The 104,694-nt window shown below is 39.0% G+C and overlaps 1 protein-coding gene across 1 annotated transcript; it reads right to left on the bottom strand.

The window, feature by feature from the left end:
- Positions 1-20,197: 20,197 nt before the first annotated feature.
- On the bottom strand, positions 20,198-71,839 carry drd2a (dopamine receptor D2a). The gene is made up of 8 exons (XM_026192813.1): positions 71,369-71,839; positions 43,591-43,901; positions 30,836-30,945; positions 24,768-24,904; positions 23,281-23,489; positions 22,234-22,320; positions 21,620-22,007; positions 20,198-21,153 (listed from the first exon to the last, which is right to left on the bottom strand). The coding sequence occupies exons 2-8, from the start codon at positions 43,867-43,869 to the stop codon at positions 20,957-20,959; spliced, it is 1,407 nt and encodes a 468-aa protein (XP_026048598.1). The 5' UTR covers positions 43,870-43,901; positions 71,369-71,839; the 3' UTR covers positions 20,198-20,956.
- Between the last annotated feature and the right edge of the window lie 32,855 nt (positions 71,840-104,694).

Below are 104,694 nucleotides of genomic sequence, written 5' to 3' on the forward strand. Positions count from 1 at the left end.
TTGTTTTTTGTGGCCTTGTTTCTGGCCCTCCGTCCTGGGCCCCCGCCGCCCGCCCTTGGTGGGTTGTTGTGGTTTTGTTTTCTGGGTGTTTTCGGGCGTCTGGAATCCGCCCTTGAGGGGGGGGCTCTGTCACAGGCTGGGTCTCCGACCCAGCACTCTGAGTTTTCTTTGTATTTGTCTCATTTTGTTATGTGATCAGTTTTGTGTTATTTCCTATTTTCCTTTAGTTTAGGCAGTTATTGTTCTTGGTTTTCTATGTTTTGGGGTTTTGTAATTATTCATCACGTATTAGGTCTGTTAAGTTGTGTTGTCATGTTTTAGTATTTCCTGTTTTATTCTGGCAATGTCATGTGTTCTTTGTTTATTGTATTTAGCTTTCCTCTCCTGGTCCTGTCATTAGGTTTATGTCTGTCAGCTGTTTTCCCCCATGTGTCGCCACTTCCCCTGATCACCTCATGTCTGTATTTAAGCCTTTTGTTTTCTCCATGCCATTGTCGGTTCGTCTGTTTACATCACCGCAGTCATGGTTATAGTTTTCGTCTGTTTAATCTCACCTCAGTCATAGTCATAGTTATAGTTTTTTGGTCTTAGTACCTTTAGTGTTTTGTTTCTTAGTGTCTTGCCAGTTTAGTGTTTTTGGTCTCTTGGTTTATTTCCTGCCGGCATCGCAATAAAGCTTCACCTTCTGTTAAAACCTTACTACTCCTCATCGTCATCTGCTTTTGGGTCCTGTTTCCACACACACACCGGCGCACCCCGCCGTGACAATTGGTGAATCCAAATTGCCCACAGGCTTGAATTTGAGTGTGACTGGTTGCCTGTCTCTTATGTGTCAGCCCTGAAACAGATTAGTGACCTGTTTCTTGCCCTATGACAGCTGGAATATGCTCCAACATTTCTTTTGAATTCCAAGGTTTGGCCCTGTGGGTTTTCTATTTTCCCACTGGTTTTTGCCACTGATTTGGCTTACTGACCAGTTGACACTGTTTGCAGGTTTTCTGCGCTGAGCAGGCTTAGAGCCTGGGGGTATAGACTGAGTACTACAACAGTCTGGTGAAGAATAACAAAAAGAGGTCTAGGTTAAATACTGAAGAAGAGAGTGATGAAAAACAAATGTGGCGACTGAATCCCAAGCGACCTCACCCATTTCCTGAGTGAGGTAAGCAGCAGAGTTATCAGGTGCACACACACCCACTCAAGTAAGGAAGGGAGAGTGACAGTTAGGGTGGAAGAAGAGAGACAACTAGAAGTTAGGACAGATGTGGAGGACTGGTCGCACCACGACAAACACAGGCGCAACTGAGACAGGTAGGGTAGCTGTGCTCAAAACCATGTGGCTGTGTACTGTTGGAGTTTGACCTTTTTCTAAAGTGTCATCTGTCCTTTATCTTTTATTAAATAATTTCCCAAAACACACCGTGTATTATATAATAGGAATGGATCTATATACCAACTATTGATATAGATAAATGGGAATGCAAAAAAAAAAAATGCCACAAAGGGGCGCATACTGTAACTAATCTGTGGTAAGGTAATATTACTGAAGAAAAGACTGAGTAACTTTTCTTTGACTGAACAAGTATCTCTCAGCCTCTTGCGCTCTGACAGCAGTTACACATTGCTGACATTTTAAAACATCACTTTAGTGAGCAAAGTGCAAAAAAAAAAAAGAAAAAGAAAAAAGAAAACAATAAAAATGTGTGGAAATCATGACATTAATGCTATACTAGAGCAAATCCCCCAGTCAAGAGTTTAGACAAGAAGAGCAATATTCATATTTTTAATGGGAATTTAATTGAACCTCAAAATCAATGCAATTATTTAATAACTGTTTATTTCCTTGAGTGGTGATTGAGCTGTTGGACAGCTACCAGTAAAAACACATTTCAAAAAGGTCAGACAGAAACTCTGTTTTTTCTCATTGTAGCACGGGATGATGACACAGACTTCTCTCTGATTCAAATGTTTTTTTTCTCCTCCTAAATAACGCATTATCCGCCTGACAAATTTTGTGAGATGAAGGAATGCATCACTACTAGCAATATGTTAGGGAAACAATTTAAATTGTGTAAGTTACATTAATAACAGATGAATGATTAAATATGGCTAGATACTTGAGCCAATGATAGTCCACACTAATGAATTACTAAAAGAAGTTTAATAACTCGGGAAGTGCAACCCCAATCCTAAAAATATGTAATGCTCTGCAAAATGTAAATTAAAACTGAATGATTTGCAAATCTCTTAAACCCACAGTTCATTGACAATAGAACATAGCAAACAGATCAAGTGTTTAAACTGAGAAAATATACCACTTAGTTGCGGCAGTGTTTGTTTGTGTTTACCACTGTCTAAGATCCACTCTTCTTTTAGCAACAATCCAAAAACTGAAGAGACCAGCTGATGGACTTTTAGGAGAGGACTGTTATCCCTCTTTTGGCTGATACAGAATTTTAGCTGCTCAATCATCCTGGATATTGTTTTAGCACTCATCATTAGTGATGTTCGATTCGTGAACGAATCGTTCAATAATCGAGAATCACTTTACTGACTCGTGAATCATGATTCACAAGCCCAACTGACTCACTGACTCATCCCTGTTGCTGTTAGCAAACTAATTCCATTAGTAGAAATATATCTAGCTTATAATTAAAATTGTGGGGGGGAAAACAACAGGCAGTTTCGTAACAAAAGCATTTCTGCTCTGAACTGGAAGAAAAAACCCTGAGTAGAAGCTCACATCAAGAAAATAGCTCCTCGGTTCAGAGTAGCATCGCGCTGCTAACATGCTAACAACACATTTGAGCTACTCACCCCCTCGCTTCCTGTGCTGAATCGTAAGCATAAGCGAATCACTCAGGACTCACTCACCCCCTCCCTCCTGTGCTGAATCAAAGACAGAGCGAACGAATCACTCACTCACTCACCCCCTCCCTCTTGTGCTGAATCATAGAGCGAGCGAACGAATCACTCACTCACTCACTCACTCACTAACCCCCTCCCTCCTGTGCTGAATCAAAGAGCGAACGAATCACTCAGGACTCACTAACCCCCTCCCTCCTGTGCTGAATCAAAGACCGAGCGAACTAATCACTCACTCACTCACTCACTCACCCCCTCCCTCCTGTGCTGAATCAAAGACCGAGCGAACGAATCACTCACTCACTCACTCACTCACCCCCTCCCTCTTGTGCTGAATCAAAGACCGAGCGAACTAATCACTCACTCACTCACTCACTCACTCACCCCCTCCCTCCTGTGCTGAATCAAAGACAGAGCGAACTAATCACTAACTCACTCACTCACCCCCTCCCTCCTGTGCTGAATCATAGAGCGAGCGAACGAATCACTCACTCACCCCCTGCCTCCTGGCTCATAGCTTCTTCTTCTTCTTGGTTGGCAACCAATGTTAAGGCGCATTACCGCCCCCTGGCTCACAGCGCAGTGGACATTTAGATGAGAAAATATATATTAGACACACTTAAGGAAAATACTAATAAAATACAAATAAACAAAATAAATGTTTATTAAGCAATTTTGATAGGAAATTGCTTAATTTTAGAAATGTTTTTGCTCTTTTTTCTCTATAAAATAGTTTTTTTTTGTTTTTTTTTTAATCTTTCATCTTAGCAGTGGGATTTACATGAAAAGGGAAACAAATTAAGTTTGAGTGAAAATGTAAAAGTTTTGCACTCTCTGGTCAACTGACTCAGTGAATCAAATGACTCAAAACACCCGATTCACTTTGGTGAGTGACTCATTAACACTCGATTCAGTAAAAAGAATCAAATTTACCATCACTACTCATCATACCTCTGAGGTATTTTTACTTCTTTTATTTTCCTGGTAAGCATTTCATTGTGGCATCAACAAGTTTAGGTAAAGCAACATGAATGAGGGATGACCTTCCAGCAGGAAAGGAATAGATATGGGGTAAAAGACAGAGCTGTGGAAACCGTTCTGATGATCCAGAGCAATAACCTAAATAAAGGCTAAGCTAAAGGCTAGCATGTGGGGTGTGTAGTCTTTTTATATTGTGTGGAAATGTGTTTGAATGATAACATGTCTTACTGACTTAATTTATGCTACTACGGTTATGTCTGTTTGCAGTGCTATTTGCCTATGAAGAGTGTTTCCAACCCCCCAAACCTCTCCTGTACAGTCCTGCAAAATCCCAGCTGCTGCTTGATGTGTATGATGCTGTTGGTTGAATGCTGATTTGTCGACAAGTGAGCCAAAACAGGGAAGGAAGCAAGAGTGGAGTTCACCAGAAATGAGAGAAAAAAACCCATGAAAGACCAAAAACTACAGCATGAGAAGTACAGTGAGTGTATACACAGAATCATGCCTAATTTTAATGCAGTGTTGTCTCCAGTATTGATTTTCAACCTTATCTCTTGCACACAGAAACTTCTCCTGATTTTTATAATCTTTTGATGATTTTGTATACTGTAGGTAATGACATATTCATAAGGCTTCACAGTTTTTACACCTTTTTTTGCAGATTGGGGAACCTTTGACCATCTTCACCTCTGAGAAACTCTGCCTCTCTAAGAAGATCTCTAATGTTTATACATCTGTTGCCAGTTATTTGTTAATTGGTTACAAAATGTTCCCTAAGCTACTTCCTTTTAGTGTCACTTACTTTTCCAGGCTTTTCTGTCTTTTTTATGATGTGTTGCTGTCATCAAATTTAAACTGAGTTAATATTTTTAACAACCCATTTGCCATTCAAGTCAACCACTCCAAACAATCTCACTCAATTTCTTTGGTACCAAGAAGGCAAACAGTAATAGCTAGCTTCCCAGCACCGGGATGGAAAGGAGGGACAGTCAAGGGGCTAATGCACAGGCCATTCATCCAGGCAGTCAAGGCTTCATCAGCCAGTTCCTCAGCAATCAAGGCACGAGCTAAGGCAGAAGTGGAATGAATCCCTCTGGATTATCACAGCCACAATTTTATTCTCATTTAGACGTGTCATCTGAACCTCAAGGTATATAAGACTTCAAAAAACACCTCATATGGAGTGAATGGCTGAGTGCAGACTGGACAGAAAATTATTAGTCATATGCAAGTAAAGATTGCAGCTTCTCACCTCAAGAAAATGTATTTAATGATGACATGGCCGAATGTAAAGTCTGAACAGCATGCAAGGAGAATTTGTTCTGCATGCTGATGACCACAACGTTAATGCTCATGAGTATCTGTAGGCTGCAGGTTAAGTACAACTTAACCCAAGCTGGCAAAGACTCCAAGAATGTTGTGGGGATATCAAAAGTGGCGTAACATTCACTGCTGAAAAAGTTTGAAAATTTCCCTAAACTCAGCAACAAAGACAACTTGAAGTAAAAGAGTTTTGTGGCATTCTTCTAGAGATAGTCTGCAAAAGCTGGTGACTATCTTCCGGGACTGTTATATTTGGACGCTAGAGGAGTACATCCCCTTATGGAGAAGCTTCCTCGGTTTGCAGGAGAAGTCAGTTTCAGTAAGATCCAATTGTAAGGAGGAACATCTTTCATCTTTGTAAGAGAGCAAAACTAAGGAACCTAATGAAAACTTATTGAAGCATGCAAATTAGTTTTGTAGCATTTGTTGTGTATTAACATATAATCAAAGACTGCTGACTGGCGATCAAATGTATGAACTGTAGAAGTGGAAAAAACCTAACCAAAAATTATAATGTATAAAATCCAGTTTCATGCAAATGCACATAGCTGGTGGTAATGAATAAAGTCTACATTCCAGCTCAAAGGAAACAAAGGCAATAAAGAGAGCAATGAGTCTCTTGAAAATTAGTGTTTTTGACCTTTTCAATACACACTCAAGACCTGCTCTGGGGTAATGAAAATTATGGGAAGAAATCTTGCTAGACAGTCTGTGGATGGTAAAATCAAGCTTCACTTCCAAATTTGATTGAACGTGATGTGATCCCTGACGACAGGAAAGAGAGCCCATCCCTTGTAATGGCACAACATCACCGACACTTACAGCAAGTTGCAGATAAAATTCCCCCTTAAAGAGCCAGATGCTCCTTCCTCCTGCTCTTGGGTAGAGATATCCTGTGGGTTGACAAGGTGAGGGAACAAATCAATGGCTCTTGCAGTGCGCCTTCTGCACAATGGCTAGATCTAGGATGGGTCACCATGGGTGACGCCTGCCTGGGGACAGCCCATAAGCTGCCAAATGTCAGTGTTTTGAAAACACGTGCTGCACAGTGGCCATGCATAGTTTTTAATCTGTGTCCCATCAAAATTGTAATTAAGGAGCTCTCAATGACCTTACACTGCCTCTAAACTGCACTCCTGTCTTGCATTGATCTCTCGGGAAAATGTTGGATAAGAACTCTGACACAAAGGGCTCTTCCACTTAAGGGAAATAAGGACCACTGGTATTTTCCATCTTTCTGAGCATAAACCCCCCGTCAGTTAAGAGTGGTATTTGATCAGAGTACTAGCTATGAAGGTTCTTCCCTGAACAAAGTTCACCTGGGGAATTCCGTCAAAATCAGAGTCAAAGACAGGGATGGGCCACATGCAGCCAACTTTTTTTAACACTCTATTTTTATTGGTAGTTTTGTATTTTTTTTTACAAAACATTCAGACCCTTAACAAGTACAGAGCATCTAGGCTAGCAAAGACGCATATATTTAAAAAAAAGAAAGACATCCATTTATGGTACAATCAAATCAAATAGGTGAATTACAGCAATGATACATGGTACCAGAATTTATAATATTTTTCCATTCAAGTAAAGGTCCCATTTTTTCCAGTACTTCTCAAATTTAACAGCAGGAAGTCTTAGTGAAAAAGTCAGTCTCTCCATTGTGTAAATTTCCTTGATGATGCCTATCCAGTCCAAAAATGACGGTGGATCCACATTTAGCAATTTGCGAGTTATGGCTTTCTTTGAACCAGCCAATAGTATTAATAAAATATATTTGTCCGACTTCCTCAGTCCTTGGGGCAAATCACATAGATAAAACACAGTGAAATCAAGGGCCAAGTTCAAGCCCATCATAGTATTGATTTCTGTAATCACTACTAGCCAGTAGGGGACAATCTTAGCGCATTCCCAAAAAATATGAAAATGTCCTGCAGATATACATCCACAGTTCCTCCAACACTGAGCCTTGTTAGGGTCTTTACTTTGTTTACACTTAGCATTAGGCGTGACAAAAAAACCGCACTGTTTTTCCATGCAAACTCCCTCCATAGACCTGAGCTCGAGGGCATTACCACAGCCTTACATATATTAAACCAGTTGTCGTCATGTATTATTATTTCAACCTCTTTTTCCCGTCTAGCCTTGATGTACGTTTATTCCTACATGTTTGTAAACATTTGTATAATCTGGATATCTGTTCCTTTGGCGCATTTTCCTTACAAGAGTCAAAGAAGAGTTTAACCAAGCCCGTGTCCTCCTCTTCTAGGAATTTTATGTTTCTGTCGTAATTGGTGTCGGAGAGGGACAGTTCCTTCTTTATAAAATTCTCCATGAATTCGAGCATGTTGTCCCCTTCTTCATCCTCTGGTATCCCGTGAACACGTATGTTATTCCTGCGAGAGCGGGCTTCCAGGTCGGACAGACGTGTCTGGAGAGCCTCTTGTAACTGGAGAGTATGGCCGAGCACGTCTTTAAGGTCGACTGTGACCTCCTCCACCTCGGTTACTCTCTGTTCGACCTCCTCCTATTTGTTACCTCTTTTAAGTCCATGACAATTTCGTCGAGCCGTTGCTCCACTTCTTTCCTAAACTCCGACATTTCTGTTTTCACAAGTCCAGTCTTTTCCGCTATTTCTCTTTTCAAATTATCCTGGACTTTTTTCAACTCAGCGAGAATGTTAGCTTCAAATGCCTCCATCTCCATAGCTCCGTGTAACTTTAGCTTGCTAGCACCGTCAACTTCTTTCGGTGAAAAAGTCCTTCCTCCGCACTTTCTTGCCACTTTGCTCTTTAGTGGGCTGGATGAGTGTTAGTGTAAAGATGTTGCACATTTAATCCCATAGGTATCTTAATATAAAATAAAAAAGTGCAATTTCACCAGTCATCTCATTTTTCTTGCATGATAAATATGTAAAATCTGTTACGCGACTACTTTGGTGGAGCATGAATGGCTGTGAAGAGAACTGTATCAGCAGGAAAAACTTTAAAATTGATCAAAATTACAGTTAGAAGTCTAAAATTTATGTCTTCCATCCAAAGCTGTCTAGCTGGCCAGATTGGAGTCTTTGCCGAGCTGATTATAGCCCCCCGGGCTAATGTTTGACACCCCTGCTCTTGGAGGTAGCACAGGCATGCACTGAGCTTACTATATATAGAATCAATGTCAACATAAACCTTCATCAATGCACTAAGATGTTACTCCATTTACTCACCTCCAAAACCTCTGTGGTCTGACAGAGACACAAATTCCTCAAACTTGTAATGAATTGAAAATCGATCACAGTGATGCAACATTAACCAGCTACTTAACGGAAAAAGGCTCCACATGGGCGTTTTATCTATCCCCATTCCTCACACATGAGTGGTTCTTAGGAGATACTTATCAGTATTGCTAAACAGATTCTGGATGTAGTGCTTCTTCAGTTTGCATACACACAACCAACACTCGCTAGTGATGGAATAACGGCGTTACTTTTTCAGTAACGAGTAACCACAATATAATCAGCAAATACGCATTCAAAATATATATTTCAAATCTCAACAACTTCTGCTGTGAATGCTGAGTACATTCAAGGCAGAAGTTATGGCAGTAACTAATGCAAAACCACCTGTGCAGCTGTTCTCACGCCAGCTTTGCTTTTAAATCAGAGGTCAAGCTCTGTAATGGCATCCACTGCCAACTTTGACCCACACTTGTTTCCACACAAAACAGTAGAAACAAGTACAGAGTCTTGAAAATACTCTAGAAACTCTGGAGGAGAAAATGCCTTTTTACTCTCAAGAGCAGTGATGGGAATAATAGCGTTACTTTTTTCAGTAACGAGTAATCTGACTAATTACTATTCCTATCGTTACAACGCCGTTACCATCACTAACAAGAAAATGCGGTGCAGTCACGTTACTATTTTTCAACAAACAGACGGTTGAAGCTGTCTTCAGCTTACCGCACCTTATATCAGTTGCACGGAAGTAGCTGTCTACAGATGAGCTTTAGACAGCTAGATGGCCGCGCTCCCACGGAGGGCAATCACGGTCACTTTTTGGCACAACAACTGGAGCTCAGGGGGGCAAAACAATCACATGAGTGCTGCTGTTTGACTGAGGAAGAATAAAGTAGTCGTAGTAAGCCAATCACACGACCACTTCAAGATGACAAAGCATATATAGCAGTTTTTAAATTATGTTGATAGGCCACGTAAAACCAGAGTCATGATAAACAATATATACGCTGCGCTTTTCCTCAATAGTTTCATCACGTTTGCTGTCTAAGGACAGCGCTAGCAAGCACTCTCTGCTTACAAGCAAAAAATAAAAAAACAAAACAAAAAACAGCCTGTTCGTGTTGGTGGAAAAATGCACCATGTCGACCAATCAAGGTTGTTTAGGGAAGAGGGGGAAGTTTTAGGAGTAACGGCGAGAGAGAGAGGGAGTGAGAGAAAGAAAGACAGCAGAAAAAGAGAGAGAGCGAGTTTTGAGACGTGAGAGATCTGTGACGTTTAGTGTGTTTGGAGTGTGTAGTTAATGTGTTGTCTTGTGTAGTTAGTGTGTAGTGTAGAGGATAGTTTTGTGTTGTGTGTCACAACAATGAGGTGAGTGCTGTCTTCAGGTAGAGAACAGGAGTGATACACCTGCTGCTGTCAGACCTGCAGGTATCAGGCTGTGATGTTCTCCTTTATAGTGGACAGAAATTATTTTTTTGGAGTCGCACAAATAATTTCTGTGGTATCTTATTGAATGCAGAACAGCTGATGGTTATATAAATAGTTTGAAATGGTTATAACAAAGGGTAAAAGGTGAATGGCTGCAAATAACTTTGTTGTTTGCAAAACTTGTGCATAGGATTTTAAAATTGACAATTTATATTTGCATTTAAAGTTATGAAATATGATTCAATAAACATGTTTGTGGTTGTTACAGTAAAAAATATAACTTTCTACTCAGATTTTATGTTTTAATTCCAAACAAGACAAAGTAAATAGTTTTTAAAGGTGAAATGTAGAGGTCAAATCAAAAGTAGTTAAAATGGCCAATTATACCCTGGACCCCAGAGGGTTTAACATTTTCTTAAGTAACATCGTTGTAGAGAGGGACATCCTTCAGAAGATGGATATAAGGTTTTCTGACTCTTTCCCTTTCAACAGCAGCAGACTCCTGCTTGATCTCAACTATCAGCACCAAAACAAAAAGGGGCCCAGAGGTGATTCCTGATGTAGTCATACTCCCTCCTTGAACCCATTTGTCACTCCTACTGCCCACCTCACCACTGTGTCACTGTCCTCACACAACTCTTGCACTGCCCTCACAAACTTTTCTTCCACTCCTGACTTTCTTAGGTAGTACCAAAGTTCCACTCTTTGAACCCTATCAAATGTTTTCTGTAGATTCACAAAGACACAATGAAGCTCCTCTGACCTTTTCTATACTTCTCCAAGAACACTATCAAAGCAAATATTGCATCTTTAATGCTCTTTGTCAGCCTGAAGATAAACTAATGCTCAATGATCATCACCTCTTCATGGTATGACTCTTCAGCTTTGTCCCTCTGTAGTTACTACAGCCCTGCTCTTTCCAGGTTTGTGTTAACCTCTTAAGCCCCAAGCCTAACTGATCTGAAAAAGGCCCGTCAGCGTCTCTACCACCTCAGACGCTTGAGAGACTTCCAACTGCCCTCCAAGGTGCTCAGGAACTTTTACTCGTGCACCATAGAGAGCATCCTGGCGGGAAACATCTTAACCTGGTTCGGAAACAGCACCATGCAGGACAAACGAGCTCTACAGAGGGTTGTGCGATCAGCTGAGCGCACCATCCGCTCCGAGCTCCCTGACCTCAAGGCGGTGCTGGACCAAGGCCAGGAAGATCGTGAAGGACCTCAGCCATCCCAACAACAGACTGTTCTCTCTGTTGAGGTCAGGAAAGCGATTCCGCTCCCTGAAGACCAACACAGAGAGACTGAGGAGGAGCTTCTTCCCGCAGGCGATACGGTCTCTCAATCACACCACCACACAGTACTGACCCACACATATGGTTCTTACACACACTGGACATTCTGTTTTGTTTTTTGTTTTTTTTTTCTTAAATGACATCAGAAACAGCAGTATGCGACATTACGTGATGGCAGAGCTTCAGTTCATCCTTTGTCATTTTTTTTTTTTTTTTTTTTTCATAAATAGGACAGGGGGAATGAATGAGAGAAAGAGGGGGAGAGAAAGAAAGAAAACCAAAGGGGAGAAGAGACGGTGAGAAGGGGGGGGAAGAGAGAGAAAAAAAAAAAAAGAACTCCTGGGTCACCTGTATGGAGAAAAAACAAACAAACAAACAAAAAAAACAAACAGAGGAGACAGCAAACAACAAAGAGCAACATAATAATAGAGAAAACAAAGCACCATCACAATAAACTAGCTAGTCATAGATATCAATATTTACTAAATAATAAACGAAATTGTGCAGCACGCAAGATAGACAGCGCACAGTGTGCTTTGAGGCAGCAGCCAAGAAAGCTTTAGTCCGCGTCTGTGAATACCCATGTGTACACCTGTGTGCATACCTGTGTGGATCAGCATGCTTGCATTCCAAAGGTTTCTCCATGTAATGATCTGCTAGGGAGTGTGGGGGGGCCACAGCCCCGTCCTCCAGGGTGTGAAGCAGGTATGGAGGAGATCAAAACTCCAGACATCCAGAGGCCCCCAGAACACAAGAGACCATGGAAGACCAACAGAGGGGCAGCCGCACCACTGTCCCAGTAAGAGCTGAGGAGAGTCCCAGATGAGGGCTCGCCCAGCAGCCGCGGAGCAGAAGTCAGGGGGAGTTGCAGTGACGCGCCCGTGAGCTCCACCGGCCCCCAGCTGTGCCTGAGTGACCGAGCCCCAGGCCGAGAGGCCGGGGGCACCCCACCTCCAAAGGGGCCCGAGCGAGCCCCAGGCCCCAGGCCCCAGGCCCCGACAAGCGGCCGCCAAGGGGTGAGCCGGTGTGTACCCGGACGCCCACCCCCAGACACAAAGAACCACCAACACACCGACACCTGAGGGAGTCCGCCACCGGCAGGGGAAGTGGTGGTGGGTGGAGATAGGCCTCCAAACCTTGGAGGGCCTGAGGTGTCCCCAGAGAGGTGGCGTCTGATACCCAACCTGACATATAGACACAGACATACAGGCACACACAGACACAAACATCCATTCCCACCCTCATGCTCTCATATGCACTTACTCCACACTCAACCAACGTGGAGACAGACATAAAGAGACGCTGTACACACAATCACACTCCCCAAGCGTACTCTACAAACCGGGTCTAGGTACCCTTGCCCCTGGAGGGGGGAATTGCACCCAGACCCAGGTGGTGTTACCCTTTTCCCTGCGGTGGGGAGAGGCAGACCACCCCGACTCCGCAGCAGCAGGGAGGCCCCACACCCCAGACCGCAGTCGGACGGCCAACTCCTCCTACTAGCCCTCCCGCTCCAGCAGGCCGCAGAGAATGGGGGTGGGAGAAGACTCCAAACCTCCCTCCACCCGCTCATTGTAGTGTTGATGCATATGTGTTCTAAGGTGCAATTAAAACCCAGGAGGGCATGGAGCTACCTGCCAAGGAGCAGCAGGTAAGCGCATAGTCCCTCCTGCTAGCCCTCAATGACTAAGTGTATTTAAAATTGAGAGGTGGGCAACGACGTCAGGGGTGAGGTATACACCCTGATGGTGATTTGGACATTCTGGACATTGTTTTCACTTCATCACTTAAATCACTTTAAGCATATTTGCACTGCAGAAGACACTTACAAATGTGGATTGCACAACACTGGACATTATATTCTTCATTTCCAGTTAATACTTGTACAGCTGCTGTTATTGTGTATATATTTATTTATATTTCTTCATACATTCTTATATAGTTCTATATTGTGTATTTTGTTGTACAGTTATTTTATTTTCAACTTTAATTTATATATTTTATCTTATTCTTTCCCAGTTAAATTTACCCTTCATTCTAATTTGTGTTGTACAGTTATTTCCTTTTTAACCTTAATTTATATTTTATTCCTTCCTAGTAAAATTTACCCTTTTTAATTTTTCATATTTATTTCCCTTTTTAATTTTTCATATTTATTTCCTATCTTATTCATAGCCTTTTCCTTTTTTGTTTTCTTTAGGTCACGAGCAGTTGTCCAAGCATTTCACTGCATATCGTACTGTGTATGACTGTGTACGTGACAAATAAAATTTGAATTTGAATTTGAATCTCCTGCCTTTTGCCCCCGTATCAGGGGCCGTTGGGGCTTAAGAGGTTAAATAACCTGGTGACAAGTTGCCCTGGCTTCTCTACTAGACATCTTCATACCGCCGCATACCACATTTCTCTCTCATGTATTTCTTCATTTATCAGCTTCTCGAGGTACCCCTTCCGTCTGTATACCTCTAACCTGCTGCACATTCTTTCATGCTTGCTCTCCCGGCCAAATCAACCAGTACTTTTGAGTCCTTTTCTCCTTCCTTGGTGTCCAGCCTCACATACACTCATACACCTAGCCTTTCAGTTCTCCTACTCCTCTCTGTTATTACTATTCCGCTTTAAATTTGCTAGCCCCTTCCTTTAAATACTTTTCTGTACTTCCTCATTCCACCACTGATCATTAAATACATTCTTGGCAGTTTCCCTCCGATCACTGTGCATCCACTATGGTAATGCTTGCTTTAGGATTAGGCTAGAACACAGCCATTCACAAGAAACTATCTCGGTGTGTCATATGAAATTTTACATGTTTACATTTAATCTCTATCAGAAACAGAGCTAGGAAATTAGTCCAGGTATTTGTAAGTATTTAACTTTCTCTGAAAGTATTATCATTTTGCACCACTTGTTCTAAGTAAGCGTATGGCCTTTAGGGCCTTTTGGGGTCTTAGCAGATAATAAATTTTTCTAATTGTTAATGGGCCAGCATAGGCACTCGATAGGACTCATTTCATAGGCATGAGAAGATTTCAGCTATATAGGAACGCTATCATTATCCAGTCATTACCTTAGGTTCCTTATTGCCTACACAACAACAGTGCTGTCTGAATCCTACTTCTCCAACCCCTGGGGCTATTTTTGGACACGCCTGTCAATTATTTCTGCAAAGATAGAAACTGTACAGAGGTGATGAGGGAAAACATACACTAGAGATTGAAGAAAGAAGAGGGTGGGGGAACAGACACAACAAAAACTCTCCTCAGAGACTCTATGGTACAGCATTGCATTGCATGAATAGCTGACTGCCAGTGTTATGTAGTTTATTGCTGATATGATATTTGATATTGTACTGCAATATCAAAGACATATTGTGTGAAAGCATATATCCAACCACCTTTAGAGCCAAATGTAAATCACTGCTTGGTCACATTACATGTGAAATATAATACAGAGAGGACTGGACAGAACTCGAGAGGCTGTATCGCTTTATCTTTCCTATTGTATATGCGTGTGTTGGGGAACACTGGGTACAATGGTGCTTCAGCATATCAGTAATCCTTGAACTGGAGCCCTAAGGCGGTGCATAAGGAATGACACTGGGGACGGGCTGTCCAGCATTCCAACATTTTCCTCCTGATATAATCAGAAATTTAATCAGAGACATGGCGGTGCCCTGTAGCATCAATAAAAAAGGTGGGATCAAAACCATAGTTTTTCATAAATGACACAAAAAAATGAATGAATACAAAAAGATTGCATTGTGAGGAATTCCCATTTAAGATACCCGTAATTGTTGCTTTTTGGCTTTCTCATAACTGAGTCTGTCACTGTGAATTACGTTATGTTTATCTTGCATTTCTTGCACTCTGACTACATAAATATACACCACAGCTCCAATGTAGACGTTCAAACGGTTTATGGTTAGTCCCATATATGATTAGACAGTAACATTGTTTTTATATTTTAGCTTGCTACCAAAACAGATTACAGTTATTTGATGAATTTAAGGTGACAAGCATTTTTACATGCAGTTCATCTCTATCTGCATCTGAGGTTACCATTTTCAGGGAATTATACAGTATTTGACTTTGGTTTTTATTATTCTAGTGTTTGAAATTTTGGAATTTCATAGAATTTAATGGAATTTTATATAATATACTCTTTTGTAACAGTTGCAAGTTCTTTGTATTTTCATTTGGAGTTTTCCTAATAATTCCTTCCTTTCTCTTATCTCTCTGTGTTCTCCCTCAGAGTGACTTCATTCAGGTGTTTTCCTCTGTTGTAGTTTAGTTCCTCTTTTATCCTGATAGCCAGTTTTCTCGCTTGTCTTTTTTTGCACAGCCTCCCTTTTTCCTTTGTCATGGTACTCTCAGTAGCTTTACAGGTGGCTTTCAAAAGCCACAGGCTAAAACTTGTCAGTTTTTTCTCAATACCATGGCATATTAAATATATTATGTACATATCTGGGATTGCTGAAGTTCTTATTAATAGCTGAGCTATGTTGCTCTTCTTCCTCTGTATCTCCTGGCATGTCCTTGTTCTTTAGATTATGGCTTTGTTTGGATTTTTGTGTTTTGTTTGTAACTTTGATCAGCCACAATAAAACCCTTTCGTGTTGAATTCCGCCTGCAGTGCTCTACATTCGGCTCCTCCACTCCTACACACTGATCATGACACCCCTATTTTTCAGAGGCAATTCCCTAAGAGCTGTTTCATGAAGAGATGTGGGATATTTCTGTTGTATTTCTTCCAAAAGAACTCACAAGGGGGCTTCAAAGTGGCTCTCAGTGTAAGCAAAAGTGACCATCCTTAGTCTCCAAAACAAAATATCACACAAAAGATGTTGATTCTGATATATTTTGAAAAACTAAAAAAACTAAAATAAGTTTTGTGCATTCAGAAACGAGAGGTGGATGGTGATGTTGGAACAAAAAACTATGTGGACTTTATAGATAGCTACGTAACCTTCTGGGCGAAACCTGTACTTGTTAGGAGAGAGATGGCATCCATCCCACTTTGGATGGAGCAGCTCTCACTCTCTGCAGCTTCTCTCCTCCTGTTACCCCCTCAAACCCTTAGAGACTCTGTCTGCTCCCTGACAAAAAACAAACCAAAATCAGCTGAAATAATTTTAACACAAAAAATTCCAAAGAAAGAACAATATTGTATCTACAACAAATAAAACTGTGAAATGTGGATTGTTAAACATTAGGTCTCTCTCCTCTAAGTTCCTGTTAGTTAATAAATTAATAATTACAGTAGGATGATTGTGTTAGTTTAAATGACCCCTGAGTTACACTAATTGATGCTTTGCCTTGTCCACCCAGCTGGAAAACTAAAAAAAAAAACATTTTTATTTGTTGTTATCTATCGTCCACCTGGGCCTTTTTCTGTCTGAATTCTCAAACGTTTTACCTGATTTAGGGCTCAGCTTAGATAAAATAGTTGTGTGTAATTTTAACATCCATGTAGATATCCTCAACACGGCATTTAATCTATTATTAGACTCAATTGGCTTCTTTAAACATGCAAAAGAACCCACCCAGCACTTTAATCACATTCAAAATCTTGTTTTGACATGTGGCATAGAAACTGAACATTTAAAAGTGCTTCCCTATTTGCTGTGTAATCAGTAATGGATTAATTTGCGGTGGTTAAATCACAATGACTTACAATACCATAATAAATCTCTTCCACAGCATGTCCTGTCTTTTGTCTTGTCTTCATCGCTCACCCACAACCAGTCGCAGCAGATGGCTGCCCCTCCCTGAGCCTGGTTCTGCTGAGGTATCTTCCTGTTAAAAGGGAGTTTTTCCTTTCCACTGTCACCAAAGCACTTGCTTATCGGGGGATATATAGTTTTGTTGGGGTTTTCTCTGTTTTCTTTGTATTATTGTAGGGCATTTACCTTATAATATAAAGTGCCTTCAGGCAACAGTTGCCTCAATGCAGTAAGAAAACAAACATGGCTTAGATCTTGACCTTGAAGACATGTTTGGGAGAAAACCCATTGGGCGATTAGTGTGTGTATGTTTGATCACTGTAGTTTTGTGAATTGTAGATGGATGCCTCAACAGAATCCATGAACTTAATGGTCCTTCGGCTGAATTAGATAAAAGCTAAAGGCAGAAAAATCCATAAACAAATACCAATGGAAGACTTAAAGGAAGAAACCTTTATACACAGTCGACTGGGACTCATGAGCCTTACATAGCTTCTTTGTGAGGATCTCTCACACACATGCACACACAGACAGACAGACACACACACACACACAAAAAATGAATGCCTAACCCTAACCCTTAACCTAAACCTGACCATAACCTAACTGTAACCCTGACACTAAAACCACATTTTGAGCCTCAAAGATGCCTTTAAATGCCTTCAAATTTGTGAGGACCGTTTGTATGTCCTCACAAGTGACTGTTGGTTCTCACTAGTATAGTTGAATGCAGATTTCGGTCCTCACAAAGATAGCTAGACAGGAACACACACACACACACACACACACACACACACACACACACACACACACACACACACCTATGTCATAAGTCACAGCCCTTCTATAACAGCTTTTCTCAAGGGGCAAGTAAAATTCAAGTCCCTATAGTTAGCACAAGTCCATTAAGTTGTATCACCAACTATTTCACAAGTCAGCTGCTGAATGAAGGTATTCACTGAAACTGACAGCCTCGTTACTGATTCTGCTCTTTTGTAAAAGAAACAAGGAAATGTAACAAACTCTTGAGCAGCAATCACAGTTTTAATTCTGTTGTGACTGTAGGGTTTGATAAACTAATGAATAAAATGTAAGTACTGCTGAGTGAATACTTCAGTTATGAAATATAATAACATTAATTGCATTATCTTTGCAAAAGACAAAATTAATAGAGAGCCAGCTGAGTTCAGTTTGCAGAGAAGCACAGAAGGCAAAAACCAAAGCTGACCACCAGAAGCCCTTTTTTACAGGTTTTAAATTTACATTTATTTAAAAGGTTTTCACAGTTTCTAACCAACTTTTGACAAAACATTTGTCTTACAGCTTTGTTCTGTGGGCATATGATCAATAAAAATGCCAATGATAGCCTCATATACAAATTCACAGCTGGGTGACTTTGGCGTTAAGTTATAGAAACATAAAAAAAAAATCACACAAAACCATAAATCAACCAATCAAAGCAAGCTAACAAAGCTGCATGTTAAATTAAGTTTTTGTCATTGGAGTGGTGTTTTTAACAGACAGCTTTAGTCACTTAAGAGAAAACACGAACTCTCATGAAGACTCAGTAAAAATTCCTGTTTTCTGTTGCACTCAACAACAGTACATTTTGCCTGCATGCTAGAAAAAGCAGTGTAGCGTTAGCAACATGCCCACCCCATCGCTTTCACCTTACCTCAGAAGAGAGGGACGATTGAGGGAAGATGATTATGGTTATGTTTAACTGGGGTTTCATATTTTTACAGTTTTTATATTTTATGATATGGAACCTTTATCATTTTGGGAGTATGCTTATTTGCTCTTAGATCTTAATTATTAAGAAAGAAACAGTCGTCTCAATAATCAAACTCCTATAGAAATACAACTCAGTTTCATAATTTTGTTTTTTGCTGGTGTAATAAATTGCTCTCATCTGTTTCCCTTGATAAGGCTAAGATACACTTCCCTGGCTCTTCTTTAAGATATTGATTTTAGATACTTTAGGGTGTTTGGGTATCATTTTAACTCCCAGTTTATTGATGTAAAGCCAGCACAATCTGCAGTTAAATGTCAACTCCTCAGAATAAAATCAAGCATGAATAATCACCTTTACTAGCGCTGCTTTCCGCACTGTAGCTGCTCAGATATATTTCAAGGAAAGGTTTAGTCTTCTGAGATGACATGACAACAAAAAAAGGTGAAAGCTGCATTTCCAGAGCATTGTGTATTCAGACTGCAAGTGCAGCACTCAACACAAGTGATGAATTACCTTGAACAGCAACTATTTTTCATTCGGTTGCCTTAGTCAGACTTGGGGATTGCTAACAGCGGTAGAAATACTTTAATATGTTGTTTCTGGCTCATCCCTTTGTTGTTCTTTTTTTTTCTGAAATGATGCAATGCTCAAACATCTTTGGCCATCACGAAGACTGATGTTGAGCTTGAACGAAAGTATAAATGATGTCAGCTACTCATGAGAGTAAAGAGTGCATTTCACAGCCACAACAAAGGAATTATGTCATCCCCCTCTTGACCCAGACATGGTGATATGCATCCATTGACACTGTATTCTTACTCTTTTACCCATGCACAACACACAAAACTTTATTTCAAATATTTATTTCCACTTGTCAGTTTGTCACACATAGATACCACAGTTTAGTGGCAAACCATGGCGCCCACAAATATTTAGTTTCCCAATGACTCGTAACACAGCGTGCCCTTTAAAGAAAAAGAAATATTCAAAAATGAGATCTGTAGCAGATGCACAGAGGCATCGAACCATCTCAAAATTGTGTTTTAAATAACTAAACATGAATAACAACAATGAAAAGAATAACACACAGTAATAACAAGTAAATTCAGTCAGTGTTCATTACTAAAGAATAAGCTGGAGTGTTATTTACGCTTCATTTTGATCTCATCTTCAGACATGAACTCCCTTTTCCCACCTGTTCATTAGGACTGAAGCTATTCAAACAGTGGCACATAGCGAGTCAGTCCGGTAGCTCTGTGTGTGCGTATATACTGTAAATATAAAATGAGATCATCACTCCAACTCCAACACTGTAGTTGTAATAGTTGTATACATGTATTGCGGTAGCTATTATTTCAGTTTCACCCCATTCTTGCTCAGCAAAGGCCCCAGGGAGAGGCTTCAGGGGCTGGGTTGCACATATCCACATGATTATACCTGGAAGCTGCAAAGTCCACATACCATTCATTAGTTTTAATGGAACAACGCCTCTGCAGCAGAGCTTGGTGTTGCTTCCAGTAAACAACTCAAACTGCAGATCAGTCCTAGGAATAACAGAGAAGCTTTTGAATAATGACCAGTCAGTTATGAGTGTATTCGTATACACACAGTGAGCGGTGATATTCATGTGGCACTTCACACGGTATCTTAACTTCATTTATTGGAGATCTTTTGCAATTTATTGTTAAACATGCATTTCAAGTAGAGGAGCAGTGTAGCATGCATCACATTTCTATTGCGGTCATATAATCACAATAAATGCATTAAGAAAAACTATGTACAACAAATAATAATAATAATAGCATTAGTAATTATAATAGATATTTATTTATAAAATTGCTAAATTGCAGATATTGGCATGGCTGCATCATACAGCAAGTAAATTATACCGTGTCTTTCAGACAATCAGTGAATCTAATCAGTGAATTGTTTTCAATTTTAACACTGCAATGAACACTGACTCGATATCTTTAAGATTTGCAAAAAACATCTATGATTAAAACATAAAGTACACATACAATAAATAGCAGTTTGCATGTGTGTGGTATACACAGATGGCTCCTTACATGACAAGCACAATGATGTCAGAGAACAATGTCATTTTTTTCTCTCTCCATAAAACAGGTCATCGTTACAGACATTTCTTGTTTTACATTCAGTGATTTGGAGAACGGGACTCCACACGAAATTTAACATATAGATCCAAGATGCCTTTCAAGAAGACAAAGCCAAAGCCAGTTTTTGTTTTTTTTTTTCAGTCACTTAACTAACTTTAAATGAACAGATCGTAGTTTCCCCACGTGGTGTATTTTCCTTAAGAGGATGAGGTATTTGCCACAGGATATGCTTTCATTCATCACCTCTCCTTTAGTCTGATCAGATAAGTGATGTTGCAGCTCAGCAGTGCAAGATCTTAATGAATGCCTTTCTGAACTCAACATTAAAGGTGGTGTATATGATGGGATTTACAGCACTATTCACATAGCCCAGCCAGGTGAAAGCGTTATACATCTCGGCAGGAACCTTGCATTTGGTGCAGTGGGTGTTCAAGATATGTGTGATGAAAAACGGCAGCCAGCATATAATGAATACACCTGAGGAAAGAAAAAAAAAATTAGGTATTAGAATAAGATACAGAGAATGAGGAAATAAAGCCCAAATATGGGTGGCCCTACTGAGGAGTTGGATTCTAAAGTATCAGTACAATTTCTTTTTGTTGCATCACTGTCTGACTTGTTTTTCAAACTCTTTTTTTAGGTCCTACTGAAAAAATTGATTGAAATGAAAACAAAAACAAACGTAAAGACAGCCAAATACCTATGATAGAGCAGTGGGAAAAAAAAGATATGTACATTGCAAAAAACGCTTTGAACACGCTCTTTGCATGTTCAAAGATAACATTTGGTTCTAGAAATGCTTAATTTTCTAGTGTCACTTCAACTTTGATGTGCAGAATCACATAAAACGGCTTTTAATTGAGCTTGTATTCACTTTCATGACTTCTTTTAAAATCAAATGAATAATTTAAAAATTACTACTAATAATAAGGGACTAACTTACCGAGGACGATGGCTAACATCTGGGTAGCCTTCTTTTCCTTTTGCTGGGAGATCTTTCTCTTGCTCATGGTTTTCACAGAAGTCTGAGTCTTGCCATTAGGTAAGGCCTGTGTCTGGAAGGCTTTGGCTACGATGGGTGCCGGATCGCCTAAGGTCTCCTTGGCAGGATCGCCGTTCTTTTCTGCTTTCTGGCCCTCCTTGTGGGGTGTGGGGGGTGTTGAGATGGGGCTAGCGCTGGCCTTGTTGGGCATCAATAGCTGATGGCTCGTGGCTGGAGTGTCTCCAAGAGCACCTTGTATCTGCTGCTTCTGCTTCACACTGCTTCCACTGTTATTCAGCTCATCCAGCTCCAGATCTTCTCCCTCATTGACCACATCTTTGATGAATATCTGAATGAAGACAAATTTAGTAAAGGTTCATTCGGATGGGGGTAGCGAGTATAAAACTTTTCTTTATTTAACTTTGAATTTTAAAATTACATTTATTCTAGCAGATGGGGAAAACTTCAAGGTGACATCTTTCGAAATCTCTGCAGGCAAAAACTTTTTTTTTTCTTCCATCAATTAAACTTTTAGGGGAAAGCATAAAAACAAAAGAACAAAAATGTATACACACCACTTTCTTCTTGTTGACAGGAAAACTCCCATTAGTTTTAACAATCATGGTGCACAGCCTCACATCCTCTGGATGAGTGCACTTATCCTGAAATGAAAACAGCTGTGTCAGGCAAGGAGAGAGTACAATGTCAAAGCAACTGACAAAAGGGCCGTCTAAGCATGGAGGAACAGGTCCCGCTTCCTACACGGTCAAAAGAGGCTACACTGAGCACGGAAAGGCTGTTTAGCAGCACTCTGATCTGCAGCTTCTATACCCGCTGAAAATCCAATCCATCAATGTGACCATGTAATATATTGTTGTGTGAAATAATTTCACCAACCTTAATTTGATAATTAAGATAAGAAGTGAAAAATTATGCTCCGTTACCCCATAAAGATTATAGCTATCTGTCAATATGCTGCCATATATTGACCAAAACCACAGCACGAAGCCATGCATAAACATGAGTAATGTACTGCACTGGATCGAGAGTGTTGCTTACTTTCTGTACAGACATCAATAAGTTATGACAAGAAAATCAATACCCAGAAAAGCAAAAGGTCGTTTGAGGGCCGTCACAATTAGTTTTGCATGTCACATTTTCTTTTTAAATGACACATTTTACAGGGAAATGTGTCATTTAAGATTCAAATTTGTGTCCTGGATTAAACCTGATATTAAATATCTTATTTTCATGTAAGGTGTTAAAAACTAAAACAGCTAAAAAGCCTTTTCTAGCAGAGTCTTGCTCAATTCAACCCCTTATCTTAATCCATTGTGTATTCAAAGAAAATCAATCGCAGTCTGTGTTTTTATTTTAATAATGTGTTGCTCTGTAATACAATGTCTGCTTGTAAAACCAACAAGAATAGCTGGACTGAAAAAATGTATTGCAGTTCTCTAAAGAAACAAACAAAATCAAACAGCAAATGATGTCTTTTGTGATGTTTTTTAGTTTAATGTATTACTCTAAAATATTAAGACAGTACAGAGAGATAAAGGAGCTTTGATAAAATAAATGTGTAAATGAAGCCATAAAAACACGAGCCAGCTATAGCAGCTCACCTTTAGTGAGGTGGCCATATCAGGGTCCGCAGCCTGAGAGACAAGCTGCTTTGGTTTTGTGTTGACGCGTTTTCTGCGCTTCCTCAGGACCACATAAATTTGGACATAAACGAGCAGAGTGATGATGAAGGGTACATAAAAGGACACAATGGAAGAGTACACCACAAAGGCTGGATTGGCGATCACACAGAGAGACTCATCACGAGTAGCTGTGGAGATAAGCACAATGTGAATTAAGACTGCGTGTTCTCTTTCTCCCAAGACTTGCTGCTTTTGTGCGTGTGTATGTGTTTAATCTTATTTTACTTCCACTTTTAAAAGTCTGTAAAACCAGAATTTGGAACCTTAGATTTGCTTGAACCAATAATTGCTTTTTGATTGCAAGTAGATCCAAAAATGTCACCACTTCTACATTCTCCTCACTCTGAGGTTATTTACACAGCACTCTTTCTACCTCACCTCCACTCACATTAACCGTACTCCCACTTCTCACAGCCCATGTGGACTGCCTTATAGCTGTGGAGCCAAATGCAGAGATCATCTCACCCCAGTTTTGGACTCTGCAAGGGTTGTTTGTTAAGTTTAGATTTTAATAATTTACTAGATGAATTGCCCTCATTTTTAAAATTCCCTAAAAACTAGTTTAGAAACTGAGGCGATGCTTCTCTGGGCTTGTATTTCTAGCTTTTTGGACAAACCAAAACTAATAATTATAAAGAAAATTGCAGCATTTCAAGTTAAACCTGTCCAACTGTCACGCTGAAGGCTGTGGCTAGAAGGCTAGAGAAAGTAGTCTATTTAGGGGGAACTTCACCAATTTTATACATAGAATTATCTTTCCACTAACAAGGTTCAAGAAAGATGCAGGAAGCCTTCAGTAGTTGCTATCAGAGAAATGTAGGATCCAGTGTTTTTAAAGCTCAGTTCACACTCTGGGCTAGAAGTCTGGCTATTTGATGCTTCACTTTTCTCCATTTTTAAATGTCTTTTGAAATTTGTAATTCCTTCTTTCATGCTTTCTACAAAATATGCCGACTCGATCTACAGTCAGTGTTTATTTCTCAGGGTTTGAGTCTGAGCTGAACCAGCATTAAATGAAGGACTCAAAGGGATGAGCGGAGCTTCAAAGTGACAGGCCACTGGAGTTGGTCAACAACAAGGTGGCGCCTCGCAAAAAGCACTTAATCAAAACTGCTTTACTAGTAATCCTCCTTTAAGCCCCTGTTCCTTGGAATAACCAACCTAAAGGCCAAAGGCTCACTAAAAGTAGATACACACGGGTGTGAAGGAGTTCTTTACCGGCACAAATAGCTCCATAGTGAATTTACAGTGCAGTATTGTAGCTGTAACTGGGTGCTGACATAGATGGTCTGCTTAAGTACAGTGGCAAACGTCTGTTACCTCTGCTATCACTCTGTCTTGCACCATCACAAAAGCATTTCTGATTCACAGACTGAAGATCATGTGTGTATTGTACTCTCTCTTACCTGTGTTATTTAGGCCAAACAACAGGGGACAGGATATGGCGAAAGACAGTACCCAAACCACAGAGATCATCACCGTGACCCGTCTCCTGGAACTGTAGCGGGTATTGTACAGCATTGGCATTGCAACTGCCGTGTAGCTGTAAGGGGTAAAGGAAACATAGTTGTCATAGTTATAATTGGTGAAAAACATGGCACATTTTTATAGTTGTACATAGTGAGTAAAGCAGGTTTGAAATATTTATATACACACACATGCTTTTAATAAAATTTCATTTTATTGTATTTTTTTCATTAAGTGATCACACCACTTCTATTTCCAGTTCTCTTTCTCCATCAGTTGAAATTTTTAGCTCAAAGCACAACAGAAAGCATGGAGCCAGAAAAGGGTGAAACAAGAAATGCTGCCTGTCATTTTTAATCAAATCCTTTTCCGAGATGGACTGGCCTGTGGAAACTGGTGCTGTAAGCTGCAGCTCCAATAAAATGAGATACTAGTAGGAAGGCTGTTTTAACCCCAGTCTCTTGCAGGAAAGGCCTTATCATTTAACCCTGATACATTAGTTAACCTTATTAGTGAGCTTGCAGTAATCACTAGGAAATGCCCAGCTTTCTCATTCATTGATTTTCTTTTTGGTTTTGAAGTGTTTTACTCAGAAAGTCAGCTTGGGAAAGCCTTTAAGAGCGCATGACTGAGTGTCTTTGTGACAGAAAATCAGTGGTTACTGACTACCAATCTAATGTTTACGATGATATTGGCAGAGATTTCTTCCAGTAAAAGTTTTTCCTCCTATGAGCAAGAAGCCAACTGCTTGTAACGTTACCTTACAATTTTTTTGGTGGCTGGTGGAAAGCACAGGTTAGGAAGGTGGTTGCAAAGAAGCTGAAGCGTCAGACAGTATTATTTTTTTTGGCATGCATGACATGAATCATTCAAACAATAATAACCATTTTAAGTGTTTTCTCCCCCTATTTTTGAGCTGTTGATGGCGCTCATCAGTGTAGTTAGAACATTGAGCACGGCGATATGACTCACTCAGTGAACATGTAATAATCACCACACCCTTGATTAATAGCTCACTTAGTATCAATCAAGCCCTTTGGCTATTTGTGCCAGTGGCAGCCTCGCAGAAACCCACGCAGCCTGCGTACAAAAGACCTGTCATTTCAAGCTTACACACAAAAATAGGACCAGTGTGCATCAGGTCAATAGTCTGAAAACTTGTGAGACACTATCAAGCTCTAGCAAAATATGTAGCCACTAAATAAGCACCTGCGCTAAGGTAAAGCGGCTCAAACACCTGGAGACATGGGATGCATGTTTTCTTCCAACCTTTTTTTTGTCATGTGCTTCATATTACATTAATAAGATTGTTCTGGGAAGCTGTAGTTTTAGGCAATTGTGCAAACCATTTATGTAAACAGACATTAGTTTTTCTCACAGTAATTGAAGCAACGTGCTGTATATAAACACATTCAAATAACGCTAAATAAATTTATTCTATTGCATATTATGACTCACTGAGAGCATTATTACAGAGAAGTGTTTTCAGCCATAAAACCGCCTGCTTTTTGGCGAGCATAATTGGAGATTGGAGTCCACGCGTACATTCGTATTACCTCCTACACATAAGCAGTTTTGTCTTAGTTCCATTAGTCTTCTGGTTCTAAAGAGGAAGTGAGTGGTTAAATTGATTGGCCATTGTTGGAGGGTGCCCCAACTCCAATTGCAATTAATCTAGTCATCCTTCTAAAAAGAGTGAATACTTACATTTGCACACAGAAATAGACCCCATAATTTCATCACACCCCAATTTGCTCCACATTAGAGAATAAGAACAAAGTTAGCACAGCAGGAAGCAATCCTTGGATGTATAAATTACTGCGCTGCCTAGAGCTGGAAACACATTTATCTGTGACTGTTATATGAATCTTTGCAAATAAATCGCCATCATGTGAGTGGATCCTTAACCATGCCAAAGCCAGGTGAAGCGATTCTTGATTCTGTCACAATGATTCACATATTTGGTATTCACAAATATGTGGCAAACAAGCACAGGCCATATCACTGATATCTAAATGTAAATTCAGGTGAGATTCCTCTCTAGCGTGCTTGAAACATTCATTTACATACAAAAACAGCGATATACGATCACATTATTCAGATTAATAAGATTTTCTCCACATACAAGTCATCTGTATTCTAATTCACTCACCTCAGTAAGAGCTGAAAATGTGACCAAGGTGAATATTTATTACTACACTAAAGTGAAAGCCTGTGTGGAGTTATGAGATTATTGTATTTGTTTACTAGTCAGCAAGACTATGCGATATCTACAAAGTGTAATTATAGGACCATAGGTGGAAAGGCGCAACACTGGCAAAAGAAGAACCCATTTAATTTTGCTGTGGATGCAGATCACTTCTTTAAAATGGAGAAATAAATCAGTGTCACTGGATATGCTCCTTTAGCGTATCTTTAAATTAATCGTGAAAGAATTAAATTAAATTAAATGAAGATAGAAGAGAATAGATGGATGGAAAATGTGGTAAATATATCCTTGATATTCCCATGAACAGCCTTCAAGTGTAAGTTTCAAAAAATTACATAAAGTTTAATCACAGCACTATCGTTAAACAGTTTTTTTTTAAATCACAGAACAAAATGAGAGAATTTAGTTTTTAAAGAATCCACGTTTATTGACAAGACAAGAAGCAGTGTTCTTGCACTGTTATGTTGAATTAAACAGAGACTATTGATTTTAAGCAGTTCCGATCAATATTTAAACAATGAATCAAACTACTGTGTACGTAATGGGCGTTCTGAAAGACTGTATCTGAGCAGGTAGTTAAAAACTGATGCTAGAAAAATATAACACTGAAGTGCTACGTTTAAGCTATTTTGACTTTGTTAAAATAATCTGTATTAATTCTTTATTATAAAAATATTTCATGTTGTTATTAAATAATATTGATGCATATGCTGTTTGTAACACATACTATGTAATATGCAATCATTAATCTGAATTATGAATGCCTCTGGCTCAGTTTAATATTCAAACCTGAGCCTTTTGTTTTATTTAATACTTTCATCTAAATCTTAATTTTACACCCTTTTTGCATGTGAGAGGCTCTTTGGTATTTTGATCATCTTTACATCTTTACAGGAGGACAATTTATGTGAGTAACATAAAAATTCAAACTTTGTTTTACTACTGACACTTAGTTAGGATATATGAGTGAATTATGTAAAATGAATGCTTAATAACCTATACTCATTGAAACTTTCTTGCTTATAGTACATCATTTAGCATTCAGATTTACACAATTATATCACATGGCTTTAATACTGATAGTCAAAGCTTTACAGTGTACTTTTAGATGTTTGTAAGCTACTATAATTGAGATACTGTAATTAATCTAAAGTGATATTATTCACTGTTATTTTTAAATTGCACTTTTTATTAATGCATCGAATATCTTTAATAATGGCATTATTAAGCTGCTGTGTAAATGTAGTTGCCACCTCTACTAAAGAAACTTTCAAATATGACTCAGGTCTGTGGAACATTTCAGCATCCCTCAGCTCACTCTTTTAGTTTTCCACTAGTGTTAATATTTTTGATGCATTCCTTGCTCTCTGTGGTCTCAGCTGCAGCAAAAACCTTTTTAAGCAAATATGCTCTATAAACCTGACTGTTTGCTACAAGTTTAGTTCTAAACCACAGTCAAAGTGTTCCGCTCTTAGATTATTTTAAGGATTTTTGCAGCTAATTTGGTTGAAAAGCCAGCAAGCTCTGCAGTCTAAATGACTATGTAGATTGTTTGCTTTGTCTGCACTCTCTCACAGAAAACATGTTGTTTGTGAATTGCATAAAAAACAAATGACTAATGATTCAGGATGACAACTTTAAAGGAAAGACAGAAAACAAATTTGCATTTAATGTATATGTTTTTTTAAATAATAAAATTTACGCAATAAGTATAGTATAGTTTAGCATTGTGTTATGTTATGTTAGCATTTAGAAACTAAGTGGTGCCTTTTTCATACTTGGGATTCCAAGAAACACCCTGTGTTGTGAGGCAGGTCTAGACTACAGGGGGACAATTCACACATTACACTGGCCAGACTGCATGCATGGCATTACTGGAACTTGATCACAGGATTTAATATTCATAACCCCAGCTCCAAAGTGTAAATACAACCTGATAAACCCATATTCCATTCACAACAGATTATAGAAAAAAAAAAATCATGATTTTAAAACAAAAAAAGGTTGATTTTTATTTTATGGCAGAAGCAGTTCTCTAAAAAGTCGTTACAGGGCCATGTTTACCACAATTTAGAGTCCTCTATTCATTTAACAACAGTCTGTAAATATCTGGGAACTGAGGGGGGCTGCTGCTGGACTTCTTTGTCCTATTTTTTGTTTCATGATGTGCCAAATATTTTCAGTTGGTGAAAGATCTGGTCTGCTGACAGGCTGTTTCAGCACTCGGACTCTTACATAACAAAGCCATGCTGTTGTAATATTAGCGGCATGCTTTTTAACACTGTCCTACAAAAATATGAAAGGCCGTCCCTGAAAAAGTGACGTTTGTTTTGCTCTATATGTTGCACTGATGGTGCCTTTCTACACCTGCAATCAGCCATTTCTACATGCACTAATGCACCCCTATACCATCAGCGATGCAGGCTTAACAACAAGGATGGTCTCTCTCCCGCTCCTGTAGTGTGGATGATGTGGCATTCATATTTTCCAAAAAATGTAAGAAATTTCGATTTGTCTGACCACAGAACCGTTTCCCTCTTTGCTTCAGTCCATTTTAAATGAGCTTTGGGTCACAGAAGATGGCAGCATTTATGGATCATGAAACTTATACAACTTATAGACAATATTATCTGGAAGTGTTCCGGAGCCCATGCAGGAATTCTTATGACAGGAGGATTCCTGTTTTATTGCACTGCCATCTGAGGATCTTAAGATCACAGGCATCCAGTGTTGATTCTCGGCCTTGTCCATCGCAACTTTTTTGTAAATGGTGTTTGGGGTTTACTCAGCAGTTAACTAAAAATTAACAACTAACCCAAAACACCATCTGACAAGTCATCACATTGACTTAACCCTTTATAGCATGAACTATGAAATAACTGCCAGGAAATTCAAATTTTCTGAACCATTTATTGAGCTTATTGAACCATCTAACAAATCTGCTTAATAAAATTGATTAAATTACATTTAAATGTCCTTTAATTTGCTACATCTGACATTAAAAAATGCTTAAAAATACATCGTGCAATTTATTTAGGTTTTTCAGGACTTAAAAAATTACACTGATTATGCAGAAATCCCCAAACCACACAAAAAAACTATATGTATTAAACATGACACACTAGGCATTAAGATGTTTATTTCAAACAATATTTATTTGAGAAATTGGGTTCAGCAAATATTTATTTATTTTTTCTTAAAGACTTAATTAATTAAAACTCTTTTTTTTAAATTTGGTGTATATTTATATTACAAAATGTATTTATTTTTACATATTCAATTAACAATTAATTACTCAAGATGAAATCCTTTTCAGTGATTTGCTAATTTTTGTACCCGGTAGTTAAACCTTTGCTAAAGTTCATCTATTTTTAAAATTTTTAACCCTGGCATATGTCTATGAAAAGGTTGCTGCTGACAGTGTGCAGGCACCCACAAATATGCTATTAGATTTCACTCTCCACAGCACCTGTCTTACAGGTGGTCCTTGGATAATGCACTCATTTTAGTTCCAAAATTGCATCAATATGCCATATTGATGTGCATACATATTTCTGTCCTGAACATCTGGTGGCTGGTAATCAGTATTGCAGATAAACAGAAACTGAATGTGTTGTTATGGTGTATTCCTGGCTTAAAAATCTCATTTTGTTTGTTAATAGCTGTGTGTGCTTTGATGGTCATGCAGTTAAAAGACACCAGTTTTCTGTTTCATATTATTCAGCAGGTAAAGATTTCCATCGGAAATCCATGCTGGAATCATAACAGGCTAAACAATCTGCGAGGTGGCAAACTCACCGATCAATGCTGATGGCACAGAGATTGAGGATGCTGGCTGTACACATCATCACATCCAGAGTGACAAAGATGTCACAGTGGATCTTGCTAAAGCGCCACTCTCCCACCACCTAGGAGAGGAAAACATCCACAAATGACAGTTAACTGCCAGAGTCAACAGAAAAAAGTCAATATGCTAGCAATGGAAGCTTCTTGGCAAAAATAATGTGTTTGTGTTCAGCAATAAAAAGCAAACCCGACACTAAAGCCTTCTTGCATAATTTCCCATATCATTTCAAACTTGGCAACACAAAGAGAGAAGCAAAGGAACAAAACTGAGACATAAGAGGAAAGAATGGATGACTGAATTATGAATGAGTAAGTATTAAAAAAGCATCCGTTCTATCACATGAAGAGATTTCTTGCTGTCATAAACATTTTGCAAGAGCTCCAAATCCAAATAATATGTCAGTTTCTTTTTTATGAAGAATTTTACAAGTGACTAGTTGAAATTTGACAGATTATCTTATCTCTCCACTTACAGTGGTAAGAAGTAAAAGCTTCAAAAACATATAGACATCCTCCTTAGACAAGACAAGTATTCTTTACCATGTATCCTACTCTTTAGCTCGAGGAAGCGTTTGATCAAAGACAAGATCGAAACCTGTTTGAATTCATGCCACCGTTGCTCTCAGCTGTATGATCTAAGCTCATGATGAAACCAACATCAGTGATGTTGTGACAGGTCTGAAGCCGCCCAGCTTGTCTGACACTGAAGCCTGCCTGTTTCCTCCCACAGCTCTATCAAGGGTAAGGGAGATGTGTTTGTTCAGGGGCAACTCCTGCCTGGCTGATTAATCTTTGTCTTGTGGATGTGTCTTCATAAAACTAAGCTCCCATCATTAAAGAGCTGTAACTTTTTGCTGGTGTCGTTATAGCCAGTTTTCTGTTGCCCTGAAAACTGATTTCACCTCTCCTCTCTTCTCTTTTCCACAATTTTCCAACCTTTAACTCTTGACGTTTCTCTTCACTGTGGCTAAGCACCACTATGATAGTATGCTTTCATTTTGACTGTTTCTCTCTTTGCTATCATCCTTTTGCTCCTTGCACTTGACTTTTATTTTTCAGTCAAAGCTACTCCAACACACCCGTGCAAGTTCCCGTCCTGCTAGAGCTGCGAACAAATTTTAGTGTTAAAATTTAAAAGGCCTACAAGAGCTGAAAGCCATTTCATGTCCTTGTGGCTGCAACTGAGGTCTGTTCAGTCTATGTAGCGAAACACCTTTTGTGGATATTAAACAGCTTTTTACAAGACAGTCATAATAAATGCATGTGTGCCAAAACTGGCGTGATCCCCTGTCAGGAAACATCGATCTGTCCTTCTCAGTTATCCCACCGTTTGCATTTTTCTGTTAAAGTGAAGATGACTTTAATCTTTTGAAGTTAAATTATGACACATCATCATTTTATGCTGTGAAATATTTATATAGATTTTTGTCATTATAAGTGTATTCAGTTGAAAACGTTGTGTTATGAGGTCTTTACTTTCGTGCGATTTATTCAAATCTGTTCATTTTGAGTCATTTGTGCCAAATTTGAAGATATTACCTCAGCATGTTCAGAAATATTTCATTCATGAGAATGGGAATGGGATGATTAACCCAATGGCATTATGCTTCTGGCAACAAATGAAAAATGTAGGCAATAAAAAGATTGAAATTATGACAAGTTTACTAATGTTGTCCATCAGCAACACACAACAGTGCTATTATATTATTGAATTTTAATGATGGGTTTATTTGTTTCTCCTTAAATCCTGCACTTCACTTCATTATTGAAATTAATTGACTGCATCTTTGTTTGCAAATTAGTAGATTGTTTGAAGAACTTTCCATTCCCATAATGGGTTTTCTTGTAATACTGCAGTGTCATTTTTATTTGCCAAGCTCATTTTTTTGGTGAATTATCATCTATAATTCATATTATGCATACCACTTATGCATATGCATATCACTTAGAGGGTATTGGCATTTGATTTCAATCTACAATGCTGGGAAAAAGTAGAAATAAGGATGTTATATGAAATACATCATTTACTAGTCAAATGAATTCTCATTTGTCAACTGGAGAAAGGATTAGCTGATTTGGATTTAAATGAGTCATTCCTTTGACAGTCAAAATAATGTGCTGTTTTATTAATTCTTATCTTTTATTAATGTTTTATAACTAAAAAGAAGGAAAATGTATTATTTTAAAAATGCTATTTTTGCTCAGCAGGGTGGAGCATCAGTATCTGTGTTTTACTGACAGAAGTGCTACATGTCTTTGAACATCAATGTTTTTCTTCCCACCTTTACTACAATTAACAATTTTTGTGCATGTTTTGACTTGTGGTGTCTACCTTGCAAAGCAGCTTGATTCTTATTGTAAGATTCATAAGATCAGATTTTGAGCTACAAGACTTCTGGAATAATGTCCTTTGGGCAGGAAAGAGCAAAGTGGAGATATCTGGCTATAAATCTGGCTTTAATACACACCACCACATTTGGTGTAAACACAGCATAAACACAGCAGCGCAAACACCTCATACCAGGTGTCAAGCACAGTGATGGACGGTGATTTGGGCTTGTTTTGCAGTTACAGGATCCAGGGACTTTGCAGTCATTGAGTTGACTATGAACATCTCTGTATATAAAAGCATTGTAGAGCCAAATCTAAGTCTATCAGTCAGAGAGTTAAAGCTTTGCCAAAATATTGTCATGCAACAGGACAATGATTCCAAGCACAGCGGTGAGTCTACAATAGAATTAGTAAAAAAGGATGTTACAATGGCCGAGTCAAAGTCCAGAACTCAACCCGACTGAAACCTGTGCATAATAAAAAATTCCTGCAAACTTAATTGAACTGAAACAACACTGTAAATAAGAGAGAGCTGAAATTCCTCCTGCATTGGGTGACAGACTGAGACTGAGACCAAAGTCATACAGAAAATTTGATTACTGCAAATTATTGCTGCTACAAGCTACAGAATCATGGAGCGTACTTAGTTTTTCACAACATGCTTCTGCATTTTGGCTTAGTTTTTAGATAAAAAAAATAAAGAAACAGTCTAATATGTTATGTGTTGTAATTCATCTAGGTTTGTGTTCAACTCATTTGAATTCTATAAGAACTTGACAATTGTTTATTATGTCCTGATATGTAAAACAAGACTTCCTTTTATCATGACTGTATTCAGGTATGCTTGAAGTAGTACAAAGAAACTCAGTGAGTACCACAAAAACATCCCCCACAACATTACACCAGCAGCAGCAGTAGCAGCCTGAACTCCTGATATGATGTTGTTTACACCAAATTCTGATCCTACCAAAAATTTAAAAAAAAAGGCAATATTTTTCCAACTTTGATGAATGGTAATAATTTTAGACAAGAGTGGCACCTGGTGTGCTCTTCTGCTTCTGTAGCCCATCTGCTTCAGGGTTCAATGTGTTATGCATTCAGAGATGCTCTTCTGCATACTATGATTGTAATGAGTGTCTATTTGAGACACCATTGCCTTAAACTGGGAGCAGGCTGGCAATTCTCCTCTGACCTCTGGTATTAAGCAGATTTTTAAATATAGAACTGACTTTGTCTTTTAGGATCTTTGCAAATCCTACACATGGTCAAGTGGAAAAATCCCAGTATTTTAAGTTTCTGATATGCTTCGACTTTTAACAACAAACATGCCACATTCAAATCATTTAAATTGCTTTCTTTCCCATTCTGATGCTCAGTTTGACATAAAGCAGGTTGTATTGACCATGTCTACTTCCCTGAATGCATTGAGTTGCTCCCATGTGATGGCTGATTAGATTATTTCCCATTACAAGCAGCTGAACTTCTGTACCTTAAAAAGTGGCTGATGAATGTGATACATTAAAGTAAATCAGAAAATTTCCAAAAAGATTCTCATGCCCATCCAAATAATTGAATTCAGGTGTTTTTTGGATCACTTTAATGATCACTGGTGTATTACATCAAGCACCTAGGCATGCAGACAGCGTCTACAAACATTTTCGAATGAATGTTTCGCCCATAGCAGCTCAGTAAATTCCAACATAGTAATGTGATAGGATGTGCAGCAAGTCCAGTTTAGAAATTTCCTCACAACTAAATATAAGTCAACTCTTATTGGTATTATGACAACAACAACAGCAACTCAGCCATGAAGTGGTAGGCCAGCCAAAATCACAGAGCGGGGTCAGTAGATGCTGAGGTGCATAGTGTGCAGAGATCATCAAATTTCTACAGAATCAGTAGCTACAGATCTCCAAATTTTATGTGGCTTTCAGATTACCTCAATTCAATTTATTTATATAGAACTAAATCACAACAACAGTCTCCTCAAGGGGCTCATCAGAACAGCTGTATCCACATTATGAAATGCGATGCAGCGTCTGATGCAGTTGGGTTAAAACTGGACTCTAGAGGAATGGAGACATGTTATCTTGAGCGATGAATCATGCTTCCCCGTCTGGCAATCTGATGGAGGAGTCTGGGTTTGGAAGTTGTCAGGAGAATGGTACCTATCTCACAGCATTGTGCCAAGTAAAAGTTTGTTGGTGTGGTGTGGGGTTGGTTTTCAGGAGTTGTGCTCGGCCCCTTAGTTCTAGTGAAAGGAACACTTTAATCTTCAGCATACCAAGACATTTTGCACATGTTCCTAACTTTGTGGAAACGTTTTGGGGGTGGCCCCTTGATTTTCCAACATGACTGCGCACCAGTGCACAAAGAAAGGAAAGGACCATAAAGACATGGATGAGCGAGTTTGGTGTGGAAGAACTTGACTGGCCTACACAGTCCTGACCTCAACCTGATATAACACCTTTGGGATAAATTAGAGCAGACACTGTGAGCAAGGCCTTCTCGTCCAACAACAGTCTGACCTCACAAATATGCTTCTAGAAGAATAGTAAAAAAAAATTCCTTGTGGAAAGCCTTCGCAGGAGAGTTGACACTGTTGTCTGCAGAGGATGGGTAGATGTCATTTAAACCATGAAGAATAAGAATAGGATGTTATTCTAGTTCACATGTGAAGTGAAGGCAGGCAAGGGAAAACTTTTGGCAATATAGTGTACGTAAATAGGCAAATAACCAATAAATACATACATGAATAAATAATCATATTGGTAAAAATGGAAATTTGACTCTGTAATGCAGCGGTCCTCAACCCCCGGGCCTCGGACCGGTACCGGTCCGTGAGTCGTTTGGTACCGGGCCGCGAGAGCTAAGGCTCAGGTGTGAAATGTATGGTTTTCAAGGTTTTTATCGGTTTTCAGCGTTATTTTGTTATTGTTTTTATCGTTAACTCGGTTTTCCTGGGTCTTTTCACGTGTGTTATGAATAAATCTTCTTTTTTTTCGGTACCGGTACTAGTTTTATTTTGTTGTATTTATCTGTGACACCTTAAAGGCCGGTCCGTGAAAATATTATCGGGCATAAACCTGTCCGTGGCGCAAAAAAGGTTGGGGACCGCTGCTGTAATGTACACATGTAGAGCTTTACTACAAAAATGGGGTTATGTCACTCATCAGTCAGATGAGATTTTTCCCTGAAAATGTCAAAAGAAGTAAATACAACAGTAGGGCTGGGCGATATGGCCTAAAATTCATATCGCGATATAATTTGAAGCATGTGCGGTAACGATATATATCACGATATATTCTTTTCTTCTGTATAACGTATTTTCCACACTAAAAATCCTCCTGGTAGAACCTGGGACCATTTCGTGGCCTTTGCGTTTTTTAATTCCACGCCATTTCCACTGTGTTTAATGGAGTATAGCCAAATTTTCTAACATGTATTTTTTTCCCATTTTATTTTGAAATTTCAGTCGGAGTTTTTTAAATGAGCTTAAATGGCTGAATAAAAGGCATACATCCACTATCGAACCTCGTGGCCGATTTGTGCCCCATTGAAACCCTTTATAAACGCTATTTTTCACGCCAGAAAAATTACGGTCAAATCGATCATCAGGTTTCCAGCTTAGGTTTTGTTTTGGACTACAGGCCTTAGAATTGTAATTTTTTTATTTGTCCACCGGGTGGCGCCCTTGCTCCACATGTGACGCCTGCTGGAACATACACATGTTCTCCAGCGGCCTGCTCGAGACAGATACACGGAAAAGGCACACTAATTTCCCGCGTACCACAGCAGCCTGCCCCGCTGCTCGTTCCGGACCATTTTCTACCCTTAGGTTCGTTTGATTTTTTTTTTTTTTTTTTTAAATCAACAGGAAATGACGTATTTGTTTTCACGTGGTAGCGGAAGTGTGTGCTGCAGACACGGGAACCGAACCATATGCTCCGGCGCTGCGCGAAACACACCCGCGGCAGAGGCACTCCTCCCCGGGGGAGCAGGAGCAGCAGCGCCGCCTGGGGACATTTTTGGCTTCTGGAAAAAAAATTAAAACCGGATCGAAATTAATGTTCGTGCCAATCTTTTGTCCATCTAAAGGCCTAATTATAATAACAATAAAATATTACTTCAAATGGTTTTTTTGGAAAATATTTTATGTTTTATGTTTTATGTTTTTGGGGCAAAAAAAGCAGTGCGCTCATGTGACGAAACCGGGATATAAAGGGTTAAAATCCGCGAAATGTAATTAAAACTTGACATGAATATTTCAGGGAGAAGTAGTTTTAAAAGACTGACCAATTTAAAGTGAAAAAAAAAATTAATATTTAATATTTTTATAGCACTTTTTGGGCGTGGTCGATAGTGTGCATTTTATGAAATGCGCTCCTGGAAAAAAAATAAAAGGCGATCGAAATGACTCTTGGTGCCAATCTTTAGTCCATCTAAAGGCCTAATTATAATAACAATTGAATATTACCTCAAATGTTTTTTTTGGAAAATATTCAAGTTTTTTGTTTTTTGGGGCTAAAAAAACAGGGCGCTCATGTAATAAAACTGGGATTTAAAGGGTTAAAACAATGAAAATATAATTAAAACTTGACATGGATATTTTAAGCAGAAGTAGTTTTAAAAGATTGACTAATTTAAAGTAGAAAAAAATATTGATATATAACATTTTTAGAGCACTTTTGGGGCGGGACCATTTTTGGTCCCGAGGTTCACGAAAGGATGGGATTTTGAGGTTCTACCAGGGGTTAATTTTCTCAAAAATTGAGAGTGTTCCTTATGTATGAATTCTGGTTGTGCTTACTGACCTCGAACCGATTTCTGCGTGCAGAAATCTGTTAAAAAATGTTTTAGTACAGCTTTGGTAAGCCGCACTGCTTGATGGATTGTCAGAGCATTACGGCTGCCTAGTGAGGAGCTTTGCGGAGTAATATGGGTCCAAAACTCCGTCAACTTCAGGTCCCAAAGTAAAACAAACACTAAGAGTTAAAAACGGTCTAAATTCTTTCATCTTTAATTAAATCATCAGCATTGCTGCTTTATCGGGTGTAACAATTAAGTTTAACATCCATGCGTCCATGAAAACAGAATTTGTTAAATTTAATGGAGTTAGAAGTTAACAGGAAGTTAGCTCGCTAGTTTACACCTAAACATTTCATACCATGTTCTGACTGAGAGATTTTTTAAACTAATTAAAACGTACAGCTCTGCTACCAGTTCCGACATAAATGAAGACAGAAAACTAAACAGCAGTGGCATTTGTAGTAGGGCTGGGTATCGTCACTGATTTCTAGAATCGATTCAATTCCGATTCACAAGGTCCCGAATCGATTCGATCCACGATTCGATTTAATTCGATTCGATTCAATTCGATTTGAATCTGGGAAATTTTGACAGTCAGAAATATTATAATTCAGATCAGTACATTGACATATTTTTGTATCTATAAAAAGGAAGCTGACACACGCAAGACTTTATCAAAGGTGTGAGCATCACAGCAGATGCCTTTGTGTCAAAGTAGCTGAGGATAAAACACAGAAAAACATGAAGGTGATTTTCCTGGCCTGGGATTTTATAAAAATATTCTGCAGTACATCAAAAATGAAAGAAAACCATTAATCAACACATGAACATTACCTCTGAAGTTACAGCGGTTTTATTAGAGACACGACTAAACGTTTTGCATTTTGCATAATTTTAGTTTATGTTTGTTCAGTATTGAACGGCAGAAATTAGGTTTTCTTTTTGGAAGTATATAAAACGAAAAAAAAAAAGCGTCGGAAGTATCGAATAATGAAGAAAACAGATTTTTAGACGGGAAACTGTTCTTGAAGTACAGAGGGGGGGGGGGGGGGGGGGCAGCTGTGCATCGTGGTCGAAGCATAGCAGTAAAAGTACACTGAATTCATGACGATGTTTATGTGAAGCATAGTTTGGATCTTCTTTTGCTGCTGGTTCGGTCAATATTGTTTAGAGAGACATCAAACTAACAGCTTTAGAATCAGCACATAAAAGGCCGGAAAAACACAAAGCGCAGACCCACCGACAGATCAGAATCAGCGAGCTGTCGGCTTTCAGCCCCGACTGTGAGAAAGGCAACATCTAACTGATTCTGATCCGCGGGTTGCGCTGTGTGTTTAAGTCTTTGTGCAGAATCCGTGTTCCTGCTCTCATTTACTGTCTTAGCTGTTTGGTGGCTGTTGAAATTTTGTGAGATTTCACCTGAGATTCTGGCATTTCGGGCAAAATAAATTTATATTAAAAAATCGATTCAGGATTTTAATGAATCGATTTTACATTATCCAAGCCAGAATCGATTTTAATCAATAAATCGATTATAAAAACCCACCCCTAGTTTGTAGGGTTACTGAAGTTGGACTACCTGGTATATAATGTTGTGCTACGTGATTGCTAGCGACACAGCTATGTTAGCATAACATTAGCACAGTGAAGCTGGAGGATGGATGCCAACTTTTTTCCACTCGATAAAAGTTAACGTGCAGGATTCTGGTGGTTAGGGACAAATGCAATCGCATAGCAGGATGCTGTACTTCAGTCAGGAGAACAACTGAGATTATTCAGCCTCCGTCTGTCTTCGCTGGAGGGCCCGGGGACCGCTTCAGCCGTCTGCCGTCGCTGGAGGGTCCGAGGGAGGGACCGCTTCAGCCGTCTGTCTTCGCTGGAGGGTCCGAGGGCCGGTCCAGCCTTCATCCGCCTTCGCTGGAGGGTCCGAGGGACCGCCCCGGCCTTCGTCGTCTGCTGGAGGGTCCGAGGGACTGCTCCAGCCTTCATCCGCCTTCGCTGGAGGGTCCGGGGAACCGCTCCAGCCTTCATCCGCCTTCGCTGGAGGGTCCGTGGGACCGCTCCAGCCTTCGTCGTCTGCTGGAGGGTCAGTGGGACCGCTCCAGCCTTCATCGGCTTCGTCTGTCTGGATCAAACTTTTCACTTGGTGTTAAATGTTTGATTTTTGGGTGGGGGGAACTGTTACGTTTCGGTGTTGTCGGTGTGTTGTTTTTGGCGTGACTGTTATGTGTTTCCTGTTTTACTTTGAAAGTCTGTGTTATCTTAGTGTTTTCAGTTTACGTTTCCCTGTCTCGTCAGTTCTAATTTGCCCCAGCTGTGTTTCCCTCCTGTTGTCCATTTTCCTGATTGCTCCCTCTATGTATTTAAACCCTGTGTTTCAGTGTGTCATGGTCGCGATCTCCCCCGTGTTGTAAATAGTTTGGTGTTTTGTTGTAAATAAATAGTCTGTTGTAAATACTTTCGTCATGGGATATTTTCGTTTTGGGATTTTGGTGGAGAGCCTTCGTGGTTTTATTTTCCTTATCTTTGTTTTTCTACGTTGCACCCCGGTTGCCTAGGCCGGGGTGTAACAATCCACAATACGAGGTTAGTTATTAATATACTGCAACAACATGGGAATAGAACAGCTGCGAGAGAATTCAACATTAATGTATCAATGTTACGGAAGTGGAGGAAGCGCAGTTTTTGGCTTTCCCCATATTTCAAAAGTGCTTCATCTCTTTGCTATGACTGTCGCCCGCCATAATTTGCAGATGATAATGGTTTTAGCCGCTGCGATGCTTTTGACCAAAACAGGCGCAGCTTGATGACATCATCAACATTAAATTCATGGCTCTGACCAGGTCACTGTAGCTGATCGCCAATTATGCACTCCAAGGTAATAGACTAACAGGTTTAGTTGTTGGCATGATGAATATTTTCCACTGATTACATTTATGAGCCATTTGGTTTGCAGTAGTTTTCAAACATCTGCCTGCTGTGTGGATGCTATAAAGACATGAGGCAACACCTTGAAAGCAAATATTCTACTATATACACGTTTTATTCACCCTTACTTTAAACTAACTCTCAACTTCTAGTTATGCAAAATGTTCCCTCCGTACGCTTTCTAAATCAGTCACACTAGGCAGAAAGCGAAACCTGCACTAATTAATGCAAATTTAGTATTTAATAATAAAGGGCAAGTTGAATAACCTGCCCACACTCTGTGACTATGTTCCCACTGTAGTTCATGCTGTTACATTCTTAACACGAGTTAATACGCGAGTTACATGATGACCTGAGTCAGTGGCATTCTAAAAAAATTCAGTGCCTACACATGAATACAGAAAAATAGGAACAAAAAGGAAAGATGAGGCTTGACGAAAGGCCTCTCCGAGTTCAGCAAAAAACAGAATAAAACAAAAACAATATTGTAAGTATTGTCATGAAGTTTGTTTGTTTTAATCATCTGAAACGAAGCCTAATTTCAGATGGTGTCCGTGATGGAAGAAAGATGTTATGAAGAACATGAGTTGAATAATTGACAAATCTCTGCCTAAATTCCTCCGTTGTGAGCTCTGAACATATAAGGCCATCTTCACTCAACACGCTAATCCAGAGATTATGAAACTGTCTGGTGTTTACCTCAAAATGATGTGAACTGTGCAGCAGTTCCAAATAATTTCCTATTTTCAAGGATTTCTAGCGGACCAACTACTAGCGTCTCACTTTATCCCATCTCACATTAGTAGGAGGCCTGACAGCCTTGGAGGGACACACCAGAATCAGATGAGCATCCCACTCTAAACACAAGCTGGGAAGTAATCCCTTTTGACTTTGACAAACAGCCAGCACTTGCTTCCCAGCATATTATTCTAAGGAGGACTTCACTCTCCAAATTGCTGTTATTAGCCTGTTTGGATTAAATGGCTATAAAATTGAAGAAATCTGTTTCTTAATGCACCAATCTGCTCATGTGGGTCTCCCCCCGTGGGTCTCCCCCCGTGGGTCCCCCCCCCCATTTAACTGTAAGAGATGTAGATTGAATGGAAAACACAGACGCCAAACATTTAGCTAAGTAAAATAATAATCCTATCGAGCTAGACTTTGATTCCTATAGATTTACATGAATAATTTTGCCAAACTACATTTATGATGTGTAGAGCCAGAACTAAGTGTGGGGCATCAGGAGAAACAAGAGCAGCCAACTACTCGGTGAGTGTTTTGTAATCTGATGTTATGTTTGCACACAACAGATCCTATAAAGGAACAGCAAACAGTCAGATTTTTGTCCAAAAGCATGCTGTGACTTATATTTGATGAAAGATCCGGAGTAGTTTTAGTGTTCGCCGTACTTCAAATGTGTTACACTTAGTAACGCACACTTGTTCAGTTAAATCTCTTTACACCATCAAAGACTTACTTTTCTGATATCAAATGCTATCTTTTATTGATAAAGTTTTATGCTGTAATTTGTGGGCTTTGATACGTTGCTGATTACAATTCATCTCCCACTTATGCGATCCGCTTTGATGTAGGCTCCCTCTGCATGTATCCAGCTGGCCAAATCAACAGAGACAACAAGTAAATAATTTGGATAAAAACAAACAGAATGTGCAGGTTGGATACTTTATGCATGAACGAGCTTGAATCTGATTGTTTTTGGCAATGACCACAAAAGTATTCTTTTGTTTATTTGAAAAAATATGCCCAGATCATACGGACAGAGTTGGGCTATGAAATTCTTTAAATGCACTATAATCTGGTTAAAGTGATAATCATCAAGAGTTTCTGAGAAACATGGGGGGATTAAAGTCCCCGCAGTCTTAGATTGCTTTTTTTTCCTACATCAGACAGCGTGACCTGAAGCCTAATGGTCAGAAATAACCGCAGGATGAAGGAGGTAGCTTCCAGAGATGGGCAAAGATTTTTCAAAAAGACCGACCACATCCCACTCACTTGGCAGGATGTGCATGCTATTATGAAACATCGAAGTCTGCCTTCTCTTTAAAAACGTGATTCCGATGTGTCATATTTAAATGATGTACCATAATTCATTTAAAAAACAAATGCAGCAGTTCTCTGAATGAGAAAGGATGTAGCCCAGTATTTGGGTGAATTATAGCCTAACATCCAGCTCTTGTTCAAATAGACTGCTCTGACATTTTGCTGTTGTCACATAGTGGGACTACATTACAGGCCTTTATCCACTGCAGGACTGATGTGAACACATTAGTCTTCACCTTTGTATCACCTTGAGCCTGTGACCTGTAGTTAACTGTGGGTGACTGTTTGGCTCAAATCCTTTTCACCAAGATTATTTTACTGGCATGCAATTTCACTTAAAGTCCTGCCCTTTCCAGTTTTTTAACCCCTTTCTAAAAAGAATGATTTAAAAAGAAAACTAAATACTGCTTTTTAAGATGGCAATTTTCTGCTTTCTGAAAACCCGAGACACAGAGGGGAAAAAAAGGTTTAAGAAAAAGAAATAAAAGAGCATGTCTGCTGCATAGGTCATGTCAGGCTATATGTCTCTTCGAATATGGGCAAAGAGAGTGTGTGTGCGTGAATTTCTACAATCCTACCTCTAAGTAGACAACCCAGGGCATAACAAGTGTGGCCACCAGAAGGTCAGCGACAGCCAGGCTGACGATCAGGTAGTTTGTGGTGGTCTGCAGAGCCTTTTCCCTGGACACAGCCATACACACCAGCACGTTGCCGAAGACGATGACGAAGATGAGCAGAGTAAGCAGCATGGCGTAGTAGTTGTAGGGGTGCTTCTGCTCTTGGTCTGTATCGTTGAAGCTCCATGTTCCATTGTCATAGAAACTGTCATTGTAGGCATACTGGGTAAAGACATCCATTAGCTGTGAGTGACAAAGGCCAAGAATGGGCCCTGCAAAATATGCAAAAGGAAAGAAATACTTTATTAATGTTGTATACATTTAGGGTTTGTCGACTGAGAAATAAAAAGCTACAGGATGACATCTGAGGTTAAGTTTTCAAGATTTTGATACAGGTTTATCTTGTAATGGAAATGTAAAATTAATATCTTTCCTCAGACACTGTACTCCAGTTCAAAGCAAAAACAGACCTTCGAAGTGTTTTGCTAAGTGCATTCCTTAGTAGGTACTTAGCCATCTTTGGCTGCAGTTAGAGCATCAAACTTCGTGTGGATTTATCTAACAAGTCTAACACATCGATTTTCTTGGTAGAATTGAAACCAATTTTTTGGTTTCTTTTGTGTTTTTTAACTATTATATTTATTTACCTTTGTTTTAAAAAAAACCTGACAAGATGTTAAGAACATTTGATGGCAGAAATATCAACAGCTAAAAGGGCACCTGCACAAATTTGAAACCATTTTAACTAACCACTAGTTATGTACCATAAGAACACACATACAAGCATATGGACATTATATAAACATAACACATGTAATTAAGAGGCAACATCATCAAGATAAACAACAGAAAGACATCAGAGAAGCAGATAAATAGGAAAAAAAAAACACACCAAAAGAACAAAATGCAGAAACATTAGCAGAAAAAGTTAGGGGGGTACTGGCAGGTTGGGAAACAGCTGCAAAAGTGGCAATATATGGAGTGATCCCTATTATTTTAGTTGAGGATGACTTTGTTCAGTTAACAGTTTTTTAAAATTTAAAGAGAAAGAAGAGCAGTGATCTCAGTGACACGGTAAAGGTATGAAGAGCACGAACTAATGCATATTACAACAGGTTCATGAGGTTAACCACTTACCAGAGAAATACAGAGTATGAAAAGTAAGAATATCTATCTCCATAGTTCACCGTTGTGTGCTGACCGGCGTTAGTCTAACACAAGAATGGTCTGTTTATCCATCAAAGCTAAGGTGGAGAACAATCTGTTTGGGAATACTACATCATTAGGTTAATCTTTAGATTGTAGCCTGCTGACATGATGTGAGAAGGACATGGTGATCTATGATAAACCCTCAAATGCGACAATCTTTCAGGCTACAAGGGGGACAGAAGCCTTCCTACCAGATCACACAACATCGTCTTGGTAGTGTTTGGAGTAGAGGCCCTGACGGCTGAAGTGGAATAAGTGCTGCATCTGACAAGTGACTAAGGGCATTAAGAACTGTTTATCGGTGTAAAAGTTACCAGGACCATTCACACAGAAGTAAAAGTGGATATAAAAAAATCTGCAAACCTTGTTGTGAGCATGAACTATTATCTATATATTGAACTATATCGATTGACCTCTTCGGTCTGCATCCATCCATTTTCCAGTGACAACAGGCTCATGCTAGCGACAGACATACAGACATACAGCATGTAAACATTACTGCATCCTCTCAGCTGAGCTTTGATGGATACCATTTTGACTGACATATCAGACCAATGTATTCTGCCATGTTTATGGCTGGTACTTCTACACATCCCTATAACACCCAACCTGACCTAAAGAGACCCTAGTGTCTCCCACTAGGGTGGGAATACAAAATTATGCAACACTAAATACAAAATTATGTAACTGTGTTGGATAATGTTAACTTCCACCAAGTTCCTTCCACTGTTCTGAATAAAATATGAGAGGAGCACTTTTTAGCATGATGTTGGTAAGTATGCAACCACCAGCCACAACATCATTTGTTATACACCATGAATGCTAGCCGTGAGGACACTGAAAAGTTATTTTAGGGCATGGTTGCACCATGGAAGGAGACTTCTTCCCTGGTCCACTGTGAGGGAAGACATCATATATGCATTATTAATAAGAGAAACAGATGTCCATCAAAAATATGACAAATTGTGGAATTTTAAGCTATTTGGAGGTGCAATCTGTTGATTTTTGCTGAAGAAGTGCACGTGTTACATATGGATGACTGATTCTGACAACCATGATTTTCACTGTAAATCATGGTTGTCAAAAAAAGAAGCCAACACTCAGATACTAATCAGTGCAAAAATAAATAAATAAGTAAATAAAAAAACTTGGCTTATTTTCTTGGCTTACTTATTTGCAGCAGTAACACACCAACAGTGCCATCTTCACCTCTTCCAGTTGACACAATTTCACACAGCATCTGCGGACAGGACGCACAAAGCCCCTCCCCTCACTAGCAGCTGAAGTAGTCACCATTCACAACACTGAAGGACACTTTGAGGAGGTCAGTGGAGCTCATGTTTCAACAAGATTAAAGTATTAAACAGTTATTAGCCAGACCGGTGCAAATGTTAATGTTAGCTGTTTAACTATTAGCGATTATCCTGCAGCCACATTAGTTGTCATTTATTAATGGGCCAGCCAGTGGCTCATTAATAAGATGATAACATTAATCTTGGAGCTAGGATTCAAATACTATTGTTCATGCCTATCTGTAATTAATATACTGTAGAGCATGGAATTTTCTCATGAATTGTCTCCCAGTTTAAAATGAGAATCTAAAAATACCAGTGTGATACTGAATGTCATTCAGCTGGACAAAACTCACCCGTATACTGTACAATAAGCAATCAGTATCAGCAAGAAGAACAAAGCTTATTTTTGTTAAAGCACTGAAAAACAATTAGAGGCATTTTTCAGTTCGGTGAAACAATAACTAGATCGACTACTGCTTGCAGACACACAATAGACTTGTTTTGTCCCATGATACAGCTCTGACAGTTGTACTTAAAAAGCTTTCAGAATGAGACAAAGCAATTGTGGGGGGGAAAAAATCCTATGAGGTGATTCTTGGTGCCTGATTGTCCTCTACACATGCCCTTGGGAACTGTGACCAAAGGCCACCTTTGTTTCATCAAACCTGCGGCTTTGGCTTTTCATGGTCTGAGAGCTGTTCAGATGTCTTTTAGCTAACTCCCTGGGGGCTGTTATGTGCCTTTTAGTGAAGAATGGGTTTTCTGCCAACTCTAACAAAAAGGCCTGATGGTTGAAGTGATGCACTGAAGGTTGTACTTCTGTAAGGTTCTCCTGTCTCCACAAAGGAGCTCCAAATCTCACTGGATTCATCGGTAGTTCCAAAGTCTAAAATCTGACCTGTACTTTTGGGTGCTTTTAATGCTGCATAAATTTCCATGTGTCCATGTGTAAAGGCACACATATAATGATATGTGTGCCTTTACACAATCCTGTCTGATAGTACAATTCTACTAACCTGTTAATGTTATATATCATGCACCTCAATAAAATAAACAAATAAATAAATAATAAACTAGGAAAACACACAAAAGACTTATTATTACACTATTTTAAAGGTAAGTGAATATTGTATTTGGAGGCAATGAAGTGTCATCAGTACAGGGGTATGGTTCAATTTCCACAAAGCTGTAATATAGACGCAATCACAAACAAGTCACAATTCATTATCATGTGCAAGCAACTTTATATTTCTCTGTCATTCAAGTCCAGTTGTAACACTTGATGTGTTACAGTTTATGAAACATTTCTTTATCTTTGGGTGACCGTGGCTCAGGGGGTTGGGAAGCGCATCTATAACCAGAAGGTCGCCGGTTTGATTCCCGGGCTCTCTGTCCTGGTCGTTGTATCCTTGGGCAAGACATTTGACCCTACTGGTGTTGGCCAGAGGGGCCAATGGCGCGATATGGCAGCCTCGCTTCTGTCAGTCTGCCCCAGGGCAGCTGTGGCTACAACTGTAGCTGCCTCCACCAGTGTGTGAATGCGAGAGTGAATGAATAGTGGAATTGTAAAGCGCTTTGGGTGCCTTGAAAAGCGCTATATAAATCCAATCCATTATTATTATTATAATTATCTATTAAACTGATTTAGAGAGTTTGTGCTATAAGCAAAACTGCAGCTTGCCAAAAAATCATGCTGTAGGAAATATGACTGAACCCCAGATGGTTCTGGGATATGAAAGTCTGTTTACTCTGATGTGTGCTTTGCATTCATCTTCGGTTGACTACAATATTGCTAAAATATTATCTTGCCTTCAGATTTGTCATAGTCACAAAATAAACACATCCACTGCAAAGCGCATCCTATTTTACAATACCCTCAGCAGTGTTTTTACTCCCACATACCTGTCTAGATTAATGTTTATGTCATCCTCCACTTTCTAAGCTCCATTTTCACTTCCTCTTTCCTCCTCACTCACACACTAATTGGTTCTACAACCTTTCAAGCTGCCACTTCTGCTGACAGAAATCTACTTCAAATCCCCATTTGGATCTAACTCGCTTTATCTCTTCAGCTAATTTAAAGCCAACAATTATTGTCCTGTCCTTTAATTGTTTTGGTAGGTTGTTTTTGTTTTTTCTTTGTTGCTGGGTTATGACTGTCATCAGTCAGTGTTACCCCCTTGCTTACGGCCAAAGGCAAAGCTGCATATCTGGTTCGGTGTTACTTTCAAATGGAGGTTTTGTGTGAAAACTGCTACTGTTTCTACTGTTGTTTTCTTTTCTGCATGTTTGCTGATTTTATGTAACATTACTTACAGGAAAAATTACTTTTAAATTTAAAATAACTTTAAGTGTGTGATCTATAATTCAATATTTTACTTTAACATTGTTTTGATGAACAGAATATTTAACGGGAATGTGAAAATGTGAATCTATTCTATGTTCAAGTGTTGCTGTGAAGTTGCCTTCCTTAAAATAATACAACATGAAACCAAGTGGCATGCAGTTACTTTTGCAGATAGCCAAGCAGAGACTAACCACCCTCCCATCCACAATCACAAACAAAAACGTTTTTCTCTAATATTTAGCAATTCAAGATAAATTAGATCAGATTAAAACATACTATTCATGCTGACTGTCTACACTGTTCATGGAGGTTTTCACCTTTCTGCAATCTAATCTTACATAAATGTTTTCCTATTATTTCCTATTAGCTGACAATGATAAGCGGTTGATGAATTTTTCAAACTATTTCATTAGGATAAAAGGCAATGAAACACCATGAAAACATTTAGTACATATGTTATTCTGCAGAAAAATGTTCCCCATTATTAATACATATCTTTTGGTTGAATTAATTTTAAATACTTTATATATTTAATATAATATTATAATATCTGTTCAGTGTCCAGTATCATATTCTACAAATCACATATTGTAGTTGCTGTCCATTGAGAACCACATATCTATGAAAAAACAGTTGTGCATGAGTTTAAAAACACAGGCCCACATCCTGATGATATTTCTTTTTAGCATATTAAATATATAAATAATACAAAAAAAATCAAAAAACAAAACAGCTGAATTAAAAGCCTTGAGCAGTGGTTGACATGGTGAACCGTCAATATATACAGCAGGAAAAATGAAAATGAAAATATCAATGAAAAAAGAAGGTGGAGTTTTGGCAAGCAGTGCTCGCCTTGCTTGCCCTGACAAAATGGTGAAACATCCATCCAGGTCACCTGTAGCAAACCGGACATGTCAGCCAATGTTTTCTTTTTCAGGCTTGTGTTCTTTTTAGCATCTTTACTGAATCTAGTTTCTTCATCAGGTTTCTCTACAGACTTTTAACACCTGCTTGCAACAACTGGTGTGTAGAGGACATATCTTTTTGCAGATGCTTTTTGTGCCCTTCAAATAAGTTTCTTATTTTGGCATCCTTGAAAATCTTTAGTGATCAGGACATTGCAAAGGACACACTGTTAGGAATTTTAATAGGGTCTGCTCACTGCAATGATTAGATTATTTATATTTTTGAGAGGTTCACACACTGGTTCTGGCCTCAATTATTATTGACCTTGGAGATGGAAGCATACTATCCCCACATTGTGATCATATTTATGCAACTAAGTACAGTGAAAAACAACACCAAAAACTACGCCTCTTTCTTTGTGTTTTTCTATTTCTTGAGCTCAGAAGTCAGCTGAATTATAAAGAAAAGGTACCAGCAGAGGGCAAAGGAAAACCAAAACCCAGGGAGAGGGTAAAGAAGGATTAAGTGAGAAGCAATGAGAAGTAGAAGGGAGGGAAACATGCTCCCGTTAGGATGTGTAAGCAGTGCTCTAGGGCACCAGTCTGTGTGTACCCTGCAGATGCCCTGTGCTGTCTAATCTTATTTATTTTCCCACTCTACTTACTTAGATACAGTACGTGAGACTGTTCCCACTGCTGGCCTGATAGTTGGTGCTTGCTTATAAACAAAAACATCCACGCTCTCTGTGCTGCCTTAAATAGCTCATATACTTTAAATTCCACCCTCTGTGACCAGTTTGGTTAATAAAATAGAGTATATCTTTCAGACAGGTAAGAGAGTCATTATAAGTGGTCAAAAAACGCGTCAAATTCACTGCACGCAGGACGTAGTTATACAAGTATAACTGCATTTCACTGTGTGTTATACTTGTATAACTATGCATGTGACAAATAAAGAACCTTGAACCTTGAACCTTTTCACCAAATAATACCTGCTGAGTGCTTGTATTAAAATATCTAACAGAATATTGAAATACACCTTTGAATGTATTTAGGATATTTTGTGTGTTCTTCTGAACAAACAACACTGTAAAGAGCCTTTCAACTTTGTGAAAGCAGCTGTCGTCTGTAAGATTGCTCTTGCCAATCCCGAGCCAGCTACCTGGCCCCAAACACTGTAGACTGTCGGGTTCCTCTGGTCCTGTGCTGTTTCTGTTTTGAGCAGATTGCATGAGATTTGCTTTCACAACATCTTTTAACATTTAAACTTTTACATGTAAAGCAGGCAAAGTGATATGATACATAATCTCACCAGCAAGTTACTCATTACGAGACTTAAGGGTTCTGCACAGTTCAGTAAAATCTTGGATTGGTAGCAACCAATTAATATTAACAAGCAGTCTCAGTGTAGAATTCAAACACTGCAGCTTTTTATAGTTGCTGTAAAACGACTAAAAAAATTGGTACACCAAAAAAAATTAATGAAAGGTGAGAGCCTAAAGCATTTTTTGAATGTACTTATTCCTTAAAAAAAAGGCATGTGCTTTTATTTTTGTCCATGAAGCTATTGGAAATTTAAAGTTTAACTTACCATATCGCATATGTTAATGCTTTGCATGCTTCTAGGAACTCATTTGCTAGTAATTTAAACAAGAGAAAATAAAATAAACTGGGTGACTAATCCAAAAATTAGAACATACTCTTGAGACTCTTGAATCTTTTCATTTCTTTGTATTTTGTTAGGAAAATGGAAAATAGCAGCAATTTATCAAGACATGCAAATAGAAACTGAAAAACATTATAAAAAGCAAAAACAGTTTATGGGGTTTGTCCACCTTCAACTGAATTCTCTTAGGCAACTACCTTTTCATTTGTTTAAGCGGTCTTCAGCAATAGTCCTCCAGGATTCTTGAAGGACATTCACAGCTCTTCTTTGGATGTTGGCTGCCTTTTGTTCTGTTCTCTGTCAAGATGATCCCACACTGCTTTAGTAATGTTGACGCCTGGACTCTGGGGAGACCAATCCAGGGCTGATAGTGTTCCATTGTGTTTTCCTATCCAGGTGTGCTTTTACTGCATGTGCAGTGTCTTTTGGATCATTGTCATACTGAAAAGAAAAGCTGTTGCCACTGAGATTGTATTGCATGGTGGGTCAAAATCAGTTTTGATAAGGACATCACCCAACCATCTCTCACTGAGTCTAAGGAGCTTGGAAAGAAAAGTGTCTGAACTTCTTTAAGTTGCTTGAAGATGTTTCACCTCTCATCCAAGAAGCTTCTTCAGTCTTATTCACAGAGAGAGTGAAACGGGCAAGTTGCCACTGCCTGTCAGGGCTGCAGTGTTGGGAAGTGGTCGGTGGCATGGTAACATCTTTGAACTGATTACTGTCACTGTGCACTAATACGATAATAAACTAAAATAATATATTTAACTGACTAGTATTTCTGGTAATGACAAGCAAGGGCAGGAATTTAGTTTAAATTCCTACAAAATTTAGTTTGGAAGTGCGCCGGATACGCCCAACAGGTTAGAGACCCTGGACCCAGAACTCGCTAGAATTGATATTTCTCATCTGGCCTGGGAATGCAATGAGATTCCCCAGCAAAAGCTTGAAAATGTGGCTGGGGAGAAGGTTGTCTGCAATATCCTCTGCAGTGCAACCTGACATCAGATAAGTGGAAGATAACTGATAGATGGATGGGGGGATATTGTTATCTCTCTCTATTTTCTTTGGTTATTAGTTACAGTTTTCCCCATCACCATGAGCCAAAATCCTCATAATGAGAATGAAATGGATAGAAGTAAGATATTAACATTAACATTAGCATTAACTTACTTTATATTATCATTCAAGCTGGATGCTTTCACTTACAGTCCAGTATTATCAGTATTTTTTTTTGTCAAACTTTTTTATGTATTTTACTTGTAGCACAGTGAGCGTCTCAGGGCAAATGATATTCAGCACTATTATTTCAACCTGAGCCTTACCCTTTTTTTTTTTTTTTAAAACTATCATCACTTCTGTAGAAAACACTTTGCAAAGGTGCGCCATTTCTTTCTTTCTCCTCAGACACCACAATTATCTTTTACAACATCCACCCCGCCTTCTCCACTTCACCTTGAAGTGAACTTCTTCCTTACAAAGAGCATGGCAGCATGTAGACCTGAAGCAGATTCTGATTCACTAACATTTGCGCTGTGATAAGAACAAAATTGGCTGGAGGGCAATGTTTTATGAATCTGATGGTAATTTTTGCATGTACTATTATTATTTTTTGTGCAGGGTAAGAACATTTCTGTGCACATATAAGTAAATAGGACCGTGGCACACATGGTAACAGGGAGTAGTTTCACACAAATTACTAAATGAATGTTTCCATCTCAATCGGGTTGAGTTCTACGGGGATGCAAACGCACAAATTACACTCTCAGTGAATTTGCAACATCAATAATTTTTTCTTAAAATAATTGCATATATCATGTTATATATGAACCAGTCTGTGAATCGTATCAGTTATGATCTAGTTTTCAAATATATGGGCTTCAAAAAGAAGATTAGAAATATTGAGAACATACAAATTTAAGTAGCACTACTGTATCGCCTGTAATCCCATACATGCCACATGTTGTTAAGCTGTATAGTGGAAATGCTACTTTCGCTTTGAAGTGTTAAAGAAGTATTAAAATGTAACAAACACGCAACCTTCCTGTTCCCACAGAAATAAAGTTTTGTGTATGTGAATGTTAAGTCTGTTTGCTCTTGATAAAAAAATAAAATAAAATAAAAAAGCAGCTGCAGACATAAAGTCAGCGATAACCACTTTTTGACAGACGAGGATTGCTTTTAGGTGTCCACATGACTGTGATAAGCAGTTATCGCAGATGCGCCGTAATTTATTTTTGTTCTGGAACTAGGCCTAGTCTCAATATCAGGCTCTTGCCACACTGCATAACTGCATTAATCTCAAGGAAAGAACATGTTACGATCAGGATAAATAAGGACTTTGAATTGATGAAAAGACCGAATTACACAAACAGCACAGAAAGCAAAACTCTTGGACAGGATGGCCAGTGCTATCTGGGGCTGTGTGGACATCTAATACTTTGTGGTAACAGCGGGGGGTGTCTGAGCAATTAGCTTTGCAAATATTTGAAAGGCACTAAGGCAACAATGGAGGTTTTAACAGAAAATTTAAACCATGCAAAGTGCTTTGTAATAATCACAAACTACAGCTTAATGATTAAAACATCATACAGTATATGTACACAGCAAAATCTCCAGTGTTAAATTAACACTGGGGAGTGTCTATATGGGTCCACACCTCTGAGTGTTAAATACAACACTGTTGAGTGTTAAATCAACACTTTTGACAGTGTTATATGTTTAAAAGTAACCTAGTCAGTTTTGAAGATTAACAAAGACTAACACTGAGCAGTGCTGGTTTTCTAACTGGAATATTTCTAACATTTTGAGTTATTTTCCAGTGTTAGAAAACCAGCACTGCTCAGTGTTAGTCTTTGTTAATCTTCAAAACTGACTAGGTTACTTTTAAACATATAACACTGTCAAAAGTGTTGATTTAACACTCAACAGTGTTGTATTTAACACTCAGAGGTGTGGACCCATATAGACACTCTCTAGTGTTAATTTAACACTGGAGATTTTGCTGTGTAGAACCTCTGGCTTCTGAAATTACCAGGCAAATCCTGAAAAAAAAATGGCACCTCTATTCTGTGGAGGAAATTCAACTGAAATTGAAGAGGTATCCTTATATGCACTGCTGCACAGTAAGAAGAGCAGCAAGCATACTCCTACGTCACTGAAAATCTAACAGGCCGAATCTCCATCCTCACTGGTCTAGTCTTAGGTCCAGTGCAGTCCTTGCTGTAATTTGTGGAGTCTGCCAATGGACCTAAGTCCGATATCTTAGTTAACTATCCACTATCCTCTCGCTTGTGGCTCAGCTTTATTCTTCTTCCCCCACTTGACCTCTCCCTCCAAAATAAAAGCACATTAAAAATAAAATGGCGCCCCGAAAAGTCTCTGGGCTACAAAGTGATACATTTGAGTGCACGCTGCATTAACAAAGTTAGAAGATTTTCATACATAATACAAAAGGTAGGGAAGTGCCACAGACTTAATAGATATCAGATTTTTTTTTTTATATGCAGTACACAGTATTCACTGAAATTGTTAATTTATGATCTATATCAATTATTTGTCCTTAATTTTTTAGGAAAAAGTAATTAAAAAATAGATTTTTGTCCATGTTAATTTTTAAATAATACTTGTTGGTGTTAGATGTTTGTCAGATGTTTGCAGCGGTACAAAACTAACTTAAATGATCACTGTGATTGCTATATTATTTTACAATACAAATGACTGTCAGAGTTGCAATAAATGAGCTTTCTCTCTGAGCACAAATTTTCCTTTCAACATCTGCAAAGGTTTTCCTGTGCTGCTGATCAATATCGCTTTTCTTTGCAATTACTTATATAGTCAAACTGTTTCCTGCTTTTAAAAACCCACCATTCAGACCGTGTTTTCTGTTTCCCAACAAAAACATGCACTTTGTGATCCTCTAACAAAAGAAGATGCGGCTAAAAACAAGCTGTTACTATACGATTTTTTGAGGCCCATTATGGTGTTAATTCCATTGAGGCGCACCACTAATTAGCTGTCCGTTTCATTGCTTTTGTTTTTTGTTTTTTACTCTTAAATTTATGTCTTTTGTTTCAGTCACGTCTGTCTAGGGCCACAGCATGCGACGCCAGACACCTGTCAGTGGTCTTACAATCCTCTGCATTATTATCCTCTCAGCTCAGAAGCTTCTGTGTGTCTGTGGCATGTATATGAAAGCAGCAGTCAGAAAGCTGCTGGTAGGACAGTGCTTGCACACATGCTCAGATACATAAAATGACCACGGTTTGCCTAAGAGCTTTAACTTTAAAGTGTGAGTATACAATCTCAGATAAAAACTGAAGTAACCCCCTGGGTGTTGTGGGTGTCCTATGAAACAAAGCTGACAGCCAGAACAGTAAACAGAGAACAGTAAACAAAGCAAGGATAAAAAAGGAATCAAGTGGACCATTACAGATAAAATTATGTGAAAATTGTTGCACCAGTTGCATCAGTTATTATTATAAGATGTGTTATGTGTGGCGTAAGTGTGAACTGTGGGCATTGTGCATTGGTCTGTTGGAGATCAGTGCTGCCAGTAAACTGATTAATTGAAAACTCAGACAGGACGTCATAAGATTTTAAAGACAATCTGACACTGAGTGGTAGAGTTCGCCTTTTAGCTCAAGGCAAGCAGTGCTTCCGCAGTGAAATCTAAGGATTATTTGCATGTTCAAACAACAACGTTGCTGCATGAAAGAGCTCACATGTGGCCAAGAGCTGACTGAAAGCTTCTATTTGGATTGACACTATTAAAAAGCAGATTCTTGGAAGGGAGCTACAAGCTAGCAAATGAGTTAGAGAACCAAGAGGTAGTACAAGTACACAAAACAGAATAACTTAATAAATAAAACCCAAGAATGCTCCTTGTGGTGTAGATATATTACTTTGTGTATGATTAAAAGATGTTTGTTCTATTATCTACCTGCCTTTTTAGCCATTTTTAATCTTTGTGTATATGTTTTTTACAAGTAAATAAAAGAAGAAAACCATGAGAGAGACCAGAAGGCAAAAATGGGGCAAACTGCTGCCATTTTTGTGACACAGGTAACAAACAGCAACAGCTTACTAACTGGGAGGGAGAGCTTAATTTCAGACATAAACATGCAGGTCTGTAATGTAGTCCTCCTCTGCTTTTTAATCCCAGTCAATTGCTTATTTACACTCGTAAACATGCTCCATAATTACCAGCTCACACATCTGCTGACTCCCGTACATCTGCATCTGACGTGTATTGGCCTTCATTTGAGAACAGTGAGCGGACTGAACAGGCAGATTGTTAGGCTCCTCCGCGATAAGGGTCATCACCATTGGTTCCCTTTTAGAGGCAGCAGCTGCCATAGAGGATGGCTTACTAGCTTGCAGGAAATGTAATATTTCCCATGTGTCATGTAGTGTTCACTCATGTCCTGGGGGCATTTTCACTGCTTGTGGGAGAAAACTGCAGGCTGACATTATGATGTGGTCATTGCTTATAAGCAGTGGTATTTTTGAGCTCTTTAGCTGACTACATGTATGAGGTGGATTTGTAAATAATACAGCTGCACAGTCTTTCGGAAGATTTCTTTGTCCTCAAACCTTTCCCCACACCTCTCTCTTTTTCCTATTGACAGGAAAGCTGTGAAGACTAATATAATTTCTTTTTTTTTTTTTTAACTCTTGACAGAAAAACAGCCACAATAAACTCTTTTTTTCCTGTTATGTAACTCAGGAAGAATAGAATCAGCTGCTTTGTATCAATAGCTCTGGACTACTACCAATTAACTTAAAAGGCATTCATTGATAAAAAAAAAAATGCATCTTAAATATTTAGGATGAATTTTTTTTAAAGTTTTTTTTACAGTGTGTTTTAGTAGAAGAGGGATTTTGTAGTACATTAAGACTCACAAGTTGAATTAGTAAGAAACATTGTGAAATTGTCAATTAAACTTAACAACAACAAAAACAGACATCTGTTAAAAAAAATTAAGCGAGTGAAAGCGGTGTTTTTAAATGCACTGTGTTTGACAAAATAATGATAACTGAATGTTCCTAAAACGACCGGTGACAATGCATAAATATATTTACAGCACTGATGTGGAGACAGGGAGTGAGTTGAATAGAGTCATGGTCAATAGAAGCACTGTTAGTTTGAAAATTCCTTTTTTTTCTCCCACACACTGTGCAACCACTATCCATAGAGACCAGCTAAGACTGCCAACCTACTGAGAGCTGTTCATGCTATAAAGCGTCTTACACAGTCTTGGGCATATGGCATGTTTGCATTATTGAACAGCTGCACCACAGAACAGTGGATGAAGTGTATCCAGCTCTCTGTGCTAAAATCTAAAGAGGGAAAAAAGGCCAAATTTTGAATTCAACAATTCCCCCCAAAACCATTCCTTCTTCTTTTCTATCCAAGTATATTTGAAATAAGTCAGTGCTCAGATTTGGCTTCATCTGTCCCTTTTCACTCACTCCACCACACTTTGCTCTGGATAATGCTTCACATTTCCCACAAGATCTGGCTGTAAAACACTTATAACTTGCCAAAGTCACCCCTTGCTTGTGATCGTCTCTAAAACAAACAAACAAATTTGCTAAAAGGAAATTAAAAATTTATTATTCAGCGATTTTAACAACATGTTGCCTATTTCAACTTTTATGTAGCATTCTATCCAACCAGATGACCTCTGAATTGTGCGCAGTTGACCGGTCCTGAATGAAATCTCTAAATAGCTTGACCTCACTTTATACCCACAATCCCTCAGTTTCACATCTCACTGCATCCTCTTATTCCCAGGTGACCCAGCAGTGATCTATGGGAGCATAAGGCATTATCTAATGTGATATGAATGTGATTTTCATCTGCACGTTGCCAAGCCGACCCTCTAAAAAACAACAGATAGTAACTTCACTTTGGGCTTTTGGACACTTTCTTTAATCATATAAAATAAGGAATTTTTATTCCCCCCCCCCCCCCCCCCCCCCCCCCCCGCCGACAGGTTTTGATTCATGCATTATAAAAGATTGAATAGACTCATAAGCATGAATACTGATATATATTGGTCATTTTTTGTAGTTCTCTAATTTCTGTTATTGGATTAGATTTCAGATAGCAAATTATGTTGTGATTACCTTTTACATTTACAAAACACACCCTGTAATTATAAATCTCCCCCATAATCTGAAAATAGTTTAAGTATAATGACTTTATAATCCTCTCATAAATGCACACCTAACCTGCAACTTTAATATAGGAAAAACACACGACTCTGTTGGCATTAAACGACATTAAACAACAACAAATGTTGGCATCAAGTACCAGTTGTGAAAATTCAGTTTAATAAACCATGCAACTACCCTGTTAATCTTACAGTAAGCTCCATTTAATAGCAGCTGTACTAAATTGCTGCTATTTATGAGCCTTTAAACTTGATTATTAATCTCACAGAAGCACTCAAACTTGAACATTTACAGTCGGGAAAAATAATTATTTGATTCCTTGCTGAATTTGTAAGTGTGGTCACTTACACAGAAATGAACAGTCATTAATTTTGATGATATTTTCATTTTAATGGAGAGAGACATCAACCATAATCAACCAAAATTTAGAAAAAACACATTATATAAAAGTTACAAATGGATTTGCATGCCACTGAGTGACGACTATTTGATCCCAAAGCAAAACCGGATTGAGTCATTCAGCACATAGATTACAGTCAATCAATCAATCAATTCCAGATACTCCTGATCTCAACGTATTAGATTGATGTATAAAGCACACCTGAGCACAGAATCAATACATTTTTCAATCAGTTTCCTCTATTCCATCCTCTCCATCTCTATGGAGAAAAGTGTAGACCTGTAAAATGCTGGAATGTGCTACAAGAGCATTGGCAAGAAGCTTGGCGATAACATAAAACTGTTGGTGCAATGACTCGGAAATGGAATAAAAAAATGACCATCTGTCACCCTCAGTGGAAGATCTTGCCACAGTCACCAAGATAACCAATAGTAACACACTAAAGCATATGTCGGAGTGTCTAGAAGGTCCCCCTGATCCAGAAGGCACATGTACAGGCCAATCTTAAGTTTACTAGTGAACATCTAAATGATTCAGAGATGGTTTCAGAGGAAGTGCTGCGGTAGATAAAATCAAAATCAAGCTGAGGGGTATCAATTTGACCTGATGTTTTTGTATAATGGGAAATACTGAGCATGGCCCAAAGAACACCATCCAAACAGTAAAACATGGAGCTGGAAACTTTATGCTTTGGGGCTATTTTTCTGCTGAGGGTAAAGTGTGACTTCACTGCGATGATAAGCCAGTAAACGGAGGCCATGTGGTGGATGGATCTTCCAGTTTGACAATGACCCAAAACATGCCACCAAGGGAACAAAAGAGTGGCTAAAAAAGTAACACATTAAGGAAATGGAGTAACTAAGTTGTTCTTCACACCTCATAGAAAATCTGTGGAGGGAGCTGCAGCTTCGAGTTACCAAGCAGCAGCCAAGAAAACAAAAGGATTTATAGAGTGGAACCAAACCTCTCTTAAGATGTGTAAAGGGTTTCTTCATCAAGTACTAAATCATGATTTTCTTAGGGATCAAATGCTGGTCACTCTGGATTTAGGCTTGAAATTTTGTCTCTCTCCATTAAATGAAGCCACCCTAAAAATCAGAGACTTTTAATTTCTTTACAAGTGAGCAAACTTACATATCCCGAATTAGATCAAATAATTGTTTCTCTCTATATAAATAACCTTTGTGAAAATTTATCTAATGCTGCATTCCATCTTTATGCAGATGATACACCTATTATTTATTTCCTTCAGTAGCACAAACCCCTTGATTTTTTACAGTCTGCCTTTGATGTTGCTCAGTAACATTTAACTCAACTTACAACTAACCTGGTGTTAAATGTAGATAAATCTAAGTTCACGTTATTCTCAAATGGCAAAGAGTTGTTATCTGTGTTTCTATCTATTGTAGGTATCATTAGATATCAAGGTTTGTCATTGAAAACTCACATCGAAAGGCTTGTGTCCAAGTTGAAAGTAAAAGTGAAGTTTTTTGGAAATCATGTTTCTTTATCCAAGTGAGAAAAAACACTTGATTTATGCAACTTTTTTTTTTTTTTTTAACTGTTATTAGATTTTGGTGATCTGCTTTTTATGAATGCACCTGCCCTGTACATAAAGAGGGTGGATAGTGTCTATCATTGTGCCTTTTTATGTTATTATTGGATGTGGAAATCGGCCATCTGTGTATATAAGCAGACGTTCCCATTGGTTGGTTTTATCTATAACTCTCTCCTCGGGCTAGTTCAGTCTTATCTGTGTATTTATATGTGTAAAAACTACAACCAATATAGCCTTCGCTGTCACAACGCCATGCAAATAAGTTGTCCTGAAAATCAGAAGAGAACTGGGAAAAAGGCATTTAAATAAAAGGCTGTCCCTGTTTCCTGGAATAGTCTACAGGAGGAACTGAAATTGGCAGAGATGGTTACCATGGGGGAGTTTAGGTCCATTTTAAAGGAGTGAGAGAATAACTCTTTTAGTCAGTGTTACTGTTTTTAAATATGGCTCTTAATGTATGTTTGTGTGAAATATTGTATTTGTTTTTTACTTGTTATGTGTTGTATTTGCTGTAACCTTTGCTGCCATGATGGCCAGGTCTCTCCTGGAAATGAGATTTAAATCTCAATGAGACTCTGACTTGAAGAAATGAATGATAATAAATAAATAAATAAATAAATAAATAAATAAATAAATAAATAAATAAATAACTTCCCTCGCTGTACTACAAAACCATCATTATGCTTCTTGAGATACACATTGTCTGATAGTGGCTCTTTTTGCCTTTCCCCATTTTCTCTTCTGTTACATAAATCTAATTTGTGGATGTTGGATCAAGGTAATTGCCTTTTCTAAACTGATTATGCCAAATAGTCACACCTGTTTTCCTTTGTCGTGTATGTTTATGTGCACACAGGGATTTAGTCTTAGTTAACCTTCTTCAGACCCTTCATTGTTAAATCTTTGTCTAGTTTTTAGTAACAGCCTATACAAGCTGAACACAAAAGCTTAAACTGATATCAGTCTGTCAGTACCAACAACATGTTTGATTTAAGCCCGTGATAACCTTCATCCTAATTAGTTTTCTATCTGGCACAGCCCTGTTTGTTGTTGGGTCAGAATGACCGAAGCTGAGGAAGTCAGTGACTATGTTGTAAATTCGCTTTCTCAGAAAATAGCTCCCCTTTGTTGCTGTGTGAGTGAAAATGCAGCTCGTTGCAAATGTGAAGCCACGTTGTACGGACCGGCTGTGTAGGTGGTAGCTGGTATGACTTTTACTGTGCCTAAAATAAACCTGCTCATTCCGGTAGCAATTAGTGTGTCATTATCTTGTCATTGCAATTATGCTGCCTTTCTCTCGGCTCTTGCAATTTAAAAGTTTTTCTCCCAACATCCATATGGGGTGCATTTGCTTTGATCAGGCACACCTCTGACATAAAAGCAATAAACATTTTACATAAAAAAGAAAACGTGGAGCTTATTTACTAAAAATAATTGGTAAGCTGTGTTTTCTGTTCAAATGAAAGTGGACAGAGGTACGCTCTCTCGTTTTAGTGAGACAATCACATTTCATAACGAAGAGACGCTGGAGCAGTTTGAAAGCTGTATTTATATTTATATATGTATCATACTAAATCAAATCCATCCTTCTCACACAGTGTGCACCGGGTTAGCATATCTCTGTTTAAACAGAGTTAAAGAAGAAAGGCCCTCAGCAGTTTGCATTAGGATGCACAAGCGCCAATGTGACTTACATAAGAGACCACCCAGCCATTTATTTGGTTTAGATATAGTATGCAATAACCCATATCAAGGGAAATCAAAGTACGCGTTTTAACACTGGCAAGGGAGCTTTCACTGTGAAAAGACTGTCTGAAGGAGGTGAAAACAAATGATATATTGGAGATTCAGGAAGCGTCAAGACAGGCACACTGAAACAGAGTGAAAGAGATACATAAAGGGCTGAATAAAAAGCACCGATGAGTCAACCATGAAGGCTTAACCGCAGAGGTTACAAAATTCTACCTATGCTACAACATTGCTTATACAGTGAGACATAAAGGTTACTGTTGTGAAGATTTGAGCTATTCTCTATTCAGATCAAGCCATAAGGGTAAAAATGGAAGGACATCCACCCACTGCCAAAAGAGGAAACGGAGGTTGGTAACAATCCTCCATTGACCTCATTAGGTGATAGGGTAGTTCCAACCTAACAACTGGTGTGGTCCCTTGAGACGTTGCATACACACACACGCACACCGTTTACTACTTTTCCATTGCATCCCATGTAGAACAGAGCCAGAAACAGATGAACAGAAGTGCATGCACCTGTAATGTTGAGTATCTGCCCCTTCTTTTTTGCTCACACACTTTAGGTCTTATTATACGAGAAACTTGAAAAGTCAAACGATTCCCTGGATTTGTCCTGAATTGTTTAATTAAACACATGAAAATATGTCACTTTGTTTCAAGGTGAATTTTTAACTGTGTGTCATTAAATGGAGACTCTGAGCAGCTGCTTCTCACATTTCCACAGTGGGAAATGAGGTGCAACAAGTGTAAGTCTGACAAAGGTCAGGTGACCAGATGGATTGGCTGTAAAAACAGAAACCACAATAGTGTCTTGTGGTGGTTTCACTTTATTTATTTACTCTCAAGCTGTTCTGTGATCACTGAGATGCGAAAGAACGAAAGCCTTATCTGCAGTTTCAAACACAAGAAATATTAAAGTGTTGGTACTTATTTTACAGACATGCAGCTTGTGGGGATAGGTTAATTGGATAATCTAAATTGTCACTAGGTGTGAATGTGCGAATGAAAGTGAGTGCGAATGGTTGTCTGTCCCTGTGTGTTGGCCCTGCGACAGACTGGCGACCTGTCCAGGGTGTACCCTGCCTCTCGCCCTATGACAGCTGGGATAGGCTCCAGCGCCCCCCGCGACCGTGCAAAGGATAAGCGGAAGCGAATGGATGGATGGATGGATGGATGGATGAATGGATGGATGAATGGTACTTATTTTACTGCTTCCTATATGCTACACATATTTATTGCATTCACGAATAAATTAAAAAGATACCCATCCACTGGTTGAACTAACAAACGAGTATCTCGGACTCTTGGAAAGTCTCACTGGCAGAAAGAAGAAAAACAAGTCTGAAAGAAAGCACATTGTATTAGTTTAGAGGAGCTTAAGACCAGGCCCCTAAGTACCAAATCTACATAGGCAGGGTTTCCTTCCATATAAGGCCTAGTGGTACACGGTGTGTAATGATGACACAGAAAAATGCAGAACAAAGCAATCCTACTGAGAAGCACAAACAATTACCCGTGATAGTGTATGGGAATATGTGTCAAACGTTCTCAAGCTCTGAGGGGTTGCACAACAAAATGTTGTTTATCTTGAGGGGTTCAAGTTCCAGTCTTTCCATTTCCAGTCGTTCCATTTCTCCTTCTGTTATGCACATGTAGACAAGTATATTTTCTCATACAGTGAAATGGGGGCTTTCCAGTACAATCTCAGTCACATTTCTTTTAATCTATGGTAGAATAAACCTGATTCATTAAATGAAGTGAGTGCAAACTTATTGTGTACGTAAACTGATAACATTTCTATGAAAATATTACTGAGTGATGCCCAATTTCCCCATATTGTTAAGGAATCAGTTTTCTAAGGCTTAAACAGTACAACAAAAACAAGAGCGGTCCATTATTTTTAATCCCTGCCTTGACTTAGATCTTTTTTCTTTTCTTTTTTTTAAAGAAAATCTTAAAATGCTCAGTGTTTGATCACATTTTTACCAGCCACCAGTTATACCTTTGTTTTACTGGGCGCAAAGCTAATCTAAGCTCATCTGTTTTAAATAGCTGCCTATGGTTTTGTGCTCAGAGCTTGCGAAAACTATGGCAAGCAACCAAAAAATCCATACCAGAAAACAAAGACAATGAGTTCAAAGCAACAGCAAGAATAATGAAATCAAAGGGCTGGTTTCAGTGAGATTGTTACTGCAAGCAACCGTTTACATAACCAGGACTGATCAATTAAATTATTATAACCGCAGTAAATCACTTCTTCAGTTTTCTTATACTATGCTCCTGACTGTGGTTGTGAAAACATCTAAAAATGTCACTTTTCTAATGAAATAATATTTGACTGGGCATCAAGTTCACAAAGAGTAAGACTGAAGTTATTCATAATAAACGCTTGTTTTGCTTTCTAAAACAAAAGACTCCTGAGCTGTTGAGGAAAATGTCAAGGGAACTTCCATGAAAGAGTCTTTAACATAACACAAACCCAGCTTTCGTTTGGCATTTGACATCGCTTAAAAAGAAATAGTTCAAAGAGACGAATGAGTCATGTGCTGTATCAAAACGGACACATCACCCTACTTCATCTCACTTTCACCTTTTAATTTTGGCCCTTGTTAAGGTTCACATTCACAGCCAAGAAGAGTATTTTTTTCTTTCTACACCACCTAGAGGGTCTCTGGGTGTCAAGCACCATCTGCAGAAGTTGGAATGATTTCGAACAAGTGCCGCTAATTTAAAGTCTACAGTGAGAAACCCTTGGGTGAACCACATATTTGTGGTTTTTAAAAGCTTTTCATACCAAACTGTCCACACAACAAGAGAACGGTGAAGTAAGTTCATTTCTCCTGAAAAATTATTTATTTATTTCTATTTTGCTATTAATTCTCAATCCTTGTCTTATAATGCTCATCCTGTCAATATCAACCCAAAGTCTTTCATCTGTCTCATGCAGTTTTTCACTAGAAAAAAATTCTCCTGCATTTTGAGCCAAGGTTTGTAAGCCTCTTATATTTTATGAAGCTCTATACAGGGAGTGCAGAATTATTAGGCAAATGAGTATTTTGTCCACATCATCCTCTTCATGCATGTTGTCTTACTCCAAGCTGTATAGGCTCGAAAGCCTACTACCAATTAAGCATATTAGGTGATGTGTATCTCTGTAATGAGAAGGGGTGTGGTCTAATGACATCAACACCCTATATCAGGTGTGCATAATTATTAGGCAACGTCCTTCCCTTTGGCAAAATGGGTCAAAAGAAGGACTTGACAGGCTCAGAAAAGTCAAAAATAGTGAGAGATCTTGCAGAGGGATGCAGCAGTCTCAAAATTGCAAAGCTTCTGAAGCGTGATCATCGAACAATCAAGCGTTTCATTCAAAATAGTCAACAGGGTCGCAAGAAGCGTGTGGAAAAACCAAGGCGCAAAATAACTGCCCATGAACTGAGAAAAGTCAAGCGTGCAGCTGCCAAGATGCCACTTGCCACCAGTTTGGCCATATTTCAGAGCTGCAACATCACTGGAGTGCCCAAGAGCACAAGGTGTGCAATACTCAGAGACATGGCCAAGCTAAGAAAGGCTGAAAGACGACCACCACTGAACAAGACACACAAGCTGAAACGTCAAGACTGGGCCAAGAAATATCTCAAGACTGGTTTTTCTAAGGTTTTATGGACTGATGAAATGAGAGTGAGTCTTGATGGGCCAGATGGATGGGCCCGTGGCTGGATCGGTAAAGGGCAGAGAGCTCCAGTCCGACTCAGACGCCAGCAAGGTGGAGGTGGAGTACTGGTTTGGGCTGGTATCATCAAAGATGAGCTTGTGGGGCCTTTTCGGGTTGAGGATGGAGTCAAGCTCAACTCCCAGTCCTACTGCCAGTTTCTGGAAGACACCTTCTTCAAGCAGTGGTACAGGAAGAAGTCTGCATCCTTCAAGAAAAACATGATTTTCATGCAGGACAATGCTCCATCACACGCGTCCAAGTACTCCACAGCGTGGCTGGCAAGAAAGGGTATAAAAGAAGAAAAACTAATGACATGGCCACCTTGTTCACCTGATCTGAACCCCATTGAGAACCTGTGGTCCATCATCAAATGTGAGATTTACAAGGAGGGAAAACAGTACACCTCTCTGAACAGTGTCTGGGAGGCTGTGGTTGCTGCTGCACGCAATGTTGATGGTGAACAGATCAAAACACTGACAGAATCCATGGATGGCAGGCTTTTGAGTGTCCTTGCAAAGAAAGGTGGCTATATTGGTCGCTGATTTGTTTTTGTTTTGTTTTTGAATGTCAGAAATGTATATTTGTGAATGTGGAGATGTTATATTGGTTTCACTGGTAAAAATAAATAATTGAAATGGGTATATATTTGTTTTTTGTTAAGTTGCCTAATAATTATGCACAGTAATAGTCACCTACACACACAGATATCCCCCTAAAATAGCTAAAACTAAAAACAAACTAAAAACTACTTCCAAAAACATTCAGCGTTTTTTGGGTTCATTGAGAACATGGTTGTTGTTCAATAATAAAATTATTCCTCAAAAATACAACTTGCCTAATAATTCTGCACTCCCTGTAGGAGCTACAGCCAATTAGCCAACGATGTCTACTATCCATGCACATATGTTGTGCGCATATTCCCTGGTCACTTTATTAGGTATATCTGTTCACCTGCTAATTAATGCAAATTTCTACTAAGCTATTTACACGGCTGCATCTCAATGCATTTAACTGTGTAGACATGGTCAAAAGAACCTTCAGAAATTTAAACAGAGGATAATAGGGAAGAAACATGACTTTGAACAAATGGTTATTGATGCCAGACAGGCTGGTTTTGAGTATTTCAGAAAGTGGTGATGTACCGGGTTTTTCCCTCACAACCATCTCTAGAATTTACTTAAAATGGTCAGTGAAAATGCGTTATTGATACCAGGGGTATGAGAACATTGGGTATAGCAGCAGAAGACCACTGGATTGCCACTCCTGCTAGCTAAGAATAGTTTACACAGGATCACCAAAATTGGACAATAGAAGATCATAAAAACATTGCCTTTTCTGATATGTCTTCATTTCTACTGCTACATGCATATTGTTGGGTCAGAACCTATATGCATTCATGGCATAAATACCATGAACGCGTTGATCCATCGGACCCTTTTCACGCTTCGCCATTCCAAAGCATGAAAACGATGTGCATGCAGAAGTTGCAGTAAATTGCCGCAACAGCAGAGGGAGATATTTTATTTCAAGCCAACATGAAAATAACCAGGAAAGTGCTAGACAGACATTATTCCCCATTTGCATGTATATAGATATTAGCCACCCATCTTATTCATTTCTGATGATTAAGAACCCTGAAATTACTTCTTGTCTTTAATATATTATCTCCCCCTGCTGGTAATGCAACTTCTGCATGTGTGTCCATTCCACATTTTGGAGAGGCAAAGCGTGAAATAGACACAGTGGACCGGCGTGTCTATTACACATTTTGGTGTGATATCAGGTTGCTTTATGACCACCCCATGTCCCAAAGTTCAAATGATTTGGAACTGGTTTCCTCAACATGAAGATTTATGTGGTCTACTTAAACTGCCTCCACAGTAGAGCCCAACTGATATAGGATTTGTAAGACTGACACTGATATTTGGACACTTCACACAAACACACAACACAAGTAGATAGGTTATCATTTATTGACTTATTTTTTTATTTACTTGTTTACACTTTACAAACAAATGTGCTGCCAACAAGGAAAAACTATGCAACATCAACACTCATAACATGATTGAAGAGTCTTTCTCCCATCTCTTCTTTACTTTTACTTTTTCATTCATAATCTGTTATAAAAGCAGATATTAATCGATCAGCAAATAGCTCATATTGGTAGATAAAATCAACTTGCCAATATATTGGTCAGGCTCTCTTCTACAATCTAAAGATTTCAGTCAAGTCGAGCACTTTTGCGATGTGGTCGAATTAAAAAATTAACATCACACAGATGTGCACTAACTGTGTGATGATATCATGTCATTATGGACCTAAATCTCTGAGAATTGTTTCCAGCACCTTGTTGAATCTATGCCACAGTTTTGAGTTCCAAAGGTGGGTAGAACCTGGTACTAGCAATGTGTAACTAAGAAAAGGTGTATGGTTTGTACAATCATGCAGAAATGAGGGTGTTGCCTAATTTTCTCTGACACTGTTCTCTAACTGCAGGTAAAGCAGGATCATACCTCTGGAAAAACTTTGCATGTGTGTGTATATCTGTGGATTAGTGAGATAGCGAGATGTTCAAAGGTTCAGTGTGTTTTCCAGGTATACTAAGTTTTGACTGCCTGTTGCTCAAGCTTAAAAACATAAAGACCAACAGGCTCTTTTTTTTAAATTAAAAATGTGCAATGGTGGATTTCTATCCAGCAGAGCAGTAAGTCTGTATAAGTTATTTTTGTCTGTTTCTAAATGCAAGAGAGTACGTTTTGCAGCTTTTTTGTGTATGTTTGTGTGTCTCTTCTAAATATAAAATTGAATTTGTGGAGGTGTTAGTGATTTGAAAATGTTATGAACTGCACTATAATTGCCAAAAATATAGTACTGTGTGTGTACCCCTCTCCATGTAACTACATTTAAAAATAAAATATGTGCAATTGCAAAGTGTTAAATGAGTAATAAAAAAATCAATATCCAGTTATTCACAACAAACAAAGCCTAGTGATTGTAAATAGTGTTTAAACTGTTTAGCTCAATATGTAATATGGACACACCATTAACGCATATATAGACCAACCAGCTAACCTGACTATCACAGCATATAACAGTAGAACCACGATCATAATAGATCTCCTATTGGGTTTGGACCTAATTGGCTCGTCCATCCTGTCAGTAATTGTGTGCGTCCCTTGAGTGTTGATGTATTTGACATGCTGGGAAAGGGGTTTCGGGAGAGAGAGAGACTGTAAGCGAGTTGGATAAAGTCTCAGAGATCCAATACAATTAAGTGATTTACTTACAGGGATGTTTGTGACCCTGATATAAAATCTGTGAGACGTACAAGAAGAACCCTGTAGCTGAGTTAGAGCTTGTGGGCATCCTTTTGGGATATTAAAGGGAATACACCTCCGCTTTTTCTTGAAGGAGTCCATGTTTACACTATTCGGAGGCCATTTCAGGCATCCAGTTAGTAAGCTCTATGTTCTGCTGAAAATCTAAACTATTTATATTTCGTCTTCGGTTGCTTAGATGTCAGATGGCGCCACATGCAAAGGTCAGATGTGCTGTTTTTTGGGGCCCGACTGAGTATCATCAAGTGCTCCATGACATTCTGGGTCTGAGCTGCGTCTTCTATACACAATGATTAAAAAGTGTTTATAGAGCTTGGAATATATGTGGTTTCATTTCTGCACCTACACATTTATGAAGTTGCACTTTGCAAGATGCATAAAGTCATGTAAGACTTGATTAGTAAAAAAAAAAAAAGTCACTTTTTAAAGTGTATTTCTGAAGTGGCAAGCCTCATTCATTCAGCCATATAATGTACAGGTAATACTATACACCATGAAATTAAATGTTCCTCCAGAGCATGACAAGGCTTAAACCATACAAGACTGCAAACAGAATTACAAAAGGTACACAGCATTATAAAAATATAAATATATAAATACAGTATAAATACATACAGACGAAAAAATTACATTAAAATTCCTTACAGTTTCTACTTTGCAAAACAAAACAACTGCACCACGCCAGTCCGACGTAAGATTTCTCCTCTGAATGACTTTCAAATCTGTCTGATTAATAAAAGACTCTGTGGTTTCACAGCAGCAGCTCCCTGCACCCGAACAACTTTTGTTTGGGTTTGTAATTGGATTTAACAAGCACAAGCTGCGACACAGCGTCATTTCTGTTGACTGCATGTCATTTGAGAGCAATGTGTTGAATCTCAACATTTTATTGATCGAACGGCAGCATCGAGTGATTTCCCTTTAGATCTTTATGTGCTTAATCCATTCAAAGTCTGTGCATCACCTCAACGTAAATGTTGCCATGAAATCAAATCTCTCACAATGCATCTTAAGGAATCTTATGGAATCTGAGCCCTTGTTAGTGTTTTTTTCCCCCGAGTATTAATTCAAATAATCCGTGTGGGGATTAATTTGTGCTTATATTTCTGTATATAGCATCCAGGAGATTGCATTCAGAAAATCTGCTTGTGGCCAAACAGCTAGGCTGGACAAGCCTGCATCAGGCAGCTCTGGTCAGACTGTTTTCCACACAAAAGCATCCAGCAGATCAGACACAGGAATGTATAGAATTCAAAATGTGTCAAGGGAATTCAATAACCAGGCTCAGCCTCTATCCATTTGACCTAAGATGGGTTCACTAAGGATTACTGGTTTGGTTTCTATATTAAAGAAGATTTAAATAGTTAATTCTAGTCAAGTGGAGTTGATATGAGCAATTTGCCTTGACAAATAAAGCCTGACAGCATCCCTTTTGATGAAACCACCAATTTGCCAACCAGGTGTTATAACCACCTGACCTATTCAGATATCCATACCTGCTGGGTACAGAGCAGCTGCTGACCAAATGTCAAAGCAGGTTTTTGTTGTTATGGTGGCTTATTAATATTTTCCAGAAGGCAGTCATACTGTTCTTTCATTTCTTTCTCCCCTTTTAGCACTGACTCAATCAAAAGAGATAAGTCTTAAATCAAAATCACCACAATCATTAGCATTATTCAGTTATTTGTCATGCTGTTTATGTGTTAGTTAGAATATGGCAGTAACTCGGAACATACATATAATATACACATCTTTTTTTTTTTAAATATTCACATAGATCATAAAAGGGTAACATAAACTCCATCAAAAGCGCTCTCGAGGCACTCAGGCTTATCAAGAGAGGTTTAGATACATTTTCCACTTTATTTATTTCCTGTTGTTGATAACTTGTGAAAGCTGCTTAGCGATGCTGACACAGGACGGAGTGTGCAGCCTGTACAGCAGTCACCTGCGCAGCACGAAGCTTGTGCCGAGAACCCGCTGCCTCTGAAAACCCAGCACTAATTACAAATTGGAAAGCACGAACAGATCTGAAATCAGCGCTTCGCGGGTTGGAAAGGGCACCGTGACACGGACACATCGCCACTCTCAAGTCTGAAACTAGGGTATAACTCACTTATAGCCCCCCAGCCACCCACCCTTTCTTGGGGTGGTTAAAACTGTCTTATATTAACGCCCAGCCAGGATCGATAAGGTAAACAGTAGACCTGTCATACAAATAAAACAGTGCACAGCCGCTTGCGCTACCTGCAGTGTTATTTAATGTATGTATGTATGTATCTTTGAGCGATATGTCATAGATTATAAACTACCCTGGATTATCTTATTTTTTCTCAAGTTTAATACATCACACAGAGAAAACAGAACTGTCTTACCTTCACGCCATAAGTTTCAGAATCTTTGCTTTCACAGGAAGCGGCTGTTAAATCCAAGATCATCCACAGTTAGCTCCCACTGTATCCTTTATTTGCTTTACTCATTGCTTACTCTTTAAAAAAACGAACCGTCTCTTCGCGTCGTCTCTGGTGCGAGGCATTAGTTCAAGCTGGTAGGTTAAAAAAAATAATAAACTACTGGGAGCCAAAATACATAGCCTAACAGTGAACGAATGAATTAAACAACACCTAAGATCACTTGCTGTTTTCCGGCCGTTTAATTAAACCCTCGAGGTTTATTTTATTTTATTTTTTTTAATTTTTAGATCAGTTCTGATCTTGAGAGAGCGGAGAAGCAGAAGCAGAAACTGTGCGGTGCCCTTCTGGTGTCCAGGAGCTTTACGCGGAGAGCTAAGTTACCTTCTGCACTGACGGAGACGGGAGACGCGGCGGCTGTGAAGAACTGTGGAAAATCAAGGCGGGGTTACATCTGTTTAATTCCTAAGAGGGATGCGTGTTTTGTTTTTTTTGGGGTTTTTTTGTAATGTCACCGGTGTAAGTGAAACCTTATTCCCTTATGTTTGCCTCAGATTTTCCACAGTTCTATCTTCTCTCCGTGGCACGGGCTGTGCTTTTTGTGTAATAAGTAAATAATGGAAAATGGCAGTGTGTGATTTAAAAAAAAATTGGACATCTTTTGATCACTAAATAAACAGTTGGTTAATAAGTGGGCACATGCTAGGATGTGAGTTGGTGGATCAGCACAAGCAGTGAAAAATGGTAATGAAAGAAATGAGCGAACACATGGACTTACAAATCCATCCCACGCATTCCTCATTATCATTTTCTTAGATAATGATCCTTATTATTTATATATGTATTTTTTTTTCATCTATTGCCAAACTTTGTCATTATTGTTAATTGCTGGCATTTCTTAGGAATCTGTTGGCTTTCATCCCAGCAATATTACACAGTGAATGCTACCAAGTAAAAGGACTGGAAGCAAACTGTTTTGTTTGTCCTTGGGACAAGTAATAAGGAAAGAATGTACAATTTCATATTACACCACTGAGATTTATTTGCACCTGCTGGTTCCATTCAGTACAAATGACACAAACCACCTTCCATCAGTGTGTGCATATATAGGGAAGTCCAAACCAGAAATATAAATGTTACATTTCTCCCAATTCTTTTTGATCTTTGGGCTGAAGGAAGGACAATACTCGGTGTATAAATGCTCAATCAACAATCTTTTATTCCATACAATTCAACACTTTATGAGCATAAACCATCCGGAGGGGAGATGAGCGCGGGAGGGTGTCCGCCTGATCTCGAAGTGTCTGAGCATTCCACACATTCTTATAGCTTAAGCTCCCCCTCCACTTAGTCATAAAACCTAAACATCCACATTCTTTCTCTCTCTCAGTGAGCCTAAGTTATGACCTTGGCTTCTGTGCAGTATGTTCTGTTCTTTGCTAATCAGACAAATAAGGCCATGACTCTCTGAAAACAGTATTTCTTATAACTCAGCAGCATAATGCATCATAAAACAATATCATTCATTCACAATGAATCAGCAGTCTAATGTAATAGAAATCAGTTTAACAAATGTAATAGTTATCACCTTCTAATTCAGGAGAATAATCCAAACTAAAACTACATAATAATTTCACAATCTTTAATTAGGGGTCTAACATGACATAAGATAATTAAAATAATCTCACAACATCAGGATCAATTTTTGACTCTTTGTAAGTGGCATTGGACTGTCGCTCTCTTTTAATGACTGCGTGTGTGTGTTAGACAAAACCTCCTAGAAAGAAACATAGTTGTTGATGATCCATTGATGATCCATTTATTCATTATTTTACAACTAGAAATGCAATGTTTTGGCACTTTAGGAAGTACATGAATAGTTATATTAAGTGCAGTCGTGCCCAACTGCAGCACTTAAAATCTAGCTTTTATATCATCTTGCTCTCCTTTACACATGTGACTTAAATAAGAACTTCCATTTAAGCCAGACCTGGATAATATATTCATATCACATTTGACATCGAAATAAAATATTAATTACAGCCGGTAGGCACAGAAATACATTAAAAAAGGAGGAAGTAGAATAAGTCCAACAGTATGTTATACTTGGTGGCAGACGAATCACCTACAGTTTTTAAATATGTTTTTCTAAATGAATTTCTCATTATGCATGCTTTGACTTGGGAATTCTCACGTGCAGTGGACTTCTTCACTATTAACACTGTTTGAATGCACAAATTTTATCTTTAATGAAGCTTGCCTCGTTTTTTCACAGGGTGACATTTCTTTGCATTGATTAGCAAACCTGACATTTTGCAAATATATTTCAAGTGCACCAAGAAGATACATTTAATGTTTAACATCAAGCTTTATGAATGCTTTCACATGGTTCCAAAAGTAATCACTTTGCAAGTGTGTGCATATTTCACACACATTCAAGAGAAAAAGGAAATGGCAAACCACTACCAGATAGATGTTTTCCCTTTACTGCGAATGTAATTAAAATAATGTTTTGGTTGTATTGCTTCTGTGGGCAGTTAAGCTGAGTGAAAAGTTTAGAAACGTCATCTACATACTCAGTTATAAGAAATAAGTAAATGAAGTGTGAGTAAAACATGGCAACATGGCTGAAAGAACACAGACAAAGCAACAAAAAAAGCTAGATTACAACACCCCAAATCTTCACAGCGGATGAAATGTCACATATTAGTGACACAACCAGAGCATTAAAATTCTCCTCTGTTGGAGGCAGCTCTCACAAGGAGCAGCTTTTTTTTGCTTTTGCACTCTTGTGGGGACGTCTGTACCGAGGCAGATAGCCATTTTTGGATTTATGTCTGAATCACACATAAACACAGACACAAACAGGCACATAAACTCATACTGTGCACACAAAATATGCACACCCCCCAGGCTATCTGTGGGAGGCGCAAACACATCTAACTGCTAACTGCCATAAGGTAACGCTGGAGCCTGATGGTGCCTGATACGGTCTCTATTAATTTGTGACGATGAGTGGATGTCAGCAGATCGCAAAAATAAATGACAACAACTTTGACGCCCCCCAAATCAGAGTAATTTACAAACCAGTTTCACCCACATGTTACGCTAATGAACATCTCACAACCCACAAAAGGATTTCTTCCAGATAAGAGAACCACAAAGCACAATCTTAATGTCATGGGGCTAAGTTCTCGTCTCCAACTAGCACGCATTTTCAGCCTTGAATGGAGCTTGGAGAAATATTGTACATTCTAGACACATGCACGCCTTTCTAAGCCTGGCCAAGCACAGAGCCACCGCCAGTGAGCAGATGCTGGCTTTAGGTGAGCTGTGGAAAAAAATACATTGACCTGGCATGAAGGAGGGCCCTACTGTGACAGAAAAGACGTTCAGTCCCTATTTAACTCACATGAGCACAAAAAGCATGCACATATTTCCCATTCACTAGTCCTTAAAATGAATCATATTTTACACACCGGCAGTCAATGCTTTAAACTTGAACTCATCCTATAAAGAATTTATATGGTGTGACACTGGTGTGACATTGTGTGCTTGTTTCTGAGCTCTTTCCCTGGTTTAACACTTGCACTATACCCTGTCACACTGTATGCTGAGTGAGACAGAGTGACAAAGAGGGAGACAGTGTTGGCATGACTATCTGTTTGGGAGATAATAGTGACAGCAATTGCTCTGCAGAAAGGACTTAAGGCATGATGAGGAAGCATGAGATTAGAGATATCCAGATATAGGAAATGTGCTCGCAGCAGTAGGGTTGAGGCATGTAAATTACAGAAGTTAATATTCTGTTTTCAACATATCCCACAGTATGACTGAAAGCAATAATACCTTCATGCAATCCACTGCCAGACATAACTGAAAACACAAACTTTGGATTTGCATTGTGTATTTCTTTATGATGATGAAGACCGATAATGCAATTATGTTCATTAACAAGCGCATCAAATATGCATTAACTTGCAGCCGTAATGAATCCAAAACATGGACATTGCCACTTCCGTCTAGGTAACATTTGCTCAGCAGAGTCAAGTTGTTGAAGATTTAATCTTTTTAGTCATGCAAGTAGTCTAACACCAGAAATGAGGATGTTACATGGTGCACATCTTTGCCCCAGACTAAAATGTATAACAACAAGCATCACTTAAAGATGATTTCTTTTGATGATCACTTCATCTTCAGTATTGCAACATGTCAAAATGCAAAATTCATAAACTCTGATATTTTTGTTTTAGAGCCTAATAGTGTTGTAGAAAAGTCCAGGGCACCCCTCATGTGGAAACATAAATGGAAACACATTTAATTTTAACTAGCTTGAAAGTCAGTGTGATCCCAAACTGCTTCAGTAATGTTGAGGTCCAAGCTCTGGGGAGGCCAATCCATGAGTGATGATGTTCAACTGCGTGTTTTTTTTTCCAGGTATAGTGCATGACTGTCTGTTTGTGGTTATTCTCATGTTGAAAAATGAAGCGGTTGTCAATGTAATGCTTTCCAGATTGTATTGCATGGTGGATCAAAATCTGATAGCACTTTATTTTGCTCATAATTCCATCAGTTTTGACAAAATCCACAGCATCACTGGTGGAAATGCAGCCCCAAACCACGACAACCATGTTTTACAGATGGCTGCAGACACTCGCTGTTGTACCACTCTCCTGACCTCATTCATATCACTCAATAGGACCACTGATTCTCGGTGCAGTTCTTGTTTTATCTGGCATAACTCAACTTCTTTCTCCTGGTTTATTGACAGCAAGCTTTCCAATGAGATCATTTCTGGTGATCTTCAGTGAACAGTAAGATGAATCGACTGAAGGGCCAGATGCAAAGCCAACATTTTGTCTCCTGTTTCTCAAGGGCAAAGCTTTCAGATGTTATTCATCTGTTGTAGACATTTTTTTAGGCCCGGATATTCATCTTTTGTCCTCCCACTTGTCCAGTTTCTTTAAAACTCTTAAGTACACTCTTCACAAGAAACTGAGTTATGCAATTTTTTTTTTTTTTTTGGCTAATAGCTCTTTGAAAACCACCATGCTGCTGCAGAAAATATTATAATATGCCTGTTACACCATGTTATCTTTGGCATTTTTTATGAATGCAGCTAAAGAATTGTGTGTTTTTGTCACAGGCTGCTGGTAATAAAGTCCCTAATAATACAATGTAAAACTAATACTTTGCTTAATCGCACAAAACCAGTTCATTCCTTGAGTTGGGTGTTTTTTTCATGCTTGAATGATTAATAGGTCAGTGGTGGTTTAATAAAACATTCCTTTGAAAATGGTCAGGTACAAAACTGAAAGGTGGCTCCATAGTGTAGCTTAATGCATTCACCTAACAAATGAAGGGTTGCTGGTTCAACACCAGCTGAAGGCACAAATCCTATTTGGGGTACTTTAGCAAGTACATACATGTGGTGCTACCTGCTGCAGCAACCCCTTGTGACAAGGGAGCAAAGTAGCTTTAAAGGCAGTAGACTGAAAGTGAGTGTGGAAGCAGCCAGTGTGTCAACATGCTAAGTTTGTACGTATACATTTCACTTTCAGAAGCTTCATGGGCAGTACAATCATGCCACCAAATTCATTTTCAAAATCAGCTAAAACAATGTGGGCCTCACAAAGTCAGATTTGCTTGAGTCCTGTTTAAAAAAAAAAAGAATCTGTAAAAAATAAATTAAACGCTTATAGTCTAATTATAAAGGCTCACTCAGGAAGTGAGCAAATAAACTCGGGATCCTGTCTGAAGTTCTTATGTAAAAGGATGTAGTCAGTGTCTGTCGCATTCTCTTCACTAGAAATGCTCAGTTTAGTTTACATGAGGTTGCTGCCTGGGCAGAGAAGGCAGGAGGCAGGACACAACACAACCACTCGCTAACTGTGACTTCTATTTCCTGCACTACTCTTAGATTGACACGCATCAGCAGCAGCAGCAGCAGCAACCGTTTAATGTCTCATCCAACAGCATCAAACACTTGCACTCATCCATGCACTTCCAGTGCTACTAATCAACGCATTGTTGGTTATGGGTTTTTTAAATTCCTTGACAACTATCAAAATATTGATAATAAATCCCTGTAAAAGATAAACTAAGCCAATAGTTAGATGGCTCACTAATTCCTTGTAATACAGTGTTAGAACTGCATAATGTACCACAATCTGGTGGTCGAAAGAAATAAAAACATAAAGGGGTGAAAGAATTAAAAAAGGAGAACAAAATAATAGTGAATGAAATGATGGAATGGTAATAGTCAGTTAAATGCATTAATGAGGAAAGCACTGTTAACTTCTGAAAACTGAATGCAAAGCTGTTTAGCAACATGAAACCCAGAAGTATTCATAAGACACAAAAACAATGTAGAAAAAGGCTTTAAGTGAATTTAAATAAGAAAAAAATTAAATTAATGTGAAGGCAAGCCATAGCTTGCCCTAGAAACGAACTGCAGAGCTGCTTAAGTTTGTCTCCTCCTCACTGATACTGATTCAACTTGTACTCTCAGGCAAAGTAATTATGCATTTTAGAGGACAATATGGGGAAGGATGTAGCCATAAACGAAAACAAGAAGCCACTTTCTGCACGCAGGATTTGTGTTTATTTCACATCCATGTTCAATTGCACCATTTCCTGTGGAATGTGGAATTGAACTTTCCTCGCTACATTGGAATTGCGCTATACAGCAAACACGGCATCATTGTTACATTTTATTGGACGGTACGCTAGAGCGTACAGGAAACTACGGATGAGAGAGGAAGTGATGTGCTGAAGGTAGTGGGAGAAACAGCAATGTTAATGATTATTTCCAGAAATCTAAAAAACATCTAATGAACCATACTTTGCTTTATGATGACTGAGTTATACATGTTTCCCCAAAGTAAACGCAGATTCACACTGTGATTGGTAGAACAGAGAGAGAGACAGGGGCAGGGTGAACAGAAAACAGTCTGGTAATTTAAAGCTCAAGGTCAATAGCCGCTGTAGCTGCCAAGCCAAGCAGCATGTGGACAGTCTGATGGGGCACAGTGGAGTTGCCTCTGCATTCACAAACAAGTTTGTTAGCCTTATGTCCAACTATGAGTAAGTGCAAGGAAGTGACTTGAGTGTTTGCCTGCAAAGAACTTGATGAGATGCTTTTATTTATCCCGTTCCAGCTGCTGGGAACTGATTGCACAGTGATTTCAAATTGAAAGGGCTTTTGCTTCAAAGTAGCTGTTACAGTTTTTCTCAGTCGCTTTGGTGCGTTTCTCAGAACACCATTAACATTTGCACAGCAGTTAGTGCATTTCCCAAAACAATTAGTGCAAACTGCAAAACCTAGTGGATAGCCTGCAAAAGCACGTCACATGCACAGAATTGATTATCCATACCTCAAAAGCAAGTATCCATGTCAATGAAACTGTCAGTGCCATCAAAATGAAAAGTCTTGACACCATCTTTATGAACAAGATAGTCAAATGGCATTGTCATGTTTCCACTATGACAGTTTATAATTTCAGTGTTTCCCATTGCAAAAACAATTGGTGACACCTGAAAATGCTGACGACAGCACTATGGCCTACCTGTACAGCCATCTGAAATGTGCAGTAAAGTCACTGTAGATGTTATGGGAGTCTTGGGAGTAACTGAGACACTGAATACGTACGTTTCACATTTCCATTGTGTAGAAGTGTTTGTAATCCTACAGAATTGTGCAAAAGAAAAATATGCTACAGTCACTTGTTCACTGTAGAATACATGTAAACATAAAATCACCAATTTGGTAGAGCCTCCTCATGAGTGACAGCTGTAATTCACCTGAGATCAATCGTTCAATTTCGGAGACATTTCCAGGAAAAATGATACAGAAAGGTATAGGATTTGCTTGACAGATGGCCAATATTTGGCATGTGATAACTAGTTCAACAATTTTGTGTGTGATGACTTAAGCAATGGATGTATGACTATTAGTTTTATTGGGAATGACTATTCAGCATCCATAGGTATGATTACTTTTGACTGACATGACATAAGCAAATGGAAATGTCAGAAAGCAGCAGGGAAATGTATGGAAGCAACTGATTCATGTCCAAAATCATTTGCAGTTTGTTCAGAGAGAGGAGAAATTGCTACTATGATGTGCACAAATGACTGAGTGTTGTGGAGGTTGAACTAATAGTTATGGGAATTTCAATTCTGATCTGAGAAACGCACCAAAGCGACTGAGAAAAACTGTAACAGTTTGATTCAATCCAAAATCGATTTACATTTTTGTCTTTGTTTTTCACTTTCCTGTAGCTCGTACACATTCAGCATTGCTTATTTTGTTTCTGTACTATTATATATTTCTGTATTTTTGTATAGATTTATTTCACTTCCAGTATAGTTTGGTATTTTTTAAATGATGGGACACAGTAAGAAAGTAAGATAGATAGATAGATAGATAGATAGATAGATAGATAGATAGATAGATAGATAGATAGATAGATAGATAGATAGATAGATAGATAGATAGATAGATAGATAGATAGATAGATAGATAGATAGATAGATAGATAGATAGATAGATAGATAGATAGATGACCAGGAGGTATAATTCAATCTGGATTAAACCTGCAGCAGACAGCTGCTAAATAAACAGCAGATAAAAAGAAAAGCATAAAAAGGCTTTAGAAAATAAACAAGCCAATGCTGCGCACCATATCAGCATTAATGGCAGCTGTGCTGTGGCATGTGACTGCATGTATTGGCTCTTTTGTGTGCCTCAGAGTTGAGCACTGATTCCTCCAGTGGCTTTACTGCTAGTTTAATCAGCTCTATGTGGGCTCAGAGCCACAGAGGGATGCATGTGATGTTTCTTAGCTCTGTCATTAACAGCTTCTTCTACATAACCGGGAGGGAGGGTAAGATGAATTACCTGATTAAATGTTGTGAATATTAATTACATTTGTAAGTAAATTATCCCCATTTGGAAATATTCCTGTTGCAAGTATTGAAAAACCTTCCTGCATCAATGGTCAAAGGAGCTTGCAAAGAAAAGCGTCTGGACTTCTTTAAGTTACTTGAAGACGTTTCACCTCTCATCCGAGAAGCTTCTTCAGTTCTAAGGTCAACCTGGATGACTGAGAACCTTCACAGACCTTCCTGCATCAATAAATCTCACTCATGTGTTCCTGATGTTTTCTTCAGCATGGCCTGAGATTAATAACGAATCCAACATTTCAGTTAAATGGTCAAGTTTACTAACTCCTTCACCAGTAAAGCAAAGGACAACTGGCCAGAACCCTGTGTTCACTAAACAGCTTAATCATTCCGAGAAACTCTCTGAACACTACTATAGCTATATTGCATAGTCACATGATTTTTTTCTTTCTATTATTGAGCATTATTTTAACCCTAATGAGTATGTATCTATGTGCAATGAGCCAAAAGTATGGATGCTAACACGATTTCAATAAGGAAAGATTATTTTGATAAATCACGATTTATTGAAATAGAGAAATTATTCAGTGTATTTGGAGATTACCCATCCGATGGCAGATTGAAATCACAGTGGTGATAGGATTTAGGACAGGATCCCCTGGAGTCTGCATGCTGGTGGTGGTGAAGGTGAAGACTGTGGCTTGGATGGAGCTCTGAGTGACTTGGGTGATGTGGAGATGGTTCGGAAGTTGGTTGCAAGAGTGAGCGTCTGAAAGGTTGAGTGACCGAGAGTATAGATTTAAACCATGCACTGATTGGTCACTGATTGGCATTAGTATAGAGATTGACAGCATGGGAAAGTGGTAGTGATGGTAGTGGTAGGGTAATGAATAGAATAGCAGCCTAACACCCATGAAAGCAGGCCAATGAGTGATTACAGATCTTCCTTATTGAACTTCCACATGAGTTTCATTACTTAGCACTCCACACTTTGGTACAAATATGGGCACTACCCACTATGAGTCGGCATCAATTTTAGCCTTGACGCTAAAACCCAGGGAACAACAGAGGATTTCCAATAGCTGCATTAATCTTTCATGCAAAGTCTGAGATTTTAATGTCTTTAAAACTTCACAAAATGAGAAGAAAAAAACAAAACCAATGTCAGTTTACAATATTTAATGGTAAAAAACACACATATAGAATGGATCCCTATATTTCTGTGACTTCTCCTTTTCTATAAGAAGCCTAATCAAGCTAATCTGTTGTTACAAAGAATAAGACTGCACCTGAGAAATAGTTTGATGACGGAGCCACTGCCCAACCCTCTAAAAAAGCACAAGCCAATTCTTTTCACTAAGATTTAAGTGCAGCACATTAAGCAGGCTCAACTCATCGCATCCAAAACATGTTTTTCTACCAAAACATGTTTTGCACCATTCGGTTTTTAAAGGGCGTTCATTGTTGAAAAAAGTTTGAGAAACGCTGCTATAAATTGCCAGTGTGGGCTTGTGTTTGAGCATGTGTTTTACAGCCTGTGTACTACCAGTATAGCTGCTGATGCTTCTGCTATTACCAAGATAAGGCGAATCCCATTCAGTCACCATCTATGGTCTCACCTTCCCGCTGAGACCAACTGTCATTTGTTAAGATGAGAAAACAACCAGCAGTTTTGTTTTCCCAGAATCCCAGAGATTGGCCTACGGCCTTTATAGACTGCCGCAACTAAAAACCCAGCGTCTGCACGACTGGAGAGGACAGATGAAAGGACGTAAAGCGACACAATGTGAGAGGAAGATTTTTCAAATTCCGTTTTGCCTCTGTTTTTCTTCAACCTTCATTCCACCACTTTTTTTTGTTGCAGAAACACCGCTTCTGCATTCATTTTTCACTAACGTCAAGTCAAATCTTGAACACTTGCGCTTTACTTTAAAATCTGAAATGCACCTTGTGCTACTTGTGTAGTCTTTTGGAGCCTAATGGCCAGGGTGAGTTGGAGCAGCATTTGGAATGTAGCTCGCCGTGTGTCTTCGTTTAGTTTGAGAAAACCTTGTCATTTTTTAAAAACAAATAAATAAATAATGTATGCATACATCGTTTCTCCTGAATATTTAATTTGAACATTTTAACCCCAGTAGTGCAAAGCTTGCGACTGCCCTCTATTTCCATGCTAATGCCCAGATTGGCTCATTATATTCAAAGTTTGCCTGAAAGACACTCATTTTCTTTTATAGCTGCAGGGCCTGGCGGGAATATTCCGGAGGCTCTTTCGCACAGTCTACACAATATAATGCAGTTAAATAGATTGTGCCGAAAGAAATTATTAAATTGAAAAGTTTGTCAATTCTTTCTGATTTCCACAGCTCCCAGCTGTGAGCCTGCTTATTCCCATTTGCATTCTGTACATCATTTCAAAGGACTGTGTGACGAAATCCTTTTCTATTAGGTGAACTATCAATCTTGCTGGTAAAAATTACAGCTATGTACAAAAGAAGACATTTTTCTTCTGTTCGGAATGAAGCATTATTTCCATTACAGCTGACTACATCGACAAAAGCCGGGCATTTTCTTTGCTCAGCATCGCTCGATGAAAAGGGCAAAGTTTTGAACAAGACTTTTTGAGTTCTTAGGAAAACTTTGGCTCATTATAAGGAAACAGATAAACAAACAGTAGAAGATTGGGAGGGGGGAGAAAAAAATCACAAACAGAAGGGCAGATGGATGAGAGATGGCAGGGCTGCAAAGATTGCCGGACAAGTAGAGAAACACAAAGCCTCAGGTAATAAAGGCGTAAAGAGTTCAAATGCCCTCAGTAGCAGGAGGATAAGGATCTTCATTTTAAAGAACCCAACTCTTGACTATAATTGGAAGCTAGTGAGTGCTGAGAAGTGAATCTATGATGTGATCATTAGGCTAAGTGTGGAGGGCTCCTGTGTAGTGAGTGAGGGGAGAGGAAGGACGATGAACAGAGATAGAGAGACTAGTAAAGCCAAAGGGGGGGGAAGGTTTCTTTTGGGTTTTTTGTTGTTTTTTAGAACAGAAAACATGCACCAAAGTGCAAAACCACAAGTGTCTTGATGGAGAGATGGAGGAGGAAGGACCTGACAGAGGTTGAAAATACCCAAGAATAATCACACTCATTCAGGACATCCGCTGACACTTCATCCACCAACCTGCGAGGACTGAACACAGAGTAAAACAATACATCTGTGTCAGAAAAAGGCAGCAGGGAGCAGCTTCTTGTGCTTAGACTGTGTGGCAACAAGAAAAATGGGAACTTTGGTGCTCCTTTGTAATACCTGGCATTGGTTTGGTAAAGGTAACGGAGAGCGTGCGGATTAAGGCATTCGCTTTTGCAGTGTGACAACACTGGTATTAGCGTTAAGGCCACTACACCAATGATTGTAGTAAATGAGTCATTATCACCTGTTTTAAATGGACATGTAAAACCTTAGGTACTAACCTTGCAGTTATGGGCCTGAGAAAGGATGCTTTAGCTGCTATTATATTTTATGGCATGAAACATCTTGATTTGTTTTGATCTTTGTAATCATTAATATATTGTGCCTAAATACAGCTGACCACAGAATTACTGTATAAGAAATGCCCTTTCTATTTAGCTTGATTCATTGCTATCTGTCACTCACTTAAAGTGCATCTCCCATCCTTTAACGCTGCACCGAGCTATAGATTGTCCTGCTCTTGCCGACTGACTCAAGCTCCCTCCTCTAATTAGCTTCAAGTAGAACCACCGCTCAAGCTAAATATTTTATCTTGCAGTGAAGGTCACGTTGAAGCCCCGTATAGGATGTGATTTAAGAAAACGCCTTAATTTATGCAATTATCAAAGCCAGGCAGCGTGACCAAAACAGGAATCATTTTGCATTACTCTAAGAAAAATAATGAAGAGAATGGTCCAGGAGCACAGACCTCTGTAGATGTGTCAGCAAACAACAAATGCATTAAAGATGGACAAATGAACCATGTCTAAAGGATGGTGCCTTGGAGACGTGGGGTTTGCAAGTGAGGCATGCAGTCTGAGTCAAAGGCCACACATGAATTTTCATGATTTTCATGTAATATCTGCACACACTGGTTTAGCCTCACCTGTTTCCATTGGAGCATTGCTCTTTTCAGACTCTCTCTTTTCATGTCCAGGAAGGGACAGTGTTATTCATCGCCTTACAGCAGCGAAGATGGGGGGAGGGGGGGGGGGGATTACAGTGCAAAAACTGTCCTCATCTGCATCTTTACAATTATTCATGAGCCCCAAACACTGAGAAGCTGTGATCTGTATTTACATAAGGAGTCTGGACCAGGCAAGAGGTCTCCTTGCCCTGGGTGTGTTGTGTGCCCGAGTGCCGTCTCCTCTGACTCTAGACATGCATCCTCAGGCAACCTATGTACTTCCTGTGTTGATCCATGGAGTGTGTCAACTTCAAAACTGTCATGCTGTCTCTCTCTTCCTCACTCTTTTGTTTTAATCTCTCTTTCCGTCTTCTCTCACTTCACTGAGTGCACTTTACACTGTCGCTGTCATCTCGGAGCTGGAAGTCAATGTTTTGTGTCTGCCTTTTCTGTTCTCTCTCTTCCTCCTGCTTGCATTTTGTGTTGGACTGAATTCACAGCATCTGTTGGGGGAACTTACAGAGGAGCTATTCTGCTCATTGATTGCTTGTCTCAGAAAATTCCTCTTTGCCATAAACCTGTATGCATATGGCAGCAGGTTGTCTATTAATTATCCTTTAGTGTTCTGATTGATTGGGGTACAGAAGCCATTGCTTTGCTGCTGCTGCCATGCTGTGAGGCAGGAGAGGATAGGACAAGGATGCAGAAAGAGGATTCAGAGAGATAGGAGGAGAAGCAAAAGAGAAAGATAAGAAGATGGGATGGGCAAGGAACCAATAGAGGCTGGGGGGAGTCCATGAATAATATGAAATGACATCACAAAGGAAAGATCAGAAGTACCCTGCTGTTTCGAAAGCCACGAGGCATGTGGTTTCAAAAATTTCAACATAAACATTTAAACATCATTTTGATTCAGGCATTTATTCAGTTGTATTCAAGTACCACGATAGTCCACAGGTATTTCATCCTGTAAGCATTGCAGCACAAACTCTACTGGTTATGGGCATTAACAAACATTCTTTTCCTTTTTTTAGCAGCAGGTTTGAATGAATGGCTCTGGGCAACGAGAACCGTTGAAATATTTAGTGATGCAGTCTTAAAAGGGAGACTTACTGTACAGGATACTGCAGCCTCAAAGGTCTACAGGGAACGACATGATTTGGAGCGTTTGTGGCATTGCCTGTTCACGCTGTCCCTCTGTGATAGTGCCACTTGATTGGCATGGGTGCGTGTGAGTGACTGTGTTTGTATATGTTTGTGTGTTTGAGAGTGGCCTTTATCTGGTGGAATGACTGCTGACAGAAGTCCTCGCTACGCAATGTGTTATTGACTGTCACTCACCGGGACCTTCATGACCATCACAATCAATTAACGTCTTATCATATAGCCAAGAAGTAAGTAGAAATGTCTCTATGGTGGGTTGATTTCAAGGGCAACAGATGAGCTGAGTAATCCACTCGCGCGGTTTGTCAAGGAGGCCGGCCAAAGACAGAAAGTCCATTTAAAACAAAATAAGACTTGGAGAAAAACAAGGGAGTAACGGGGATCAATTTCACGTACAGAAGAAAAATAAGTATTTAACGATATTCAATCTGCTGCTTATGCTGTATGTGTCCACTTTCAGCAGTCAATGCTCATTAGTAATCTGTCTTTCCTTCCTCATCCTTAATCACCAGGTAGTACAAAGAAAAGGCTATATGGCTAAAACAAAAAGAGCAGCTGAGATGTGTAGGTGCATTTTGGAGCGGTAGTTTTCTTTTGAAACCGCTCAGTTAGATAAACTTTGTCAGCCTGTTGTTTTGCTTTTGCTGCTTTGTTAGTAACACCATGCCTATGGACTGTGGGAGGAAGCCTGGATTCAAACTCAGAACCTTCTGGATGTGAGGCAATAATGCTAACTACCACACCGGTGCTGGTGTTAGAACCAAGCTCCAGCTCTGTAATGCACAATATTTTTTCAAAACCTATGTATAGTTATTGGGGTTTTTTCTTAAAAAGATTAAAACAAACAAAAATGACAAAGGGCCAGTCCAGTATTGTGTGCTATAGTCCTTTTCCACAAGTACCTACTTGGTTTGACTCAACTCACTTTCCATTACAGTTGAGGACTCTCTAAAGTGTGCAGGGCCATTAACGCAATGTGGCTGAAAGTCCTGTGACATCATTTGATTGCAACACAAGCACAACAGTGGAAGAAGTCAAGGGGATGACATACCTGCAGCTCGGTGTGTGGCTTTTGTCAGACTCAGGCACCACAGTGTTGTTTTTAGAGCTGCGGTTTCCAAAGATGCCAGGTTTCAAATATGGCACTTTTGATTTTCGTGAAGGAGTCACTCTCATAACTCTTACATTTTTAGATCGCCTCAGATCACTTGGAATCCCAGCCTGAGCACAAAAAAATTACATGGTACCTAATGGATAACCCTAAAAACTGAAGGAGTCATTTTTTATCATGAGCATATGTAATTGTATTTATTTTAACACCTGCATTAAGTTTAGTTTGCATGGATTTCATTTGGGAAATATTGACACAGAAGGGGAGACAATTTCAAAGACGAACAGATTAAAAGTGCAAGCTTGATTAAAAATGTGGTAAAATGATGGTCTGAGGTCATTAGTTTGCCAGTCATGAGACTACAGTTTGTATCCTGTTTAGGAGTTTTGTCGTTTGTTATTTGTTATGCTTTCATTTCAGTCATCCACTTGCTCCTTCATGGTCTCTTTTTTTAAAACTTTCACTCATACATCATTTTTCTTGGTTTCGTGGGAGTATGAAGTATAAAACAGACCCTTTAACAACATGAATCCTGCACTTTGAAAACTGGGCCAATAACAATCACCCACCTGTGACAAGTTGGTGAGAGACTGTTGATAACTTTAGCCAAAGTGAGTCTTAGAACAGATGCCAAAGGCCACCTTGTCTATACTTTTGACATGCCCAGGGAGCACAAATAGAACTGGCTGATCTATCAGGACACATAAAAATGAAGTTCAAAAAACATTGTGGAAGTGACATATACTAAGACATATTGTAAAGTCAGCATTTGATGTTGCCTCTCGGCTGCTTGGTTAACACATAATATGAATAAGTTGACCACATGTTGAGGTTTCTGTTAAATTTCACTCTTTTGTTTTGTTTTCTAGTAGATTTCTCAATTTCAACACACAATTATAATTGTGAGTGTTATTAGTTGTGTGTGTTATTTCCTCTTTTATGGATGTTCGTACAGAGGCTATATTAATATTGTTTTACTGCAACTACTTCAGGTTTACGTCTCACAGCCAGCAGTACAAACATCACCTTCTGAACGAGCTGCTCATGAGTTGCTATGTGTACACAGACAGGCATGTGGCAAGTGGAAATAGATACTGTACAAACACTGTTATGTGTGTGGCACTCGAGCATCGCAGTGCTGTGCAGGTAAGATCTGTCTATAAATCAAAAGAAAGAGACACAGATAGGAAAATAAGTGATAGGCATGTTTTTGTTTATGCTCTTTTTAGCACAAATTCAGCATGAGCGGCTCCATTAGTAGCTGGAGATAGATGCTTTGCTCATAGGCACATGGATATTTGTTGCTTGGCGACAGGAGAATGATAAGAATCACCCCTTCACATTAATTTCTCTTGTGCATCAGTGATTTTGAACCCATGTGCAGCTCCCCTGCTGCTCAGTCTTGTTTTCCAGCAATGAAAGCCTCCACCAACCCCCACTGTTGGTTCTGCAGAGCCGTTACCAATCAAGTAGATCTATTAGGAGCACGGTCAAAAAGCTTTGCACTTTCTCACCAAGCTTTACCCGCTTTATTTCCAGCAGTTCCTGTTGGAAAACCTGGATACCTCAAGGCTGTAGATTGGAATATTTTGTGCATAAATCTATATATGCACTCTGGCGTTAGTTTATTTCAAGCTACGCAGAATGTCCACGATCATGTATTTGCACAAACTATTAGAAGACAAATAACCATGGACACTGGCTATTTTCTATATTGGAAAACCAAATATTAAAAAAAGTGTTTAAGGAATGTAAAAAGCATGTTTACCTGTGTCATCAATAACACATGTCAGGAGTTACGGCGAGAGCTTTTGTAAGGACGAAAACTTCACAGAGCGCCGATGAACGTTGACATCACTGCATAAATATGAAGAGGAGTAAAAAGCCAAGAGATAAACTTGATGTTTTGTCTAATCCCAAACAGCGAAAAAGTGGCGGCACGTCGTTTTATTGTTGTCCCCCCCCATTCTTTTAAATGTATTCGGTTCAGTGACACATACTGCATCAAAGCCTAGTCATTTTTACTTTGAAATATTTAGTTTATCCTCTGGCTTTTGCGGTGAACAGGAAAGGTACACAGTATAATTCATTGTGTGACTGTGGAGACTAATATATTCAGTCTAGCTTTTACAACAAGATTGAAACAAGAAAAGCGCTTGCATAACTCATTTTTTCCCCCAGGAAACAAATTTACTGCAGGACAAATATGTGCCGTGAAATGTCTGTTTGTGTGTGTGTGTGTGTGTGTGTGTGTGTGTGTGTGTGTGTGTGTGTGTGTGTGTGTGTGTGTGTGTGTGTTTCTGCATGATCCCTGCACACTCAGTTAAGGTGGCTTTTTACAGGGAAGCAGTTCTGCTTCAAGAAAAATGAATAAGACACCAGAAATGCACTTCTAGGAAACTCAATTGTTTTAAGTCCCCTGTTCAGACTGATACACTCTGTGTGGAACCGTCAGTTTTCTGTCCGGATATTGTGACATAAGAGAACTTTTAGGACATGACTTACCATTTTAAAATAAAAGCAAATCTTACACACTCTGTTTCTGTAGTGCTTTTGTACCTAGTCAAGCTCAGGAGGCATTAAACCATTTTACAATTCCACTCATGATTCAAGTTTGAGTTTTTACTTATTTAGCTTACTTGCATACATACATTACATCTGCTGAGTCAGTGTTTTTCCTCCAATTGATTCTAAATTGCTGTTTTTTTTAGCAATAATGAGCAGAACAATGTGAAAAGGCTCTCTTCTAATGGTTTATGGCAGCATAGCTAGCCAGCACTCATGATTATGTGATGTAAATAAAGATTGTTTTCACACTTGGAGATCTGGATGGTGTTCGAATATGTTTAAGCCAAAAGTCCAGCAAATTTGGTAAGTGTGAACACTGCGTACTGCCAGCCAATTGTCAGCGTCTGCTTTTGCTCCAGTGTTCTTCTATCCTTCTCATAAGTGTTCTCGCTGTGCCTGCCATCACCGTCCTCAGCCATGGTTCCAGAAATCTGGGCACTTGTACAACAGAAAGATGAATAATTAAACTATGCTTTGGTGGATGAGGACAATATATTAATGGAGGGCTAATTTATATTTCCTGTAGTAATTGGACTTCTATCTTGCTATAACTACAAAACAATGTTTAAAAGAAAGCCTCAGAGAGTTACTGGGTTTCAAGTCACAACATATTCATACTTTTATGAATATGTTTTATGAATATGTTTACAAGAGCAGATTATAAATTAATGAAAAGTATTGATATTTATATTTATATAAGAATGCATCAATCCATGCATTTTCTCAACTAATTATCCAATTCAGGTCCACAGCAGGGCTGGAGCCAATCATAGCTTACTTTGGGGTAGATGCAAGGTGCACCCCGGTCCAGTTACACGTCTATCACAGGGCCAGTACAATGCAATTATTTATAAAATAATTTTTTGTGCTTTTATTGACATTTCACATGTTTTCGCAGCTTTTTCGGACAAGGTTTGAGTAATCAAATGAAAGTTAATGTTCTTCCACAGGGTAGTTAAAATGAGAAAACTGAGAGGGCCAATTTCCTCGGTAAATACTGTAAAAGATTATCTACTAGGCGCTCTTTAAAACTTCACTGCTTCTGTATTTACTTCACTCTCCCTTTGAAGGGCAGAGCTTCTAAAAAAGATCACTGGGGTCAGATTGGTTACGAGCACACAACAGCAGCACTACAATTTCTTCGTATTATTATTCGGACTACATTATTAAATAGATTCATGGTTCTGTAGGAAATTACAGCCCACAAAAAAAAAGACTGAAGCTGAAAATAAATAAATAAACACACAAAATATAATGTGACTTTTGTAAAAAGCTGCCTTCCCTGTATAACACCAAAATACTTTAATCATTCATCCCATTTTATTCGAAGTGGCTTGTTTTGTTTTTGAGGTTTTGCCTACAAAACTGCTTCAGCATCTGCTTTTTTCCTCTCCTTCCTGCATCTCACAATTTTTCCTGATTTCGGGCCTTTGACCTAAGTCGAGGCAGATAACGTCAGCTGTTTTCACTGGCAGTAAACCTCTGCAGGGATTTAAGAGCATGGATACCTCAGTAACCGGCTATGCTATGTGGTTTCCTATTGATCCAAAGCGTTCATTAGTTGCTGTCCCAAAATTATTAGTTGAGTCACAGAGGATGCACACATTCATCTCTGCCAGGGAAGCTTGAAGGCTCAATTAAAGTACAGAGGGCATATTGCAAATTATGTAAAAACAAAAACAACTGAAATATGATTAAAGATGTGGAGGAAATTTCCTGTTTACGTGCACCCTGTGTTAAGTAATCCCAGAGGATGGTCTCCCACATCGCATGAAATAGCAGTAAAAAAAGAGCAACTGTTATTTCTCGCTGCTGTATAACGTTATCCCCACAGATTAAACCTGTACTGGTGAGAAGCAAGCGAGTTTAATTATCTGGATTTTATCTGTGGAATAGTGAGTCAAGTCTTGGGTTGTGAGATGTATATATATATATATATATATATATATATATATATATATATATATATATATATATATATATATATATATATATATATATATATATATATATATATATATATATAGACTGAGTGTGAGGTTTCTCGCGTGTGTTTGCACTCATAGCCATGGGGCCAAAATACCATTTATCAGACATATTGGGGCTCTCTCTAACTAGTAGTGGTGGGAAGGATATCAGTCAGCTGCTTCTTTGGCTGCACCACATAAGTAGTAAATCAGCGGGTTTGTCAGATGCTCGGTTGTGTTTTAAAACCTTCTTTTTTTCTCTCCCCATATTAACTTTAGTCCTCGTAGCATAATTCCAAATCTTTACAAATCCAGTGGATTAATTACCCTGCCAACTGTGTGTTTATAATCAGGTTTGGTTCAGTGCTTCTTCTCTCGGGAAATAATGTTGCAGTTAGTATATCAATATGTAAAAAAAAAAAAAAAAAGTAAATCTAATTGACAGACCAGCAGATGATTGATTAAATAATAAAATACACTCTGCATCTCGTGCTCATTACCTTTGAATTCAACCATCCTGCAATGTAATGTTCTGCTTTGTGCCCCTCTGTGCAGCAAACCTCAGGTGTGGCTAAACACAGCAGTGATTTAGCACTTCTCTGGCAGCCAGGTGTTCATTTCACTAACAATGGCGCTGCAACGTCATTGTACTATGGGCCAGCTCCATCCTCTCATCACGAATGAAAGAGCAGGGCCCAGTCACTGCCTCGCTTCCCAGTCTGACTTGTAAATGGTCTTTTTATTTAAGGCATCCCCTTTGTTTTGCTAATCAAAGATGCCACTTGTTTAAAAAGCGGGTGAATGAAATGAAGAATGGGATGATGGATAGGAGCGATGGATGGGAGAGAGGAAAGGTTAAGGTACACGGTGAAAGGCCTTCTGTTTAATTCATGGATTCAGGTCTGTTTAGAAGTTTTAAACAGCTGGGGTTTTTGATATGTTTTCTCTTTTTTCCCCCCTACCCAGTATCAGCCCGCTGTGACAATCGTGTAATGACTAACAAAGACAATGGAAAGGCTTGAGCTCAGTGATTTATTTGGGAACATGCACTAAAGATAAAGAAAACAACCAATATCGGCTACTCCATAAGATTAATGCCACTGAGAAAGTAAACACAGCACCTGCTTCCTCTAATACACACAACAGATGAGATGGAGAGGGTGACAATGTGTCTCTCAAGAATAATTTTCCATGTGGTTTATTGCTGATTTTGCATCTGCTTTTTTCCCTGTGTGTTGGATTTAAGGAAACAAATAATCCACAAGCTCTTTGTGGTTATATAATATACTTTATTTATACCAAAGCTGAAAAAGTTCCTTAACTCCTATATTAAAAAAGGCATGCAGGGCTGAGGAATATTGCCATAGAAATATCATGCATCTGTGTGAAATTGCAAGGAGATCAAAGTGATATATGCATGACAGAAATCTGCTACTAAAGCCAGATTTCAGGAAAATAACATACCCAGTGGGGGACTTCTGCTAAAAAGCAGCTTTGATGAATTGCATGACAGTAAATGAATATTCCTGAGAAGACCGGCTGCTCATTGAGTAGTCCAGAGCAGCCTTCTGTTTGTTAAAAACCTCCACCTCCATGCTCCCCTTTATGCCAATGACACCTCAAGGTGATGATAAGAACCCTGTAACTGCAAGAAAGATATAATTATACGGGCACTCAGGTTTCATTCATGGGCACTGTGTACATTGTCCAAAGTTAGATTATGCTAAACTTAAGTGAAAAGATTCTCCAAAGGTGCTTCAAAGTTGTTCAGGTAATATAATTGCTGTCAAAGAGGCGATAAACTGTTGAATGATGTGTTGTGCCAGCAGCTTTCTGTTTCCATAATGGGCATTAACTTTGAAGAATATATGAGTCAGGGGACAAAGTTAAACCTCTAATCACATGTTGACCAAATAATAGTGTGCCTATATAGCCCATTAACACAGCCAGGTAGTGTGACTGATGACAAAGCATCACATTTAGAAGCAAAAATTGAGTTTTGTTTGTTTATTTTTGTAATTATTCCTCTGGCTTACAACAAAATGTGTATCAGCAAAATCAGCGAAAATAACTAAGTGAGCAGCTGTTGAGCTTTTCCTCTCAAGAACAGAAGTCTATAATCAATTACTCTTATAAGAGTAATTTATTTATTTTTTTTCATTTTATTTAAATTTTTAATATTTTCAGATTGATTTTTAATTTCAGTCATTAATAATTGGGGATTTGCTAATTTTTATTATTCTGAGCATGGGTTCGATTAGAAGTTTGCAAGCTGAGAGCACTAATCTCTCTCAGGATCACGGAGAGCCATATGTTCCCGTATGTGTCGCTTTGCATTCGTTTTGCTGTAATGCACATTTTGTACACTAGGGTGCAGTCACAGGTAGTGTGAATGTGTGCAAGGGTTAATACATGAGATAAATAATTTTATTGACCAAGATGCGAACAGTTATGATAGCAACAGTGGTTAAGTCTGTGTAATGAATTAATTTATAAGAACCAGCAAAGTGATGTCTAATGGTAGGGAAAGGAATGAAAACAGCGACACGCAACAAGGACTAAAACATTGTGCAGAGTTGCCCATCTGATCACCTTTGAAATGCTCGCTTTGAAGACAGAGACCAGGCCTGCGGCAACTCGCAGTCTGTTGCAATTTTGAAGTGACTTTGGTGCCTCAAGAAGATGGAGTTAGTCCTGCTATCAGTTTGTCACTGAATGGCAATAACGTGCAAGCCATTTGTGAATAACTGTAATAAATCAGTGAACATCGCAAATCTATTTCTGTCTTTTGCAAATCTGTTGTAATCTACATTTGCAGAAATTCCACTTAACAAATTGTGTTCGGAGTCCAGCCAGAACACAGTAAAAAAGAGAAATTCCTCAAAAAATAGTAATTTTTTTGCTGCAGCACAGTAGTTTAAGAAATAGCATGGCACATGGCAGCCTTGCTTTTATATAGGAATGCAACCAGAAATTTGATTCCCCTATTGCAAAGACAGACGTCAAAGACGACTCCCCATTTCCACCTTAGACTCCCCAGCCAGAGCTCTATTCAAGCCTTAGTCTTCATCTTCACCACCACCATCATCATCACCATCTAGACATGTTCAACTCTTAAAAGTGATCTCTCCTTATATAACTACAGTAAGCTATGGTACCAGCAGCTGCCAATATTTTATTTCAAGCCAAGAGGAAAACAAAGGTTTAAATAGATACTACTACATGCAACTTAAGCAAATCAAAGCGTGAGAATCACACAGTGGACCAGTGTGTCTATTGCATGCTTTGCCATGAAACCAGGGTGGACTACAATATGTCTGCAAGTGGCTGCACTCAGTCCAAGCTGGACTGCAATTGTTGGGAGAAGGGTTGCACCCCTGCACCAGGCAATTTGTGCAATTACCTTGTCACTGAAAGTCATCATCCAAAAGTTGAAGGAACACTCAGTTCCAGGCAACAAAAAACTTTAAAACAATCACTGGGTAACCCCTTATTTTTCAAAGTTGCAGAGTAGTTGCCTCCTATTTTCACTCTTGTGACTAAGCCTTACAACATACATCATACGTTAGTCAAAATGACCAAGTGACATACTGGTAAGCCATTACAACCACTAAATCACAAATGAACATGTTAGAGCTTGATTTTTGATTGGTTGGTTGAATATTACTTTTACAAAGAGCTAAGTTTCTTCTTCTTTTTATATTAGGCTCATCAAAATGACTGTGGCCTCTCCATGTTCTCACAATAAATATGGGCATTTTTTGAAAATGTCTGGCTTTTACTCCATATTTGGTTTAAAGCTGTACATTCCAGTTTTTTACTTTATGTCTGCTAAAATAGACCAACAAATTATGTTCTTTGGCTAGAAGTCAATCAAGCTGTACACTCTAGAAATGGCTTAATAACTGTGCACTTTTTATGTGTGGAAAAGTCAACACTAGTGCCTTGTCTGACTATACAGCATGAAATGTGTGAATATTTAATTATAAGTGGATTGCTGGTGATAATCTTTGGAAAGCTTCTTTGGGAAAAATTCAATTTCTTTCCCTCCATTTGAAATGTTTGCGTTCCTCTTCGACAGCTACAAGAAATCAGTAGGCTGTGGAATTAGTGGTAACACCTTTCTTACTTTAGCCTGTGACACAATGGTTTGAAATCCTTTTAGATGATTCTGCAGTGTGGACTTTTCAGGAGAGGAGGAGAACTTGACCTTTAACTGTTATGGAGCAGCACACATTACCATATAATTCAGAACAATCTCTCTTAGCATTTAAAACGGTGGTCCTTCAACAGACGGGTAGAGAGGTGTGGTCTTGAATGTGTCCAAACCAGTCAGCTCCAGCATAAACAGATGTTTTTCACAGCCTAGATTGTGACTTTATGCATGAACACAGAAGCTGTTTCAGTCTAGATCTGCATTTATTAACAAAACAAATGCTCATCAGAAAATATAGGTTCAGGTGTTTTTGCTCTCCAACTTCAGATGCTGGGCAGGGCAATGAGCCAGCTATTATTCACAAACACCCCCTCCAATAGGAAAAAGGTCCATCTGGCCCAGTGCACCATTTCGAAAGCTCATGGCCAACATGCTGTATTTTCTAATGAATCAAAGACACCATTCCAGTTAAAGTTTGTGCACAAGTGAATTAGCTTGTGTTTTCCTTTTTTTCCTCAACAAAAATCATATTCATTCATTTTAATTTCACTCCATGTTTTCCCTCGGTCATCCACACCTCACTCTCAGCTGATATATGAGCACTGAGTTTACCAACTGTCGCATTCCCAGTTTTTCCCAGTTAATCGTCCCTATAAAAAGACAGTCAATGATAATAAAATGGCTCACAAAATACAACTCCTGTGCATGGCCTGCTTAATTTGTGTGCACATTCTGATTAATTTGTGTCCACGTAATGATTTTTTTCTGGGTATTAGATAAACGTATATACATGGATGCATCATGGGGGACCAGCTGCATCCATGTATTTTGCACCAAATGCCATGGTGCAAAATACCAGTGAAAACCTCACAAATTTATTTAAAACAATATTAATCCAAACACAAACACCATTAATTTATTCATTTATGTATGCTTAATTTAGTAAAGATGTGCTTCAAAATGTTTCTTTTTTATAGTTTTTTTTTTCTCACTGATATCGTTCACTAGAAACACTCATCCCTCTCTGCTCCATTGCAGCACAGCTGGAACTTTTGCCTGCTGTTTTATTTTTACAGCCTACTAACAGTATGTCCTTACACTTTATCCAACACTTGCAGAGGATACATGCTTTCATATTTTTCCATTTATTGCTCGGGTCTGTTAATATCAGTTTTGGCTGGTAACAAACGCTGTAACATTAGCAGCATAAGCAGACGAGCTTGTATCTGCTGCAAAGTTCACCTCATGAGATCCTTTCTAGGTATCTTTAGTTTATAATTAGAAGTATCTTTCTCTTATAGCCTGCTGGGTGAAAGCTCGAAAATTGGTGCTCTTGTAGTAGGTGCGTGCTCAGACTTTTGCAGACAGCCTTTCTTGCTCCTCCTGATGAGGACATTTGCGCAACTTAGACTGTCTCCCTCGCTTACTTACAAATGCATAAAGTGGAGTTAACTACACCTTCCTCATGTCGTCAAAGCGATTCCGGTGTTTTTAGCAAAACAAATTAACCCATGAACTGACCTTATTTTACATAGTCAAATGCTTCAAGTCTCCTAAACAAAAACACACGATCAACCCGACTGAAATCTTTCATTTGAGCTACTGACAAGTGTCACATCCAGACAGCTCTTTTGACAAAGCCACTGATGTCACAAAATCACAATATGCAATACATAAGTTTTCCATACTTGTGTGTACAGGAATTCAATGTGAAAATGAGCTGAAATGTACTCAAATTTTAAATAGTTCTTTTCCTTTTTTTCTTTTTTTTTGAAACAGCATGAGAAGAGCAGCTTTCTTTACAGCACAATGTCATCGTCCCAGAGTCTAAAAAGTCTTTGAAAACTCTGTACAGGTTGTCTCCCAGCTCAATCTTCTTTAGAGATCTGCAGGAAGTCCTTAGGTTTTTGAAACACAGTCACAGATGAGCTGCAGAAAGAAGACAGGGGGGCGAGAGAACCCCATAAGAGAGCTGCCACACTCAACTTAGACAGACCCTTCAGTATCGTATCTACTGTATAGTTAGCAGTTTCTTTTAGAACTGCTCAGGCAGCATAATTATTTCCACTACATTAGCTCTTGATGATCCTGTTCTTTAGCAGATAATCTGTCATTTTAGCTCCATAAAACAGTTTCGCTCTGTCGCTGACATTCATTTGTAATGTATTGGAAGCCTCCAAGCAGAGGCCAAGTCACACACGCACACATTCCTCCAGTTAAAATTCCCATCAGGGAGTTTTTATAAAGAGCGGTGATATTTATTTAGAGGCATCTTCGTCTCCTTTATGTGCTTTTCTTTCCTTAGATCTTGCTGTCCGTCTAACTCTCACTCCACTTCTGAAAGTCAGAGAAAAGAAAAAGTAATTCCAGATTTAGTCAGCCGTATCTGTCATCCAGAAAATCATTTATGTCTTTTAATGAATAGCACTGTTGATCATCTTGTGCTACATGTCAGAAAACGAGGCAGCATATCATCACCTATTTATTTGTCTTTGTGCTGCAGGAGCTCGTACAGCCTCACCTGCCACTGTGTCACCAGCTCCCTCAGGTTACTTCTGTTTTCCTCCGGGGCCTGTCACTCATTATATTTTTCTATTACTTTTACATCATTTGATGCATTGCTCCTGGTTTCAGGTTGTGGGTCACTGGCTACGGTCTCCTCCACTGTCTGCTGCTTCGCATGATACCTGTCACCTGTTGCTTACCTGAGCTACTCCCTGCTATCTATTCCTCCTGTGGACATGATCCAAGCCCAATGTCACAGCCCTCAAGTGACGTCATTGCTGCCAGAGCTTGCGTATAAAGCATAAAATACTATATGAATATAAAAATGTGAAAATAAAAGAGAATGAGGATATAATGTTTGGACATTTTCTTTCAAGAGTCTACAACATCACGAGAAAGCTTATCTGAGACAATCATCATCATTTTTACAGCCTTCTTAGTAATACTTTACCAATGGCTTGTCATACCACTTTGAAAATGGTGAAGTCAAGAACCCATGCCAGCATGTTTTTATGATTTACAACAGGAGAGTTTCTCTGTAATGACAGTAGACTGAGTGAATGTGGAAAACGCGAGACATATTGCTGAAATAGCCCTAATGTTTCTCAAGGCATCTCAGGCTTTTTCCATCTTCTGATTTCCAGTGGCCTGTAAAATGTGAATGTTTTTTTCACAATGCGTTTGTACTTCATTACAAAAAGAAAGTGATTTTTTTTTAGGTACATTAGCACATTGGTTTTTTATACCTTCAGCTTGTGCTCTGTTGAGGTCATATTGGGATGCAGGTATCTGATGTTCATCCAATGACCATCTGGGGCTGGTTCCTATGTTAAAATGACTTCACTGAGTTTATTTGAATCACTGAACTCAACTGTGTATGTGCCGCTGATGTTTTTGTAGTAATTTGTAAATGTCTGACAAATAACTAATAAACTGTACAGGTGGGTTAGGCCATCAAGAGGTCCTTGAGCTTTGGAGCAGAATCTTGAATTTTATTTGAAGCATTCAACCGACTTTGCTTGAACCCATAAAATCCATGGATTGAGTTTGCAAGAGTCATCTGATAGCTTAGGACTCCACCTTCTCATCAAAATTCGGTCATTTCTGAAAGACCATGATGGCGACAACCCTGCCCAATACTAATGTGGGGGCTTTGAAATGGACAAAGTAAATGGGTTGCCAAATCCATCCTAGATACAGTTTATAGCAGAGACTGAGTGTGCTACAATCAGGACTTAATCGCCAAGAAAACCAATTTCTGAAACAGGATTGTTTTCAGTGAACTCATTTAGAATAAATGTCAGTGATACAAACACATGGAGGACAAACAGGCCTTATCTTCTCTCACGAAAGCTACTTTGGGCTTGTTTATTCGAGAGCCCCGAGTAATATTTTTACCTTTTCTTTTATCTGTTCCCAAAGTAATATTTTTATCTTTTCTTCGATAGCCAAAATGCATCAAACCATGTCTAAAAGAGAGGGTAACTGAGGACCCAAAAGAAGCTCTATAATGAGTTTATAAACAGCAGTTAAAGGGGGAAAGGTTAAATCTCTCCCAGAAACAAGCAGCATGCTGTTCAGAGAAGAAATGAGAAATTGGGGGGGAATTGTATCCTGTTTAAAAACCAGAATATCAAAGCATAATAATTGCTCACTTTACTCACTCAGCATGTTCCCATCTATCATGACAATGTAATGCTAAAACAGATAGGAGCTCACATCCACCAAAGTGACTATTGATCGGCAATCAATAGGCTTTGTTTCTGGGTGACTGTAATGTCTGGTAGCCTACAGCCTGCTGCTGTATCAATAGAGAGTCCACAGCCAAGCCTTTCTGATCAGCCTTCCAAATTAGAAAGTGTGAATACATTAATTAAATGTCTGAATTCATTGTGAAATATTACAATATTCTTGAGGTGTCCAACAAATGTTGCTTTAGGTGTTGTAACCTTTCTTGACAGAGGAACAGAAAGCTCTAAATTCATTACGCTGATTTTTTTTACTACATAATATGCTTCACACTAGAGGGAGACAAAGACCCTTCACAAATGACAGGCACTCAGCTACTTGCATGATTAATGATTTATGGTCACATTGTATGATGGTTGTTTAGATGAAAAAAAGTCTTTGAATCCACTGACATCCACTTTATATGTTTAAAATGCCATGTGTTTCATCCGTGGACTTTTAAGTTTCAAGATCCCTCTCCACTATTAGCGATGCTTTATGTGATTTTAAAGGAAATTACCTCCAAATTAAGAGTGTTTGTTGCCACAGCTTGTCCTGCCTTCTTAAACCTATGCAACTTGAAATGCTTACTGGAGCACTGAGGCAGTCGGGGCATGGCAGTTTAATTGAAACATATTTTAGTAGAATGTGGGCCGTATTACTGGGTTGTATCCTCAGGGAGGCACATTGTAACAAAAGAGCAGGCGAAGGTAGAGACACGGTGAGGCGAGGAGAGAGGGAGACAGAGTGAGGAGGGGTGGTGCAAGGAGGAGGCAGAATTGCACGTTCACAATGTATCTCAAATCCATAATGGCACATTGTTACAGAGTTTATGGGATGTGTCCCACAATCAATAACCAATTTATGTGAACTTGATGGATGGATAAAGGCCACACTGGTTACGTTACCTGTTTCCCATTCGGACAGTATAGCTGACCTTGGTTTGTGTTCACTTATATTCTGGGATAATCTGCCAAGGCTTTTTACTTCCACCTGGAGCAGATGTTATGTGACCGGTGGCGTCTTTATACTTTGCCTATAACAAGCACTCCAGATTTTCTCTAGTGCAAAACTTAATGTGTCTCAACTATCACTTGGTAATATCTTTTCCAGGCAATCTGCCTTGCTTCAGGCATGCCTGGGTTGCTATAACAACAGCTGCTGCTATATCTGTCACTGCTGTGGGTCACGGCTAGCTAAAAGAGCAACATACATCACATCCCTCTTAAGTGCTGGTTTTCATCTATTTCTCCCTGCCAGTACCTTCGCCTTTTGCTGTCTTTTTGTCTTCATCAGCCCCTCTGACTTTGCATATCTGAAGGAGCTCTCTTCCCACGGAATAAAACCCCTCTGTACGTATGTGTTTAAGCTCTGTGAAGACAGACAATTAAAATACACCGAGTTTACTTAAAGTCGAAACTAATCGAAAGGCGTTTTGTTAGCTGCTTTTCTGCTGAGTTAATAAGAGCTGTGAATGCCAGTGGGGCTTATTGTGGTTGATTTAAAGTCAACTTCTTTCTTTTCATCACCATTGCAGTCACAGATAATAAGGAGAACATGAGTTAAGAGTTGCTGAGGGTCAATATTGCATTTTCTTCTCAGTGTCCTGGTAGAGTTAAAGTAACAGAGGACTCATTATACAGTTTGCATGGCACCGAAAGACGGATGTAGCCACATGAACTCCTGCTTTACAGCCTCCTTTTTACATTGCAACCCCAACACTACTTTTATAGGAGTCAGAAGTTAACAAATTTAGGCGAGCAGTGGGAGTGCTACGTTATCAGCTAATACTAGCTAGCTTGGCAAACAGGCCATTCTATATAAAGATACCTGTGAATTAGTGCTGAGTAACATACTTCTTTCAGCTGCTTTCTTTAGAGGTCACCATAGCGGATCATCTTCCCCCAATTTCACTCTATCCCTTCTTCTGTCACACTAACCATGCTCTCTGAGGTTTTCCTCTTTTTCTCCTGCCTGGCAGCTCAATCTTCTATATCCTTTGTCCAATATATCCACTATCCCTCTTCTCAACATGTCCAAACCATTTCAGCCTTGCCTCTATAAGTTTGTCTCCAAACCACTCAACTCGAGCTGTCCCTCCAGTATACGAATTTCTAATCCTGTCCATTCTGGTCACTCCCAGTGAAAATTTTTCACTCTGCCACGTTCAGGTTGACAGGAGGAGGCAGAGGTAGCAGGAATCACTACCATCTTATAAACCTTTCCTTTAACTCTTTTAGATAAGGATGAGAGTCACATTGGTGGTTTAGCTTCTTATTGTTACCTAATGGCAAGGAACCTTGGTGTGATTTTTTTTGACTGTGCTTTAAAATTAGATAAACAGATTAACTCTGTTAAGATGAGTTTTGTTTTTAAACTAAGGCTCCTCAAGTCAAGGCCTGCTTCCTGTAACATAACTTTGAGAGATCAGTTCACTCTTTTATTACCTCTCACTTAGACTGTTGCAGTCATTTCTATTTTGGCTCTGTTAGTCGTTACTTTGTCGCCTGCTTGCTTTTTGGCGAGAAAGAAATGGTGTGATCACAGTACTTTTTTAGGCTCCTTACCCTGGCTTCCAGTGCATTTCTGGATCCAGGTTAAAATTTTATTACTTGGTTTTAAGAGTCTCAGTAGTTTGCTGCCACCATAGTTAACTGAACTTTTGTAACCTTACACTCCTGCCAGAGCACTGGGGTTTAGAACCAAATGAAGCTTATGCACGAGTTCCCTTTCCTTGGGCCAATCAGCTGCCACTTCAGAGCCCCAGCCAAGACTCACTCTTCATCTTCACCACCACCATTGTCTAGGTCAGGGGTCGGCAACCCGCGGCTCCGGAGCCGCATGCGGCTCTTTAGTCTTTATTTTGCGGCTCCGGGTGGTTTGGGAAAATACATTAGAAGTAATTAGCTAAAGTGTATTTTATTTGTGTTTAGTTCTTTTTTTTTAACATGTAGTTCTAAATTGGAAGATTATTGTGATTTTGAAATATAAAAATAAAATTATATCTTATTATTTTTTCACTGCTCAAAATAAGCGTCACACTCGCGGAAGCCAGTGTACCCGCTGAAACGCTGTGCATTTATCGAGACTTTCGACCCCAGGTAGGCCAATTATGGATCTTCGGATCCACATTATGTCGGCAGCTGTTGTCCACCGTGAACTAAGTTAAAAACAAACACAGCTCACGCCCCACAGATGACAGCTTACAGTCCTGCGTAAAGATGAAAGCCCCGATTTGCAGACGCTGTGCGCAGAGGTTCGGGACCATATTGTAAACATATCACGACAGACCCGACGATGTTTGCATGAACATGCTTTTCAGCATCTCTTTATTGATCGCGTTTCACACACGGTTGCTGTACGCAGCCCGACACATACCAACACAACAGCAGAGAGAGCACAGACTTTAAGGCGGCAAGGCGTGATTGCGGGTGCCGCTCAGGTGCGTCCGACTCCCATACAGCGGCACTGCAGACCACGCCCCGCCACACACATTAACCAGGTAAAAAACATATTTAGGCAGAATTTTGCAAATATCTTTTTTTTTTGTTAGCAGTATAGTGCTTTTTTTCCAATTACTTTTTAGAAGTCAGGTCAAGCGTCCAAAAGCCCAAAGGCGATATAAGGGTGGCGGCTCACAACAATTTTTGTTTGCTACATGGATCATTTTAGTTCAGCTGGGCGTCTTTCCTTTTGTTGTATTTCTTTAAGAGTTCAAAACATAAATAAAATGTAATTTTCTCGGTAGAACTTCATGGATTTCATAAGCAACACACCTTAGTTGCTCTATGGATTCTTTTAAAAAGCAGTTAAAACTTTTCTGTTCAAACAAGCCTTTTGTTGATCTACGTATTTTATATTCTTTACATTATTTACATTTAATCTTTTACATTGTGTATAATGTCTATTGATTGTATTGTTTATTTTAATATTTGTGTACAGCGCTTTGTGACTGCCTGTCTGTGAAAAGCGCTTAATAAATAAACTTTACTTACTTACTTTAGTTGTTCACACAAAGCATAAAGGTAAAAAAAAAAAAAAAAACACAATATATACAGTGTTATCTTCATTTTAGATTTCAAAAAGTATTTGCGGCTCCCAGTGTTTTCTTTTGCGTGGAAACCGGGTCCAAGTGTGAAAGGTTGCAGACCCCTGGCCTAGACTCTGGGGGTTCCTGTCCTATATCCTATCTCCGTTGGTATTTTGTTCAGCCACAATGGTTCATCGGAGTCTAATCGCCAAATGCATTAATTTCACCATTCCATGCATCATTTTCACGCAAGAGTCTCTCAATCATTTTAAAACAGATTTAAATAATACTTATTCTCAGGTGCTTTCCATTCTAGTTGAACAAACACAGTATTATTTAGGGTTGTTGTTTGTTTAGTGTTTTTGTTTTTTATGTGCTTTAGAAATAAACTTTGACTTATCTCTAGCTGCTATCTTTCTGTCACAAATAACCCCTAACACGTGTCTCCACCCACTCTACCACTCTTCCTTTTTCTTGTGCTCCGTTTGTTCTTTGAATGGTTGACCCCAGGTATTTAAACTCATCTACCCTCACTGCGGCTGCACTACGCACCTTCAGCTTTCCAGCCTTCTCCCTCTCATTTACACACATATATTCTGTCTTGCTTGAACTGGCTATCTTTCCTCTTCTCTCCAGAGCACACCTCCACCTCTATAGGCTCTCTTGCACCTGCACCAGATCAGGTTTGCCAGAGGTGGCCCACACATGGGCCAGTTGCAGACACACTGGTGGTCCTATGCTGGCCCATGTAATAATCAAGCCATGTAAAAACAACATGTGCCGGAACATAATAGTGCAAAAGTAACATGACTGGACTGAGTCTTATATAGCGCTTCTTTATTCTCTACATTTGCCTAATCACACATTTTCTCTAAACTGAGTGGTTCCTAATTACATTCATAGTCTTGACATGGAAACTGGGGGAGCCAGGGATCGAACCACTAACCTTCCAATCAGTAGGTGATCTGCTCTAATGCCTGAGCTACAGCCACTCAGTGGTAAACATGAGTAAACCCTCACTAGGTT

The sequence above is a fragment of the Astatotilapia calliptera genome, chromosome 14, assembly GCF_900246225.1.
Source record: "Astatotilapia calliptera chromosome 14, fAstCal1.2, whole genome shotgun sequence".
Classification (NCBI taxonomy): Eukaryota; Metazoa; Chordata; class Actinopteri; order Cichliformes; family Cichlidae; genus Astatotilapia; species Astatotilapia calliptera.

Excerpts from the sequence above, each read along its gene's own strand:
- drd2a (XM_026192813.1), bottom strand. The coding sequence starts at position 43,869 with ATGGATGTCTTTACCCAGTATGCCTACAATGACAGTTTCTATGACAAT. Across the intron at positions 24,905-30,835 it reads TGTGCCATCAGCATTGATCG|CTACACGGCAGTTGCAATGC; the intron begins GTGAGTTTGCCA and ends TACCCCTTACAG. Across the intron at positions 22,321-23,280 it reads ATATGGCCACCTCACTAAAG|GATAAGTGCACTCATCCAGA; the intron begins GTGAGCTGCTAT and ends TTTTCATTTCAG.